Below are 144,179 nucleotides of genomic sequence, written 5' to 3' on the forward strand. Positions count from 1 at the left end.
TACAAGGTGCTTACAAGCTCTCAGGATAAAGAGAAAGCAGCCCAAATTACACATCATTCTTAGAGAGGCTATGAATCACTCCAGGGACTCTGGCAGTTGTCCTAGTAAAAGCTGCATCCTACACTTGGCCCATTATACATTCTAAGATCCCAAAACTCACAAGGTGTCAGCCATGGGAATAATTATGAGGAAGGATTCAGAGACAGTGTTGGGGAAGGTATGCATCCAGGAGACTGGGAAATTGGTGTTATCTTCTCAGCATCCAGCCCTGCATGCCCATCAGCATCCAGAGGGATCTCTAGTTGAGGCATACAAACCCTCAGTTGTGGTATGTGGGGTCTAGTTCCCTGACCAGGGATTGAACTGGCGGCCCTGGCACTGGGAGAGCAGAGTCTTACCCACTGGGTCACCAGGGAAGTCCCAGAAGACTGTATTTTGATTCACCATGTCTCACCTCAGCACCTCCATGAAGGAGGAAATGCCAACCCCCTGGCTGACAGGTTCGCTAGCCTCTGGTCACATCTCTTGAGTGAGTACCAACCACTGTCTACTGGTAGAGATATGAAGGTCACCAATCAATGACTGACTTTGATCTGACCAAACACACTGCTGGTCGCTCTCCCAGGAGTAACAGTTCTTACTCTCCCACCCGGCTTCTCTCCTTGTACACCTGAAGCCCTGGGTTTCCTATCTGAGGACGGAAGCCCTGACTGCTGTGGGACAAGAGGAGCCTGCATCTGGTGCTGGTCCTCCTGGAGCTCAGATGAGGCACCTTGAGGAGATGCCGTCAGCGTGGCCTCTTATCACAACTGTTGGGAGAGAAAAATGAGGGTACTTGGGACTGATTTAATTGTATGGATTGCAATGACTCGCTTTGCTATTGATTTCATATATTCAAGGAGTCTTTAAAGTGATTATTCTTGGAATGGACAACCACCACCACATCGATTTCTGTGAATTTGATGGTGTCTGGAGAAGATCCAGTCCTCCTGGGTGGCATACATTTGGAAGGGAAGTGGCAGACCCTTGCTAATGAGGTTCTAAGAGGGCAGTGTTGAAGACAGAGGAGTGAGCAATGTGGCTGGCTCAAAGCTGCTGCTGCTGCTGCTAAGTCTCTTCAGTCGTGTCCGACTCTGTGCGACCCCAGAGACAGCAGCCCACCAGGCTCCCCCGTCCCTGGGATTCTCCAGGCAAGAACACTGGAGTGGGTTGCCATTTCCTTCTCCAATGCATGAAAGTGAAAAGTGAAAATGAAGTCGCTCAGTTGTGTCCGACTGTTAGCAACCCCATGGACTGCAGCCCACCAGGCTTCTCCGTCCATGGGATCCTCCAGGCAAGAGCACTGGTGTGAGGTGCCATTGCCTTCTCCAGATTGCTTTAAACACAGCCAGCATGGCCCACTTATGCTGCTCCCAGTCTTGTCCTTCTGGCTGGATGTTCATTTCCCCCTGCCCTACATGCCCCAGCCCTGAGAACCTGGAAACCAAAATAAGAGGAGCACCATAACACTTTGGTATAGGAGGTAATTTCTTAGTCCTCATACCATTTTTATATGAGTTTGTGCTTGCACATAAGAAGTCTATATATCAATTAAACAGGCAAACATGTTAGCAGTGACTCTCTTCTGGTAGATAGAATATAGGTTATTATAATTTTCCACAGTTATTTTTCATATTCAGAAATATATTGGTATGACCAAAAATATATTTCAAAAAAGGCCTACGTCCTCTGACTCAGTGGTTCACCTCTTGGAATATAGCCTAGGTTAGTAATTAAAAACACAGAAAATATAGTTTTATATAAACATGATGATCTATAGCAAACTAATTTTTTATACCAGCAAATGAGCTATACTTTGAAAATTCATCTAATATGCAATAATAAGGATATATAGGATTACATAAATGTTGATACAGTTATAGTATAGACTATTATGTGGTCTTTTAAAACATTTTTCAAAAGACTTTTAAAGATTTGGGAGAAAGTACAGGGCATATTGTAGAAAAAATATGACTTTCAAACTTTATTCACAATGTAATTAATTTTAAATATAATTCTCTAAAATACACAGAAAAATGTTTGGTAGGTAGCTTTGTATGGCAAAATCCTGGGTGACTTCTGCATATTTTTTTCTACTCTGAGTTTCCATTAGTGAACATGTTTTATACATACATATATACACATATTCATTAAAAAATTCTTATCAGAAGGAGTTTTAAACCCTGGAAACTAGAGCTTTGCTTATTTAAACTCTAAAGAGAGCAGTCAAGCCTTAAGTGTATATAACTTTCGTTGCTATTGTTGCCCTCAATCGTTCCCAGCATCAGGGTCTTTTCCAGTAAGTCAGCTGTTTGTATTGGGTGGCCAAAGTATTGGAGCTTCAGCCTCAACATCAGTCCTTCCAGTGAATATTCAGGACTGATCTCCTTTAGGATGGACTGGTTGGATTTCCTTGCAGTCCATGGGACTCTCAAGAGTCCTCAGTACCACAGTTCAAAAGCATCAATTGTTTGGCTCCCCACTGGAAACCCCCTCTGCCGTGTTCTTTCCATCTTCTTTGAGGTCTCAAATCACTGCCTCTTCCCCAGGGTAGCCCCCACCGCAATGAGGTTGTCGTTGTTCACTTGCTAAGTTATGTCTGACTCTTTGCGACCCCATGGACTGCAGCACACCAGGCTTCCCTATCCTTCACCATCTCCCAGAGCTTGTTCAAACTCATGTCCATCAGGTCGATGATGCCAGCCAACCATCTCATCCTCTGTCATCCCCTTTTCCTCCTGTCTTCAGTCTTTCCCAGCTTCAGGGTCTTTTCCAAAGAGTCAGCTTTTCGCATCATGTGGCCAAAGTATTGGAGCTTCAGCTTCAACATCAGTCCTTTCAATGAATATTCAGGGCTGATTTCCTTTAGGATGGACTGGTTTGATCTTCTTGCAGTCCAAGGGACTCTCAAGAGTCTTCTCCAATACCACAGTTCAAAAGTATCAGTTCTTCAGTGCTCAGCCTTCTTTATTGTCCAGCTCTCACATTCATACATGACTACTGGAAGAACCATAACTTTGACTATATGGACCTTTGTAGGCAAAGTAATGTCTCTGCTGTTTTAATACACTACCTGGATTTGTCATAGCTTTTCTTCTAAGAAGAAAGTATCTTTTAATTAACTTTTTATATTCATCTAATTTTTTCCTAAATTTAGAATTAAATGCTTATGCAATTACTAACCAATATCTAGAATAATCTCACTAGTTATTTGGAAATCATGTCACATGGAAATGCAGAGGCACACAGGTCAAATGAGCTAGAGGGTCTGAAGTCAGACATCCCATCTTCAGAAGACGGGACTCTAGGAAGTGCATTAATCAGCCTCTGTCTTTCTCTACAGAAATGTTTATTCTACTCAGAGACCAAGTTCTGACTTGATCCATTCATATTGAGGTGGTTGGCATTTATAATTGGTGGTGGGTTTGGCTTATTGCTACATTTCTCACATTGCCACCAAACTGTACAACTGTGAGAAGCATGGTTCTCTGCGTTCAGCATACTCTGGACCACTCTATGCAAGGCATCTCAGAGAACTATCCTCCAGAAAGCATTTTCCACATAGCGCTCTGGTGGGCAAATGCCCTCTGGAGGATCAGGGCCCCTGAGTTTTACACAAATTCCTGTAGTATTGACTTCTCATCACTCTTCTCCCATCAAACTTCATATTTCAGTTGGGAATTGTCTATATTAACCAGAAACTGAAATAATGGTCAATATAGACATCAGAGGAGGAAGTGGAGGTGGTTAAAAAAATGTGGGGAAATTTGACACTTCTTACCCAGATCAGATTCTGTAATCCTTAAAGTAGCAAGTGTTTGAATCTTCACTTCCTAAGTAGAAGTCTACTGACTCTACTATTATGGGAAATTGTGATTAGATCAATACCGTGTATTACTGATATTATCTTGTGATGTGCCAAGTTTGAATGGGAACAGTAGGTTTAAAGCAGGGTCATTTGTTTGATTGGCTAAATTATTTAAGTGGTTATACATTATGATTATATGAAGATTCAATCAAAACTGAGCTCTACCTCCCCTCACCCCCAAAAGAGAAGCAAAGGATAACTTTTTTTTCTTTTTTTTAGAGTGTCTTCATCAGTGTGGCTAGTCTCATCTATGCTATAGTAAAATGAACACCCCCATGTCTTAGGCTTACAACAACAAAGCTCTGTCTCCCACATCAGTCTGATATGAACTGGGAACTTCCCTGAGTGACTGGTCTCCAGGCAGTGGCCCAGGGACCCAGGCCTCTTCCATCCTGCTGTTGTACCACTTGGCATCTTTTGCTTCTGACTGTGCACACAGATGACATAGAGAGGGACCAAAGAAAAAACACTCCTGTTCTGAATTCATATGAACCTTCCCCCAAAGCTGCTCAGTTACTGGCTCTTTAGTGAGGACTTACAGCCTCTGCCACAGACAGGAAGTTGATTGTTGTATCCTAGCTGGAGGAGTATGTTCCCATTAGGGATCTCACGCCCCTCCGGTGGCAGCTTGGTGCCTTCTGGGCCCCAGTGTGAGTCCCCCGAGGAGAATGGATCTGTCCACAGGGCCAGTCAGTTCCTGACATCAACCTCAGCTGTCGTTCCAGCCATGGCCCATTTGGGTCACATTTTCCTTGAACTAACACCTATATTGGCACCCTAAGATGTGTGCATATTCTGTCGGCCTAGTTCCCTTGAGAACTGAGACATCCACCTCTGGATTCTTATTCACCCTGTTACTTTCTTCCATAATAACCCCTCTACTCTAACTCCAAACTCTGCTTATTAAAACCCTTCCTCTGTTAAGACATACTTTGAAAGACACCACTTCTCTTATGAAGTCTCTGGTCCTGTCAACTAAATGTTCATTATTTAACAGATATTTGTTGACCATTTCTTAAATGAGAAGCACTGTCTTAGTCCCTGAGAACTTGTGTCCAACGAAATAAATTCTCTGATCTTGTGCAGTTTATCTTCTAGTTGAAGGAGATAATAAGAAAGAAAGTAAATGTTTTTAAAATTACCAATTGTAGTAATGGCTGTGAGGAAAAGAGAGTATTGTGATGAAGGGAGGCGGACTGCTTTAGTGTGGACAGAGGGCTTTCGGAGAAGGTACCATGTGGGCTGACTCTTGAAGGTGTGCGCCATTCTTCATCCACGGCTCGTGGCAGTGTGTTTGCACCACATGTAAAATACTTCTCATCATCTACATGATATTTGTTTTCCTTCTACCTCCTCACCCAATGTATTAGATTATGGGCTTACAACATCTAATCAAATATTTAATGCCTAACATAGTGCCTGGCAATGGCTGCTTAATAAAAGGAAACTTAGCTTATTGAACACACATGCACACGTGCACACACACACAGACACACACACAGTATAAATGTTCAGATGTGGACTGTAGGATTGAGGAGAATTGAATTGACTAGACATCATTGGAAGTAACCCACAGTGTTAAAACACACAGTCTCATTTCTTGTTTGACAGCGAGTCAGTCTCTTGGTGGCATCTCTCAAGTCAGAGAGCAAATTGAGAGTCATCCCCAGTCTTCCATATGTCACTCTGAACATACAGCCGGCCCAGAGGGTTTTCTTGGCATCTGTGCATGTTTCTTCATGTAATTTAGTGGCTAGGGCTCATGCTTAAAAGAAGAGGATAAAATATACTCTCCTACAGAGCAGGGCATCTTGTCAGGGAGTGACTATGGAGCAGGCCGGACTGCTCTAGCTATCATCTGGTACAATCCTGGCCAGTTTCTAGAATACTGAGTGTAGAAGGCTGTAATGGACTTAATACCCTTTCTGTTACAAGGCAAACAATATAATACTATTTTTATTATTGTTTTGTTCCTAAACAAAGCCTTTGACATGTCTTATTTCTTTCATTCCTCCTAACAGCTTTCTGAGATCGGTTCTGTTATTACTGATAACACTGATCCACGTTCCACATGCAGAGCTGAGGTCTCACCAATTTAAGAAACGTGTCCAGCTTGCAGAGCTGGTAAGCGATGGAGCCGTGTTCAGAAGTCTGACTCCAGAGCCCATGTGTGAGTGACGTTGCAACTCTAAGACAGGCATTGTTCTGTTAATTAAGTTGGCACTGCTTCTCCTGAGGAGGGCAGGAAACACTTCCCAGGACTCACGTCCCCATGTGGTCCTGGGTTGGGGCCACAGAGGAACTGGTATGAGATTGGGAAGTGAAGTGAAGCCAAAGCTATCCACTCAGACAGGAAGCAGTCAAGTGCGATGACAGACGATGCCAAGATGCCTGGGAAGCCTCAGCCGGCCCCTGCTCACCTCCTGTTTTATGCAGTTCACCTGTTTCTGCCACCCAACAACAGCCTCAGGCACACTCTCGTGTGCTTGGCCGTCATCTGCAGATGAATTCCTAAGGCACAGCTGATTCCACAGAGCAGGAGTTTTCCAGCTCTCTCCAGGAGCTCTCCCTTTGTAGCCCTGTGTTAACAGCCAGGTACACAGAGCTTCTCGTGTTTTCCTGTAAGCGCCGACCTGCTCACCCTCACTGGTGTGTCAGGTGGGTGTGGCTTGTGACTCTGATCCTCCCACCCCACTTCAAAGTTTTCATTTTCCCACGTCACCATTTGTATAAACAATGATTCTGCTGTCAAACTCTTTATTCTCATAATAGTTGTAGGGGCTCTGTTTTTGTGACACACCTGTGAAATAGAAATGATAATTTAAAAAAATGATAGTGATAAAACCATCAGTCCCTGCAGTGTAGCAAATGCTTCATGCTAAGCGTTCAATGTGCTTTAAGTGAAAGTATTAGTGGCTCAGTTGTGTCCAACTCTGCGACTCTATGGACTGTAGCCCACCAGGCTCCTCTGTCCATGGGATTCTCCAGGCAAGAATACTGGAGTGGGTTGCCATTTCCTATTCTGGGGGATCTTCTCGACCCAGGAACTGAACCTAGGTCTCCCACATTGCAGGCAGATTCTTCAGTGTCTGAGCCACCAGGGAAGCCCTTGGTGGTTATGCAGATGCTCTCTTATACAAGGCCATTTCTGAGTTATGCTGGCCATTTCTCTAGCAGAGAAAAGGACTGGCTTTGTAATAACTGCTGCTGCTGCTGCTGCTAAATCGCTTCAGTTATGTCCGACTCTGTGCGACCCCGTAGAGGGCAGCCCACCAGGTTTCCCCATCCCTGGGATTCTCCAGGCAAGAACACTGGAGTGGATTGCCATTTCCTTTAATTTATGACTAAAAACACCAGCAAGGTGACATTATCAAACACTTGGAATTTTGTTGCTGATGTGCCTGTTTAATTGCCCTCCTTAGTGCTCTACTCTTTATAAAGGATTATTTTCATGAGCTGTGAGTGACTTGACTCACATGGTGACGTGTACCCTTCATCTGCTGCGACTGAGAGGCGTTAATCAGCACCCTCACAAGGTGACTCACCAGGGATGTTCTTGCCAAACAAGGATTGGGTGTTCAGATAGCCCCATGTCAGCGTGAACATAAGCCTCAAATTTCACTTTACCTTCTTAAAAATCTCCTTTCCGTTTCAATAGTGACTCTCCAGTTCCAGCTCCACAGGCTGTGTGTTAAGTATTTTTATGCCAAAACTAGCCTTGCAAAGGTCAAACTTTACCATCCTTTCCAAAGGATGTCCCCAAACATTTCACTTTAGGAGGATGAACTCTTGGTGCCATCGTTATCAGTTAACTTAATGGCCTTGCCAAGCTGTGTCCTTCTTACACCCACACCCTGATCCCATCTTGTAAACGTGTATGCATCCCCATGCATCTGGGGGCAGGAAGCTACATGCAAGTCTTCTCTGTGTGACCACTGACGAGAATCACATTCTGTGAACTAATAGGCCTGCAAAGCCTGCCTGCAAAAAAAAACAAAAACAAAAAACCTCTTAGTTCCCAATAAGTGGGTGCCATATCAACCTGTATATTCTACTCAAGAAGTTACAAAACCTACCCTATAAAAATACCTAACCCTCATCTCACCTCATAGAATGGACGGATGCAGGATTCAGACACCAGACATTCATAAGAAGCTGCCAATAGTTACAGGCATGAGAGGGAGCAATGATTCTAAAGTGCATACCCACACCCCTCTTGAGGGCATCATGTAATGAAGTGTTTCCTGCTCCCCTATGTGAACTATTGACACAGTTCCTTGATCACTTTAAGTCCACGGGTCCAACTGTCCACAGGCTTCCCTCATATCTCAGTTGGCAAAGAATCTACATGCAATGCAGGAGACCCCGGTTCGATTCCCAGGTCAGGAAGATTCCCTGGAGAAGGGATAGGCTACCCAGTCCAGTATTCTTGGGCTTCCCTTGTGGTTCAGCTGGTAGAGAATCCTCCTGAAATGCAGGAGACTTGGGATTGATCCCTGGGTTGGGTAGATCCCCTGGAGAAGGGAAAGGCTACCCACTCCAGTATTCTGGCCTGGAAAATTCTATGGGCTGTATAGTCCATGGGGTCACAAAGAGTCAGACATGACTGAGCAACTCTCACTTTTACTTTTCACTTTCCACAGGTCCAACAGTTAGCTCATTACCTTACACAAAGAGAAAACTCAACAAAATGGTACATGAATGAGTGACTAGTGAAAAAAGTCCATACAGATCCCTGTGTCAGAGGACTAAGGCTTTTCTTTAAGGGGAGGTAACTTGGATCGCAACGTAGCAATACGCAGTGTTTCCAGGGACTTGGGTGCCTATTTATCAGTTGTGTCTTTTAGAGTAAACTCCATGTATATCCAGTAAAAACATGGCCCTCAAGACTTCATGCATCCAGAGATATGGACAGGTGGTGGCTAGGTGAGATGAGGTGAGGTGAAGTCGCTCAGTCATGTCCGACTCTTTGCGACCCCATGGACAGTAGCCTGCACCAGGCTCCTCCGTCCATGGGATTTTCTAGGCAAGAGTACTGCAGTGGGTTGCCATTTCCTTCTCCAGGGAATCTTCCCGACCCAGGGATTGAACCCAGGTCTCCTGCATTGTAGACAGATGCTTTACCATCTGAGCCACCAGGGAAGTCTGGTGGTGGCTAGAGGAGGACCCAACTTGGTCACTTCGCTGGCTGCCTAGTACCTCCTGAGAGGTACCTCCAGGCCAGTGTACCTCCTGAGAGATGGGTGTGTTTCAGGTAGAGGGCTGTGAGCTGGGCAGGTGACCATGACTTTACCCAGACCCTCGTGTGACTGGAGGTGCTTACAGAACCTCTCTGAGATCAGATGTGCTACATGCGGTCACAAGGTCCATCCGTCCCCCTGTAGAATATGGATCTTGCCTCGCTGTCCTCACTTTCTAAACACTGACTTCCCAAGGCACACCACTTTCATCTTCCTTGATTCAGTGCTGTCTATACATATTCTTGAAATGAAATGTACGTTTACTTGAAAAATGGCAATAATCATAATGATGATAGTGGTGGTGATGCTGATAAGCCTTGGAAGTGCTTAAACAACTAGGCACCTCTTGTAAAACCTTATCTTCATGCATCAACCGCTATTACTGTCATTTTGTGGATGAAAAAACTACATCTTAATGTAAATATCTCACTAAGGTTAATTCGGCCTTAATTGGTTTACTTGGTTGATCCTTTGCACTCTGAGGAAAGCACCCTTATTTTCTTCTGTTTTCTGACTAATTGAAAATCAATTCTTTCTACAAAAGTCTTACAGAATATTTATTTTGTAGCTTCTTCACAATCCATAAGATAAACGAGTTGTAGTTTTTTTAAATCCATTCCAGTTTTTCTCAGTATAGTTCAGATTACTTCCTTGGGGCATGTTGATCAATAGCATAGTAGAGTAGAGATGTTTTTAAAGCCATAAAGCTTAGCACAGCATTATTTATACCAGCAGCCACAGAAACATACATACAAAATTATCTTAGAGTGTTTAAAGCACTTAATGTATTTCTAAAATCTAAATTATCCAAATAGCATCATTAAAGAAGAAAACACATAAAATGTATAAAATTAAAGTGGATTTTTGGAATGACATTATGGATTTTGGGACAAGCTGTGGGCTATGTCAGGAAAAGGTCATTCATTGGTCCTTTTATAAATGATGCTGTTTGGGAATTCTTCCCAGAGTAGTTAGAGATGGATGCAGAGCTTCAGTCCTCAGTCTGCATTTCTTTGCCAACTCTGTGATCAGTAAGTTACGTTTTTGCCTGCTACAGGATGGATCTGAGCAAAAGCTGGAAAATTCTGTTACTTCATCCTTCATGTTTTTCCTCTTGGCTGAATGTAGGCTGAGTACAACAATGCCAGCCCCTTGTGGTGTGAGGTGCTGGTATAAAAGAGAAAGCAATGCAAGGCCAGAAGCATTTTTAATGCTGGGGGTTCTCACAGAGTTTGGCCAGAATTCTGGCTCCCAACCCGCCTCCTATCTCTACTCCGTTACTTGACCCACATCTGTGGGCTATGCAGAGAAGTACTAGGACTCAAGGCCTTCTTAGCTAAGCTTCAAGATAGTGAACGATTATAGATCTGCCAGGGAGTGCATGCTCGAGAACTGCTTTTCTTGTATTGTTTCAAACTAAGTCTTGGGAATAGGATCCAGTTTTGTGAATGCTGAAGGACCCAGCTTTGAGAATAATCAGCATTTTGGTCTTGCCAAACTATTTTAGGTCTAGCATGCATTCCTTTTTCCTCCTGGTGACATGGCTTGGGTCTGTAGGCAGCCCACCCAGGTCACAGTTTGCCCCTGCCTGGTTTAATAGTAGCTCACTGCAGGGCAAGTCAGCCAAGTGGAGTGAAGCATCAGGGGACCACACACCAGATTGCTGGACAGTTTGACCAATTCTTCTAGGATTCCTCTGTTTCTCCCAACTCATTTCAGAGATGTTTACTCTCAGATTTATTTTACTCTGCCACCGTTATTTCAGCCATGTTTTGCGAGTTAATCTTTGTATTTAGGAAGCAAATGGTTTTCATGCTAATTTCTCCCCTAAGGCTCTTTAGGCATTGTATAAACCAATATTTGCTTTGCTCCAAGATACAGGAATAATGATATTTATGCAAAACACATTAGCTTCATTGGGTCTCTTTCCTGTTTCCAGTATGCATGTTTTTATAAACTTTTTGGCAAACATATCACCTTTTTCTTCACTCACTAGATATTTATCAGATTATCTATAATATTCAGTTGACTTTCAGTTGGCCAGAAGAAGAGCAGCAAGCCAGTGCTTTGGGAGAGTAATAAAGCTGAAGGGCTAATGAGATGATTGCCTTGAAGTTTCCTTGCAGTTCAACAGTGTACTTACAGATGGGAAGCTGTATTATAGACAGGTTACGTACAATGGCATGAAGCTGCAGGGCTGGGTTTCAGTGCCTGCTCTGGTACTCACAGACTATGTGATCTGGGAAGGCCTCCTAATCTCTCTTAAGCTTGGAGTTTTCATAAGAAGGAGATTGATCACCCCTAGATCAGAGGGTTAGTGAAAGGATAATATGAATTTATCTATATATATATATATGGTATTTAGCATTGAGTCCAGGATATAGTATTCATCACAAGGTAACTTTTATTAATACAAAGGACTTCAGTGAAGGGGCTGGATAGTCTTAATACTATTGTTGACTGAGACCCTGATGTCAGGACTTATGTGAACCTGTACCTGGATTTACAATTGCAGGGAACCAAATACCAGCTTTCCAAAAAGCAAAGGGTGGAGCACTAAAGTCACCAAACAAGTGCTTATTTTAACATAGAAAATTACGCCACAAAATAATATTTTGGCCAGTTCTTAAATCACCTTTAAGACCAGTAGATGGAGAGAGCCGTAAGTAATATTCTGATACGTGCGCTTCCACCCTTTTTCTCTGCCCTCACCACCTTCTCTTTACACACACACACGCACACACAGTATTACATAAATTCAAGTGCAATAATAACATGCAGAGTATTTTGTAGCCCTTTCTTTTTCACTGAGTGAAATATTATGAATATTCCATTCTACCTAATTAATAGCTGTATGGTACCAAAGTTGACTTCATCAATTGTTTGAAATTTATTTATATTTTAAAAATATTTTAAGTGACACTTTGATAAAGATCTTGAAACACATATATAAGTACATACTGCTACTACATTCTTATAAAAACTTCTAGCTGCAGGAGTTTGGGATCCTAGAATACAAACTGTATTTTAGGTCTTTTGTTGCATCTCGTCTCATTCAAAGTCAGTTTATACTCTTGTCCTGTGAATTCTGGTTTCTCCTCACCGTTGCTTACTGGGGTATGTGCTGTGTATGCTGTGCTTAGCCATTCAGTTGTGTCCAGCTGTGGTATAGGCACTTTAAAAACTTGCCAACTTGAAAGAGAGAGATGGTATCAGTCTTCTTTTAATTTACATCTCTTTGAACTTTTCCACACATTTATTGGTTCTTCCTCCTTAGCGAACTACTTTTCCAAACTTTTTCTTTATTAACAAATTGGTAAATTGTGGGATGAAATTAGGAATACAGTATCTTAGCACATTTTGTTGGCTTTCAGGACTGAAAGTGAAGGAAACATAACAGCGATGACAGACAGCTGCTTCTTCACAGCAGAAACTATGCCTAGTAGAGCACGGTGAGCCCTGGAGATGCCAACTGTGTTGTGGACATCCGACGATAGTTAGAACAAGGTCTTCTAATAGTAGAAGTCATGATAATTAAGGACTTAGCCCCTAGGTAGCTACTGTGAAACAATGAATGAAAAAATTTCCATCCCAAAAGATAAAGGTTTATGATAGCTCACCTGCAAATGCTACCTGAACCAGTTTCCAGAATTTTTTAGGGAATCTAGAAAGACATTTCTGCAAGTTATACTTGTAGAACACTAAGTTAATAGCCATACAGAGAAGCTCAGAAGTTCAGGGATGTATAGTATCTAAAAAGATCATATGTATTATATGTATAATATGTGAGGATATATCAATATAAATAAGTGCCGGGGTCCAGTCCCAGTGGATCCAGGGAATTTGAAGGTGGGGACGGCGTCGGCGTCCTTGGAAAAATACATATTTAATTACAGATATATAGAGAGATAAGAAACGGATAGTGTAGTAGGAAGATTAGTGGAGAAAAAGAGGCTGAATAACTTGGTCTACGTGGAATAGCATCCATGCTCCAGATGGGAATTCAGCCAGAAAAACAGCGAGCAAGAAAGAAATGACATGGGGGAATCAGTCTTTCCAGAAACTGATCCGATTTCTTTATTTTTGGGTTTGCTTATATACCTTTTGTTACACATAGGGATGAATACAGAGTCACGTGGGGGTCAGCAGTCCTGACCTTTATCAAAATCAGGTGCTTCACATAAGTGTAAAAAAAACGGTCTTAGGAATATTACATCATCTTCTGGCCATGAGACCCACTGACATTTTATGATCCTTTCTTTCTGATAACCAAAAAACTTATTTTTTCCAAGGGTGTTTTTTCTTAAACCAGGTACCACCCTCCAAATAAAGTTACATTCCTTTAGGGTGAGGGTGTAGTGAGTTACAATCAAGAAAGGAATTTATTTAACCCAAGGTTAACATGATTAATCTTAAAGGTTAATACTTATTTCTCCTATATGCTTAAAGGTTAATACTTATTTCTCCTAAATGCTGGTTATATTCATTATAAGGGCAGGGAGCATGGAGATTTAGCAGCAAACATCAGCCCAACAAATGAAAATCCTTTCACCAATGTTCCCCTTAAGATCTATTCAGTCTTAAGATAGTGATAAAGTTACATTTTTACATAGCAAGGACACAGTGATTTATAACAAAGTACAGTGATCTATTACAAAGAGAAAATTCATTAACTCAAAAAGTCTAGTATTGCTAACCTTAAAAACTACTATATTTCCTTTTCTGTATTCCAAATACATTGATTAATATATTCCCAGGTGCCTAAGGATATGGAGGCCTGGCAGCAATCATTGACTCAACAAGAAGACAAAGCCCTATGCTAATTAAGACTCTCAAAATACTCTGAAACTCTCTGTGCTGTTTATGGTTGAGAGGTAGTAAACAATCATGTGCGTAGTGGCAGGAGTATGGATAATCCTGTCACACAAGCTAGTCTGTCAGCAGAGAGGTTTGACCTGAGACATCCTTGTCCCACCCAGGGCAGGGAATTAGCAGCAATTATTGGCAAATGAAAACAAATGGAAAACTCTTCACCAATATAATTCCTAACCAACCCACTATACTAATAATTTCCAACTCCCCCAAAGAATTTGCCTTTAGTAAATCTAAAACATCTCGTGCCTCTCAGGTTGGGAGGCTGTAAACAATCACATGTGGCCGGACGAACCTATACAGGTGGGCTAGATAACCTTTAGAGGAGTCCGTAAGCTGAAACACTCTTGTCACACCCAGGAATTTTTATTGCCTTGGAGCTGCACGTTTACTCCTTCTCCGAGAGAAATGGTTATGGGGAGAGCCCCCCGTAAAGTCAGAGGTGTAGGTGAGAGCATAAAACAGACTCTGGTTTTGGGGCTAGATGCTCAGGAACAGGGGGTTTTCTGAGGCTTGATCACTCCTTTGCGTATGCCAAGCCTCCTTCCTCATGACCTTTGCCATGGGCAGAGTTCCTCACGCTGGCCCCCAGCAAATAAGGATATTATGCTACTTATAGTATATATACTATATATATATGTATATGTGTGTGTGTTTATATATATGTATACACACACTATATCCTTATATTTATATCTACAAACAGAGAGAGAGATAACATGAAAAGGTCATCCTTAACATCATTTCTGTTCCTGTTTTACAGTAGGTGTTCCATAAAAGCTGTTGTATGGATGGTGGTCATGGTGACTTTCATGCTTAGTTTGCCTCTAAACTTAGCATTTAAAGTGGAAACCTTTGAAGGAAACCTCTACCATAGGGTAATGAGCCCAGGAAATCAGACAGAACCCACCCATGTCCAGACCTCACTGTTTATAAATTCACCCTTCCTGTACCCAAACAATGTAAAGTGACAAGTCCTGGTTTGTTAGTGAGTGTGTGTGTGTGTATTTAAAGGAGCACATGGGAATATCTATGATTATAGGGTCACAGTGCACAGCTCTGTGAATCAAGGACCAAGGGCTGGAAAATGGATACTTAAAATGAGAAATTGTCCATAGAATTTGAAAAATGTCACTGCAATTTAATTTACTTCCCCTCCCAAGATCCAAGGTCAATTGAAACACCAGTACCTCACTCAAGTGAGACAGGCCCAGTGCTCTTACACCCACCTACATACACACTATCATGTACACAGTTGAACACACCTCTCCCATCCCTAACATAAAGGCTCCATATTTCACAGCCAGCTCTCATCTTATGCATACCTCCCTGGAGAGGTAACTAGGTCACAGGTACCTCCTCTGACACTGCTCTTCACCTTCATATCATGACCTTAAATCCCTTCTCCCTGAGTTTAAAGAGCAACATGCTTAAGAGATGGACAATTTCTGCTTCCAAGCCTGACAGATAAGGATATCATCTGACCTCTGCTATTTATTAGCCCTGTGACCTGAAGAGAGTTACCAAAAGGAAAAAAAAGTTACCAGCTTCCTTTTTAGTGAAAAGAGCATAAAAATAGCATCACCTTCCCAAGGTAGTCATGTGTATTAAATGCGATAAAACGTGCAAAGAATTTAGCAAGGTGGCACAAAGTAAGTGTGCAGTGGCTGTAAGCTCTCGTTGTGGTTGTGATTGAAACTCTCCCAAATAGAGAGGTTGAGATTCTGCAATTACTAAAATGTCGGTTCCAAACTTCACAGAAAAAGGAGGGAGACAGAAGCACAGAGTTTTGTACTATTTAATGATAAAGCAAACTCACTAGACACCTCTGTAGATTCTTCCCCTCAGCTGCTTTCTGTTGCTTCCAGCTGGTTCTCAGAATAAGCTACGTGTACCCAGTTAAATTTCCACTTAAAAGCAAGGTAAAGCCACTTTCCTATTTGCTTTTAAGAACTGAACAAGGGAGAGAGAATTAGCTGAGGAGATGATGGTGCACCCCAGGCTTGGAAGGGGCCTGAATCATCCCTACTCTTGGGCACAGGGTGCTCTGCTGGAATCCTGTGCCCCTGCAGACTCCTCCTGACCCAGGAGCAAGGCATCTCCAAGCCAGACTCCATCTTTTCTGCATGGAGGCAAAAGTGAAAATACCCAGGTTAATGTAGTTATCAGACTATTCATCACATCTGAAAAAGGAAAGAAAGAATGTAGCAAAATTAAATATTTTCCATTTTAAAAGTCATCTCCATTTTAATTATAAAAATAATGTTTGTTATAGCAAATGTTGGAAATTTCCACAAAGTACAGTAAAAAAATTTCCTATAATCACATAACTTATGCTAGCTCACTGTTAAGATACTCCCTTCCAGGCTTTTACATATACATTAAAAAGATGGGATGATATTTTAATCTCATTTCCTCACTTAATAGAACAGAAATATATGTCCATATAAATGTTAATAATTAGATATAAAATATACTTTTGATGGCTCCATAGTATTCTACCTTGTAATGATATCCTTAGTTGTTTAACTTATGTCTTATTTTTGTACATGTGACTTGTTCCCAATTTTTTTATTCTTATAGGCTCCTGACTAATGAACAGCCTTCTAGATACATCTGTGAGCCCATTCAAGAGTATTTCCTCTGGTGTAGGTTAATTGGTATATGTAGTTATGACCCTGCCCAAGATTATTTCTTTTGGAAGAATTGGAATTGGGGGCTAACTGGTACATGTAGTTCAAATACTTTTGATATTTTGCCTGGGAAGTATGCATCAGTTTATACCCTACTAGTAGCCTCAGTTTAGTACAGTGGCTCAGTCATGTCTGACTCTTTGCAACCCCATGAACCACAGCACGCCAGGCCTCCCTGTCCATCACCAACTCCCAGACTCCACCCAAACCCATGTCCATTGTGTCAGTGATGCCATCCAACCATCTCATCCTCCATTGTCCCCTTCTCCTCCTGCCCTCGATCTTTCCCAGCATCAGGGTCTTTTCCAATGAGTCAGCTCTTCACATGAGGTGGCCAAAGTATTGGAGTTTCAGCTTCAACATCAGTCCTTCCAATGAACATTCAGGACTGATCCCCTCGCAGTCCAAGGGACTCTCAAGAGTCTTCTCCAACACCACAGTTCAAAAGCATCAATTCTTGGGTGCTCAGCTTTCTTCACAGTCCAACTCTCACATCCATACATGACCACTGGAAAAACCATAGCCTTGACTAAACAGACCTTTGTTGGCAAAGTAATGTCTCTGCTTTTTAATATGCTGTCTCAGTTGGTCATAACTTTCCTTCCAAAGAGTAAGCATCTTTTAATTTCATGGCTGCAATCACCATCTGCAGTGATTTTGGAGCCCAGAAAAGTAAAGTCAGCCACTGTTCCCACTGTTTCCCCATCTATTTCCCATGAAGTGATGGGACCAGATGCCATGATCTTCGTTTTCTGAATGTTGAGCTTTAAGCCAGCTTTTTCACTCTCCTCTTTCACTTTCATCAAGAGGCTCTTTAGTTCTAGCAGTCTACAAGATTTAATTCAGATTCAGGGGCTAAATCTTAGCTAGTTTAAGCCAGTAGTGATAATGCTTATCCCTTTCCAATCACTAGGTTAGTCATGGGCATATGACACAGTTCTGGCCAGTAAAACTGAAGGGACATCTCCTTGAGAGCATCTAGGAAATGGGTTCCCCTTTGATTAGAAGACACACAGAAGAGAAAACTGTCTTTTTTTTTTTTTTTTTCTTCCATTCTTGAAGTGGAAGAGGATGTCGAGAAAGAGCTGCTGCACTCAGAGAGTGACTGGGCATGCATGGAGGACAAGAAAGTGCAGAGAGAAGGTGGGAAAAGCAGGCTCCAGACAGCATGGAGAGGCACCAGATTATCCCTGAGGAACTGGCTCCAGACCAGACTCTTTTGTATGAGGTAATAAGTGTTCTGAGCTACATTTAGTCAGGTTTTCTGTAATTTGCTATGGAAAACATCTTACTTGGGTAATAAGTAAAAATGATAAACAATGGGCTTAATGTTCATTTTCTTGATTACAGTGAACTTGAACTTTTCTTTTTTTATATAACTTGACCACTTATGGTGCTTCTTTAGTGAACTGTCTTGCCTTTTTCCTACAGATGTGTTACCTTCATATTGATTTACTGTTTCAAATATTCTTCCTACTTTCAACATATAGAAGTTTTAAAATTTTCTGTTTCTGACCTATAGAATCTTTTTTTCCTCTGATTTCTTCTACTTTGTGCTTTGTATTTTCTCACAGAGGAAACAAATATTCATCTATAATTTGCTCTAGTTGTCTCTCAGTTTTATATTTTATATTGATTCTTTAAGATACGTTTTGTTGAATAATATGAAATAAAGATCAAGTTTTCACAGAATGTGGGATAACACTCTTGAAAACAAGGACATCCCCTATGATTCATCGTATCTTTATCTATGTTCATACTACACCCAGGCCTATTTGATAACTTACTGTATTACACATATATTACATTTCTATATGTTGTAGGCCCAACATTATGCTATTTACATATTATTACATAGTTCTTTTTTTAAAACAGCTATCAGATAAAGAGAAAATATATATTTATACTGTTTTTCATACCTTTGCTCTTTGTTTTCTCATGGATTTGAATTACTATATGGGGTCACATCCCTACAGCCTAGAGAACATTCTATAGTTATTCCTTGTCGGGTGGTCCTGCTAGCAACGGTTCTCTCGCTTTTAGGAACGTCTTTATTCCAATTTCAGTTTTGAATGATAGCTTTACTGAATACAGGATTCTTGACTGATGGTCTTATGCTGAGAATTTTGAATGCTAAGCGCTGTCTCTGGTCTGCCTTGTTTCTGCTGATGAGTCAGCTATTCATATTGCTGTGTTCTTTTTGTAAGTGCTGAGTCATTTTTCCAGGTGTTTTCAGCATCTTCTCCTTGTTGATTTCCAGAATTTTCGCCGTGATGTGTTTCTGTGGATCTCTGCTTTCATTGTACTGTACTTGTAGTTCCTGAGCCTCCCAGATATGTAGATTATTATTTCTTAACTGTGGAAAGTTTTCACGATTATTTTTCGAGGGTTTTTTCTATTCCTTTCCCTCCTCCCCTTCTTTTCTTCCTTTTATGCCCTGCTGGTGCACTTGACGGTGTCCCATGTTTGTCCAAGGCCCTGTTCACGTTCTTTCATTCTCTTTTCACTGTTCTTTGGCTTTACTTATCTCTACCGCTCCTTCTTCAAGTTTGCTAGTTGTTTCTTCTGCCCGTTAAAATCCACTGTTGCAGCCTTCTAGTGATTAAAAAATTTCAGTCATTTGTACTTTGCCACTCTAGAATTTCCACTTGTTTTTTTCTTATATTTCTTTATTGATATCCTCTACTTGATGGAGCAGTGTCATTCTGTCTCCCTTCTCATGATTTCCTTTAGTTCTGTGATCGTAGTTAGAATGGCTATTTTGGAGTCTATTTCTGGTAAATCTGACGTGTTCTCTCACAAGCTGCTGTGTTGTCTGCTTTTTGCCCTTTTTACCCTCAGTGTAGCACCTATGGGTACTGGCCTCCCTTCTCCGGGGCTTGTCACCGTTACTTGCTCGTTTGTATTTTAGTGACTGGCTGGATCACTGTGTTGGAGTCTGCTCCCCACTGCCTTCCCCAGCCAGGGTAAACCTCTGCTGTTGCTCCTAAGAGAGGCATGGTTTTAGGTGAGCCCAGTCGGGGTGACAGTGTTTGGGGAGGGCTCTCTTTCTTCCGTTCTCTAATCATGTCCACATATATACCTGCCATTGACTGCTCTGTCGTTTTTGACAATGATCTGGAATTGAGCAACTACAAATGAATCCAGTCAAACTGGGGCTTCACTGAAGAAATAGTTTCTGAGGTTGGTGTTTGATGCTTGTTCTGACCCCAGGGAAGTCCTCTCTCAACTCTTTTATTCCATGATTTTCTACTATGAACTAGCCAGCCTAAAGTCCAGGCTGTATCTCCTCCCAGTTGCCTTTCATCATAACTTCCTGTCTTCTTGAGGGCACCTTTGAATGTCTCTACTTTCTGTTGCAGATGAGGTCGGTTACTCTGCGGAGATATTAGGAGCTGTTTTGTGGTCTGCTTCTCCTTCTCAAGCAGCTGGTGGCTGGGGACAATGATGAGCTGCTCTCTGAGTGACACTTCTGTTCTAGGACCTGAATGCTCACTGTGTGTGGGTGTGCATGGTGGAGGCAGAGAGGAAAAAAGTAGCCTGAGGTCCTCTCAGTTTGCCTCTCCTTCATGGAACCACCACCTCATGTGCCGGCAAGAGTGTGGAGGGCATCAATATTCTCAACATGGTGTGCCCAAGATAAAGCCTCCATTCCACAAACAGGGTCTAGAAGGAAGAATGGAGTCCCTACCTCTCAACCACGTTGTGCTGGGACTTAGCATCAGCAGCAAGTAGCTTGGAATATAATGAGAAATGCTGAAGCCTTGCTCCTCCCAGGAAAAAAGACCCCTAACTGCGGGGGAGGGGGGGAGCAGATATGGGCACCCTGTGTTCTTGAGGGCAGTAGTCAGGAATGGAGTCTGTGCCACCTTTCTGAGCTAGGAGGTGGGGAGGGAGGAATGTTTTTGTTCAGATACTATAGAGTCTAGTTTTTCTCACCAAATTTTTATAGATTTTCTTGTGTATTGCTGTTGTTCAGTTGAGAAGTTGTTTCTGACTCTGCGACCCTATGGACTTCAGCACATCAGTCTTCCCTGTCCTTCACTATCTCCCAGAGTTTGCTCAAACTCATGTCCATTGAGTCGGTGATGCCATCCAACCGTCTCATCTTCTGCCACCCATTTCTCCTCCTGCCCGTAATCTTTCCCAGTATCAGGGTTTTTTCTAATGAGCCAGCTCTTTGCATCAGATGGACAAACTATCCGAGCTTTAACTTCAGCATCAGTCCTTCCAATGAATATTCATGGTTGATTTCCTTTAGGATTGATTGGTTTGCTCTCCTTGCTGTTCTTATGTATGTTTCTTCATTTGCCATTTATATGTAAGACCATTTCCAGGGGTTTTAAATTGTTGTTTTTAATCATTTTTACTAGTTTCACTGAGGAGTAGGTTAGTGGAGCTCTTTGTATTATCACGCTGGAGGCAAGACAGAGAGCAGCAGCTTCCTTCCCACAAACGCAGCCCTGTGCCCTTCCTATAGCTGTAGGTACCTAGTAGGTCATTAAAGCTTATTTATTGATGTGTCTTTTCTCAGTTAAGTAAAGCTGTATTTCAAGTGTCATTTATAGTTATAGTTTCCCCTGCACACAAGTAGGTGTGATGAATCTCTTCTTTCTACAACCATCAATTAAAAGTTAGCATTCTTTCCCTTGAAATAACTCAGAAGATTTTTCAGAGTTTTTGTTTTTAACTGCTATAAATCACTTGGCATCCAACCTTGTAGTTTACCGAGACTTTTAATAAAAAGTTTTTCCAAAGTTTTTACCCAAACAATCAGTTAGATCAGTAGGACCAAGCCACTGGTATAACTTTATAATCTCCTTCTGTTCAGTATCAGGGTGACAGATTTGGATTTTTTGGTAGTAGTATTTGAAGCTGGAGATAATTATATTACTTTGAACTGTTCAGGGTTAATTCTACTCAAGTCTAATCTGAAGGAGGGGCATGATAAAGGTCACCAACAAAAGCAGGGCAAGCTTATGTATGCACTTATCACATTTAGCCTATGGCCCATATTCAGGATGGATCACATCCACGGACATTATGACCACGGGAGAGGGTCTCCTGTCAGGCTCTCTGCCCCTGCCATTGCTATTGCAGTTGTGGGCATTCTCAAACTATAGTAAAGATGATTAAAAGTACCTGTTAAGATTCAGTAAATACAGGATATGGCCCAGAAGTCTGCCTTGTTAAGAGGCTGCTGGGCTGGTTCTGATGCAGGTAGCATCCATCAGCACTCATGTTGAGAAACACTGAGCAGGCACATCATCAAGGTCTTCTTGCTCTGATTTTCTTGTGGCCAACCAAATGGACAAGCGCTTGATTTCTCAGTTGTTCATTTGCAAGGAGTGAACGTGAGGATCATGTTGACATTCTGCATACTAGCTTTTTTCCCCATTACAAATTAGTAACTTAATATTTAGATTTTATTAAATATCTGTTTATAGACCAAGTTTAAATGCACTCAAATCACCAAGGTAGGTATCTTAAGAGGTAGGTATCTTTATACTTACAGATTTCAGCTCATCTGACTGCTCCTGGGAAGAATGTAAGCCACCTGTCCAAGATCAAACTAGTCTTAAAGGCAGCAATATCTGGTCTCTTGGCTCCTTCAGTGGTCTGTAGAGTACTACAACTTCTTCTCTTTAAGAAAGGAAATAGGATGGTAAAGTCTTGGAAGTTGGGCAGACCTGGGTTTGAATCCTTTCTGTGCAGCCTCTTGAGCAGTGTGGACTTAATTCAGTTGCTCATACTCTTTGAGCCTAAGTTTCTTCATGTGCAAAGTGAAAGTAAATTCAATGGGTAAAATCTCTGTTTGAGTCAGAAAACCCATCTTAATTTGGCAAAATATATACATACATACACATACACACACAAACATACACAGCTTCCTGGTAGCTCAGATGGTAAAGAATCTCCCTGCAGTGCGGGAGACCCAGGTTCATGGGTCAGGAAGATCCCCTGAAGAAGGCAGCCCACTCCAGTATTCTGGCCTTAAGAATTCCATGGGCGCAGGGGCCTGGCAGGCTGTTGTCCATGGGGTCACAAAGAGTTGGACATGATTGAGAAACTTTCATTTGTATACATACATAATAATATCTTGACTCCAGAAGCTCTAAGGTAGAGCTATCCTCAGGCAGAGTTGAATCTAGGAATTCAGATGAGTTCATCTGAACCCATTTGTTCCCTATCTCTTGGGTCTGGGTTCCTTCCTGTAGACTTCATTCTCAAGCTTCCCACAGCTGTCCCCAGCAGCTCCATTTATATGTATGTCATCCCAAGGTAATAATGTCCAATGGAAGAGAACAGATGTTCTCACTTCTCTGAGAAAGCTTAGCAAGCAGCTCATTGTAAATCATTTTCTTTGGGTCAAATACCCATCCCTCAGTCATTCACCATGACTAAGAAAGATGTTCTGATTGGTCAGGTCTGGATCACATGACCCTTTGGAGCTAAAGATACATCAACTCCACATGTATCACATGGCTGAAAATAGCAAAGAGTGTGACTTCCACAGGAAAATGGGAATGCTGCTACCAAAATGAACAGCTAGAGAGAATACAGGACCTACATTCGTAGCTGTCAAGCCCTACTGCACAGGTCTTAAATAATGTAATCGTGGTAAATCCCTGAGCCCATGACTTGGCACACAGTAAGTATTCAATACATGAAAACAGTTCAGAAAATAAACTATTTATTGCTGTGAACTACATCCTCTCTTTATCATAAGTTATTACTTGTTAGGAGCATCATCTCCTAAAGAAGAAAAAGATGATCTGAAATGAATCTTTTCCCCTAAATGGAAACAAAGGTCTTAGACATTCAAGTCTTCCAAGGTTGAATCCCTGTAGAGGGAGGAAAAGGGAAAACAGGAAAAGTGGGGAAGAAAGAGGCATAGCCTCACTGCTGACACACAATGAGAGCTGGGTGTGAATCCTTGAGACCCTCTGAGTCTTAGGTTCTTCATTAGAAATGATGACCATCACCCACCTGCTTCTATAGTGATAACCAAACAATATAATGACTGTGAAAAAACTGAACCGTCCAATTAGTATGAAGAGAATAAATAGATATATTGAAAGGCTAGGGACATGAATATTGACTGTCTGGGGGCCAGGCACCGTTTGAGTTCTTTAACAAATGTCATCTCATTTAATCCTGACAGTCATTCTAGGAGGTAGACACTATTATTGTATCTTCACTTTACAAATGAGGCTCAGAGAGATTGCATAGCGAGGTCAAGGTCACATAGATTATAAGCTGACATTCAGTTTAGGTCTCTGATGACTTCTTTTTATTCAGCCTTACAGCCTGCTGTTTCCTGATACAAAAACCGACTTGGAACTTACTGTGGCTCAAATCATCAGCTTCTCACAGCAAAATTCAGGCTTAGACTAAGAAAGCGGGGAAAACCGCTAGGTCAGCCAGGTATGACTTAAATCTGATCCCCTATGAATGTGCAATGGAGGTAACAAACAGATTCACGGGATTAGATCTGGTAGACAGAGTGCCTGGAGAACTATGGAAGGGAGTCCATAGTATTGTGCAGGAGACAGCGGACAAAACCATCCCAAAGAAAGAGAAAAGCAAGAAGGCACAGTGGTTATCTGAGGAGGCCTTACAAATAGCTAAAGAAAGAAGAGAAGTGAAAAGCAAGGGAGAAAGGGAAAGGTGCATCCAACGAAAGGCCGATCTCCAAAGAAAGGCGTGGAGAGAGACGAGAAGGCCTTCTTCAGCAAACAGTGTATTAAGCTAGAAGAAAACAGCAGAAGGAGAAAGACTAGAGGTCTCTTCAGGAAAACTGGAGGTATCAAGGGAACATTTTGCCCAATGATGGACACAGTAAAGGACATAAACGGTAGAGACCTAGTAGAAGCTGAAGAGATCAAGAAGAGATGCAAAGAATACACAGAAGGCCTGTATAAAAAGACCCAAATAAATCAAATTGTCATGATGGTGCGGTGAGCCACCCGGAGCCAGACATTCTGGAGAGTGAAGTCATGTGGGCCTTAGGAAGCACTGCTGTTAATAACGCTAGTGGATGCAATGGAATTCCAGTAGAACTGTTCAGAACACTAAAGGATGATGCCATCAAGGCAAGTCTGCAAGACCCAGCAGTGGCCACAGGACTGGAAGATGCCAGTCCTCATCCCAGTCCCCAAGAGGGGCAGCACTAAAGAATGTTTAAACCACCAGACAGTTGCACTCATCTCCCATGCTAGTAAGGTCATGCTTAAAATCTTGCATTCTAAGTTTCAGCATTATGCGAACTAAGAACTTCCAGAAGTCCAAGCTGGGTTTAGGAAAGGAAGAGAGACTGGAGATCAAATTACCAACATTCACTGTATCACAGAGAAAGCTAGGAAATTCCAGAGAGACATCTATCTCTGTTTCATCTACTACACCAAAGCTTTTGACTGTGTGGATCTTAACAAACTGTGGAAAGCTCTTAAAGAGATGGGAATACCAGACCCATCTTACCTGACTCCTGAGAAACCTATATGCAGGTCAACAAGCAACAGTTTGAACCCTCTGTGAAACAACTGATTGGTTTAAGATTGAGAAAGGAGTATGACAGGGATGTCTGCTGCTACCCTGTTTGCTTAATCTATATGCTGAGCGCATCATGAGAAATGCTGGGCTGGATGAGTTACAAGCTGGAATCAAGACTTGAGGGAGAAACATCAACAACCTCAGATATGCAGATGATAACACCCTAATGGCAGAAAGTGAAGAGGAACAAAAGAGCCTCTTCATAAGGGTGAAGGAGGAGAGTGAAAGAGTCAGCTTAAAACTAAACATTAAGAAACCTAAGATCATGGCATCTGGCCCCATTGCTTCATGGCAAATAGAGGGGAAAAGGTGGAAGTAGTGTCAGATTTTCTCTTCTTGGGCTCTGAAATCACTGCGGATAGTGACTGCAGCCATAAAATCAGAAGACAATTGCTTCTTGGCCGGAAAGCTATGACTAACCTAGACAGTATGTTGAAAAACAGATACATTACTCTGCTGATGAGGGTATGTATAGTCAAGGCTATGGTCTTCCCAGTGGTCTTGTACAGTTGTGAGAGCTGGACTGTAAAGAAGGCGGAGCACAAAAGAATTGATGCCTTTGAACTTTGGTGCTGGAGAAGACTCTTGAAAGTCCCTTGGACAGCAAGAAGCTCAAACCAATCAATCTTAAGGAAATCAACCCTGAATACTCATTGGAAGGACTGGTGCTAAAGCTGAAGCTCCAGTATTTTGGTCATCTGATTTGAACAACTGACTGATTGGAAAAGTCCCTGATGCTGGGAAAGATTGAGGGCAGAAGGAGAAGAGGGCATCAGAGGATGAGATGGCTGGATGGCATCACTGATGCAATGGACATGAACTTGGGCAAACTTTGGGAGATGGTGAGAGACAGAGAGGCTTGGCATGCTGCAGTCCATGCGGTCACAGAGGGTCAGACAAGACTGGGTGACTGAACAACTACAACAACCTGTGGATGTGCCGGGACAGTGTGGATGGCTACTCACCTCTCACACTGAGTCATCTCCAGTTTGCATGCACATGCACGCTAGTCACATTAGCAAATGCTCCTTCCTCTTCCCTCTTTTCACTGGAGTCACTTTCTCCTCTACTTCATGTTCACTAGCCAGTAATTTCTCCTGGAGAATGGGACAGCTCTTGAAATCAGAAGCTACACAGACTATCTTTCCGCAGCAGCCAGGATCTCAGTAGCCTCCCAGGAACAGGGATGTAGGGGAGCACCTTCCCTGCTAGTGTGTGGACTGTACCCATGGCTTCAGATCTGCATGCTGCTCTTGAAGAACTGCTCTGTGTTTACCTACACCAAAGTGCACTGGTTGCCAGGGGACCAACTTAATAGAGACCCAGTGGCCATAGGAGAGATTTACAACGGCACAAGGCATAGAGTTTGAACTTACCATATTTACAGTATAAAGGACTGTTGAGAGTTTGAGAGGAAGGTGGGAACCTTCTGTGTGCCAAACTTATATGTATGGATTGTACAGTCGCAAATGGGATGCTTTTCCTGATGAAACCCTATTTTATGGCCTCACCCAATTTCTTTGCCTCTGGACCTCCATGCATTTCAGGCGTTCAGCACAGGCAATCATTCTAGTTCAATCAAACCTTTATTCAGGTACAGGACCCCATGTCTCTGACTTCCAAGGTAGTTCCCACGAGAGTGCTTGAACTTCTCATCCACGTGTCCTGATTTTTGTTCTCATGCCTTTGGGCCCATTAGGGCTCATGACACTTTTGAGCAGGCCTCTTGCCAGCTTCTCCTGAACTTCCTCAATGCTTGATGTGGGACAGATATAGGAATACTTGGGGACTGGGCAGAGAAATAGAGCACAGAGAATCTAAGCAAGTTGCCAAACGTCACACAGTTGGTGAGTAGAAAACCATGTTTTGATGCTGAAAAGCTTGGTCTTGGAGGCCATGCTCTCAGCTTCTGCTCTGTCACTGCCTCTCATAGAAAGCATTCAACCCGTGTCACTTCCTCTTTTTCTCTTTTTACATAGTAAACCGGCTCCACTGGCAGGAAGGCCTTGATTTCTGTTTGGAGTCATGAAATCCCTAAATCAGACCACTCCTTTGAATCTCAAAACCCTTTCTCAGAGAGTCTCAAACTTGGTTTTTTGTTATAATCACCTGGGAGCTTCAAAAAAAGGAGTAATATCTGGGTCTCCTCCTGAAGATTCTGAGGGAATGGATCTGGGCTGTGTCCTGAGCACGAGGGTTATTGAAGGCTTCTTTGGTGATTCTAATGCTCAGCACAGCTGAGAAGCCGATCTCTATCAGCCCTGAGCAGCAGCACGTTCATCTGGCCAAGACCGTCTCACTCCATGTGATCAGATTTTATTTCCAGGTGTTGGTGACCCAAGCACACACACACACACACACACACACACACACACACACACAATGTGTCAATATAGACACACAGCCAAAGGGAACATTCAGCTGCATCACAATTTGCATAACACAGCTTCACACATGCACCTCTATCTGCTGGACCCCTGTTTTGCTCGTCCTTCCCCCGTGGACCCTGGAAGGGTATGTGTGTAGGTGTAATAGCGTGGTGCTGTGTCTCAGACTATTTATACTAATCCCTATAGCTGGTGAAGCTGTCACTTCATACACAACCATTGCAATATGAAGGGCTTTTCTAAAAATAGAGATTTTTTTTTGTCTTCCAAAGGCTATGCTACCTTGAACTGTGGAATACACCCAGCTCCAGTGCAGCTACAGTAAAGATAAAAACCTGCCTACTTATCTCTGGTTTACACCTGCCAGTGCTTTGGGAAAGCCTTCCCACCTTGTGGGGCCAGGAAAATACTCAGCAATTTGAGCTTTTACATTCTCAGGTAGTCATGAAAGAGTAGCGTGAACTGGGACTGGTGAGAAAGCTCGGCCATTCCCAGGAAAATGACCAGCCCCTGCCCCTGGGGAGCTAGCCTCTTTTCTTCAGAACAAGAGTCTGGAATGCAGACTGGTTCCGGTGAGCTGTGTTTGATAGGCTGCTGAGGGAAGCGAGGTGTCCATGAAAAGCCGCCTGAGCATTCGAATCACCTAAGGAGCCTTCAAAAACCCTCACGCTCGGGATGCAGCCCAGATCCGTTTCCTCAGAGTCTTCGGGAGAAGATGCACCTGTGAGGTGCTGGGACAGAGCGCAGGATTCATCCACCCACCCATCCACCAACACGTTCGTGCCACGAGCACCTCACTGACTCATGAGGAGGGTAGATGTTAAGTGATTAGGGAAAGTGAAAGTCGCTCAGTCATGTCTGACTTTTTGCCACTCCATGGACTGTCCATGGAATTCTCTAGGCCAGAATACTGGAGTGGGTAGCCTTTCCCTTCTCCAGGGGTTCTTCCTGACCCAGGAATCGAACCGGGGTCTCCTGCATTGCAGGTGGATTCTTTACCAGCTGAGCCACAAGGGAAGCCCAAGAATACTGGAGTGGGTAACCTATGCCTTCTCCAGAGGATCTTCCTGACCCAGGAATCGAACTGGGGTCTCCTGCATTGCAGGTGGATTCTTTACCAACTGAGCTATGAGGGAAGCCCTGTTAAGTGATTAAGGGCAAACAAATATATAACTAGAAATTGTGCTGGGAAAGAAAAAGAAGGTGTTATGAGAGAGAATAGTAGAGGAAATCCCCTTGAGATTGGATGATGGGGGCAGCCACCCCAGGCATAAGGGATGACTTAGATGTGGCTTGGGGAGAGGAGTGTTCCAGGAAAGGAGGCTTTATGGGGAACACTCACCCGTTCCTCCAGGAGTTAGCAGGACTGGAGGCAGTGAGCCAGGGCAGGAAGGATGTTAGGAAAGTGGGAAAGGAAAGATCACTCAGAGCCTTGGAAATGAGGATGGGGACATGGGACTTTATTCTGAGCCCTGTGGGAAGTCTTGGGGGTAGTTTAGGTGCAGGCCTGCTGCTGGGAGTAGGCAGAGAGGTTACATGGCCATTGTTGGCCTTCCAGGTGGAGAAAGGGTTGGAGAAGAAGTGATGGATGTGAGGACATGGGAGGGAAGGTGAGAGGTGATGCTTCACGGCATCCTCACCTTTCTGATCACCTCGCCTTTCTCTTGCCTGCATCCTTGAGGAGAAGGACCAGCAGGTATGTCCCCTGCAAGTCGGCACTTGTGTTTTCTGTGTTTGGAGGAACGAGGCAGCCAGGGTGGAGACTGGCCGTGCCACTGTGTCCTCACTCTCATCCACACTGGCTTTTGGGACCAGCAGAGTTGCAAGTCTGTTTCCCATCTGACCAGCAGGGTTCTTGCCCCTGGGAAGACACTGCGCGTCTCTACCTTCGGTGATAAGCAAACACCTGGTGTTTTTGTCCACTATGTCTTTCTCTCATCTGACTCCTTTCTTGCAGTCTCTCTGCCCTGTCTCATTCCAGACCCTGACCTTCTCTCACCTGCCTGGCTATAGTAGATTTCTAACTTCCCTCCCAACTGGGTTTGGAAGCACTAGCGTCTTCTGCTAACCACGCCTATCTTGAAATCTGACTCATCCTTCCTAACCACAATCTTCAGAACACCAGCCCTCCCCGCCGCCACCCCTGATTTTTCCTTGGCTCATCACTGCAAATAAATTAAAACTGAAGTTCTTTCATTTGCATTCAAGTCTCTTGCTCCCTGGATTATCAACCAGACAGAACTAGTCTTTATTCCAGGGCCGTGGCCTTTGGTCTCCTTTCTTCCGTCTCTGGCATCTGCTCTGCCTGACAGATTCGAGTGATCCCTTCTGTAAGAGACAAGAGCGTATTCTCACGCAGTATCCCTAGCCTCCATCCTGACCTCAGCCACTCACCCTGTCCTACATATTCTGGGAGGATAGATACATTGGTTTATTCCTCAGTGTTGCTGTCTATCTTAGTCAGGGGGTCTAGAGACCCTAAGCACACTTGGACAGGTACTCCTGTAATTTTTCTCCCTTATCACCCATCCTCTGGGAATGCTGTCAACTTAGCAATGGCTCAGAGCTGAGAGACACCTCTGTTCTTTTCATCTAGAAGCTGGCTTGCTTGCTCATCTTGCTTTATCTCTGTCAGCACCAGTCATGCCAGCCAGTGTTTTCTTTTAACAGAGGGCTCCAGAAAAGTGTTTCCCAGCCAGTGTAACAATATTGGCAACATCCCCTCCACAGTGTCAGCTCCTCAGCTCTCTAAGTCCCTTCCTCAGTGATGGGGAGGTGGAGGAGAACCAGTTCCATTTTCACCTGCTGTGCTTGCAAATGGCCACAAATTGACAGTGCAACCCGGCTATCACTGGATGCGGCCCCACTGAAGGGAGGGAAAGCCGTGTAAGTGTGTTACCTTCTCTGGGTCCCTGGAGGGTTCTCAGGCTCCCGTGTCTGCAGAGTGGTATTAAGTAGACATGTCACAAGGTATCAGCTGATGGTTAGCTGATGCAGACAGTACCCTTGATGAAGTGTCAGGAAGCCTAACTGTGGCCCCTGAATGGCATAGCTTCCAGCACTGCAGCACTGATGGCTGATTGCTCAAGGACTTAACAGGCTTTGGGGACACTGCAGCTCTTAAATGTCAAAGAAACTGGGGACAGTGCCACCCTGGACTTAACCAGGAAATTGTCTAATGACAACTTGACCGGCGTGGGACAATATTCTACTAAAGTTCTATACTGTCCCCAGCGTCCTGCCTTCCTCTGCACACACCTTTTTTCACTTCCCTGGCGGATGGAGTGGATAGGAGACAACTAAAACATGCTATGTGTTTGAAACGTTCCTGATAAAAAGTTAGGGAAAAAATGGTGCCCAGCAGTGCATGATATTCCAAGGGAGAAAACATTGCTTCTAACTTTACTGAGTGTATGGTGTATTTAGGGAAATTCTAGCTAGAATTAAACCACATGCTGGGCATTTACATGTGGCACACTGTACCTGCCCTGTCATTTAATCCTGACTTACCCAGAACCTCGCAGTGAGTAGACCAGTAGGAGAACCAATGCCCAAGAATGCAGTGGCCTGAGGGCAGAAAGTCCTCCCCTGTGCCAGCTCCCTGACTTGTAGGCAGATGACTTCCTTCTCTGGGCCTCAATGCTATGTCTATAAAAAAGAGAAGTTGCCTTCTAGCTGTAACAGTCTAAAGATGTGTAATTTTTAAGTCAGTGTAAGTTACTACACTTATAAACAGGAAAAGGAAAACGGACCTGTTTTTTCTGGGTCCCCGATCACTGCATTGTCACTCAAGTGGGAAACAGCTTATTCCAGTGCAAACACCATCCCCTGGTTTCCACCTGAAATGAACCCCTAAGGAGCAGGAATGTATCTGCCTGACAGATTTAATCATGTGATTTTGAGAATTCGCACATCAGCCAGGGAAAACAGCTTTTTTGTTGCTGTAGTTACACTAATACTTGCCATTGTGAATCAAATAGTCAAATAATTCAACCCAGCTTCCTTCTGGACAATCATTTAGAAGCCGAGTGTGTGACCAAGCAATCTGGATGTGTGGATGAAATTGTCACACATGGCCAGGATAAATTCACTGCAGGTCTGTGGAGGTAATAGCTATTTTCTTTTATTCTTCTCAGGCTTCAACTCTCTAAAGATTGGTCAAAGATGGTGGCCGATCTGGGGCATAATCACCGAGGACAAAAAGAGACAGATTGTGCTTTGGACACATCTTTCCAAGGTACATTAAAATCTGGCTGAAATCTTGTAGGCGAAAGGACAGAGAGTCCCAGTTATTTATAGATATCCGCATACCTGTGGGTGTGGGTACATACCTGTGACAAGAGTCAGTTACCCTTCACCAGGGGGAATGTTTTCCCTACAGGAGGGATGGGCTTGCTCTAAACCAAGATGTCTCAGCATCAGCAGTAGTGATGTTTCGGACATCACTTTTCATCCTGGGACACTGTCTGAGCATTGAAGGATGTTTAGCATCATTACTGTCATCTCCCTAGTTGTGATGACCGAAGTGTTTCCAGACATTGTCCATTTCCCCAAGCCAGGAACCAGTGCTCTAAACCATCCACGCTCCCTTAACTAGACTTCTGGAGACCAAGCTGGGCATTTATGAAAAAGTAGGGTAGGGTTGGGGAAGGATCAGATGTCTCACCCCTCAGGTGGCTTTGAAGAAGCTTAGTTTCTAAAGAATGCCCTCAACTTGGCACATAACTTTTTTTTTAAATTGTGATAAAATACACGTAACATACAATGTACCATCTTAATAATTTTTAACTGTATAATTCAGTATTGTTAGGTCCATTTATACTGTTGTGCAACAAATTTCCAGACCTTTTTCATCTTTCCAAACTGAAACTCTATGCCCATTGGGCAACTTCCCATTTCTGTCTACACGCAGCACCTGGAAATTACCATTCTACTTTCTCTCTCTTTGAATCTGACCACTCTAGATATATCATGTAATTGGAATCATAAAGTATTCTGTCCTTTTGAGATTGGTTGTCACTTAGCATCATGTAGTCAGGGTTCATCCATGTTGCCAGAATGTCCTTCCATTCCAAGGCTGAATAATATCGTGTCATATGTACATACACACACTATTCTTTCATTCATCTATGGACCCCTTGCCTTGGTTGCTTTGGGTTATTGTAAGTAATGGACATGGTTGTTCAGAGAGCTCTTCAATACCTCACTTTCAGTTCTTTGGGGGTTCAGTTCAGTTCAGTCACTCAGTCGTGTCCGACTCTTTGTGACCCCATGAATCGCAGCACGCCAGGCCTCCTTGTCCATCACCAACTCCCAGAGTTCAACCAAATTCATGTCAATCCAGTTGGTGATCCCATCCAGCCATCTCATCCTCTATCGTCCCCTTCTCCTCCTGCCCCCAACCCCTCCCAGCATCAGAGTCCTTTCCAGTGAGTCAACCCTTCACATGAGGTGGCCAAAGTATTGGAGTTTCAGCTTTAGCATCAGTCCTTCCAAAGAACACCCAGGGCTGATCTCCTTTAGAATGGACTGGTTGGATCTCCTTGCCATCCAAGGGACTCTCAAGAGTCTTCTCCAACACCACAGTTCAAAAGCATCAATTCTTCAGTGCTCAGCTTTCTTCACAGTCCAACTTTCACACCCATACATGACCACTGGAAAAACCATAGCCTTGACCAGATGGACCTTTGTCGGCAAAGTAATGCCTCTGCTTTTGAATATGCTATCTAGGTTGGTCATAACTTTCCTCCCAAGGAGTAAGCGTCTTTTAATTCCATGGCTACAATCACCATCTGCAGTGATTTTGGAGCCCAGAAAAATAAAGTCAGCCACTGTTTCCACTGTTTCCCCATCTATTTGCATGAAGTGATGGGACTGGATGCCATGATCTTAGTTTTCTGTATGTTGAGTTTAAGCCAACTTTTTTACTCTCCACTTTCACTTTCATCAAGAGGCTCTTTAGTCCTTCACTTTCTGCCATAAGGGTGGTGTCATCTGCATATCTGAGGTTATTGATATTTCTCCCGGCAATCTTTATTCCAGCTTGTGCTTCTTCCAGCCCAGCGTTTCTCATGATGTACTCTGCATATAAGTTAAATAAGCAGGATGACAATATACAGCTTTGACGTACTCCTTTTCCTATTTGGAACCAGTCTGTTGTTCCATGTCCAATTCTAACTGTTGCTTCCTGACCTGCATATAGGTTTCTCAAGAGGCCGGTCAGGTGGTCTAGTATTCCTGTCTCTTTCAGAATTTTCCACAGTTTTTTGTGATCCACACAGTCAAAGGCTTTGGCATAGTTAGTAAAGCAGAAATAGATGTTTTTCTGGAACTCTTTTGCTTTTTCCATGATCCAGCAGATGTTGGCAATTTGATCTCTGGTTCCTCTGCCTTTTCTAAAACCAGCTTGAACATCAGGAAGTTCATGGTTCACGTATTGCTGAAGCCTGGCTTGAAGAATTTTGAGCATTACTTTACTAGCGTGTGAGATGAGTGCAATTGTGCAGTAGTTTGAGCATTCTTTGGCATTGCCTTTCTTTGGGATTGGAAGGAAAACTGACCTTTTCCAGTCCTGTGGCCACTGCTGAGTTTTCCAAATGTGCTGGCATATTGAATGCAGCACTTTCACAGCATCATCGTTCAGGATTTGAAATAGCTCAGCTGGAATTCCATCACCTCCACTAGCTTTGTTCGTAGTGATGCTTTCTAAGGCCCACTTGACTTCACATTCCAGGATGTCTGGCTCTAGGTGAGTGATCACACCATCATGATTATCTTGGTCGTGAAGATCTTTGGGGGTACATACCCAGAATTGGAGTTTCCGGATCAGATGGTAATTCCATTTTTAATTTTCTGAGGAACCACTGTGCTGTTTTTCATAGTAGCTGCACCATTTTACTTTCACAGCAGCCTACAAGTATTCCAGTTTCTTCATGGCCTAGCCAACACTTCTTTCTTTTTTGTTTCAATATAGTAGCCATCCTAATGAATGTAAGGTGATATCTCATTTGGTTTTCCTAATGATTAGTGATGCTGAGCATCTTCATATATGCTGATTGGTCTGTATATTTTTAGAAAAAATGTCTATGCATATCTTTTGCCCATTTTTTATTTGAGATATTTAGTTTTGTTGTTGTTGTTGTTGTTACTGAGTTATATGAGTTCTTTATGTGTTCCAGATATTAACCCCTTATTAATTATATGACTTGTAGATATCTTTTCCCATTTCTCAGTTGCCTTTTAATTCTGTTAATTTTGTCCTCTGATGCGCAGAAGTTGTTTCCTTTTTTAATGTTTATTTATTTTTGGCTCTGCGGGGTCTTCGTTGTTGTGTGGGCTTTCTTTAGTTGTGGTGAATGGTGGTTACTCTTCGTTGCAGTACATGGGCTTCTCACTGTGGTGGCTTCTCTTGCTGCAAAGCACCAGCTCTAGGGCGTGGGGGCCCACTAGTTGCGGCTCCCAGGTTCTAGAGCACAAGCTCAGTAGTTGTGGCACACAGGCTTAGTTGCTCTGTAGCATATGGGATCTCCCCAGACCAGGGATTGAACCTATGTCTCCTGCATTGGCAGGTGGATTCTTTACCACTGAACCACAAGGGGAGCCCTGCACAGAAGTTTTAAATTTGGATGTAGTCCAATTTATTTATTTCTGTTGTTCATGCCTTTGGTATCATATCTGAGAAATCCTTGCCAAACACCATATCATGAAGCTTTCCCCCTGTATTTTCTTCTAACAGTTTTATAGTTTCAAGCCTTTGATTCATTTTGTGGGTGACACACACTTATATGAAATACTATCATGTAGGGTAGTTCCCTGAGGCCTGAGGCAGTCAAGCCTCACCTGGCCACTTACCCATGGAATCATGGTTACAGTGATAACCTGCATTTCCTAGGATCTTTCTTCCCTAGCTACAGCCTCCTGTAAAGTCCCTGAGACTCTTCTTGGGAGTACCAGCAGGTCCCACACATGTGCTCACAGGCAAGCTCCATTAGCCACTGCAGTTAAGCTCCCTTTCAACTTGGCATCCCCAAGTCCAATGACAGTCCATCTGCCTTGTCCAGACCTAAATCATCTCTAAACCATTGACACTCCTGCCAGGGATGCTTCTGCTTCCCATAATCCACTGCTTCCAACTTGCATGGGGACTGCCAGCACTGTCCTAGAGCTGGGTGCCAGAGCTGTATGGGAGACTGGATGGATGTACGGGGCACATCTACAGCTCAGTGGTGTTACATTGTTCTAAAGGGGCTACATGGCTTGGATTTTTTGTTTTGTTTCACTTTAGCAATCTGGCACTTTCAGCATTTGTTAGCAGTGTCCTCTCTCCCTAAAACCAGACATGAACGCATGGGGGTAAAGCTAAGGTTGAGACATCCAGGGCAGGACAGCCACCATGCTGTGCTCAGACCCAGCTCTAGTAACAGACCCTTGTAACACGATGAAGCTGGTGGAACTGAACTCCTCTTTCCCTTGGGATTTGTGCTTTCCCTCAAGGATCCCCAGTCCCTCCTTCAAATGGACTTTTGTTTCCTTGCATTTCAATACCCCAGCTTAGCACTGCCCTAAGACCCCAACCTGCATTCTGTTAGAATAATCATGAGCTCAGGAGAGCAATCTCCCTGCCTCCCTGAGGCCTCGATGTGAGTTGGTCATGGCATTGAATAAAGCTCCGCTATAGCATGTTCCTAAGCAGGTACGTAAATCTTGTCTATAGAGAGTCTCTGTGCTTTATCTAAAAGGAATATATATATCGTATACCATGCAATATTTATGAGTTAATTTGAATCCCACAATGTAACAAAGTACAATAACTACCAGAAAACACCAATAATCCTTCCATTATGCATCACTGTTGACACACTGTTAATTTCATTCTAATTGCACAGTCTTATCACTGAAACACTGGCATCTGTGTGACAGTAATTCAAAGTGTTCCAAGTTGAGGGGGATGGGAAAACAAAGCAAATAAGCTGGCAGAGAAGCTGTGAAGTAAAACGGAATTAGGAATTACAGCGTCTGGTTGCCAGCACCTGTTAGCATGCAGAAGAGTCAAGCACCAAAAGTCATAGAACTTTCCCCTGGTTGAAGAGACAAGTGATTTTGCCTTGAGCCTAAACCTCTTGTTGGAGTCATGAATGGGTTCTCTAAAGTTATATGTATAATTAGTACTTGTGTTAATAGAGAGGTGTTCAGTGAGGCTTTAATGAGATGATGCAAAGAAAGCAGGCAGCATAGCCTGGTATTATCTCAGTGAATACTAATTTTACAGCATTCCTACTTCTTTTTAAATATGCGCTGAGGGCACAGTGTGGTATGGAAGAAAGGAAATGTGCTTCAGAGTCCTACAGTTGTGATCAAGTGACTCTACCTAACAAAATAACCTCTGTTCATTTACCCTGGGCACCTCATCTTCCCCGTATATAAAATGGAGACACCACTCAGTTCAGTTCAGTCGCTCATTCGTGTCCGACTCTGTGCGACCCCATGAATCGCAGCACGCCAGGGCTCCCTGTCCATCACCAACTCCCGCAGTTCACTCAGATTCATGTCCATTGAGTCAGTAATGCCATTACCTTCAAAGAATTGTTGTGAAGATTATGCACGATAACACAGTTCCTAGCAGAGTGCCCACTTCATCATCCTCATCATGGGGCAGCAGAAACACTTATTGTCTGTTGATTGCCAACTGTATGCCCAGCACTTAGCTTCACACAGTTAGAGTCCAGTTACTGTGACACAAGGATGTGTTTCCACTTTTCACTATGGAGCCTGTAGAAGCCATTGGGTCCACAGCTGCTTGCAGAAGAGACCTCTTGTGTGAATAGTTGGGGACTTTATCTTGCCTTCCAATCATTCGACTTGCTCAGTAGGTGCTTTAATTGTATCTATTTGATGGATGAGGAAACTGAAATTCTTACAGGTTAAGTGACTTCCCAAAGTCCCATAACTAATAAGCATTCATTTTTTAAAAAACTGAAGCCTTTATCAGTTCAATTCTTAAGCTCATGAACTTTATCACTCTGCCTAATTGACTTGTCCCTTTGTTGCCAGGACTGTCAGTGATGCTCAGTGGCTTGGGATCTGAGAATCCAGACAGGAAGGCTGACTGAGGGTAGGGATGGATGAGGCAGGATGGGACAGGGAAGAGTTAATGGTCCCAGAGAGTGCTCTGTTGAAATGGCTGTGAAATGACTCAGACAAGAGGGGGTGTGCATGTGTAGGTGGAGGGAGGCGGACATAGAGATAGGTGTTAGGAAATTGATATTTAGCCAGAGCAGTAATGAACTGAGGAAATTGAGCAAGTCAAATGATGGGAAGGCAAGATAAAGTCCCCAACTATTCACCCAAGAGGTCTCTTCTGCAAGCAGCTGTGGATCCAATGGCTTCTACAGGCTCCATATTGAAAAGTGGAAACACATCCTTGTGTCACAGTAACTGGACTCTAACTGTGTGATACTTGTAGAAATGAAACCACATCAGGAGGAAGAAAACCATGGTAACCTCAGCATCACTCACAATATGGATACCTTTCTCCAAAAAGTTATATAAGGGAAAAAAAACTGCATGGCTGAGAATCTTAACACCATAGGAAGAATAGATTTGAGAGACCAACCTCACATAAACCCTTAAAAATTTTACATTCATCAGTACAAAATAAATCCAACTCAATCCAATTAAAAGAATATCAGCTGTGTTTAATACATTTCAAATTAACAGTAACTGGTCCTATACAATTAATTTATGTATCATGGAAAAATTAATATTACACTTTCTTGGGGCATCAAAGAATACCTGGAAATTAATTTGGCTTCGTCATAGACATATTATTTTTTTTCCATTTGATATTCAATCTAAATGTTTAATTTGTCTTTGATGAGATGACTCAGACTTCTTGACTCTCATCCACTTGGTCTTCTTGTGGTCCTAGGAACTGAGCCTTAAGCACAAGCACATCCATCAAAATCCTCTTAGAGATCTGTACAACTCAACTCTCTCTCTCCCAAACACACGTCAGAGTGGAGCTCTGAGCCCCAGTTGACCTCCTTTATCTTTTTTTTTACTCTCCCAAGTCTTCATCATAAAAACCTCCTTCCTGCCTCATTCTTTGCTATTCTCAAGCCCTGATTTCACCTTTTGATGATAACAGCTAATAGAAGTGAAGTGACTCATATGCTGTCACTGAAGTTCTTATGAATGTATGAAAGCTGACGCAAGGGAGGTTCAGTACTCTAATATTTTCAGCTCAGGATATGCATGTGGTTTGGGAAGGATTACAACCAAGAGCTTTAGAATCAGAACCAAAAGTATTTTTGTATTGTTCCCTGGCAGAGTTTCTTTCCAAGTTCAGCTTTAGAGATACCCAGAGAACTCTCCCTCAGGTAAAGCTCTGAAGGTCATTTCTATCTGGTTGCCTTACGATGGAGACTCACAAGGACTTTAACAAACTCTTCATTAAAACCGTGTATGACACTGATTGCCATGGTACTGGTAACACACCTAAAAGATGGAAAGAGCATTTCAGGATGTCATTCAGTGACAACTGAGACAATGAGAATGGATGCTAGCCTGCAAATTAACTGACACTGTTTCAGTGATGACCAGTATTGGCAAGAGCATATTCAAATGGGCACTGGTACACACCAGTGAGATCATAAGTTGGTACGTACCATCCTCCTGGAAAGAGACTTGGCAACATGTTATAAGAGTTTTTAATCTTGATTTCATATCCACAAGCAACTTTAACTTAAATTTGGATTCTTTTTTTTTTTATACTTTATTTTACTTTCCAATACTGTATTGGTTTTGCCATACATTGACATGAATCCACCACAGGTGTATACAAGCTCCCAATTATGTTTATCTCTTTTGGGGAGAGACGCCAATGGAAATGTCATAGCATGGGGTGAGTGATTTTTTTTTTTAACCGTAAAATTGGCCCTCTGTGTCTACTTCAGGCTGCACAAGAGCTGGAATAATATGAGTTTGTGCTAAGAGGCAGCTCTCCTTTGGAGAGTTCGGTAAAATCAGGCACCTGAACCTACAAAACAAGACCAGACCCTGGACTGTGATTAACTGAACAGACTGAGTTCCCTGGGGAGGCCTCTTGACAGTGATGCAGTTGACATTTCTTTGTAACACCTTGACCAACTACTCCCTGGTCATGCAAACTGTGACTGAGAACATACATATAATTTACTCTGAGAAGAAACTCAGAGGATGATGTGTTTCAATGCTGAAATAGGAAGAAATGGAACAAGAAGTGGAGCTTCAACAGAAGCAGGAGCAAAAGTGAAGGGCAGACATCATATGCATTTTGATGTCATTGATAGTTTTGAGCCTAGGGTACAGGTATCAGCAGAAGTGACTCAATAGTCCTAAGGCAGTCAAGCTGTTGAAACAAGAATGACTTTAGAAAAACAAATCATGGAGGGTTTTGGAATCATTTTTCTTGTCCCTTACTGAGGCTGGGGTTGGGTGGAACAAAAGAAGACAGCAATAGATGTTAGTGAAGAAGGAAAACATTTCAAGGACACATGAGGTAGGAGATCCTCTTGACTGTTAGGGGATGTAACCCTAGAACAGGATGCTGTTGAGGCAGGGATTCCTGTTGCTGGCAATTCTCAAGGTGGAAACTGATACACCAGCTTTCCTGTCTAGTTTAGCCAGACATGGGCCTGGATTTCACAATTCCTGGGCAATCTGAACCAAGTCTTAAAAGTTCAGCTGTGATTATAGAAAAACCATTTGCTTTCCTGCTTCCTTCCGACTGGGCTTCCCAGGTGGCTCAGTGATAAAGAATCTGCCTGTAATGCAGGAGACACTTTAGATGCAGGTTCAATCCCTAGGTCAGGAGGATCCCCTGGAAGAGGAATTGGCAACCCACTGCAGCATTCTTGCCTGGAGAATCCCATAGACAGAGGAACCTGGCGAGTTACAATCCATAGGATCACAGTGCTGGATATGACTGAGTGACTGAGCGCACACACATGCTTCTTCAGGTGGCCTCTAGTCTTCAGCTCCCTATTTCTGTCTCAGATTATCTGGAAGCACAAAACCTTTGCAGAATCTGGCTGCTTACATTTCACAGGAACTTGTTAAAAGAAATTGTTCATTAGATTCACAGCACACTGCTTAAATCTCTCACAATATTCAGTCTTACACTGAGTGTGTTTACAGAAACAATGATGAAGCCTACTTTCTTTCTCTAGATTACCTTTTTAAGTTGAAAATAGAGATGCTGTATTTTTTTTTTCAAAAAGCAAAGAATGTTTTTATATTTCAATAAGTATTAAAGTATGTAGTAGTTTGATTTACTAATAAAAATGACAATTGGTATATTACTTATTCAAAGTCCAAAAGGATGGTATGTGAAATAAACTATGAACACTATGCCAAACATTATCAAGATGTACAGAAATGCATATGCTTTCAAATCTGCAAGTTATAAAGCAATCTTAACATCATAAATGTTGAAGCAATGAAATAATGACTCTAATTTAGCTAAACCTACTGAGTGAATATTATAAAATTCCTTAATGGTATAGCTTGAAGAAAACAAGCTGACAAGAAGCTTGATATATTGAATTTAAACTACATACTTGATCAGTTAAGATGACTGTAAATGCAGGAAATATTAACTCAACTCCAGTTGGCTTTAAAATTGGAGAAGGAAATAGCAACCCACTCCAGTGTTCTTGCCTGGAGAATCCCAGGGGTGGGGAAGTCTGGTGGGCTGCCATCTATGGGGTTGCAAAGAGTCGGACATGACTGAAGTGACTTAGCAGCAGCAGTTGGCTTTAAAAATAAGAGAAATGTTACTCTTGCATAGAAACTGGCCAAGGCAGATTTGGGGTTGGTGGACTTAGGGGTTCAACTATATCATGGGGGAGCCATGGGTTTTTTGTCTGTCTAGACTGCCATGTGTAGCATGAACTATATCTTAAAGCCCAGAAATTTTTTGGTCAAGTTTACAGCTTGCTTTCTTATTTGTAATACCACAGTTATAACACTGTCTGCATTTTCTTACTCAGATAGGTCTTTCTGCTTTGAGATGAACTTCAAGAGAATTCTAGGCCTTCGATCTCTCAGGACGTGTGTCCAAATTGCAGCTCCCACAGAAGCCAGTTCAACCTGGTCCTTGGCACTTCCCATGCCTGCCAGCCCCAGCACTCTTGGCCTGTGGGTGATGGTGAATCCTCGGTTGTCTTGGCTTCCAAGAGCAGACTCTCAGCCTCTCAATCAGGTATTTCTCTTTGGGCTAAAGGTAGGCTCTTGTATTATAAATAGAACCAATAGGATGTGTGTGTGTGTGTATGTGTGTATACACCCACACATATGTATATATGGAGGGAGAGAGATGAATTTTAATGGATTTTCTGATGCAACTGTAGAGGCTAACAAGTATAAAATCTGTAGGGTAAGCTGGCAGGCTGGAGACTCAGATAGGAGTTGATATTGGAGATTGGAGCCTGAAGCAGTCTAGAGACAGGCCTGAGGGGATCACTGTCTTTTTTTCTCCTATGCCTTCAAGTATAATTGTATCAGACCCACCCACATTATCTTAGGTAAGCTGCTTTACTCAAAGTCTACTGATTTCAGTGTTAACCTCATCTAAAAATACCTTCACAGACATTTAGCCTAATGTTTGATCAAAGTCTAGGTATCATGGCCTAGGCAAGTTGACACATACAATTAACCATCACAGTTCTGATGCTGAAAAGTGGTCCAGAAGAGGCAAAGTGTTCCTAGGGGCCAGGCAGATAAACAGGTAGAGCTGATAGTCCACTGACCCTGCCTGAGTGTCACGGTCACACCTGTCTATAGAGAGTAGGAGCCTGGAGAGTGCTCCATGCCTCCATTGGCTATGTTGTTTCAGTCCCATGAAACCAAGAACACACAGCCTTGGAAGGAGCCCATGCCAATGAGAATCCCTGGCACAGAAATTTCATTAACTACCTTTGGCTAAGAGACAGTTATTTTTTTAAATTCCCAAACCAGACCATTACTCAATAGCAAAGAATGAATGTGTTAGTAATCATAACACACTTAGAAAGAAAAGAAAGGATATGGGCAAAAAAGGCCCATTTTTAGTAAAGCTACAATGTCTTTTCTCTCTACTCTTAGAATCTATATTAGCCTAAGCTTATCTATTGTAAGACTTTGCTGAAGACTAAAGGAAGTGGCCAGAAACATAAGGAACTGCATGCGCTGGCAACATTTCAGCAAAGTGTTTCCCAGCTGCATCACCAGTATAAGCAGTCTGCTAAATAAGAAAAATAGGTCTTCCAGACAGAGGGCCATAAAGGACTAGGCCAAGCTGAAAGTGACTGTGGTCTGGTATAAACTCTGTGCTGTGTGCTTATATCAGTTAGGATGACTTCTGGCTACAAGTAACAACAGCAAACAGTAAAGGTAGCTTAAATCTGCAAGGATATTTCTTGTCTACAAAAAATTCAAGAAGTCTGAAGATAAGTGGTTTTAGGGGTAACTCAGAGGATTGAGCTTCCCTGGTGGCTCAGATGGTAAAGCGTCTGCCTGCAATACGGGAGACCTGGGTTCCATCCCTGGGTTGGGAAGATCTCCTGGAGAAGGCAATGGCACCCCACTCCAGTGTTCTTGCCTGGAAAATCCCATGGACGGAGGAGCCTGGTGGGCTGCAGTCCATGGGGTCGCTAAGAGTCGGACACGACTGAGCGACTTCCCTTTCACTTTTCACTTTCATGCATTGGAGGAGGAAATGGCAACCCACTCCAGTGTTCTTGCCTGGAGAATCCCAGGGATGGGGGAGCCTGGTGGGCTTCCATCTATGGGTTGCACAGAGTCGGACATGACTGAAGCGACTTAGCAGCAGCAGCATGAGAGAAGGCAGAGAAGAAAAGCAAGCCAGCATGACAGGGGAGGGCTAGAGCAAAGGAATGGAGAATCAGGAATGAACTGGAAAGGAGAGGGGAAACTGGAGACCATAGGGAGGCAGAAGGGAGCCTTGAGGGTTTGTTTGTTTGTTTGTTTTAAGATTTTCATAGTGAAAAGGCTATGAAGATTTTCAACAGCTTATTCTGGGGAAGGGGGTGCTTACAGAAAGACTCATCCTATGGACAGGAGCCAGTCAAGGTCTTAGGGCATCTGAACCTTACACAGCTGAACAGTCTTCTTTAAGAAAAGCTTATAAATATGGCGGCCCACTCCAGTACTCTTGCCTGGAAAATCCCATGGGCGGAGGAGCCTGGTGGGCTGCAGTCCATGGGGTCGCTAGGAGTCGGACACGACTGAGCGACTTCACTTTCACTTTTCACTTTTCACTTTCATGCATTGGAGGAGGAAATGGCAACCCACTCCAGTGTTCTTGCTGGAGAATCCCAGGGACGGGGGAGCCTGGTGGGCTTCCATCTACGGGGTGGCACAGGGTCGGACACGACTGAAGCGACTTAGTAGTAGTAGTAGTGAGTATTTATTTAGAATGAGGAAAGAGATCTAATCGACAGATTTTAAAGATATGACGCATAAAGTGACATTATTTTTTTAACTGACTGACACACCTCTTGAATAATTTTTCCTTCAGTTTATGCCTGTCTACTCAATACCTCTTCATATTGATGATAATTTTGTAATATTTTTTGTAGCTATCTTAGGAAGACAATTCAGTCTTCTAGCACAGTTGGTTGAAAAAGATATTTTTTATTATCGTTAGAATACATAAAATATATGACTTCACACAGATATCCTCACTGCTCGTTGCACTGCTTCAGGCTTGTGTCCTATAACCGAGGCATTTGGTTAAATTCTATTCCACACAATTTCATTCAGAAAAGGGAAGAACGTGTATGGTATAACTGTAATTGTATTCCTGACCATCATGACAAGGTGTCCTTGAAAACCAAGCTCTCCACTTAGAATTGTATATATCTGATGAGGAAGTTTTCCTGAATTGGCTTCTGGCTCTGTATTTGAAATCTATTCCACCTCCCCTGTTCGCATACTCCCAGTGCCAGGCCCCTGAGGCCCATGTCTGTGCAGGTAGCCTCGCCTTCACTGTCGTGGGTCCAGGTGAGCGGGCAGAGCAGCAGCAGTGCACCTGGATTGCGTTCTCCCACCAGATGGCTAGCAGTGACTGTGCAGAGAAACAACGGCACCTTCCCTAAACATATCCCACTAGACCTAAACTAAATGTGCTCAGAAGTCACCTCCTGAGCTAGATCCAAAAGAAATTGTCACAGCTACTCCAGTACCACCCAAACAAGAGGCAAGTGACAGGAAAATTGGAGTGGGAAGACAGTAGTCTCAACCATTTGTGGTTCAAATATCTGATTTTTCAAATTTCACAGAAACATATGACAGTGTGCAGAGATTACTAGACCCCTCCCAGGACCTAAATCATAAGCTTCCTTTGCTTTGGGTACAACTACCTCTGTTTGGAGGGAACAGAGGGTATGGATGGACTGAAATAATTTCATCTTCCTTGAGTTTATCCCATGGCCCACCATGCAAGTCATGCCACCAGATTCATGACTTAAGTGCCCTCTCCATGACCAAAGCAAGTCCAGGCTGCTGGCCCTTGTTGTCACCTCTGGCTAAAACATGATCATTCTTTGCATATATGGTGAACTCGCCCTTCAGAGCTGCAGTTCCAGCTGCATGATGTGTTCCCTGGTCTCTACAGCAAAGCTGAATTCTCTTCCCTTCCTTTGATTCATCACTGTACCCCTTCCAGCCTCTCCTAAAGCCTTTTGAAAATTGTTCGCTTTGGGCTCCTTCGCTTTCACAAGGCATTTGAAGGCTTCACTGCACCCTAGTGCTTTGCCTTGTACCCAGCATGGTATATCAAGCCCTGAAGATATGTTTTTAAAAGAAGTTTGGAGAGAGTGTACTGGTGTTAATAGAAGTAATAATATCTTCATCATTAATAACATTTACAATATGGTAAGCCACTTTAGGGCTTCCCAGGTAGCTCAGTGGTAATGAGCACCAAAGCAGGAAGGGCAGGATATCTGGGCTCTGTCTCTGGGTCGGCAAGATCCCCTGGAGAAGGAAATGACAATCCGCTTTGGTATTCATGCTTGGGAAATCCCATGGACAGAGGAGCCTGGTGGCTACAGTCCATGGGGCCACATGAGTCGGGCACGACTGAGTGACTGAGCATGCAGAAGCCCCTCTATAGTTGTCTCATTTACACAGTGGCCCTAGGGAGTCTGTGTAATTATCATTCCTCCTTTATAGAGCTCAGAACATTGACTTAGTCACACAGCTTATAAGAAGGCAGAATTTCAACCTAGATTTGTATGGCTCACCAAGCCCATAAATAACAAATTTACCTTCTGTGTGGAGATCACAGGCTGACCCCATGAAAATGATATAGTCCAAGACAATCAGATCTGTTCTCTTCTGGTCTTAGCTGATAGAGATGATCAGGACACTCTTGTCACCCGCTTCGGAAATGATGGCTGCATCCACCTCCAGGAGCTACTATCAAATCACTGAGGGAGGAATGAGAGCTGAAACCTGCTTTTCCCCTGCATCTCCTCCATCCCTTTAGTTGTGTGAAGAGGCAGGCAGTGCAGAGAGAGGAGGGCACTTGCTCAGGTTTACAAAAGGAACTTGCTGTCTGTCTGGGTCAGCAAAGTCCACTTTCTGTTCAGTGGTCTTTGATCTACACTGTGACCACTCACCTCGCATCTGGTAATCAACTCTTTGTCTTAGGATATAAGACTCCTTATAAGAAATTCCCAGTGAGTTAGTATGATTTGGACAAGCTATCATAGCTGATTGAGAAGTTAGGTATTTCTATAGAGAGCTACAGGCAGCATTTCTTCCAAGGACCTTTATATCCCACAATTCATCTGAATATGTTATACATGTCCCTAGTAGATATAACTGTATAAACATATCAACTCAGTAAATTATAATATGGCTTCTTGCTATTTCCTTTTCCAGGGGAAATAGTCTATTTTATCAATTTTATGATAAGGCATACTCAACCAGTCATGTTAGATCTACCAGTGACAGAAACTAATATGAATGTTGAAAACTGAACTTGGAAGACAGAATTGGCTTCCCGGAGTACTCCAACCTAATTTACATCAGAAAAATATCAAATCAGTTTTGGCCAGAATGGAATGAAAAGCACCTAACCTGAACTGATGTATAATAAACGCCTTACTGAAGCCTCAAGTTGTCTGTCACTGGAGATGAAGATGTGCCTGAGCAAACTAGGAAGTCAAGTCATTGTGACAGGCTAGCTGCACCTGTGCCTTTAAGACTCATTTCCCTCCTTCCTGTTCCATGAGTGATTCCCTAAGACCTCTTTGGGGACTACTTGCTCACCTCCCCAATGAACTTGCTGCTTCCCGGAATATTCTAGTCCTCCCTTTCTCAGACTCAGGCATGTCATCTTTTCTCTATCACTGAATTCATGTATCACAGTTCCCTTACTTTTCTCATCTCAAGGCATCTTCCACTCCTCTATGACATCCTACAGAGAAGGCAATGGCACCCCACTCCAGTACTCTTGCCTGGAAAATCCCATGGACCGAGGAGCCTGGTAGCCTGCAGTCCATGGGGTCGCTACTAGTCAGACACGACTGAGCAACTTCACTTTCACTTTTCACTTTCATGCATTGGAGAAGGAAATGGCAACCCACTCCAGTGTTCTTGCCTGGAGAATCCCAGGGACGGGGGAGCCTGGTGGGCTGCCGTCCATGGGGTCGCACAGGGTCGGACACGACTGAAGCGACTTAGCAGCAGCAGCAGCATGACATCCCAAGAGGCCAGCTGAGAGGTCATTTATACCTCAGGAAGTGAAGTTAGAGGTAGTCACACAGTCTAAACGAAAGACCACTGGATAGAGAGTGGACACTTGAGTCCTTGATCTAGACCTACAATGAATTCCTTTGGTAATATTAAGCAAGTCCCCTTGCTAGTCCCTTAAAATTATCAAGATAAATATTCTTTCAGAATCTCCTGGGTGCAAATAACATGTTAGCAAACAGAGATTTAGTGAAGTTTCAGAAATCCACATTCTATCTGAAGCCCACGTGTTGCCTCTAGATCTAAGGAGCCCCCCAGCCTTAAATTTACACATCTTACCTTTGAGCTCTAGACTTTTCTCTTGCCAAATCCTAATGCCTCCATCCCATTTTCCCTGAAACCTGAGTCCTCCTGGCTCTTGACAGCGGGTACGAATGTCTTGTCATTGTTATTCAGTCACTAAGTCATGTCTGACTCTTTGTAGCCCCTTGGACTGTAGCATACCAGGCTCTTCTTTCCATAGGATTCTCCAGGCAAGAATACTGGAGTGGATTGCCATTTCCTTCTCCAACTAATGTCTTAATTCTCCCTAATAAGAAGTTGTATTCAGTGAGGGCCTTTAGTTCACTTCAATGCAGCCTACATTTGAGTCCTTTAAAATCCGCAATATGAGCCTGGACAGGGAGAAAGATAGTCTTAAGACTAGTTTGGTAGCACAGAAGGTATCAACAAGTACTGGGTGAGCTGGACTGAACTATGCGGTGTGTCTTTTGGTACCTTCTGAGTCAGACTTTGGCTATTCCACCAACCTGCTGCAGCTGGAAAGATATGATAGAGAACATGAACCCAACAACTCCTAGACATCGCCTCAGGAGGGCGACACGCCCCTCCCTCTGATTTATGGGGTTTGTGGAAAGGGAAAGTGTTCTAACATGTAGTCTGCCCCTGCTACTTCCAGGAAGTGCCACGTGCATTCCAGATATAGGCTGATTGTGCTCAGCTTTCAAAAAGGACAGATACCCTGCAGATTCCAGTAAAACCACTGACTTGCAAAAGGTGTGGCTCTGACCTCTTATGTTGTAGTGGGGATCGGACAGACTCACCCACTTCTCTCCCTCCCCCAAGTACTGCTTTCGTTTGTTTATCCATCCGTCTATTGAAGTGCGTCTTGGTTGTTTCCAGCTCTGTGCCTGTGAATGAAAGCACTGTAAACATTCACTTGCAGATTTTTGTGTGGACTTAAATTTTAAACACAATTGAGTGAATACCTAGGAGCACAATTGCTGAGTCTTATGTTTAGTTTTGAAAGAAATTGCTGAACTGTCTTCCCAAGGGATTTTACCATTTGTATTCCCATAAATGCTGAATGTATTCCTGTTGCACCTGACTAGCATTTGGGCCTTCCAGTTTTTTGGATTTTAACCATTCTAATAGGTGCTGAGGTTCCCGTGAAGAGCAAGGAAATCAAATCAATCAATCCTAAAGGAAATCAACTCAAATATTCATTGGAAGTACTGATGCTGAAGCTGAAGCTCCAATACTTTGGCCGCTTGATGCAAAGAGCTGACTCATTGGAAAAGACCCTGATGCTGGGAAAGATTGAGGTCAGGAGGAGAAGGGGACGACAGAGGATGAGATGATTGGTTAGCATCATTGACTCAATGGACGTGAATTTGAGCAACTCTGGGAGATAATGAAGGACAGGGATGCCTGGCATGCTGCAGTCCATGGGGTCTCAAAGAGTCGGACAAGACTAAGAAACAAACAACACAACAGGTTTGTAATGGTACTTTATTTTTTTCCATTTCATTGGCATTCCCTTGTGACAAGTGATGTCTTTTCTTATGACTATTTATTTTTTTAATTGGAGTAGAATTGATTTACAGTGTTGTATTAGTTTCAGGTGTACAGGAAAGTAATTCAGTTCTACATATGTGTATATGTAGTTTTTCAGACTTTTCTCCATTATAGGCTATTGCAAGATATTGAATATAGTTCCCTGGCTATACAGTAGGTTCTTATTGTTTATCTACTTTATATGCAGTAGTGTGTATCTATTAAACCCATAGTCCTAATTTATCCCTCCCCCCACTTTTATTTGGTAAGGATAAGTTTGTTTTCTAGGTCTGTGAGTCTTTTTCTGTTTTGTAAATAAGTTCATTTATATCTTTTTTTAGAGTCCACATGTAAGTGATATCATGTGATATTTTTTCTCCGACTTATTTTACTTAGTATGATAATCTATAGGTCCATCTACATTGTTGTGTTGTTGTTCAGGAGCTAAGTTGTGTCTGACTCTTTGTGATCCCATGGACCGCAGCACGCCAGGCCTCCCTGTCCCTTACTATCTTCTGAAGTTCACCCAAGTTCATGTCCACTGAATTGGTGATGACATCCAAACTTCTCAGCCTCTGCTACCCTCTTCTCCTTTTGCTTTCAATATTTGCCAGCAACAGGGTCTTTTCCAATGAGTCAGCTGTTTGCACCAGGTGACCAAAATATTGGAGCTTCAGCTTCAGCATCAGTCCTCCCAATGAGTATTCAGGGTTGATTTCCCTTAGGGTGGACTGGTTTGATTTCGTTGTTGTCCAAGGGACTCTCAAGAGTCTTCTCCAGCACCACAATTTGAAAGCATCAGTTCTTTCGTATTCAGCCTTCTTTATGGTCCAACTCTCACAACTGCACATGACTACTGGAAATCCCATAGCTTTGCCTATATGGACCTTTGTCAGCAAAGTGATGTCTTTGCTTTGTTATATGTTGCCTAGGTTTGGCATAGCCTTCCTTCCAAGATGCAAGCATCTTCAAATTTCATGGCTATAGTCACCATCTGCAGTGATTTTGGAGCCCAAGAAGAGAAAAATCTGTCACTGCTTCCACTTTTTCCCTTTCTATTTGCTATGAAGTGATGGGATACTTCATCCACATTGCCAAAGACTGATTGACCATAGGGATGTAAGTTTATTTCTGGGCTCTCCACCCTGTCCCATTTATGTGTTCTATTCTGATTTATTTGTCTGTTTCTGTGCCAGTATGTGCTGTTTTGATTACTGTAGCTTTGTAATATTATTTGAAGTCTGGAGGGTTTTGCTTCCAGCTTTGTTTGTTCAGAATTGCTTTAGCAATTCTGGGTCTTTGGTGATTTCATATAAATTTTAGGATTATTTATTCTAGTTCTGTGAAAAATATCATGGGTTTCCTATGCTTATTAGCATCTTCTTAGTAAGATGTCTATTCAGATATTTTGTTTGTTTTTTTCATTGGATTATTTGTGTTTGTAATGTTGGCTTCTGAGTTCTTTGTATATTTTGGGTTCAAGTCCATTATCAGAAGTGTTCTGTAAATATTTTCTCTCAGTCTTTAGGTTCTCTATATGATTATTATATGATTCTGACTAAATGACATTCTAAAAAATTCCAAACCACAGAGATGGGAAACAAATCACTGTTTACCAGAGGTTGGAGGAGGGTAGATGGATGAGCAGTTTATGCACAGTGGATTTTTAGGGTCGTAAACCTGTTCTGTAGGATGCTTGTGGTGGTTAACTTTATGTATCAACTTGACTAGGCTATGGAGTACCCAGATATTTTGCCAAATATTATTCCCAGCAAGTCTGTGACTGTGTTTTGGATAGGATGAATAAATGAATTGGGTAGACTGAATAAAGCTGATACCCTCCCTTATGTGGGCGGGGCTCTCCCAATCAGCTGAAGGTCTGAGTTGAACAAAAAGAGCAATCCAGCCTTGAGCAAGGGGGAATGTTTTCCTGCCTGACTACCTTGAACTAAGACATCAGTCTTTTCCTGCCTTTAGACTCAAACTGAAACATCACCTCTTGAGTCTTAAACCTGGAGGCCTTTGAACTCAGACTGGAATTTACCATCAACTTTCCAGAGCATCATACCTGCTGGCTGAAGGTCTTGGGACTTGTCAGCCTCCATAATTGGGTGAGTCAGTTTCTTTTCTTAATATTTATTTATTTATGACTTACTTGGCTGTGTTGGGTCCTATTTGCGGTGCACGGGCTTCTCTCTAGTTGTGGCACATGGGCTTAATTGCCCTGAGGCATATGGGGTCTTAGTTCCCTGACAGGGATCAAACCTGCATCCCTTGCATTGGAAAGCAAATTCTTAACTGCTGGACCACCAGGGAAGTCCCATGTGCCAACTTCTAAAGTATCTATGTATATGTAAAATAATATTTTAACTGAGTAACATTTAATGTTAATACCATAAATAAAAATATATTTTACTGGGTCTGTTGAACCTATATCTATCTATATCATATTGGTTTGCTGAATCATACAGTACTACAATGATGGATACATGATATCATGCCTATAGAACTGGAAACACGAAGACTACTCATGACGTAAAGTAGTTCACAGTATAAATATAAATTATTTCACAGTGATGTGTCAACGTGTGTGAATTACTTGTAACAAATGGGCAGCGTCCATCTAAGATGTTAATAGGGAGATGGTGTGTAAGGGAGAGGAAGGAAGGAAAGAAGCTCACTCATTCGTGTCTGACTCTTTGCGACCCCATGGACTGTAGCCAACCAAGCTCCTCTGTCCATGGGATTTTCCAGGCAATAGTACTGGAGTGGATTGCCATTTCCTTCTCCGAGGGAGAGGAGGGGTATTGAAACACTGTTCTGTCTGCTCAGTTATACTTTTTTTAATGTTCCCTTATTTATTTGGCTGTGCCAGGTCTTCATTGCTGCATGTGGGCTATTCTTAAGATGGGCATGTAGGATCTAGTTCTCCAACCAGGGATCAAACCTGGGCTGCCTGCATTTGGGAGCACAGAGTCTTCTAAAAACTGTTCTAAAATATAAGGTTTGTTAATTTAAAAAAATGTCAAGTATGCAGATCTTGGTGGTGTTTGAAGAAAGTAAGACTCATGTGGCATGGATTGATGGTTGCAGCTGCGAGTTGTCAGAAGCAAATTGATAATTAATTCAGCGGGTAAGAGTGTTTAAGTAGAGGTGGCCAGGTGCAGTGCAGCTGCTTCCCAGGAATTTCCAGATGAATTGGTTGGTGATGGTGGGGTTGTGGGTCAAAGTTGTGAGTTTACTCTTGCATGTGGGTTTGGTATCTGAACCAATTTAGAGTAAAAGTTAAAGGACTAGGTGACTAACTGTCATTGTGTAACCCCTCAGTCTGTCTGCAAGGTTGGACGTGTCAGGCAGGTACCCCATCACCAAAAAGAGAAGTAGATTAAGCACCCTGAATTCAGATGGTGGTGTAAACTATTTCTTGACTTTTCCCCTGATTCACTTGCAGTATAAATAAAGCCTGCTGGCAGGCTGTCTCCAGAAAACTCCTTTCTTCCTACGTTCCCTAGTCGCCCTGCCGTTGAGTCTTTCGCTCTTTTTATCCTGTCAAGCCAAGCCTGGATCCTCTGCTCGGGATCCTCATCTTCATCCGGGAGAAGGCTGGATGCTCCTGCTCACTTTGAGCCTCCTCCTGGCCGTCAGTGGTGGGTCTTTGGATATGGCAGTGGATGCCCCTTGGGATTTGGGATACTTTCAGCAAAGCCTTAGTCTCTCTACACTGTCTTATCACAGACGCCTTCTTCACCAGGAAAGAGCAGGGGAGGGAAGGAAGATATGAGGATGAAAGGAAACTCTGTCTTGCTGTATTAGCTATTATTATTGTTACAATTATCACTGTTATTGCTGGAGCCTAGAACTGCCTGCTGCTTGACTGCTTTTCTGTCCCTGCTCCAGACCCTAGATATCCCAATAATAATGTCCCTTTTTTTCCTTTGAAGTAATATGAGTGAGCCTTTGGCAGGACCCCAACTGTTCTCTAACCCCCGCCGCCCGTTCCCCTGATGTTCTTACAGAGGAATTGGGACTGCTTATGCTGCAGGAGGTGAGAAGGAAGCACCATCCAGGTGTAGTTGTGTCCACAGGAGGCAGAAAAGTGTAGAGTTTGACACTCGTCATCTCTGATGTCATCTTTTAATGAGAAATACATCGGGAAGAAGGCAGCTATGACGGGCCCCTGCTGGGGAGAATGTGGCTGAATGGCATATGGTCTAATTGTCAGGAGCATGCGCAGAACTGACTCAGCAGCTTTGACTGCTGCTGCCTCTCTGAGGCCAACTCCCACTGCTCCTGCCCTTTCTGCGCTATTCCCACGCTGAAGGTTAGTCCCCCAGATGAGCTGAGATCTGGCCAGGAGACTGGGGCCAGCCTGCCCTTCCAGCATCTCTTTCAGATACACCAAAAGGAGGAAGCACATCAAATGAGGATGAGCAATTTTGCTTTCTGCCCTGAAGGCCAATATAAACAGAAATTATCATGCCAGCCCTTAGGGAGAGAGGGCGGAATCAGGGGCTTTTTATCCAATTCGTCCATATCAACATTTCAAATCCAGAGGATCGGATGCCTTTGTTCACAAAAGGCCAAAAGAAGAGCATGTTGACTCCAGTAAGCATTCTTAAGCCGTCTCCTGGGTCAGGCCATTCCGGAAGGGTCTGCCTTTGGGGACACACCACACGATGATAAGAAATACAGAAGGGGCACAGAGTTCTTGCAGCTCAGAATTCCTTGTCTAATTGCTCAGAGCCCACTGTGCTCTGCAGAATGGGTTCTGAGTTCTGGTCCTGTTTATGTCTCCTATCTGGCAGGTGACTCCTCCGTCTGGGCGTCAGTTTCCTCCTTCTGCAGCATGAGGATGGGCTGCGCTAGTACAACCACCTACGATTCTGAGTCCACTTTGAATGAACCAGGCAAACTCTCTTTTTGAGTATAGTTGATTTACAATGTTGTATTAGTTTCAGATGTCTGGCAAAGTGAATCTGTTATGCATATATCCACTCATTTTTAGATTATTCTCTCATATAGGCCATTAGAGTGTTGAGTATAGGGCCCTGTGCTATACAGTAGGTTCTTATTAGTTATCCATTTTATATATAGCAGTGTGTATATGTCAATCCCAATCTTCCAATCCCCCCACTTACCCCCTGGTAACCGTACATTTATTTTCTATATCTGTAATTCTAGTTCTACTTTATAGATAAGTTCATTTGTGCCTTTTTTTGATTCTTTATATAAGAGATGTCATATGATGAAATGGCTAGATAGCATCACTGATTCAATGGACATGAATTTGGACCAGGAGATAGTGGAGAACAGAAGAGGCTGGCAGGCTACAGTCCATGGGGTTGCAGAGAGTCAAACACAACTTAGTGACTGAGTAACAATGATATTTGTCTTTCTCTGTCCCTCTCTTACTTCACTCATGATGATAATCTCTAGGTCTATCCATGTTGCTGCAAATGGCATTATTTCATTCTTTTCTGTGGCTGAGTAATATTCCATGGTATACATGTACCACTACTTCTTTATCCGTTCATCCGTCAAGGGACATCTAGGTTGCTTCCATGTCTTGGCTCTCATAAGCAGTGCTGCAGTGAACACTGGGGTGACTGTATCCTTTCAAATTGTGGTTTTCTCTGACTCTATGTCCCGGAGTGGGCTTTTTATTTTTGGCTAAATGAACACAGATTCCTGGGTCCAATGCCAGGTTTTGTATGTTAGGTTTTCTAGGGCTGTGGCCTAGATCTTTGCATATTTAATAAGTTTTCCTGGAGACTCTGAGGCAGCCAGCTGGGTACTCAGATAAAACATGCTTGGCAGCCACTAAACTAAATAATCTTTAAGGGCCCTTTCTCAGATGATTATTTTTAAAATAATTAATTATATTTTCACAACATAAAATATAGGCAATTTTCAGAAAAATCAGAAAACTGGGGAAAATTGAATTTTTCAATGATAATCATTCTACCAGTCAAAGGATTCTATACTATCATTTGTTCTAATACAGAGTTTTCTGGATTTTTCCTTTTGTTGGTTTGCACAGTTATAACCACACTGCAGCTATAAATCTGCATCTTAGTTTTCATCTAACATTCTCTTATAAACATTTTCCCATATTTTGCCTATGTTTTATAATTAACATTTTAAAAAGTAAATGACAATCTGAGAGCATGGTCCCTGGCCTGCCTTCTCCTCCCTTCTCCTGGGCATTTTCAGCTACATGAATTGAACCACTTTCTTTGTTGCAGAGTTCCACAGATGTGAGAGCAAAGAATGGGCTGTCTACCCTCCTTCCGTGGCTAGGCAGGAGCCCGACAACCCGTGTTCTGCCTACAAAATGCTTTACTTGGGCATTTGTGCCAGGTGAAGACCAATTCATGAGTCAGATGCTGCTAAGTAAAGCCAGCATGGACACCTCTCCAAGCTCTCTGACCCCTCTCCTGAGAATCCTGTATCATTGCTGCTGATGGAACAGATTAATGGAGAAACTGATGAGTCTGACCCAGAAAACATCTCCTGATCACTCCCAGTCAGTTTTCATTTGCTATGGTTTGTTTGGCCACTTAAGGGCTGCAGGGAACTTCAGTCTTAATTGGCAAAATCTCAGGTTTGGGAAGCTCATTCATAGACCCAATCACAAGCCCTCTCAGACTCAGTAACATGCAGAAAACTCAGGGCTAGGCTTTGGGCAGAGAGGATGCTTACCATCTGGTGGCTCAGGGCAGCACTACCCTCAGTAAGCTTCTCTTCATAGACAGCAGAAGTCAAGAAGCCTGCTACAACACATGTTATTCATGCAGGAAGCTGAGACTTTTCCTGGGGAAAGGACTATTTAGGGCCTCATAGTGGTCATGAGGCAGAACTTGTTGGCCAGAACTGGCTGCCTGTCCTTGACATCAGGCTGAAGTGCTGATACAAGGTTTCTCTGACTGATCCTCCTTCAGGAAGTCTCCAGAGCTCAGGTTGACCTTGTCACTCCTCCATGGTCCCCAGCCAACTGCTCTGTCTCAAGCCCGTGCTAATCTAATGTCCTTATGGTCATCCCTTCTCTTCTCTTCCTTCTCTCCCTCTCTCCCAACCTTCCTCCCTCCCTCCCTCCCTCCCTCCCAACCTCCCTCCCTCCTTCCCTCTCTCCCAACATCCCTCCCTCTCTCCCAACCTCCCTCCCTCCCATTCTCCCTTCCCTCCACAAAGTTTTTTGAATGTTAAGCATATGTCAAGTACTGTACTGGAGATTCGATAGGTTCAGCAGCTGTTGGGAGTGACAGACCAGTCCACTTGTATGGCCATTTCACCCTCAGTGTGATGAATACTGTGATTGGGCTGTGGAAACATAGGGAAGGGCACTGATCCCAGACTGTAGAGGAGAGGGGCTTCCTGGAGTAGGTGACCTCTGAATCACATCCTGAAGACTGATTAGGAATGAGCAGGGAGCGTGCGAGGACCATTCAGTCTTGAGCCTATGGGTAAGAAAGCACATGACCCATGTGAGGAACTGCACATCATTCTGCATTTGGGGCTCACAGGGTTCCGAGTGATGGAACATGACCTTCTATGCAAGTGTGTGCTGTATGCCACTGGTGGAGCCTTGTAAGCAGTAGCTTTCCACTCTAACAGCAGGGAGCTGTGGCTCTGTGCACTTGGGGAAACAGAGGGGACTACCCAAGCCCTGAGAGGGGAGGAAGTCTCCTTTGGTTAAATAACACTGAAAGCTTCTGTAAAGTACAGAGATGTCCTGGAAGAGGCTATCATATTCAGCTGTTCTCACTGGCTGACCTCATCACTCTTCCTATTGTTCAGTCACTTAAGTTGTGTCCAGCTGTTTGTCACCTTGTGAACTGCAGTACGCCGGGCTTCCCCGTCCTTCACTCTCCCAGAGTTTGCTCAGACTCATGTCCATCGAGTGCAGTGACGCCATGCAAACATCTCATGTTCTGTCACCCTTCTCCTCCTGCTCTCATCTTTCCCAGCATCAGGGTCTTTTCTAATGAGTCAGCTCTTCGCATCAGGTGGCCAAAGTATTGGAGCTTCAGCTTCAGCGTCAATCCTTCCAGTGAATATTCAGGGTTTATTTCCCTTAGGATTGACTGGTTTGATCTCCTTGATGTCCAAGGGTCTCTCAAGGGTCTTCTCTAGCACCATAGTTCATGCTTTTCCTGTGCAGGCACCCAACTAGGCACTGATGTGCTAGAACCCAGGAGTGGTGGGCATTGTGGGGAAGAATCAGAACCTTCTGGAGGAGAACTTGTCCCGATGGGACACCACTGTGAAGGTCCCTGGGCAGCTTGGCAGGGAGTCAGTGCAAGCTGGAGGCTGACTGAGAAAGAGAGCTGAGAGCACCAGCATGGCCTTGTCCTCTGATCAACTCTATCCTGAAAGCTGACAGCATCCTTAGCTCTGGGATCAGAGCATCTAGTTTGTTAAAGCCAAGTGCTATGGGTTTTCTTCCTCATAGCATCTAGTTTATTAAAACTCAAGCATCAGGGACAAGTCTTTTTCATTTATCATGACAAATGATGAGCAAAGCCCTTTATAGGAATGATCTTCTGCTTGGGGAGTTTGCACTTCAGTTTTTATAAAATCATCTCACTTGAGGCATGGGCTAATTCTGGATGATCTCAGTTCTTTCTGCCCTCCCAAAATTGGATAACTGGCCATTATCAATTAGTTTTTTTTTTTAATCTGCATTTGTTACTGAGCATCTTATAGAGTCATTTCATAGACATACAGTCCAGCTGGTGTCTGTTCTCATAATAACTGAGGAACAGTTAAGAGATAGGCAGTCCAGAAAAAAAAAAAAAAAAAAAGGAAGAAAGGGTGAGACCTGCAGTTACTAAGTGGCTCTTTCATTTAATCTTGCCAGTGATCTGGAAGGTAGATTTACTTATCCATTCATCAGCTGAGGAGACTGACATTCAAGAGTGGATAAGGTAGCCTGAGGAGGTGGGGTGAGCAGAAAGCTAAGATGAACCCACTGAACCTCGCCCTTGCGTAATTCCTCCCTCTTAAGCGGAGGCTGAACCTATATACATGATCGGTCAGGACTCTCCTAATTAGTCTATGTGCTATGGCAAGAGGACTGTGCATTTGTAATTAAGATTACTTCAGGTGAGAGAAGAAGTCAGAGACTAGAAGAATGAGAGGTTAGATGTGAATAGCACTCTCCCTTGCTGGCTGTGAAGTTGGAGAAGCCATGTGAGAAGGGACACAGGTGGCCTTTGGAGCTGATGCATTCCTGCTGACAGCTAGCAGGAGAATGGGGCTTCCCTCCTGCAACTTCAAGGAACTGAATTCTGCCAACAACCCCATAAGCTTGAAAGCCCCGAGCCCCAGAAAGGAACTCAACCCAGCTGATGCCTTGACTGCAACCCTGTGAGGCTCTGAGCAGGGGACCCAGCTCAGCTGTGCCTGGACCTCTGACCTATGGAAACCAGGAAGTAATAAACAGGTATTATTTAAAACTGCTTCGCTTGTGTTAATTGGTGACACAGCCATAGAAAACAAATAGAGAAGGTGATGAACCAGAACTTAAAGCCTAAGTTGTCAGGCCTGAGGCCTGGCTCATCCCACTGCAGCCGCATCTCCTCTGCCCTCTACTCCATGGAGGGAGAAGGCGAGAATGGCTTATTGGGCAATTGAACTCTGCAAGTATTTACAGAGAGCCTTTACTACATAGCCCTGGATTAGGCTGTGGGTCGCAAGATGATTAAGACTCAGCTGCCTGCCTCAAGGGGCCCACTGTGTAGCATGAAAGACAAATGAGGCAGATGGTGGAAGTGATGTGGGAGAATCTATGGCAGACAAGCGGCAGCATGCTGTGAGAGTTGGGCTGGGAGAAGGCTCCGCAGAAAAGGACACTTTGAGCTTGAACTTGAAGACTGTGTTGGAGGCCACAGTGAACAAAATGGGAAGTGCATATGTGAAACATACCAAAACCTCTCTGCACACCGAGCGAAACAAAGCAGAAAGATGAGTTTATCTCAAGGGTCTCGATCCACAAGCCAGGAAACTCAAGGTTAGGGAGCCAATGAGTTCTGAATTGTTCCCTCCCTAAGGGTTTTCCTGGGGTAAATGTCAGTGCTTTTCAGCTGATTGGTAGCCTGGTGGACTTCTTCCTTATTTGAAGCAGGTAGCTGAGTCAGGGGAACAAGAAGTCTGGAGATGGTGTGAATGGTCTTGGCATTTGGGGAATGAATGGCTGGTATCCTCAGCTGAGAAGAGCTGTAAATTCCTGCAACTTATATTCGGTAAGGTTGTTTCATTCTCTTTAATGTGCTTGCGTTGGCCAACTGCCTTTTGTCCCTGACATAGTGACTCCATTTCAGTTTGGTTCTACAAAGGGTGACAACATGGGACAAAGCAGAGACAGGACACATAAGGTTCTAATAAGTGACCCGTGGAATCTGGACCATCTGGTGGGGAGGTGAGGCTGGAAGTGTGGATTAGACCAGAGAGGGGTCTTTCAGCTGGTGATACAGCAGTCAGACTGTTTCTTCTGGGAGGTTAGAATAAGTTCTCTGTTCTGCCAGCCCTGTCTGCCTAGAGATCTCATAAAAATGAAAATGCGATTTACTACATGACATTCTAGGCTGCCTTAATATGCATTAAATATCAAGATCTACGACCTCAAATGGCTGTCATTTCTTTGGTCAACTCTTTCACTCAACTTAATCTGGGATTCATTCCACAAACATTTTGGGCAGCAGCTCTTGCTGGACATGGCATGGGCCCCAGGGGTCCCAAGCGAGCTGTAGGAGGCCCTCCCCTCAGGGAGCTGCCCTGATCCAGCCTGCGGTGGATGTGAGAGAGGAGTAACAGGGATTAAGAAAACATGTCCAGAAGGAGAAGGGAATCTGATTCCTGGGAAGTGAGGGAAGGAAAAGGCCAGAAAGCATCAGTCTTCCTTTTCCAGAATATTCTGGCATTCTCTATGCTCCAAGAACCTGTGGCTTCTGATAAGTAGCTGTTGAGTTTCAGCTGGAAAGTTTATACAGGTTACCAGAACTAGTCCAGAGCTGGCGACTGTCCTCAGTCTCATTGAAAGCTCAGGACTGAATCACCATGAATGCTCTGGGTTAATTGCATAATGTCTTCTTTCTTAGTTAAAATTTGGCATGAGGACATCACAGGCAACAAAATATTTTAAGGGGTATTTTGTGTTTTTTGTTTGTTTGTTTGTTTTTCCTACAGCAGATTTCTCTTTCCTAGTCTCAAGTTCAGAGTTTTTCAGTCTATTATAAAAGGAATAAAAGAAAAATTGGGGTAGGTGGATGTAATTGTTCCGCTGACTGTAGCGGTTATTTCCTGAGCATCTTAGCTCAGGCTGCCGTAACAGAATACCACGGATCGGGCAGCTTAGACGACAATTTACTTTCTCACACTCCTGGAGGCTGAGAGTCTAGATCAGGGCGGTGGTATGGTCCAGTTGTATGCGTGCTCTCTTCCTGGCTTGTAGACAGTCACCTTCCCACTGTGTGTGCACATGTCAGAGGGGTGAGAGGCAGAGAGAGAGACACAGAGAGACAAAGAGAAAAAGACAACGAGAGAGAGAGAGAGAGCGGCGGATGCAGAGAAAGAGAGAGACACACGCAGAGATGGAGAGAGTGCTCTGCTGCCTCTTCCTCTTCTTTGAAGGACATACGCCTATTACTTCATTTAATCTTAATTATCTCCTTGTAGGCCTCGTCTCCACATACAGACACATGAAGGGGTTAGGGCTTCAACATGTGAGTTTTGGGTGGACACAATTCAGTCCATAGCAATAGTGGTACAAATATGTCAAAACCCATCAATCTCTATACTTTAACTAAATACAGTCTATTGTAGATGAACTACACTTCCATAAAGTTTTCCATAAAGTTTCCATAAAGTTTTAAAATATATACATAGAAGAATAAGCTTGAAGCAACCAGAATCTGGCCTTTTAGATATAATACAGACTGTGAATGTCAAATCGGTCCTTAACTCTAAGATTGAAGGACTCAGTCACTTGTTGTTCAGGAGCAGAATTGGAGCAGAGATCACCCCCTTCCTCACACCTGGTCCCCTTGGGCTGACACCTGTCCCTCTGAGACCTGGCTCTGGAGACAGCATGATGCTGCCTTTTGGCCCAATGAGTCCAGGCTGGCTCCTCCTCTTCGTCAGGCAGCACTGGGCACTGGTAAGTCCTTGCACCTCACTTGGCTTGGGGGCTCTCAGAACCCAGATGAAAGACTGGCCTGTCCCTGCCTTTGAGGAGCAGGTCCATTTTCCACCTGCCCTTGAGCATGGAGCATCTCCAGAGGGCCCTGGTTGAGGCCCTGAAAGAGCTGTGCAGTGGATGAAGGGACTCAAGCAGTGCTGTCCTCACCACACCAGGACCCCACCAAGGCTTATCCCTTCTAGAGGGTGTCCTGCTACAGCATTTCTGGTCCCATTCTAGAGCCCCTCATGACACAGGATCTGCAGACTCAGTGTGCAGATAATTTACTGATGGACGGTAATGATTTATATAACCCGAGGTTGCCTCTGAAGGTAACAGAAGCACTCTGGAGACAGTGTCTAAACCCCAAAGAGTCCTGATGCTTTTTTCCTAACCCCCTCTGAACTCTAACCCGTGTCCCCTCCATGCCAGGGGGATTTTTCTAAAACCCTAAATGGATCACATCACTTGGCTGATTATAGCCCTTCATTATTCATTCCTCTGCCCTTCCAGATATTATATATCAAGTTTCTGCTGTTCTCAGCATTAGGCATACAAGAATGAAAGACACAGTTCCTACCCTCTAGAAAATCACTGTCTCACAGATGTAGATAGACTTGTGAAAAGATAAATGTCACAAAGGACTGTAGGTGCTTTGATAGAATTGATAATGGGATTAAGCAGAGCCTGAAGGAGGGAGATGTCATTTCTTCCTGGGAAACAAGAGGGTGTCAAGCAAAGAAAGCTTCAAAGAAAAAATGACCCCAAGCAAGGTTTGAAATGAGAGTCAAGACATTCCTAAAGACAAAGCTACATGGAACAAAGGCATGATAGCAATGTAGACATACTTAGCCCCATGCTACTCATAAAAGTTGAGGACCAGACAGGTTAAAAGTTTGCTTATAACAGTAGTGCTCATGTTGCTAGTAAGAGCTTCTACTATCTATTGTTCTAGGGGCTAGCAATACAGTGGAAAACAAATTCAAACGCAAATACAGGGCTTGCTCCAACACTCAACACTGCTACTCATCTTTTCAAGTTAATAGTTCTATCAAGCACCCTTCTATGCACAAAGCATGTTGGGGAACATGGAAATAAGTTCTCAGGATGTAAGTGTTATTTAGGAAAAGGGATTATATCAGGCACAAATAATTATGTGGTCCTCTCAACTTTGTAGTTTTATCTTAAAAAAATCATTGGTTTGTTTTGCTTATTTTATTTTCCTGATGACAAAGAGCAAATATTACAACAAAACAGAAGTTTTATTGACCTGGTACTTAGCACTTGACTAAAGTTTTGATTTATATGTTCTTATGAACAAAATTATCTCAGATATGCAGATGATACCACCCTTATGGCAAAAAGTGAAGAGGAACTAAAAGCCTCTTGATGAAAGTGAAAGTGGAGAGTGAAACAGGTGGCTTAAAGCTCAACATTCAGAACACAAAGATTATGGCATCCAGTCCCATCACTTCATGGGAAATAGATGGGGAAACAGTGGAAACAGTGTCAGACTTTATTTTGGGGGGGCTCCAAAATCACTGCAGATGGTGATTGCAGCCATGAAATGAAAAGATGCTTACTCCTTGGAAGAAAAGTTATGATCAACCTAGATAGCATATTCAAAAGCAGAGACATTACTTTGCCGACTAAGGTCCGTCTATTCAAGGCTATGGTTTTTCCAGTGGTCACGTATGGATGTGAGAGTTGGACTGTGAAGAAGGCTGAGCACCAAAGAATTGATGCTTTTGAGCTGTGGTGTTGGAGAAGACTCTTGAGGGTCCCTTGGACTGCAAGGAGATCCAACCAGTCCATTCTGAAGGAGATCAGCTCTGGGATTTCTTTGGAAGGAATGATCTAAAGCTGAAACTCCAGTACTTTGGCCACCTCATGAGAAGAGTTGACTCATTGGAAAAGACTTTGATGCTGGTAGGGATTGGGGGCAGGAGGAGAAGGGGAGAAGGGGACAACAGAGGATGAGATGGCTGGATGGCATCACTGACTCGATGGACATGAGTCTGAGTGAACTCTGGGAGTTGGTGATGGACAGGGAGGCCTGGCGTGCTGCAATTCATGGGATTGCAAAGAGTCAGACATGACTGAGCGACTGAACTGGACTGAACTGAACTGATGAACAAAATAAAACAAACTCTGACCCACAGGCAACTGGGAGCTATTCTGTTTGTACCCACGCTTGGTCCTTGTAACACGAAGTGTCATTCTGACAAAGGTCAGTCTTTGTAGTTAAGCTGTTAGTTCTGCCAAGTAGACTCCTTGTCTTATCTCCTGGAGGGGGACCTCCGAATCTATAAATTAGAATCAATACTCAATCTACTTTAATGCCAAGAAGGTTTTCACATGGATGCCTGAACATCTATTTCTGGCTGTCAGAGGGGAAAAACAGTGATTCGATCCATAGATAGCATCACCATTCCCCACATGACACTTGCGTATTAAGTGAAGGTGAATCAACTCAAGTCTTTTCATTCCTCTAGGCTCTCCTGGCCTGGGCCAGTGGTATCCAGAATTAATTATGTCCTGTATCATAGGACAAGAAACTTGAATGGGATGGGAGAGAGGGCAAAAGCCTGGGAATGATTTTTGCTCACTGAAGCCCATCCAAAGTCCCATCCCCATCCCAATCCCTAAGTAACCAACAAGACTTCTGGAAGCCTTATCTGACTGTACAAGGGAAAATTTTAGGTCCCAAATTCCAAAAATATACACAGGTAAAACATAGGGGATCAAGAGTAGATTCTCCAGGGATTTCCTACAGTCAGAGTCTCCTGGAGTAGAGCTCCAGAACACTGCCTACCCATAATGTATTACTCTTCATATAAATCCCCAAGAGAAAGAATGGACAGGATGAAAATAAAAAACAGGCTTGGTTCCATGTTAGCTAGGCTTTCAACCCTAAACCCCAACATAGAGGATGGCAGTAAATTAGCCTGGGCTGCGAGTGACACTCTTCTGTCCCACATTAGTTGTGCTCTCTAACCCTGAGCCCTTGTTAGACATCACTAGTTAGTTATGGTACTCTATGGCAGATCCCACACTTAGCCTCACATTTCGTTTCAATACAAAGTTTCCACAGACTATTCCTGATTCATGAAATTGGTACAAAGGCTAAGACAGTTGGCATTATTTTGGGGCCAGAAGATGAGTGAAACTTGCTTTGTACTTTCCTTGTCTCAATACTTCCTGCTAGGTTCTCCTGCTGCTCTAAGCTTGGCTGCCAACCCATAGATTTCACACCATTAAGAAAGATGTCACATACTTGGATTTGGGTCACTGAAGCTGTGCCATGTATCTCCTCTCCTTCCTTCCTTGTTTCTTGACTCCTACCAGCCAGTGATGAGAGGGCATTGTTTTCTCTTCATCTTCCTCCGTTTTTGCTTTTCCCTTATTCTGAGTTGAGTCGTGACCCTCTGCTCGGGTTATAGTTTGTTTGTCTTCTCACCACCATCTCATATTCCCAAATGGTTTTCGTGAAAATCACATCTTGGGAAGTTTAAACAAAGAGTCATTTAACCTTTCTCTTTCACTGTTAATAACACGAAGAGTCTTATGTGCCAGATGAGCTGGTACCTCTGACTCCAACATCTCTTAATTTATAACTGAAAGTGCTGTCGCCCACTGTCTCAAGGATATTTTATGCCCCACGACCTCATGATGTCTCTGAGGCTTTTGATAAATAGCAGTACTCTCAGAGAAGACTAAAACCTTCTTGCCTCTAGAAAACTTCCTTTTTCTGCTCGACCTTATTTCCTCTCTGCTTCCCAGGCTGGCCCTAAATATCCCTTTAGTACCTTTGCACAAGGTCAGTGGAAGATGCTGGTGAAGGGGCATCGATGGCCTTAGTTACTCATAGACTCAAAGGCTCCTGGGAATTGAATAATAATTTCTGCTTCCTTCAGAGGTTGGAATCAAATCAGTGTTTCTCTCTAACTCCATTGATTTTACTCTCAGGGAGGTATTAATCTGATTGGTCAGATTCCAATAAGTGACAAGTCTTAACAGCATAAATAAGCCCTAATGGACAGACACATTCTTTTTGACTTCATCACCTCTGTAGCTGGTGAAAGTGTATGTTGCATGATAATAGTAAGATTCAAGACTTGGGTGTGGGAGGAGTGGTATGTAGGAAACAGACAGAATATTATCATGGCTTCTTTTATCTAAAAATACTTCAGTTCAACTCAGTCCTCACAAATGTTCAGGGACAAGAAGCATTCTCACTGTCCCTTAGGACTTTTAAAATGACTCTTCAGAAGTCTGATTCTCCAACCTTCCCTTCTTCTGATCCATCATGCACTCTAAAGCCATCATGATTTAATGAAATGTGAATCTGATCATATCTCTGCTCTGGGAAAGAGGAAACACATGGAGAGCTCTGGAACAAGGAGCAGAATGTGATCTTGCTTAGAGAAGAGTGACCCTTGCATGTCTACAAGTCACGGCTTACTAGAGAATTCAGATTTTGGTAAAGGGCCACATATACCTCAGTCTCTCCAGGGAAGGCTATCATGGTGAGCAGAAAAATGAAAAGGACCTGGAAAGCAATTTTTAAAAACTAAACGTTTTTGCACAATAGGAAAACTCTTGTAGGATGCCACATTTTCTGAATTTTTTAGTAAGAGTGTATGGGGTCTTCTCCCAAACAGAGAATTCTGAGTCTACTTTTCAAAAGGGTTATGAGGCTGGAGGCCCGCAGGCTGGTCTGTTCCCATTTCAGTATGAAGCCCAAAGCACAGCTTGGCTGCCCTATTTCTCCTTCCAGAACTCTGGGCCTGATTAAGAAACAACTCAGATGTACCCAGGTGGGAAGGAGCCTCTGTTCCTTAGCAGTTCAATTGGAAGCAGTCACTGCCAGCTGTCAGGACGGAGGCAGGAGAAGCCAAAGAGGGAAGCTGAGGTCAGGTGTGGGGGAGTGGGGCCAGTGTCAGACTCGGGAGTGTGAAATGAGGCTGAGCAGGGCAGGGAGGATGGAGGGGTCTAGAGTCTGAGGCTAGGTCAGCTCTACAGGAGATGTCTAATCTAAGCAGTGTGTGAAAATTGGAATTTGGGGTCAGATTCAAGGGCAAACAGAGCTTGTTAGAATGGCAGGGCCAGTTTTCAGGACAGATCCTTGGCCAGCTGGAAAAAAAATCACTCCTGGGTACAGAAAACCAGAGAAGCAGTGAGTTTCCACAGCCTCTGATCTTAAAGGCACCGTGGGCTTCCCTGGTGGCTCAGATGATAAAGAATCCGCCTGCAATGCAGGAGACCTGGGTTTGACCCCTGGGTTGGAAGGATCCCCTGGAAGAGGGCATGGAAACCCACTCCAGTATTCTTGCCTGGAGAATTCCCATGAACATAGGAGCCTGGTGGTTTATGGCCCATAGGGTCACAAAGAGTTGGACATGACTCTTTCTAAGTTAAGAATAAAAACCATAAAAATGGGCTTATTTTTTAAAAATCAAAAGAAGTGGCCTGCGTGTGTGCTCAGTTGTGTCCAACTCTGCGACCCCACAGACTGTAGCCCACCAGGCTCCTCTGTTTTTGGGATTCTCCAGGCAAGAATATTGGATTGAGTTGCCATTTCCTCCTCCAGGGGATCTTCCTGACCCAGGGATTGAAGCTGTGTCTTCTGCAAGTCTCCTACATTGCAGGCAGATTCTTCACTGCTAATCCACCAGGGAAGCCCCCTTTTAAGTCAAAACAGTGGTCAAAAAGAAGATAAACCATTTGTATAAACCAGGAATGCTGGATAAACATAATGTTTATATTTGGATTTTTTTTTTTTTCCTTTCTGTGATGTCTCTCTGCCTGGAGGAGAACTTTCATACAGCTCTCCCATTTCATGGTATGTCATTCAACAGGAAAAAGTGGTGGGCAATCTAGCCTCCCACTGAGTGCCCTGACTCATCCTCATGATTGTAATGGCTTTGATTTGCAATGCCCTGTATTTGACCTTGAACATCAGCAGAAGGGGTGCTCTGATTAGGCAGTGTTTGCAGCCTAACCTTGGAACCATCACATGATCATACAGGAAACCCCATCTCTGATGCTGAGACTGGCAAAGGTACTGGCTAAAGAAATGACTGTCTTCATTGGTGCAAGCATTTCTCTTCCGTGAAATACCTGTTCCTAGCCCTGTGCCATCATCGCCTACTGGGAGCACCAGGAGGGCGAGGCTGGGTACCACTCAACCCTGCTCACCTTCCGGATCTTGTCACTGGGTCCTCCCATTCTTGCTGAGTGCAGCCTCATTCAGGCCAGCCTCCATCGTCCCTGAAAGTTCCCAGCAGTCCCTTACCAGTGGTTTCTTGCTGGGAGGCAGCTGGTACCCTGGGAAGAGTATTTTTGGGCAAGAGAATCACTCAGAATAGAATCTTACTGCTGATACTTGCTAGATGTGTGGCTTTAGACCCCAGACCCTCATCATTGAACCTCCTTTGTTATAAAGAAACCTGCTTTGTCATAAAGAAGAAATGACATGCAAAAAGAATGCCCCTACAGTAAAACTGAATTTGAAAACCATGGATGTACATAATGGTAGCTTTGAGGGTGAAAGAACGGGCCCTGTCCTGCACAATCTCCTTCTGTTCTCCACCAGCACTTCCCCAGCGTTTCTCTGGGCCAAAAGCTGAGTGTCTCCATCACCAAGAAAAACATGATCTTTACCCCAGCCCTGTCACCTGGGGGCAAACATCTTACAAATCACTCTGCCCCAGCACGCAATAGGCCCTCAGAAATGTCTGGTCTTGTCAGTTTCATTTTTCTATGCCCTGAAGACATACTATGCTCTTCTAGCTTTGTGTAAGCTCACTTCCCCCCCACCCCCCGCCCCAAGCATTTCACCTGCCCTGTTTTTAATCTTCTGCAGCCAAGGAGAGAGCAAGAATCATTGTTCTTTTCTCTGTAATTAGTACAGTGTTCCCAGTAAGAGTTCAATAAAACCTTTGTTATTTCACTAACTAGTAAAACTCAACTTCCAGGTGGTATTTTTCAGAACAGCCTATAGAGGGAAGAGTGGTATACTGAAAATGACCTCATACACTTTGAGCTCTGGTTTGAGACTGGAAAGGGAAAATAAAGAAAGGTCTTTGCCTTTCTTTGCCATTTTTAAGTCAGCTGGTGAGTCCGGGAGTCTCGGACCAGTCCAAGCAAATGCGTGTAAACAGGTCACCACCAGGCTGGAGTGGACAGAGAGGAACACAAAGGCACACACATCTTTGTTGGGGCTCGCTATCATCTTATGTTTACTTTGCCTGTTTTACTACTTCGAGAAGCAACCAGATGAAGGTGTTTGAGGAAAAAAAGGGAAATGAGCCCACAAAATATATTTGTTACTCAGCATGGCATAATGTAGGTGATTTTAACAGCAGGCAGAAATAAGCTCCTTCACTAAATTAATTCGATCGTGGTGACAAAGCATCCTGAAGTCAGAGAGGCTGCCCCTGGCAAACCCTTAGTTCCTTGGCAGCAGTGCTGAAACCCAACTTTATGTGATTAAAACAGGGAAGCTCCTTTCCAGGAGAACAAGCTAGGAAAAACAAATAAAGAGTAACTTTTCAAAATGCATATTCTTTTCCTTACTCTTCAAGAAAACACTGATCAAATAAGCAGAATAAATTAATTGTGTTTCTAAAATAAAAAGGCTGACATCTCTGACAGTGGAAGTTATGCCTCAGGCCCTTTTGAGTTGAAAGGCAGCTCAGCTCTAGCCTCACTTCACAGGCCCCGCAGCCAAGCCCCTCCTTACCATAAAAGCCCCTCCTTACCATAAAAGCCCCTCCTTACCATGCAGCAAAAATCATGCCAGATTCATTATGGTTCTGACTGTCAGAAATGTGATGCTAGGGGAAATCTGGAAAACCAATTGGGGGAATCTCAGTTTCTAGCTACATTTGCTTTTGTTATTTGTAAGTCTCATCCATGTGGACATGCACATTCCACAGTTTATTTCAGTTTTGTCGCAAACGTTAGACAAGGATTGGGCAAATGAAAGGTAACTAAGCTATGTGCCTGGTGTTCCCATTTGGCCCAGGGCTGGGGGGAGATTCCGGCAGAGCCCTGCTTCTGTTCCTCAGTGGTCTCTCCTCAGGGAAAGCAGGTCTCTGATGCGTGGCCCTTGCCAGCCTCTCCAGCATCACTGTGCCCGTTTTGAACTGATCTTGCTCAGCTGTTTCCGAGCCTCATGCTTTGTACTAACCCGCATCTCTGCTGCAGGATCTCTTCCCTTCTCCATCTCCTGCTCTGTGGTGCAACTGAGAAGTCCCCTCGGACCTGGCTGCAGAGTTCTTCTAGGAACCCTCCTACGACTGTCCAACCTTCCTGACAGCCAGCCTGACACAACTCCCTCCTCAGAGTCTTGCCCACACCTGGTGTGGCTCTGTTTACGGGCATGTGTCTTCCTTTCCGATCCCTCCCAGGGGCACAGATCCCACTCTTACCCGGTTAAGTGGAAATCTTTCTTGCAGCTTTTGGTGCAGACCCTGAACTGGAGTCAGGGGAACTGGGCTATCACTGATTCAGGTTCCCCATGGCTAGAAAGAAGCATGCCCAATGTCTCTTACAGCAATAAGGTAATATACTTTAAAGACTAGAGCAATGTAAAAGAGCTAGAAATAATAACTGTAAGAAAAAGTTTTTATCATGATTATTCTATATATACACTGAATGTCATCTTGACAATGGATATGGGAAACATAATTAGCATGGTTCTTATTTGATGATTATCACTTAAAAACAAGCACGAAGTGAGCTCTATTATTTTTTCTAAGTACTCAGAGACTTATATATGCCTTTTCCCTAAGTGTGGGTGAAAAAGTAGCAGAGGCCCAGGTGTATTAATTTCCCAGGTTCCCTTAGCTAATAGCAAGAACATTCTGTCTAGTACATTTAGTAAACAGTTTGTACTCTGATTTGAATTCTGAAATTTAAAGGTTGTTGAGGGGAAAAAGTACCTGAAAACAGCTTCTCACAATTTATTCAGGTCACCATGATTGAGCTTCAGGTTATTGAAAATGGTCATTTCCTTCCCTGTTTTGGAATTATAATTGTCCATGTGAACAACCATTGTTTGCTTATTTTGAAGCATTGCTTATTAAGGCAGGACAGTCAGCTGGTATGCCTTAGGAAGGTTTTCACCCCACAGGTTGAAATTATAAGCCACTATGGCTGTAATAGAGTTAACCAGAAAATTCAGTTCAGAAAATTCTATATTCACTGATATTCCTGGTGACTCAACATTTTGTTATAGTTTGCATTAAAAAGGAAGATCAATCATACCCTGTGTGATGAAATGCTGCCTGGCATAATAGTGTGGGTGGAAACAAAGCAACTCAGCTTTGTTTTTGCTGTGCTATGAATTAGTCTCGTGGTTTAGGGAAACTGTGTAACCTCTCTGAGGCTCAGAGTGCCAACCTGGAAAATTAAGGATCAAATTAGAGATAGTCCAAAATGCTGTAGTTCTTGGTGCATACCCTGTACCAAATCACCTATCAGGTGGCATCAGCCAAGAGTTATCTTCAAGAAGTTCAAGTGTGATCATCTGAATCCACTCCCGCAAACTGTCAGCCATTTCCCAATTTCTACTGAGCAAAGTTCTGAGAATAACATTGAAATATTTTTATCTCCGAGGATAAAGGAAAGAAAGGAAAGGGGCTGTCTCTGCCCCCTGGAGAAATAAAGTCACTTTTATCATTGTACTTTCTAATGTAGTAATTTCTGCTGAGCCAGGAGTTACACAGAGTGTTGGGAAATTTTAAATGGATGTGAGCTCTCCAGAGTCCGTGTCAGTGAGGACTGAATGGACTCTGGGATCTGGGGCCTGGCAGCTGTGGCAGAGACTCAGTCACTGATTCCCAAGTTCATCTCCCTCTCCTGGGCACAGAGCTGGATGAAGTATCCCAGCCTCCCTTGCAGGTAGATGTGACTTCCTCTGAATTCTGTCCTATGGAATATGGAGAGAAGGTACCTTTTCCAGCCTGACCCATGAAAGTTTCTCTACCTGATCCTCTAATCTCTCTCTTCACCCATCCGTCAGCTGAGTACTCATGTCCAGGGCAACTTTGAAAGAGGTCACGCATCAAAAGACGGAAACCTATGATCTGGGTTCCTGAATGAATGTCTCTACCATAGACTGCACTTTGAAAGAGTAAGAAATAAACTTCTGTGTTCACCTGCAGACAGTTTGGAGTTCCTTTGTTACAGCAGTTAGTTGCATATAAAAATGCCTGCCTCCATACAAAAATGTTATTTGCATTATTGATTATTTCATGGCATACAGCCAGTAAAATGGCAGCTTTTAGGGTTTTACCTAATTAAGTCCATAAACCATCCACTCACTGTGTTTCTCACATCTTAATGAGTGAATATTGAATAAATCATCAGATAAATAAACAATGGATAGATAAATCATTCGGTAAATAAACAGCTCTATCAAGAGTGGGTAAGATAGCAAAAATGTCTTCTTCTCCTTGCCTTCCTATCTATGTCTGGGACAGCTTGGAGCCACCACTGATTTACTCCTGGAGAAATAAGACATAAATTGTGATGCAGCCACAGGACTCTCTGAACCAGCTGACAAAAGACCCAGAAGGAGAGTGACTGACCCACAGCTGCTGCCCATCTCCTGGGAAGGACATAGATGGAGATTCAGGAGTGCCATTAAACCAGAAGCCAGGGCAAATGTGCCTCCCGGAACTGGGAAGGAAACAGAGACTCTTTCCCCATTCTCCATACTGCAAGGGGGAAGTAGGGTGTGATTATTATTTTCAAACCATTAAAAGCAATAAGTCTCTTGTAATATGGAATGAATGTGTCAAAGATTCTGAACTAAAATAATGAGGGAGCTGGTGTAATGGTAAAGCTGGTTCAAAGAGCATTTTGAAGAACAAGGCTTATATGGTCTACCAGAATAAATTTGATGAGTTAGACACAAAGCTAGAATACCCTACAGTCAGAAAATAACCTCTAGGATTATCTTTCTCACCTAAGAGAAATCTTCATGTTACATGTAACTTTTTTGGATCTAATCCCTTAATGAAAGTGAAAGTGTTAGTCACTCAGTCATGTCCAACTCTTTGAGACCCCCATGGACTGCAGCCTGCCAGGCTCCTCTGTCCATGGAATTCTCTAGGCAAGAATACTGGAGTGAGTAACCATGCCCTTCTCCAGGCGATCTTCCCAACCCAGGGATCAAACCCTCATTTCCCAATTTGCAGGCAGATTCTTTACCATTTGAGCTACCAAGGAAGCCCCAAGAATACTGGAGCTGTGTTCAGTTTTTAGTGATCCTATGGACTTCAGCCCACCGGGCTCCTCTGTCTTTCACTATCTCTTGGAGTCTGCTCAGATTCATGTACATTGAATAAGTGATGCTATTTAACCATCTCATCTTCTCCACCCCTTCTCCTTTTGCCTTATGTTTTCCCCAGCATCAGGGTCTTTTCCAATGAGTCAGCTCTTTGCATCAGATGTCCAAAGTATTGGAGCTTTAGCATCAGTCCTTCCAATGAACATTCAGGGTTAATTTCCTTTAGGATTGGCTGGCTTGATCTCCTTGCTGTCCAAGGGACTTTCAAGAGTCTTCTCCAGCACTGTAACTTGAAAGCATCAATTCTTCAGTGCTCAGCCTTCTTTATGGTCCACCTCTCACATCTGTGCATGACTGCTGGAAAAACCATAGCTTTGACTAGACAGACCTTTGTCAGCAAAGTGGTATCTCTGCTGTCTAGGTTTGTCATAGCTTTTTTCCAAGGAGCAAGTGTCTTTTAGTTTCATGGCTGCAGTCACCGTGCACAGTGATTTTGGAGCCCAAGAAAAGAAAATCTGTCACTGCTTCTGCTTTTTCCCCTTCTATTTGCCATGAAGTGATGAGACTGGATGCCAAGATCTTAGTTTTTTGAATGTTGAATTTCAAGCCAGCTTTTTCTCTGTCCTCTTTCACCCTCATCAAGAGACTCTTTAGTTCCTCTTCACTTTCTGCCATTAGAGTGGTACCATCTGCACATCTGACATTGTCTATTTCTCCCAGCAATCTTGATTCCAGCTTAGGATTCATCAGCCTGGCATGTTGCAAAATGTACTCTGCATATAAGTTAAATAAGCAAGGTGACAATATACAGCCTTGTCGTACTCTTTTCCTAATTTTGAACCAGTCAGTTGCTCCATGCCTGGTTCTAACTGATGCTTCTTGACCTGCATACCAGTTTCCCAAGATACAGGTAAGATGATCTGGTTCTCCCATCTTTTTAAGAATTTTCCATAGTTTGTGTGACCACACAGTCAAAGGCCTTAGTGTAGTTGGTAAAGCAGAAGTAGATGTTTTTCTGAAATTCCCTTGCTTTCTCTATGATCCAACAAATGTTGGCAATTTGATCTCTGGTTCCTCTGCCTTTTCTAAACCCAGTTTGTACATCTGGAAGTTCTCAGTTCATATGCTGCTGAAGACTAGCTTGGAGGATTTTGAACGTAATCTGCTTTGTTGTTCAGTTGCTAAGTCATGTCTCCTCTTTTGCAACCCCAAGAAATGTAGCCTGCCAGGCTCCTCTGTCCATGGGATTTCCCAGGCAAGAATAGTGGAGTGAGTTGCCATTTCTTTCTTCAGAGGATCTTCCTGACCATGGGATCAAACCCACATCTCTTGCATTGGCAGGCAGATTCATCACCACGGGGCTACCAGAGAAACCCTCCTTGAGCATATAGTATTGAGCATATAGCAAATACTAGGGCCAGAGAATTAACTTCTCTCTGGTAATTTCATTAAGAAATCTCCTTAAGGGTGGGCTATTCAAAAGGCTTAATTATTTGACCTTCTGTTTTGACACTAGAAACTAGGCCCAAGAAATCTCACCGGATTTCATATGCCATGTCAATCAATACCGGTGAATTCTTCTCTCTTCTAGATTCTCCAGATTTTATTAAGGTCACTGGCAGGGCAGAAAGTGCCCTTCCACCCCTCCTATGAGTCTGGGATCCTACAAGTCACAAATAACATCTTGGGACAGGTGTCCCGCGAGGGTATGGGAAACATGGGCACTGCATGTGAAGTGTATCTTCACATTTATTAATTATTTATTTCTGGCTGCAGGGTCTTCATTGCTTTGTGAGGGCTTCCTGTAGTTGCAGCTAGTAGTAGCTACTCTTTGTTGCGATGTCTGGGCTTCTCAGTGGAGTGGCTTCTCTTGTTGTGGAGCACAGGCTCTAGGCATGTTGGCTCGGGAGTTGGGGCATGTAGTCTCAGTATTTGTGGTGCTTGGGCTGAGTTGTTCCATGGCATGGGGAATCTTTCCTAACCAGGGATCGAACCCATGTCCCATGCATTGGCAGGTGGATTCCCATCCACTGGGCTATCAGGGAAGTCCAAGTGTGCCTTTTTAAATGTGAGCTCATCACGCTTGTTTAAATGAAATCAATTTTCAATGTGGAACTCCAAATATGACCTTGGTTGCAAAGCTGATTTGTCAAAGTATATCTTGGTAATAAATAAATACATAAATAAGCATAAAAAAAAGGACTTCCCTGGTAGCTCAGCTGGTAAAGAACTTGCCTGCAAATGCAGGAAACACAAGAGTCAAGGGCTTTATTCCTGGGTCAGGAAGATCCTTGGAAGAAGAAATGGCAACCCACTCTAGTATTCTTGCCTGGAGAATTCCATGAATAGAAGAGCCTGGCAGACTATAGTCCGTGGGGTGGCAAAAAGTTAGACACAACTGAGCACTTACACACACACATATCTTGTTTTAAAAAAAAGGAGACTAAATTCTCACTGAGCATATGCAAATGATATTGTTGTGCAAAATGAGGGAACTCAATATTAGTTTTTGAGTTCTGAGGTATCAGAATCAGATACCATTAAAAATGTCATATTTCAGTTTGCCAAAGCCTAGTCTACCAAATTAGAAATAGATTAAAAGGAAAGAAAAAATATTTTCTCATATACCTATCAAAAACAGAACACTAGAAAATGATAACAATATTACAAAGTAAATAAGTATAATTATATTTCTCTCATCAGTTGACTCAGTCCTGTGTAACTAAGGTTATTTCACTGGATCTCGATTCAGCAACGGCTTTCCTGAAGTTGTCTGCTTCTGAACAAAAAGAATTCTGGACATTCTGACCAGCCCCCTAATACAGCCTGGCAGTTGTCTAAATAATGGCACGTTTGCATTGTGGAGCTTGTACCCGTGAGTCTAGCTCTTGAAACATAAGTAGTTGTTGGAAACATGGTACAGTCCTTTCCTCAAGATTCTGAGTCTCTTCTTCTTTGTTGAAGATACGGGTTCTAGCCTGTGGCCCTTCAGAAAAAATATCAGAGGAAAGTGGAAGCCACCTATAGACCAGACAATATGTCTGTGGTCTCACCTAATATGAAAATAGAGGAGGATTAAATTCTTTGTCAGAATATAATGTATAACTTTTTCCCAAGAAGTCAGTCAATGTTTCCTCTTTAGCAAATCATGTTATAGACAGTGAGACCACTGGAAAATCTCTAGCACCTGCCAATTCTCTCTGTAAAGTATACATTTTCTGGAACATTATTATTAATAACATTTTACCAATACATAAAAAACTATTCTTTGGTTTGACAGATCAGTTTTCATCGTTCAGCTCTTAGAACTTTGCTGAATAATTTAAGAAATATGTGAAAAAAACCTAATTATTTGAAGCATCCCTATTCTTATAAGACTAAAAAATAAATCTTTTTGAGTTTCCAGGAGAACTTTGGTACATCATGACTATTTTTAGATGTAAAAGAAATGCTATTTTTTTATATTAATAAGTTATAGTTAGATTTGGGGATGGCAAAATCAAGAATCATTAGAGGAAATGTGGGTGCCTGATCAAGAGAGAAATAATAGCTTGGCTACTCGTTAATCAGAGTGGCAATATAATGTTTTAAATAAATAGAAAGGAGGATGACACAGATTCACGGAACATGACTGCCTTGCGAATCAAGGGTATAACAAAATTAGCACAAAGTGCAGAAAATTATTCTGATGAGAACTGGAATCCTTACTATCCAGACAATAATAGAATATAAAGAATAAGGTTTTACTCCCCCTTTAAGGGGGCTTCCCTGATAGCTCAGTTGGTAAAGAATCTGCCTGCAAGGCAGGAGACCCTGGTTCGATTCCTGGGTTGGGAAGATCCATTGGAAAAGGGATAGGCTACCTACTCCAGTATTCTTCGGCTTCCCCTGTGGCTCAGATGGTAAAGAATCTGACTGCAATGAGGTAGACCTGGGTTTGATCCCCGGGTTGGGAAGATCTCCTGGAAAAGGGAAAGGCTACCCACTCCAGTATTCTGGCCTGGAGAATTCCACGGACTGTATAGTCCATGGGGTCACAAAGAGTCTTTCACTTACTCCCTCACTCCCCCTTTAAGAGCAGATTAAAAGTTCTGAGGTTAGATTATACTTTTAGCAGTTTACAGCTGTATGTTAATACCAGATTTGATAGTAAGAATTCTCTAGTTCCTCCCACCCCATTTATTAAACTTGTGAATAAGCCCATCAACACTGAACACAGTTTTCCAAAATTTTAGCACTCTTCTTTCATTCTTGCAGAATCATTATTTGCAGGTACTATAAGCCAAGGTAAATAAGATTTCATTTCAACAAACTGTCTACAACTTCCAGTATCCAAGTTTTGGCTTTCATTATTCTTTTCCATATTCAAAAATAGCCAGATATTACTGTTGTTATTGTTCAGTCACTAAGTTGTGTCCAACTCTTTGCTACCCCAGGTACTGCAGCACACCTGGCTGCCTTGTCCCTCATCATCTCCCAGAATTCACCCAAGTTCATGTCCATTGAATCAGTGATGCGATCCAAACTTTTCATCCTCTGCTGCCCTCTACTCCTTTTTCCTTCAATCCTTCCCAGCATCAGAGTCTTTTCCAATGAGTCAGCTACTCACATCAGGTGGCCAAATTACTAGAGCTTCAGCTTCAGCATCAGTCCTTCCAATGCTTATTCAGGGTTAATTTCCCTTAGGAGGTTTGATCTCCTTGTGGTCCAAGTGACTCTCAAGAGTCTTCTCCAGCACCACAATTTGAAAGCATCAATTCTTTGGTGCTTGGCCTTCTTTATGGTCCAACTGTAACTTCAATTTCTGCTTTATTGACAATGCCTAAGCCTTAGATTGTGTGGATCACAATAAACTGTGGAAAATTCTGAAAGAGATGGGAATACAGACCACCTGACCTGCCTCTCGAGAAACCTATATGCAGGTCAGGAAGAAACAGTTAGAACTGGACATGGAACAACAGATTGGTTCCAAATAGGAAAAGGAGTACATCAAAGCTGTATATTGTCACTCTGCTTATTTAACTTGTATGCAGAGTACATCATGAGAAATGCTGGGCTGGAAGAAGCACAAGCTGGAATCAAGATTGCCAGGAGACATATCAATAACCTCAGATAAGCAGATGACACCCCCTTATGGCAGAAAGTGAAGAAGGACTAAAGAGCCTCTTGATGAAAGTGAAAGAGGAGAGTAAAAAAGTTGGCTTAAAGCTCAACATACAGAAAAACTAAGATCATGGCATCTGGTCCCATCACTTCATGGGAAATAAATGAGGAAACAGTGGAAACAGTGGCTGACTTTATTTTTGGGGAGTCCAAAATCACTGCAGATGGTGATTGCAGCCATGAAATTAAAAGACAGTTACTCCTTGGAAGGCAAGTTATGACCAACCTAGATAGCATATTCAAAAGCAGAGACATTACTTTGCCAACAAAGGTCCGTCTAGTCAATGCTATGGTTTTTCCTGTGGTCATGTATGGATGTGAGAGCTGGACTGTGAAGAAAGCTGAGTACCGAAGAATTGATGCTTTTGAACTGTGGTGTTGGAGAAGACTCTTGAGAGTTCCTTGGACTGCAAGGAGACCCAACCGGTCCATTTTAAAGGAGATCAATCCTGGGTGTTCATTGGAAGGACTGATGCTAAAGCTGAAACTCCAATACTTTGGCCACCTGATGCAAAGAGCTACCTCATTTGAAAAGACCCTGATGCTGGGAGGGATTGGGGGCAGGAGGAGAAGGGGATGACAGAGGATGAGATGGTTGGATGGCATCATCAACTCGATGGGCATGGGTTTGGGTGGACTCCGGGAGTTGGTGATGGAGAGGGAGGCCTGGTGTGCTGCAATTCATGGGGTCGCAAAGAGTTGGACACGACTGAGCAACTGAGATGAACTGAACTGAACTGAACTGTAACATCAATACATGACTACTGGAAAGACCATAGCTTTGACTATACAGACGTTTGTTGCCAGTGATGTCTCTGCTTTTTAATACACTGTCTAGGTTTGTCAAAGCCTTCCTTCCAAGAAGCAAGTGTCTTTTAATTTCATGGCTGCAGTCATCATCCACAGTGATTTTGGAGCCCAAGATGAGAAAATCTGTCACTGGTACCATTTTTTCCCTCTGTTCACCATGAAGTGATGGGACCAGATGCCATGATCTTAGCCAGAACTGTACTCTAGTGAAGTGAAGTCGCTCAGTCGTGCCCGACTCTTTGCAACCCCATGGACTGTAGCCTACCAAGCTCCTCTGTCCATGGTATTTTCCAGGCAATAGTACTGGAGTGGATTGCCATTTCCTTCTCCAGGGGGTCTTCCTGACCCAGGGATCGAACCCGGGTCTCCCACGCTGTAGACAGACGCTTTACCATCTGAGCCACCAGGGAAGTTGTACTCTAGATAAAATCTAACCTTTTTTTTTTTTTTTCCCACTTGAGAGACATATCACCTTATCTTGCAAGGAGTTGAATTTTCTTGTCATTATTCCTACTGTAGTTTTAACCATTCATATTGATTAAAACTTTTAACTAAAGAAACCAAATTCTATTTTTAAAGAGAGAACTGCGAGGTAGGTAGATAGTTAGCTGAGAATCGCCTATCATATACAAGGACTTAAGAGACCAAAACCTCACAGAACAGACATTGTGACCCCCAGCAGCTACCCACATGCCTTTATACCCTCTCCAAGTGTCAGAAAGGAGCACACACATTAATATGACCCCAAAATATAGCCACTCTATGACATGAAAGGGATTGAGGGCAGGAGGAGAAGGGGACAACAGAGGATGAGATGGCTGGATGGCATCACCGACTCAATGCATGTGAGTTTGAGTGAACTCCGGGAGTTGGCAATGGACAAGGAGGCCTGGCATGCTGCGATTCATGGGGTCACAGAGTTGGACACGACTGAGCGACTGAACTGAACTGATGACATGAAAATAAGAAGCAAAAGTACATATATTTATATAATAAGACTATACTCTGTAACCAAGTTTTCTGTATTCTCTTTTACTTAGAAATTATCCAAGTATCTAAAAATTATTTACTAATTAACTCAATTTAATACTAGCCTATGATTTTAAAGTTAACAAAGAGTGTTGGGAATTATGTTCAAACTGACACACTAAAATTATAATTGCTGTTGATACAAAAGGTTTGTCAGAATTATAATTCAAGTTAGTTGTAGTTTTTACATTTCACAATCCTAAACATTATGTAGGAGAAAATTTAGTTTTTCTGATCAGTAAATTAGTCTTAAAAGTTTAGGAAGTTCAGATTAGCTAGTCTCTTCATGAAAAACATGCCAAAACCTTACTTTTTAAAAAATCTTGCATTATTCCTCATACTGATAAAACCAGAGAAAACAAAGTTAACTGTTGTTAAGCAAAAAACTTTTAAATCGATCTCATTTGATCAGGATTCACCTTGATTATTTGATTTTTAATTTTTATTTCATAGTGGAGTATAGTTGATTAACAATGTTGTATTAGCCAAGGGTGGAGATGCCCCAGCTGCTGGTGAAAATGCATGAACAGGTCCCACCAACTGTACATTTTGAAAAATAAAAATAAATAAATAAAAGCAATGTTGTGTTAGTTTCAGGTATACAGCAAAGTGGTTCAGTTATACATTTATGTGTATCTATTCTTTTCCAATTATTTTCCCATTTAGGTTATTACAGAATATTGAGCAGAGTTCCCTGTGCTGTACAGGTGTTGTTTGTTATCTATTTTAAGTATAGTAGTGTGTACCTTTTAATTCCAAATTCCCAGTTTATCTTTCCCCCCTGCATAGACATGTTTCCCCTTTGTTAAGTTTGTTTTTTGGTCAGTAAGTCTGTTTCTGTTTTGTAAATAGCTCATTTGTATAATTTTTTAAAGATTCTTCATATAAACAATATCATATGATATTTGTCTTTGTGTGACTTACTTCACTTAGTATGATATGTTTATTTCATGTCCATCCACATTGCTGAAAATGGCACTATTTCATTCTTTTTAATGGCTAATAATATTTCATTGTGAATATGTGTGTGTGTGTGTGTATGTGTGTGTGTGTGTGTGTGTGTGTGTGTATAAACACATCTTTATCCATTCATCTGGTCTTGGACACTTTGTTGCTTCCATGTCTTGACTATTGTAAGCAGCACTTCAGTGAACGTTGGGGTGCATGTATTCTTTTGAATCATGATTTCCTCTGGATATATGGCCAGAAGTAGAATTGCTGTGTCATATTGTAGCTCCATTTTTAGTTTGTGAAAGAACTTCCATACTGTTCTCCATAGTGGCTGTATCAATTTACATTCCCATCAATAGTGTAAGAGGGTTCTTTTTTCTCCACATTCTCCCCAGTCTTTATTTTTTGTAGGCTTTTTGAAGATGGCTACTCTGACTGCTGTGAAGTAATATCTCATTGTAGTTTTGATTTGCATTTCTCTAATAATTAGCAACCGAGGCCAGGGGTGGCACCCGAGAGGAGCCACCCCGCGTCTGAGGCCACGGGCGGCACCCGAGGCCAGGGGTGGTGGCCGGAAGGAACAACCCCATGCCCAAGGAGTGGTGGCTGCCTGGGTGCAGGAGGGCCTAGAGAAGCCATCCCATGTTGAAGGTCAGGAAGGGTGGTGGGAGGACATACCCCTCATCCAAGGTAAGGAGCAGCAGCTGTGCTTTGCTGGAGCAGCTGTGAAGAGATACCCCACACCCAAGGTAAGAGAAACCCAAGTAAGATGGTAGGTGTTGCAAGAGATCATCAGAGGGCAGACACACTGAAACCATACTCACAGAAAACTAGTCAATCTAATCACACTAGGACCACAGACTTGTCTAACTCAATGAAACCAAGCCATGCCCATGGGGCAACCCAAGATTGGTGGGTCATGATGGAGAGGTCTGACAGAATGTGGTCCACTGGAGAAGGGAATGGTAAACCACTTCAGTATTCTTGCCTTGAGAACCCCATGAACAGTATGAAAAGGCAAAATGATAGGATACTGAAAGAGGAACTCCCCAGGTCAGTAGGTGCCCAATATGCTACTGGAGGTCAGTGGAGAAATAACTCCAGAAAGAATGAAGGGATAGAGCCAAAGCAAAAACAATACCTGGCTGTGGATGTGACTGGTGATAGAAGCAAGGTCCAGTGCTGTAAAGAGCAATATTGCATAGGAACCTGAAATGTCAGGTCCGTGAATCAAGGCAAATTGGAAGTGGTCAAACATGAGATGGCAAGAGTGAACGTTGACATTCTAGGAATCAGCGAATTAAAATGGACTGAAATGGGTGAATTTAACCCAGATGACCATTATTATATCTACGACTGTGGGCAGGAATCCCTTAGAAGAAATGGAGTAGCCATTATGGTCAACAGAAGAGTCCGAAATGCAGTACTTGGATGCAATCTCAAAAATGACAGAAAGATCTCTGTTCATTTCCAAGGCAAACCTTTCAATATCACAGTAATCCAAGTCTATGCCCCAACTAGTAACGCTGAAGAAGCTGAAGTTGAACGGTTCTATGAAGACCTACAAGACCTTTTAGAACTAACACCCAAAAGGATGTCCTTTTCATTATATGGGACTGGAATGCAAAAGTAGGAAGTCAAGAAACACCTGGAGTAACAGGCAAATTTGGCCTTGAAATACGGAATGAAGCAGGGCAAAGACTAATAGAGTTTTGCCAAGATAATGCACTGGTCATAACAAACACCGTCTTCCAACAACACAAGAGAAGACTTTACACATGGACATCACCAGATAGTCACCAAAAACAGGTTGATTATATTCTTTGCAGCCAAAGATGGAGAAGCTCTATACAGTCAACAAAAACAAGACCAGGAGCTGACTGTGGCTCAGACAATGAACTCCTTATTACAAAATTCAGACTTAAATTGAAGAAAGTAGGGAAAACCGCTAGACCATTCAGGTATGACCTAAATCAAATCCCTTATGATTATACAGTGGAAGTGAGAAATAGATTTAAGGGCCTAGATCTGATAGATAGAGTGTCTGATGAACTATGGAATGAGGTTCGTGCCATTGTACAGGAGACAGGGATCAAGACCATCCCCATGGAAAAGAAATGCAAAAAAGCAATATGGCTGTCTGGGGAGGCCTTACAAATAGCTGTGAAAAGAAGAGAAGCGAAAAACAAATGAGAAAAGGAAAGATATAAGCATCTGAATGCAGAGTTCCAAAGAATAGCAAGAAGAGATAAGAAAGCCTTCTTCAGTGATCAATGCAAAGAAATAGAGGAAAAGGACAGATTGGGAAAGACTAGAGATCTCTTCAAGAAAATTAGAGATACCAAGGGAACATTTCATGCAAAGATGGGCTCGATAAAGGACAGAAATGGTATGGACCTAACAGAAGCAGAAGATATTAAGAAAAGATGGCAAGAATACACAGAAAAACTGTACAAAAGGATCTTCACGACCCAGATAATCACGATGGTGTGATCACTGATCTAGAGCCAAACATCTTGGAATGTGAAGTCAAGTGGGCCTTAGAAAGCATCACTATGAACAAAGCTAGTGGAGGTGATGAAATTCCAGTAGAGCTATTTCAAATCCTGAAAGATGATGCTGTGAAAGTGCTGCACTCAATATGCCAGCAAATTTGGAAAACTCAGCAATGGCCACGGAACTGGAAAAGGTCAGTTTTCATTCAAATCCCAAAGAAAGGCCATGCCAAAGAATGCTCAAACTACTGCACAATTGCACTCATGTCACATGCTAGTAGAGTAATGCTCAAAATTCTCCAAGCCAGGCTTCAGCAATACGTGAACTTCCAGACGTGCAAGCTGGTTTTAGAAAAGGCAGAGGAACCAGAGATCAAATTGCCAACATCCACTGGATCATGGAAAAAGCAAGAGAGTTCCAGAAAAACATCTATTTCTGTTTTATTGATTATGCCAAAGCCTTTGACTGTGTGGATCACAAGAAACTGTATATTGTCACCCTGCTTATTTAACTTCTATGCAGAGTACATCATGAGAAACGCTGAACTGGAAGAAACACAAACTGGAATCAAGATTGCTGGGAGAAATATCAATAACCTCAGATATGCAGATGACACCACCCTTATGGCAGAAAGTGAAGAGGAACTAAAAAGCCTCTTGATGAAAGTGAAAGAGGAGAGTGAAAAAGCTGGCTTAAAGCTCAACATTCAGAAAACTAAGATCATGGCATCTGGTCCCATCACTTCATGGGAAATAGATGGGGAAACATTGGAAACCGTGTCAGACTTTATTTTTGGGGGGCTCCAAAATCAGTGCAGATGGTGATTGCAGCCATGAAATTAAAAGACGCTTACTCCTTGGAAGGAAAGTTATGACCAACCTAGATAGTATATTCAAAAGCAGAGACATTACGTTGCCAACAAAGGTCCGTCTAGTCAAGGCTATGGTTTTTCCAGTAGTCATGTATGGATGTGAGAGTCGGATTGTGAAGAAGACTGAGCACCAAAGAATTGATGCTTTTGAACTGTGGTGTTGGAGAAGACTCTTGAGGGTCCCTTGGACTGCAACAAGATCCAACCAGTTCATTCTGAAGGAGATCAACCCTGGGATTTCTTTGGAAGGAATAATGCTAAAGCTGAAACTCCAGTACTCTGGCCACCTCACGTGAAGAGTTGACTCATTGGAAAAGACTCTGATGCTGGGAGAGATTGGGGGCAGGAGGAGAAGGGGATGACAGAGGATGAGATGGCTGGATGGCATCACTGACTCGATGGACATGAGTCTGAGTTAACTCCGGGAGATGGTCATAGACAGGGAGGCCTGGCATGCTGTGATTAATGGGGTCGCAGAGTCGGACATGACTGAGTGACTGAACTAACTAATCTCTTATGATCCTTTATATTTCTGTGGTGTCTGTTGTAACTTCTCCTTTTTCATTTCTAAGTTTACTGATTTGAGCACTCACTTTTTTTTTTCTGATGAATGTGGGTAAAGGTTTATTAATTTTATTTATCTTTTCAAAGAACCAGCTTTTAGTTTCATTGATCTTTTCTATTGTGTTTAAATCTCTATTTCATTTACTTCTTTTCTAATCTTTACAACCGCTTTCCTTCTACTAGCTTTGGGTTTTGTTTGTTCTTCTTTCTCTAATTTCTTTAGGTATATGGTTAGGTTGCTTATTTCAGATTTTTCTCATTTTTTGAGGTAAGATTGTATTGCAATAAAATTTCCTCTTAGAACTGCTTTTGCTGCATCCCATAGGCATTGGATCATCATGCTTCTATTTTCATTTTTCAGGTATTTTTTATTTCCTTTTTGATTCCTTAAGTAATCCATTGATTATTTCATAGCATATTGTTTAGCTTCTATGTCTTTGTGTTTTTCATAGTGCTTTTCATATAGTTGGTTTCTATTCTCATAATGTTGTGGCTGGAAAAGATGTTTGATATGGTTTCAATTTTTTTTAATTTACTGAAGCTCTCTTCATGGCCCAGCTTTACAATAAATTCTGGAGACTGATTTTATTGTGATTACATCCCTCCTACGGTCTCACTGTGGCTTCTTTGTCTTTGGATATAGGATATGATTTTTTGGTAGGTTTCCAATATTTATCTATATATTAGAAATAGGTTATATTTTAGAAATATGGTTATTCAGCAGTTAGTTGTGATTTTGATGTCTTTGTAAGAAGAGGCTTGGTCGCATCCTTCTACTCTGCCATCTTCAGATTTTTTATTCTTTATAAAAATGCTTTTTCTGTCACAAAAATGACAGAATAATCTCTGTTCATTTCCGAGGCAAACCATTCAATATCACAGTAATCCAAGTGTTATGCCCCGACCAGTAAAGCTGAAGAAGCTGGAGCTGAACAGTTCTATGAAGACCTACAAGACTTTCTAGAACTAACACCCCAAAAGATGTCCTTTTCATTACAAGGGACTGGAATGCAAGAATAGGAAGTCAAGAAATACCTGGAGTAACAGGCAAATTTGGCCTTGAAGTACAAAATGAAGCCAGGCAAAGGCTAATAGAGCTTTGCCAAGAGAACGCACTGGTCATAGCAAACACCCTCTTCTAACAACACAAGATAAGACTCTACAGATGGACATCACCAGATGGTCAATACTGAAATCAGATGACTATATTCTTTGCAGCCAAAGATGGAGAAGCTCTATACAGTCAGCAAAAACAAGACCAGGAGCTAACTGTGGCTCAGATCATGAACTCCTTATTGGCAAATTCAGACTTAAATTGAAGAAAGTAGGGAAAACCACTAGGCCATTCAGGTACGACCTAAATCAAATCCCTTACAATTACGCAGTGGAAGTGACAAATAGATTTAAGAGATTAGATCTGATAGAGAGAGTACCTGATGAACTATGGATGGACATTCATGACATTGTACAGGAGGCAGGGATCAAGACCATCCCCAAGAAAAAGAAATACAAAAAAATCAAAATGGCTGTTTGAGGAGGCCTTACAAATAGCTGAGAAAAGAAGAGAAGCTAAAGGCAAAGGAGAAAAGGAAAGATATACCCATTTGAATGCAGAGTTCCTAAGACTATCAAGGAGAGATAAGAAAGCCTTCTTCAGTTTTCAGTGCAAAGAAATAGAGGAAAACAACAGAATGGGAAAGACTAGAAATCTCTTCAAGAAAATTAGAGATATTAAAGGAACATTTTATGCAAATATGGGCTGAATAAAGGACAGAAATGGTATGGACCTAGCAGAAGCAGAAGATATTAAGAAGAGGTGGCAAGAATACACAAAAGAACTATACAAAAAGGATCTTCACAACCCAGATAATTACGATGGTATGATCACTCACCTAGGTCTGTGAAGTCAAGTGGGCCTTAGGAAGCATCCCTATGAACAAAGCTAGTGAAGGTGATGGAATCCCAGTTGAGCTATTTCAAATCATAAAAGATGATGCTGCAAAAGTGCTGCACTCAATATGCCAGCAAATTTGGAAAACTCAGCAGTGGCCACAGGACTGGGGTCAGTTTTCATTCCAATCCCAAAGAAAGGCAATACCAAAGAATACTCAAACTACTGCACAATTGCATTCATCTCACACACTAGTAAAGTAATGCTCAAAATTCTCCAAGCCAGGCTTCAGCAATAATGTGAACTGTGAACTTCCAGATGTTCAAGCTGATTTTAGAAAAGGCAGAGGGACCAGAGTCAAATTGCCAACATCCGCTGGATTACCAAAAAAGCAAGAGAGTTCCAGAAAAACAACTATTTCTGCTTTACTGACTATGCCAAGGCCTTTGACTGTGTGGACCACCACAAACTATGGAAAATTCTGAAAGAGATGGGAATACCAGACCACCTGACCTGCCTCTTGAGAAATCTGTATGCAGGTCAGGAAGCAACAGTTAGAATTGGATATGAACAACAGACTGCTTTCAAATAGGGAAAGGAGTATGTCAAGGCTGTTTATCGTCATCCTACTTATTTAACTTGTATGCAGAGTACATCATGTGAAATGCTGGGCTGGATGAAACACAAGCTGAAATCAAGATTGCTGGGAGAAATATCACTAACCGCAGATATGCAGATGACACCACCCTTATGACAGAAAGGAAGGAATAGCTAAAGAGCTTCTTGATGAAAGTGAAAGAGGAGAATGAAAAAGTTGGCTTCAAACTCAACATTCAGAAAACGAAGATCATGGCATCCGGTCCCATCACTTCATGGCAAATAGATGGGGAAACAATGGAAACAGTGACAGACTATTTTAGGGGGCTGCAAAATCACTGCAGGTGGTGACTGCAGCCATGAATTTAAAAGATGCTTGCTCCTTGGAAGAAAAGTTATGACCAACCTAGACAGCATATTAAAAAGCAGGTATGTTACTTTGCTGACAAGGGTTCATCTAGTCAATGCTATAGTTTTTCCAGTAGTCATGTATGGATGTGAGAATTGCACTATAGAGAAAGTTGAGCACTGAAGAATTGATGCTTTTGAACTGTGGTGTTGGAGAAGACTCTTGAGATCCAACCAGTATATTCTAAAGGAAATCAATCCTGAATATTCATTGGAGGGGGCTGATGCTGAAGCTGAAACTCCAATACTTTGGCCACCTGATGAAAGAACTGACTCATTGGAAAAGACCCTGATGCTGGAAAAAATTGAAGGTGGGAGGAGGAGATGACAGAGGATGAGATGGTTAGAGGGCATCACAGACTCAATGGACATGAGTTTGAGTAAACTCCAGGAGTTGGTGATGGACAAGGAGGCCTGGTATGCCACAGTCCATGGGGTAGCAAAGAGTTAGACACGTGAGCAACTGAACTGAACTGAATAATGCCTTTTAGCTAGTATTTTCTATAAGAAAGGATTTTTGATGGAATTTGTAAGCCACACTAAAAGACTTTGAAGAATGGATTTTTTCTATGTGTGTGTGATGGGGCTCTTTGAATGCAATGTTTAAAATTTCTGTAAGTCCAAAGTTTCTCTGAGTGTAATTCATAATAATTATGACCACTATTGGGAGGGAGAAGGAGGTTCAGATGTTTCTCTCAAAAGTTTCTGTGAAAGCATTGAATTAAAACTAGGCTAATTTTGCTTAATTTCAGACACACAAACCTACAGTGAATATGCAGCTTCAGTTCTACAAACTCAGTCACAGATCAAGAAAACACATAGAAATACCGAAATTCACTGGTCCAGACCTCAGAGGGCTATTCCCGGAAGCACATTTCTCTTTTTTTTAAAGTTGTTTTTAATTCATAATTAGCCAAACAGTCAAACAGAAAAGACTACAAAGCTGCATTGTCTTTTTCTCACTCAACAGAGAATAGATCCCATCATCCCAGTAGCAAGGATCAGACCATAAAACAGCAGTCCCAGTCACTGGAGTCACCAGTGTTGAATATGAATGGGTGATGCACAAATCAGAATGAGGACTAAAGCTGGTCAAAGACCAGAAATAAAAACACAGTGAGGTTAAAGAGAGAGAGAGTGTGTCAGGGAAGATGACATTTTATTACGCTTTGGGATCCATCCCAGTAGCCAAAATAGCATGCAAGGCTGAACACCCAATGAGGTGGACTTGCTATACCACAGTTAAATTGCCCAGGTGGCAATTTCACTGAAGTCTCCCAAACTGACGATTATAATTTTTACAAATTTCAAAAAGTTAAAAACATGTAACTATAGAAGGAACATGTGTCAAAGATTTACTGTCTCATCAGCAAGAGAAGCAGTAAGATAGTAAAGCTAGTTAAAGTTGCATTTTGAGGAACAGAAGTTATATAATTTACCCCCAAAACATTCTTAAATAATGGTGGTTCTTACCATGTGGTAAGCTGGAAAGTGATTCCTCAGAGATGTAAACGCTCTAATCCCCTGAATCTGTGAATATGTTACCTTAATGGCAAAAAGGATTTTGAAGTTGCTATTTAGGTTAAGAATCTTGAGATGAGGAGATCATCCTCTATTATCTGAATGGGTTCAGTTTAATCATATGAGTCTTTAAAAGTGGAAGAGGAAAACAGAAGGGTGGGTCAAGATGATGCTATGTGAGATGGACCTGCTGCCAGTGGCTTTGAAGGTGGAGGAAGGGGGCCATGAGCCAAAAAATCATGGCAGCCTCTACACATGGGGCATGGCCCTCAACTTCCAGCTGGCAATAACACAGGGACCTCTGTCCTACACCTGAGAGGGACTGAGTTCTTCCAACAACTGCAATGAGCAGGAAAAGCGTTCTCCTCCAGAGCCTCCAGGAAGGAACACAGTCTGCCCACCACTTGATTTAGTCATGCAAGACCTGTGCTGAACTCCTGACCTCCAAATGTGTAAAATAATGTTTGTGTTGTCTTAAGCCACTAAATCTGTAATAATTTGCTATGGCAACAGTATAAAACTAACACAGTAAGAGAGAGATAAAATTTGTTAATATCCTATAGGCCAATGAAATGATAACCTTTGAGGTTGTCTTTCTACCAGATAGATCCCTATATAGTACATTTAACTTTGTAAGAGTCTGAATTCATAACCATAAATACCAGTAAATAGCCAGGTCAGACATAGGTACATTGCTCTAGATAATTAAATAATCTTTGAGTAAATATGTTAAACAATACCCCAATCAACATTTAAAGAAACTGCTGCTGATCTTTTTGCTATATTTCCAAGTTTAATTAATTTTTCCTTAATGGGTAAGACAGGAAATATAATTTCATTTTGCCGACAATAAGTTCCTTGAGGGCATCACCTTATTTATATCAATTAATGTTGTCTTATCTCCATACTTGACACATAGCAGCTACAAGATAAATGCTTATTGAATGGATTTAAAAAAAAAAACAAAACCCTGTAACCTCATCTCTAAATATTTCATCCTATGAAATCTATGATTCAGCCACACCGAATTCCTTCATTTATTTAATATAAACAAGGCATGTTCTGTCTCAACTTGAGACTTGCATTTGCTTTTCCTTCTGTCTGGAACCCGCATCCCCATTCAGCTTGGCTACTGAGGAATCATACATTAGGTCTCAAACACAACCTCCTCTCAGAAGTAGTATCTACCCACCTAGTCTTCTCTGCTCTTATAGCTTCTGAGTTTAATGCCATAGAACTTAATATATTATATTCACCTTATGCTGGAAATTGTGATAATTTAAGCATCAACTTTAGAGTCAGACTAACTAGTCAGCTGGGTCTCCAGCTAACTAGCTCTGTTATTTTAGGTAAGTTAACTGATCTTTTTGTGATTCAGTGTTCTCATCTTTAAAATGGGGATAATAATAATATATCCACTACATACAGCTATGGTAAGAATGAAAAGTTTAGGGTTTAGGAAAGAGGTTGGCTTATGGCTATCACATGGGAATCTATTATTGTTTCGTAGGTTCCTTGAAATCAGAACCACCGTCCTGTTCACCACTGTCCTCAGTTTCTGTTGCAGAATGCTTGACATTGAGGAAGTGCTCAGTATCCTTTGTTGACTTGAGTAGAACTGTGACCCACTGAGAACCATCCCTTTTTTTCAGAGCAAAGCTGGAGATAAAAGAACAATGTCTTGGTAGTGAGATAAGCTATCCAGAGAGACTTAACACTAAAGCCAAGAGAGACCTTCTCTCTGAAATGTCTGAAAGTGAAGTACTGGCCCTGGTGCGCTCTGAAGGAGGCTATTGACTTGAGCCCTCTGAGACAGAGGCCTCATTATATCACAGGCACAGTTAGCCTGGTCCCAAAAGGATCATGGGATCTGAGTAATGGCAGACCCTTCCATTCCGCCCCCCCCCCCCAACCGCCCACCGCACACACACACATATTTGATCTTATGGTATGATCGTTTTCTCCATCCCATCCTCTCTCTTCCTGGATAAGGAAATTCTTCAGCAGCCTCAAGAATTTTTCCGCTGAGCTCAGGAATCAGCCTTTGAGTTTCCTAACAAGGTGAGTCTCCAAGCTTTTGCTCTGGTCCAGGGTATCCCTTGGAGGAATATAAAAGATCATGCTCTGGCTGAGAGAATGTGATACCCCTCTTTTCTTTGTTTGTTATTGGTGTTGCTAGCTGAGCCATCACACTCTCTTTGATGTACAAACTGAGAACTGTCCTCCTTTAGCCCTTCTTCCCAGTGGGATCTAGAAGCACCAGCCCAGCCAGGAACAGCACAGAGCCTCCCATGCAGTCTACAGCCTGCAATGACTTAATCAAACTCACACTCCTGCAGGCATTGGTGTTCAGCCCCCACGGAGTGAAAAGAGAACATAAATTATGGGAAAGGCACAGTCGCTTTGCAGAAATTACCACGAGCCAGCATGGAATTTGTACATGGACAGAAACTATGAAATTTAGTATGAATTTTTAAAGGCTTGGTCTTATTACACGCTGAAATGGCTATGTGGGCTGCATCTAAATGAGCTATGAAGGCTTACCGATGATTGCCTTCATCTGCCTTGTTTCCATCTGTTATTGAATAAGGTTTTATAATCATTACCTTTGCAATTCTCATTTTAATGCTTTTATTTCCCCTAACACTAAGGAGCTTGAAAACACTACACAAATATAAGCATTATAACAATGATATAAAACTAAATGTCATCTTCCTGAATAATAATAATTATTTTGCATTTGAGAAAAGTGAGTCAGAAGAAGGCTACACAAAATTTGAAAGGTGATATCACATGGTAACTGCAGACATCAGACTCCTGGGTTCCAGATTTCTAGAAACATTACCCCATCTAATTATAATTCTACTAGTGGGGTGCTATTATTCCACCATTTGCAGTGAAGGAAGCAGTCTCTTGAATGAGATGAGGCTGGATTCAGAGAGTAGATATTTAATGAAAAGACATAGTTAGAATTTTGCTTACTTGGGTGACTGAGAAAATTTAAACAGTAAATAAAGGCATTCAGAAAGCTTAGCAGTATCGGCAAGGGGAATTCCAAATGCCATGCCTAGGATGACTTTCTTCCTTTCATCTCTGCAATAATGGTTTGTTGACATTTGAAGGTTTATCTTCCCAGAAGGCAGCTTGCCTGGACCCGTGGCACTGCCAGAACTCATAAGACCACACCGAAAAGACACAAAGAAGTTCCCCCTTTGGCTCTAAGCACCTCCTGGTTTGAGTAAATGTTAGCGTTTCAGCAACACTAGACTACAATTTCAGAGACTAGCTTGGCATCACCCCATTAAAAATACCATCTTGGGTCCATCTTAGGAGAGAATGGGGAATAGAGTTTTTTCAAACCTAATCCCCTTCTAGCACTTCCATCCTCTGCAGCTCTCTCAGAGATGTGGTTTGAAGGGGAGAATGTGATGCTGGAAAAGGGTCAAGGCCATCCCTTGGTCAGCCAGGAGAAGAATTTGGTTTTCCAGAAGGCTCCTCTCCTAAGCTCTAACCTGTAGCTGCACACTGTCCCCTCTTTGCCCTCAGGGAGGTCTTGGAGGCACGGCCCTGTCTGCTCCTCCTTTGTCACCTTTGCTCCCTCCCTCCCAACCTTCCCCACTTGGCACTAGTGGTAAAGAGTCCACCTGCCGGTGCAGGAGATGCAGGCTTCGTCTCTGGACGGGGAAGATCCCCTGGAGGAAGGCATGGCTACCCACTCCAGTGTTCTTACCTGGAGAATCGCATGGACGGAGGAACCTGGAAGGCTACCATCCACAGGGTCGCAAGGGAATTGGACGTGACTGAGCATGCACACACTGACTGTCTAGGCAGGATCTCTCACCTCACCTCTCCTCCCAACCTTCACTCCTGGAAAACACCCACCCCAGCTTCTGTCTCCAGAGACTCTTGGAGCAGCTTCCTGGTGTTTGAGTTACTTTTCCCCCAGCTAGTATTGGTTAATGTGTTCTACCTCCCAGGTGATATATTCCTGTTTTAACAAGGGCTCCTTGAGACAGCTGAGACATGTTTTATTTTTTTTTTTAATTATTTGCCTTTTAAAACTAAGCACATGTCTTACTTTGATTAATAGTGAACTTATGTAAAAGAAGAAAATCATTGCCGTTTCATACATTAGTTTTCCCCTCTGTAAATCAAGTAATTACAGTTCTAACCCAATTTCTTTTGAATAAGTCATTTTCCAATTTTTATTCTTTGATGTGATTGATTCTTCTCTGTGTATTCCTCAAAAAGTCTCAATCTAACCAAAACACTTCCCGAAGGACTCCAAATGCAGTCATCTGATATATACTTTTCTTAATATTTAGCTTTGTCACATTTTCTTGTCATTTATCACTAGTCTCATTTATTTTTAATAATTATAAAATTGCTACTAATGAATTTTAATTTTTTAAAATTATGTAATTGCTACTGTTTGATTCTTTAATTTTTTATTCATTTTTATTGAGGTATAATTAACATACCACATTAGTTTCCATTGTACAGCATTCAATACTTGTATATGTTGTGAAATGATCACCATAGTATAGCTAACATCCATCACCATATATACAGACTTTTTTCTTGTGACGGGAACTTTAAGATTTATTCTCCTAGCAACTTTCAAATAGTATTATAATAGTATTACTATAGTATTACTAACTGAACTTGCCATGACATACCTTACATCCCGATGACTTGTTTACTTTATAACTGTATGTCTGTCCTTCACCCATTTGAGCTGCCTCCAGCCCCCACCTCTGACAGCCTCCAGTCTGTTATCTATATCTATGAAGGTTTTTTTTTTCTTTTTTAAATTTTTAGGTTCTGCGTATAAGTGAGATCTTACAGTATTTGTCTTTTTCTCTGACATTTCACTTGGCATAATGCCTTTAAGGTCCATTCTTGTTGTCACAAATGGCAAAATTTCGTTGTTATAATGGCTAAGTAATTTTCCATTGAATGTAAATACAGTCCACCCTCTGTTTCTGCAGGCTTTTCATCTTTGGATTGAGTAAAACACGGATTGACAATATTTGGGGAAAAATTCCAGAGAGTTCCTAACAGCAAAGCTCGAGTTTTCTGCATGCTGGTAAATATTTACATAGCATTTACATTGTGCTATGTATTATAAATAATCTAGAGTTTATTTAAAGTATAAGGAAGATGTGCATAGGTTATATGCAAATACTATTCCATTTATGTGAGGAACTTGAACATCTAAGGATTTTGGTATTGGGCAGGTAGTCCTGGAAACAATCCCTCGTGGATACTAAGAGCTGACTGTTCAGCATTTTCTTTATCCATTCTCCTCTCCACAGACACTTAGGCTGTTTCCTTATCTTGGCTATTGTAGGTAATGCTTCAGTGAACATGGGTGTGCATGCATCTTTTTGAATTAGTGTTTTCATTTTCATCAATAAGTACCAAGAAGTGGAATTACTGGATCACATGGTAGTTCTATTTTTAAATTTTTTGAGGAATCTCTATATTGTTTTTCATAATGGTTGCACTAATTTACATGCCTCCCAGCAGAGCACAAGTGTTCTTTTTACTCCACATCTTCATGTTGCCTTTTGATTACAGCCATCCTTACAGATGTGAGGATGTGAAGTGATATCTCACTGTCAATTAGATATGCATTTTCCTAATCATTAACAATATTGAGCATCTTTTCCTGTTGGCCATCTGTGTCTTCTTTGGAAAAAAGTCTATTCACTTCCTCTGCTCATTTCATAATTGGATTCTTTTTTTTTTTTTGATGCTCAGTTGTATGAGTTCCTTATATAGTTTTGATACTAATGTATTATTGGTGGGAGACATATTATGGCTGTGGGCATTCATTTCTGCAAAAATTTGCAAGGCAATAGTGTGTTAACACCATCAAATATATGATCTGCAAATATATTTTCACATTTGGTGGGCTGTCTTATCATTTTATGGATGGTTTCCTTTTCTTACAGAAGCTTTTGTTGCCTTTGCTTTTGCTGTCCAATTTAAAAAAAATCATCACCAAACCCAATGTCAAGGAATTTACTGACTGTATTTTCTTCTAAGAATTTTATGGTTTCAGATTTTTCATTCAACTTTTTTGTTCATTTTGAGTTAGTTTTGTATGTGGTATAATATGGTGGTCCAATATCGTCTTTCTGCATGTGACTGTTCAGTTTTCCCAAAACCATTTCTTGAAGAAACTGTCCTTTTCCAATTGTATTTTCTGGGCTCCTTCACTGTCAATTAATTGACCAGATGTGCATAGGTTTATTTCTAGACTGTCTATTTGGTTTGATAGTATTTTTATTACTACAGATTTGTAATACAGCTTTAAATCAGGGGGCGTGATACTTCAATTTTGTTCTTTTTTCTCAAGATTGCTTTGGCTATTGGAGTCTTTTGTGGTTCCATGGAAAATTTAGAATAACTGTTTCTAGTTCTGTGAAAAAATATCATTGGTATTTTAATACAGATTGCATGGAATATGAAGGTCACTTTAAGTAGTATGGACATTTTAACAAAATCAATACTTCCAATCCATGAGCGCAGAATATCTTTACCTTTATTTGTGTCTTCTTAAATTATTCCATCATTGTCTTATAATTTTCAGTGTAAAGGTCTTTCACCTCCTCTATTAAATTTATTCCTAGGTATTTTTTTTGATGCAGTCATAAATGGGATTGTTTTCTTATTTTTTTCTTTCTGATAGTTTGTTATTCAGTTCAGTTCAGTTCAGTTGCTCTGTTGTGTCCGATACTTTGTGACCCCATGGACTGCAGCACACCAGGCTTCCCTGTCCATCACCAACTCCGGGGCTTACTCAAACTCATGTCTATCAAGTCAGTGATGCCATCCAACCACCTCATATTCTGTTGTCTCCTTCTCCTCCCACCTTTAATTTTTCCCAGGTTCAGGGTCTTTTCTAAGGAGTCAGTTCTTTGCATGAGGTGGCCAAAGAATTGGAGTTTCAGCTTCAGCATCAGTCCTTCTAGTGAATATTCAGGACTGATTTCCTTTAAGATTGACTGGTTTATATCTTTGCAGTTCAAGGAACTCTCAAGAGTCTCCTCCAACACCATAGTTCAAAAGCATCAATTCTTTGCAGTCAGCTTTCTGTATAGTCCAGCCTTCACATCTGATATCAAAGGTCCATCTAGTCAAAGCTATGGTTTTTCCAGTAGTTATGTATGGATGTGAAAGTTGGCCTATAAAGAAAGTTGAGCTCCAGAGAATTGATGCTTTTGAACTGTGGTGTGAAGACTCTTGAGAGTCCTTGAATTGCAAGGAGATCCTATCAGTAATTTCTAAAGGAAATCAGTCCTGAATATTTACTAGAAGGACTGATGCTGAAGCTGAAACTCCAGTACTTTGGCCACCTGATGTGAAGAACTGACTCATTTGAAAAGAACCTGATGCTGGGAAAAATTGAAGGCAGGAGGAGAAGGGGTCAACAGAGGATGAGATGGTGGGATGGCATCACTGACTCAATGGACATGAGTTTGAGCAAGCTCTAGGGGTTGGTAATGGAGACAGGGAGGCCTGGCATGCTGCAGTCCATGGGACAGCAAAGAGTTGGACACAATTGAGCAACAGAACTGAACTGAACTGGAAAAACCATAGCTTTCACTAGATGAACCTTTGTTGGCAAAGTAATGTCTCTGCTTTTGAATATGCTATCTAGGTTGGCCATAACTTTTCTTCCTAGGAGCAAGTGTATTTTAATTTCATGGCTGCAGTCATCATCTGCAGTGATTTTGGAGCCCAACAAAATAAAGTCTGTCACTGTTTCCACTCATTATGCATCTATTTTTCATGAAGTGATGGAACCAGATGCCATGATCTTAGTTTTCTGAATGTTGAGTTTTAAGCCAGCTTTTTCACTCTCCTCTTTCACTTTCATCAAGAGGCTCTTTAGTTCTTCACTTTCTGCCATGAGGGTGGTGTCATCTGCATATCTGAGGTTAGTGATATTTCTCCCGGCAATCTTGATTCCAGCTTGTGCTTCATCCAGCCCAGTGTTTCTCATGGTGTACTCTGCATATAAGTTAAATAAGCAGGGTGACAATATATAGCCTTGACATACTCCTTTCCTGATTTGAAACCAGTCCATTGTTCCATGTCCAGTTGCTTTCTGACCTGCATACAGATTTCTCAAGAGGCAGGTCAGGTGGTCTGGTGTTCCCGTCTCTTTAAGAATTTTCCACAGTTGGTTGTGATCCACACAGTCAAAGGCTTTGGCGTAGTCAATAAAGCAGCAGTGGATGTTTTTCTGGAACTCTCTTGCTTTTTCGATGATCCAATGGATATTGGCAATTTGATCTCTGGTTCCTCTGCCTTTCCTGAATCCAACTTGAATATCTGGAAGTTCACAGTTCACATACTATTGAAGCCTGGCTTGGAGAATTTTGAGCATTACTTTGCTAGCATGTGAGATGAGTGCAATTGTGAGGTAGTTTGAACATTCTTTGGCATTGCCTTTCTTTGGGACTGGAATGAAAACTGACCTTTTCCAGTCCTGTGGCCACTGCTGAGTTTTCCAAATTTGCTGGCATATTGAGTGCATCATCTTTGAGGATTTGAAATAGCTCAACTGGAATTCCATCACTTCCATTAGTTTTGTTCATGTGATGCTTTCTTAAGCCCACTTGACTTTGCATTCCAGGATGTCTGGCTCTAGGTGAGTGATCACACCGTTTTGGTTATCTGGGTCATGAAGATCCTTTTTGAACAGTTCTCCTGTGTATTGTTGCCACTTCTTCTTAATATCTTCTGCTTCTGTTAGATCCATACCATTTCTGTCCTTTATTGTGCCCATCTCTGCATGACATGTTTCCTTGGTATCTCTAATTTTCTTGAAGAAATCTCTAGCTTTTCCCATTCTATGGTTTTCCTCTATTTCTTTGCACTGATCACTGAGGAAGGCTTTCTTATCTCTCCTTGCTAGTCTTTGGAACTCTGCATTCAAATGGGTATATCTTTCCTTTATCTCCTTTGCCTTTAACTTCTCTTCTTTTCTCAGCTATTTGTAAGGCCTCCTCAGACAACCATTTTGCCTTTTTCTTGAGGATGGTCTTGATCACTGCCTCTTGTACAATGTCACGAACCTCTGCCCATAGTTCTTCAGGCAATCTATCAGATCTAATCCCTTGAATCTATTTGTCACTTCCACTGTATAATCATAAGGGATTTGATTTAGGTCATAGCCGAATGACCTGGTTGTTTTCCCTACTTTCTTCAATATAAGTCTAAATTTTGCCATGAGGAGTTCATGATCTGAGCCACAGTCAGGTCCCAGTCTTGTTTTTGCTGACTCTATAGAGCTTCTGCATCTTTGGCTGCAAAGAATATAATCAGTCTGATTTTCATATTGACCATCTGGCTATGTCCATGTGTAGAATCTTTTCTTGTGTTGTTGAAAGAAGATGTTTTCTATGACCAGTGCATTCTCTTGGTGCAACTCTGTTAGCCTTTGCCCTGCTTCATTTTGTACAAATTTGCCTGTTACTCCTGACTTCCTTCAAGGTATCTCTTCAAGGTATTTCTTGACTTCCTACTTTTGCATTCCAGTCCCCTATAATGAAAAGGACATCTTTTTGGGTATTAGTTCTAGAAGGTCTTGTAGGTCTTCATAGAACTGTTCAACTTCAGCTTCTCCAGTATTACGTATCAGGGCATAGACTTGGATTACTGTGATATTGAATGGTTTGCCTAGGAAATGAACAAAGACCATTCTGTCATTTTTGAGATTGCATCCAAGTACTACATTTTGGACCCTTTTGTTGACTATGATGGCTACTCCATTTCTTCTAAGGGATTCTTGCCCACTGTAGTAGATATAATGGTCATCTGAATTAAATTCACCCATTCCAGACCATTTTAGTTCACTGATTCCTAAAATGTTGCTCCTGTTAGACCATTTCTTGTTAGAAATTTCTTGCCATCTCCTGTTAGACCATTTCTAATTCACCTTGATTCATGGACCTAACATTCCAGATTCCTGTGCAATATTGCTCTTTATGGCATTGGACTTTACTTCCACCACCGGTCATATCCACACATAACAGATTTCTGTATATTGATTTTATATCCTGAAAACTTACTGAATTCATTTACTAGTTCTAAGTTTTTTTGGTAGACTCTCTTCTATTTATAATATCATGTTATCTGAAATAGTGACAGTTTTACTTCTTATTTTCCATTGTGGATACCTTTCTTTCTTGTCTAATTTCTTTGGGTAAGACTTCCAGTCCTATGTGGAATAAACATGGTGAGAGTGGACATCTTTTTCTTGCTCCTGCTTTTGAAAACAAGCTTTCAGCTTTTCACCAATGAGTGTTAGCTGTGGTCTTGTTCTCTATGGCCTTTATTATGTTGAGGTGCATTCCCTCTATACCCACTTTATTGAGCGTTTTTATCATAAATGGACGTTCACTTTTGTCAGATGCTTTTTATGCATCTGTTGAAATGATCATGTGATTTTCGTCCTTCATTTTATTAATATGTTGTATCACATGAATTGTTTTGTGGATGTTGAATGTTTGCATCCCTGGAATAAATCCCATTTGATCATGATGTCTGATTCTGTCAGTATATTATTGAATTTGGTTTGTTAATACTTTGTTGAGAAATTTTGCAACTATCTCCATCAGGGATACTGGGCTATAATTTTTCTTTCTTGTGGTATCATGTTCTGGCTTTGCTATCAGAGTAATGCTGACCTCATAGACTGAGTTTGGAAGTGTTTCTTTCTCATCTCATTTTTAGAAGACCTTGCGAAGCATTGGTATTGATTCTTTTTTGAATATTTGGTAGAATTCACCAGTGAAATTATCTGGTCCTAGACATTTGTTTATTAGGAGGTTTTTGATTACTGATTAACTCTCTCTACTGGTAATTAGGCTGCTTAGATTTTCTACTTCTTTGTAATTCAGTCTTAGAAGATTGTATATTTCTAGGCCTATGTCTGTTTCTTTTAGGTTGTACATTGAGATGATATTTCAGTCTAAAAGTGTCATGGAAACCAGAGGGAAGATTGCCTGGGGATTCTTAAACACTAGCTTCAAATAGGCAAAACAACAACATTCTCTGGCATTATTATTTTTTTTTTTGAAGTATAGTTTATTTACAGTGTTGTGTTAATTACTGCTGTACAGTAAAGTGATAAAGTTATACATATATATACAATCATTTTCATGTTCTTTTCCATTATGTTTTACCAGAGGATATTAAATATAGTTCCCCACACTATACAGTAGGACCCTATTGTTTACCCATTTTCTCTATACAAGTTTGCATCTGCTAATCCCAAACTTCCAATCCATCCGTCTGCCACCCCTCCCCCCGGCAACCTCCATTCTATCCTCTATGTCCCTGACTCTGTTTCTGTTTCAGAGATCAGTTCATTTGTTCTCTGGCATTTGTTAACTGTGATGGCTCCTCCCCTTACCCCAGTACCCGACTGGCTCCTCTGAATGGGGCCAGGAGGAGGCAACAGGTCTCAAATGTCCGTGTCTATCAAAACCTGGTTTACTAGCAATGCCTGCTTCTCCCCAGGCATGTGGGAGAGGTTCCCAGGGGCCTCTTAGAAGCTCCAAGTCTCCCAGCTTGTTATCCCAGGTGATGACTGACAGGTATAGCCAAAGTGCATCCATTCCACACATGAGTCTTGACTGCAGAGGAAGGGGCATGATTAAGAATGTTTATAACTCAGGGAAATGAAGACAAAAAGTCAAACTATGAAGCATGAACTCTCAGGACTTTTATGACACAAAGCAGCAGAAAATGAAGACTTGAAAACACAGTGGCTGTTTATGATGAAAACAATCTGGGAACTTGATGAACAATGAAAAATCTCATGATCAAGTGAGTGTTGTTCTTCAGAGTAGTCTCTTGGCAGACTTGATACTTATTCTAAAAATGCTTCTTTGCTCAAAATGTTTGGCCAACTCCAGTTTCAGAATTACTCTCTAGCTTGTGACACATTCTTTTGATATCTCAAAAAGATGCCAAGTCTCTGTCTTTTGAAGATAAATTGAAATTGTATAAAACAGATGAAGGTCATTAAGAGTCTCATATGTTGGGTAAGTTGAATTATACCATCTCACCATTTCCCCTGATCCTCTGCAAAGTAATTGTGAGGTGACGAAGGTGAATTTCAGTTCTGTCCAACTCTTTGTGACCCACATGGACTGTAGCCCACCAGGCTCCTCTGTCCATGGAATATTCTAGGTAAGAATACTAGAGCGGGTTGTTATAACCTTCTCCAGCAGATCTTCCTGACCCAGGGATCAAACCCGGGTCTCCCACATTTCTGGCAGATTCTTTACTGTCTGAGTCACCAGGGAAGTCCAAATTTCTTATACAGTTTGTCAAATGACCCTAAGAACTATCTTAAAAGAAGAATAGAAGAATTACTGAAAGGTCTTCTTGGAGCAACCAAAGCATCTTTGGAATAAATGTACAGCCTTTCAGAGTAGTTATGTATACATGGGTAATACTACTAGGGTACATAGGTCTGGGGAAGATTCCTTTAAAAATATACTGTGCTTCTATTAGAGCCACAGTCAAATCTAGACACAATCAGAAACACGTAATATTTTGCCATATTTCCACTTCTGAAAACCTGAATAAGGAAAACAAACTCCTTTAGCTTCTAGAAGCTTCCAGGCTACCCTCCTCTCTTTACCCCGTGCCATATACCAAGGAGACAGCAAGAGACTGAGAGTGAGCGTGAGATCACATCAGCACACAAAACGCAGTGAGTGGTGCCTGCAGCATGCGCCACTTTCCTTTTCCTCCACGTGAAACTGCTTCTTCCCCTGACAATTCACTGTAGAAAGGCTGAGAAGTGTGTCTCTTGTCTCCAAGCTCTTGAGCCCAGACATGCAAATTCTAGCAGTATTCATTTAAACCACAGGTCATTAAAAACACAAAATATAACTTGTATAACACAGACACACACACACACACACACACACACACACACACACACAGGGAATTGTATTCACTACCTTGTAATAGCCTATAATGGAGAAGAATCTGAAAAAAAGAGACTTGTTTTCTTTGTCTCTAAGTTCAACTCAGCCCAACACTGACACGGGAGGTACTCATCAAATGGTTGTCAGATTCATGGGGAGAATGAATAAAAATCTACACACAAAGTTTATAAAATAGATACTGAATACTTTTTATGTGCCAGGCATTTTGTTAGTGCAAAGAATTCAACAGTCACCAGACAGTCAGGGTTCCTGCCTTTGAGGAGCTTCCAGTTGGGTTTACAAGTTTATGAGCCTTAGCCTCATTCCTTGCCCCTGCCTGGGGAAACCCACCCAAGTCTCTTTCTTGGTGTTTGGGACCTGCAGCCAGCCTTGCACTGTAGAGAGGACACAGCAGGGGCTGGGCCATATTCTCAGCCTTCCCTGGAAAGAGGACTGTGGGAATGTGGGGGGGGGGGGCAGTGGTGGGAGAGAAGCATATGTTTCTGTCTTTTGCTTCAGGATCCAATGGCTCCTACTGCCTGTGACAGATGCTGCAGGGCTGCACTGCAGTTACTCACTCTTCCGGGTGCTTCCTTGGTCTTGATCCAGTGCAGCAGATGCCACACCTTCCAGAACCTTCCACCCTTCCTCACTGAGTGCACATCACACGGCATCATGTAAGGCAGACCCCAGCATGCTCGCCCTTTGTTCCCTCCCCTTGGCGAAGGGAAGTGATAACTGCCTGCTTTTGAGCACATGGTGTGTCTCAAACAGTTACTTCTTTTCTAAACTCTCAACTCACTTGTGAGATAAACATCACAGATAAAGGAACGGAAGCACTCAGAAGTTGCACATACTTGCTCAGGAACACATAGGATTTGAACTCAGGTCTTGCTAGATCTATGTGCCTATCTTCCCTGGTGGCTCAGATGATAAAAGTGTCTGCCTACAATGCAGGAGACTGGGGTTCAATCCCTGGGTCGGGAAGATCACTGGAGAAGGAAATGGCAACCCTCTCCAGTAGTCTTGCCTGGAAAATCCCATGGACAGAGGAGCCTGGTGGGCTACAGTCCATGGGGTTGCAAAGAGTCAGACACGACTGAGCGACTTCACTTCACTTGCTAGATCCGTAGTAGGTTCTTATCCCACTACATCAGATGTTATAGAACAAAATGAAGGGCTCCAGTTGGAAATACTTGGGAGCATTTGCTGAAATGAACAAACATAGGTTCTTTGCAGTTCTGAAGCCTGTGGTGTTGCTCTATGGAATTGCAGTCTTTCCTCTTACAACCTAAAGAAAAAATTAGTATCTGCCCATAGAAGAGAATGTTCAGGAAGGAGCCCAGGAGGGTTTACCAGGGTACTATTAAATCTCCAGTGAGCTATGGCAAATGCTTCACTCATGAACAGCTTTATAATCTAGCTAGGGGCTGCATGCTGTCTGCCAGGCAGATGGGATTCCAGAGATCCGGGTAAATTGGGACTTATTCCCAGAGGACATCATAAGCAGACTGTTGGGGTGCTGTTGAGACCCCACTGTGTGATGGCAAGTTTCCATAATGGCAGCTAATATATGGGGGCGTCAGCTCTGTGCCGCCTGTGGGCTGGGCTAAGTTCTCAGCTACGAAACCAGCCGTGCCCAGGGGTTGATGGAGTGGCGGTCAAGTGAGTAAAGGCTGTGCAGTGTGAGACGTGCTAAAGCAGGGCTAACTCCTTTTGGCACCTCTGTCCGGTGTAAATAACAGCTCCTCACTGCCCTCCGGAGTTCACGGCTACTGTGACCCACGTGAGACAAGGGCACGGATAGCTGATGGCACATGGTGTTCTTCCACTCACTGAGCACCTGTGGGCCGGTGGAGACAAGGCAAGTTAGACACAGCCCTTGATCGATTGCAAGTTGCCTGTCTTTTCATCATCATTCCACACATTTTACAAAAGAGGGAAAATGCTTCCAGAAGGTTTGTTAATTTGCCTGGGGTCATGGAGCTGGCGTGTGACAGGTGAGGGGTTGGAACACTGGACTATTTGACTACAAAGCCTAGATCTATCTTTCTATGACACAAAAGACACAGGAGGATTCTGAAATGGGCCCTCTAAGTGAATTTTGCATTACCTACCTCCATCTGTAAGCATTCTCGGGAGTTTGAAGAGAGGCACTAACAGAAGGCCAGAGGCTTGTTCATGAGCCCAGTCAAATCTGAGTTAGCTTAGAGGCCTGGAGAGAGCCAAGCTGTTGCAGAAACCCTTCCTGGGAGCCAGTTTATATCACAGGGGTGGGGTTGGTGGTGGGATGGGACCACAGAACTCACCCAAGCAGCCCACCATAGTTAGATGCCCGCTGTGGAAGGTATCTCATAGATGCGCGGTCCCATCCCTTCAGGGAAGGACTTGCCATCCAGCTGGCGGAACACAGATAGCCAGCAGGTGCCCTGTGCTGTCAGCCTCTGGGGCAGGGGGCTGTTCACACCCAGGCCATACCCTTCAAGGCAGCCCGTCTTGAGTGGTAGCAGGCCAGGCTATTTCTGCCCAGCATGGAATGAACCATCCTGGTTCCCAGGCTCTGCACCCAGCTGGCCAAAGCTTTGTGGGGCCTCCATCATAATGCAACTTCTCCCTGAGCCCAAGGCTGCTTCCTCCCTCTGCTCTCATGGGTCCATCCCTCACGAGTACCTTGTACGCCACCGTCTGTCTGAGCATCTGCTCAGGGAGGCCCCAGGCTGCATCCGCACTGAAGTCTTTAGGGTTCTGCCTGTGTGAGGGGCGAGTGGGAGACAGTGACGCAGGGACGAACACAGTCTTTGCCTGTAAGATGCTCACCCATCAGGCACAAGGGGAGTATGTGTAGCTCAGCTCAAACCCCATCTGCCGGTGAGATCAGAGCAGAGTCTTCCTGCCTCTGCCTAAGAAGCAGCTCAGCAAGGCCATCCTCAGCACCCAGTCAGCATAGGGCTGGGGCCACACAAGGCGTCCTCTGGCCCCAGATACCAGCTTCTTCCTGGCTGGCCCACCTTCTCACAGCCTTCGCTTCACATCCACTGATGGCGGTCTGAGCCAGCATCTTCTCTGGACTAATCTGCCAGCTCTGCCTCTAGCCCCTGCTTCTGGCCATTGTCCAGTGGCTTCTCACTGCTCTTATTTATTTGGCTGTCCTGAGTCTTAGCTGTGGCATGTGGGATCTTTAGCTGCAGTGCGTGAAGTCTTCTCACAGCATTTGGGATCTGGTTCCCTGACCAGGGATTTAGTCTAGGCCCCCTGCACTGGGAGTGTAGAGTCTCAGCCGGGGACCACCAGGGGAGTCCTGGCTTCTTACTGCTTTTAGAATAAGATGTATGCCACTTAGGTGGTCTGTGATAGTCTCTGTGGTTGGGCCCTGCCGCTGTTTCTGGCCTCAACTAATATAGTTTTGAGGGTCAGCCACATGCCAAGCACGGTGCTAGACGCCGAGGATACAGCAGCGAATGGAGCGAAGTTCCATCACTGTGGGGAGAGAGAGGCAACAGCCAAGCAGACTGCGGGTGCGTCGGGCAGTGCCAAGTGTCGTGGAAGATGGAAAGTGTCTAGGGTGAACGAGGGTGGCAGCAGCCTGGGGGAGGAGGCAGAGGGTTCATAAGGTACTGACGTTTTAGTGGATTTGTAATAGATTTCTCAGATGGCTCAGCAGTAAAGAAGCTCCCTGCCAAGGCAGGAGATGCGGGTTCAATCCCTGGGTTAGGACGATCCTCTGGAGGAGGAAATGGCAACCAGCTGCAGTAATCTTGCCTGGAAAATCCAACGGACAGAGGAGCCTGGTGGACTACAGTCCACAGGGTCACAGAGAGACAGACATGACTGAGCCACCCCCCACTCCCAGTACACAAAAGGTTTTAAGAGAGGGAGCCATATGGATATCCAGTGTGTGTGGGGGGTGGGGGGGGGTGTGGTGTGGGGGATGGAGTGGTGAGGAGGGGTGTGTGCCAGCAGAGGAAGGAGCAGGTGCAAAGGCCCTGAGGTGGGCGCCTGCTCGATGTATCTCAGGGAAGCAAGGTTGCTGCTGCAGTGGAGCGAGGAGGCATGGTGGCAGGAGTTCAGGAACATGCAGGGTCTCATGAGTCACCACAAGAGCTTTAAATTAGACTCTGAATGATGTGGGAGCTTTGAGAGGGTTTGAGGGGAGCAGTCCCTTATCTGACTTACACTTCAAAAAGGGGTCTCTGGCTGCTGGAGGGTGGGGAGGGGGAGGGGGAGGCCACATAGACATGCTCTAGGTCGAGGTGAGCGGGAGTAGGAGACGGGCAGGGCCTAAACACACAGTGGAGTTGACGGCACTTGGCAGTAGCTGGCTGTCGGGTGTGCGAGAAAGTCAAGGAAAGCTTGGGACCCGTACAGTGGAAGGATAGCTCTTCTTTTTAATGAGATGGGGAAGACAACGGGAGAGGCAGGTTTTGTATGGAAATCAGGAGTTCCTCTCCGGCATGACAAACTCAGCATTTCATCGCTTACCACTCCCCATGAATTCACTGCACTCTCACACTGGCTAGCTGTCAGTTTCTAGAAAATCAAGCTTGTTTTACCCAAGGCCTTTGCACTTGCCACTTCCTTGTCCAGCTGCTCCCTGACTCTGTGCGGTCTGTGGGGAGCAGCTGTCTGCTAAAAAGGGCTCTGACCTTTAGGCGCCTTCTTTCAGATCTCGACACGGCTGTCATTTCTTGCCTATGTGTTGAAAGTAGCTTCCATCCCCGCCCAATCACATCAGTGGTTTTTTTGAGGGGCAGGGTGGGGAGAAAAGAGTTTCTCTCTGTGTATAACATTTCTGTTCCTTTATCTGCTGGTCTGTTCATTCCAGGAGGGTCAGGACCATATCTCTCTTGCTCCCTAGCCCTTATCTCAGTGCCTGGCCTCGTGGTTGCTCAATAAATGTGTGTTAAATCAATTGAACAGAGAACAGGAAACACCACCCTGTCTTCCAGGGGCTCACAGCCCAAGAGAGGAGGAGATATCACTGAATATTAGTCCCAGGTAAGAGAGAATCAGTGCCGATGAGGCTAAAGAACAGGAGTGGCAAAGGAGCAGATACGGGGTCTGGCTGGAGTTCCTGGGCAAGGCTGCCTTGAGAAGAGAGCTGGAGCAGGTGGAGAGCTGGGAGGTGCAGGCAGGAAGGGTGGTGTGGATGTTCAGACCCAGGGCAGGTGGGCCAGGCCCAGGGGGAGGGAGGCAGCGGCCGACAGGGTAGGCCAGCAGGCCTTTTCTCCTCTGCAGCCAGCAGGGAGGATGAGCAGTGCTCTGCAAGGGCCAAAGCAGGGAGCACCAAGAACAGATCACCATCACTTGCCACAGAGCTACTCCGAAAGTTCCTTCTCCGGGTGGCAGAGGGACATGCAGGGACCATACATCAGAATTAATTGCAGCTGTCATGCAGTCGGTAGTTCCCCAGGACGCCCTGGTAGACACCAGGGGAAAGAAACCCCACTGAATTCAGCCATCAGTTGCCTGCCTGTTGTGTATTCTAGCCCTATGCATGCCTGCTGGAACCCTGCAACTGCAATCAGACTCTGTTGACACATCCTGTCCTCATAAACCCTTGCCTTAACACAGTTGCAGAATAGCCCTGCTGCCAAGGTCGAGGCCTCAAGGAATCAGAGGAGCTAAAAAACACTGAAACACTCTGTGCTTTAATCCCCACCCACTCCTGAGGCCTTCCTGTCCCCTCCTCTCCAGTCCCCAGCCCAGAAGGGAGGCTGTGGGTTGGCTGGGGGGAGCAGCTTTCCCACATCACCAGCAGAGGGAGGCCGGTTGTGTCGGCTCAGAGCAGAGAGCAGGGCCAGTGATGGGACAGGACCGCTGTGCAGTGGACACCAGCAGGGACAGAGCCACGCTGGCAGGTTTCCTGGCAACTGTTGGTGCTGGCTGTGATCAGCAGCAGCGTTCAGAACTAAGCTTGGCTGAGCCCATGGATTCCTCTATTCTGGGGCATTTTTCTTGGCTTCCTGGGGCCTTGGTGGCGTTTCTCCTCCCCATGACTGTCTGGGGTCTGTGCCAGGGTTAAGCTGTCTTCCCTGAAGGACAGGCCCCCACTGCATCAACACTGTCTGGTACAAAGGGAACATGTCAAATGGAAGGAAAAATGCCCCCCTACCATATTTTTGGACATCCCAGTGACCGCCTCAGGCACTTCCAGGGTTATAGGGGGCATGCCTACAAGTGTGAGAAAATTGGAAGGACCCGGCTCTGGGTCATTTCCTTCCCTGGGTTTTTAGCCCTCTGAATGTCACTGGAAAGCTTCTCCCTGGGTCAGCCTGCTGACCGTGCTGGGAGGGAAACCTGAATACTCGTCCAGAGGCCGCAGCACGATCGTCACAGTCTTGTCCTCCACTGCCCCCCTGTGTCCACCTAGGGTCACTGCACCCTGACTGCAGCGCCTTCCGGTAACTCCCTTAAACGTTAGACACTGCCTTCCTGTATGCCTAACCCTTTCCCTAGTGCCACAAGAGAGGCAGTGCTTGCTCTGAAAAGAATAAAATCTCCCCAGGAGGTGAAGGTATACCCACAAAGGGACACTGAAGCCAAATAAGGCAGCATACCCTCAGAAAAGTGTGAAAGGGTTATTTACAGTGAGAGGTACACATTTAGTCTCTGTCCTATTCCTGGCTCTGAGCTCCTAAAATCCTTGGAATTTCTTAACTGATGAGAGTGGTAACCTTTTGTTAGGTGGATGAGGTTGGGGATGGTTTCCTGAGAACCGATCAGATCCAAGGTTTGAAACTTTTCAGTCTCCTTCCCCCTCCCCGCTCTTCATACCTCTGACTTCCAGGATGAGACGAGGGGCTGGGGGTTGAATTAATCACCAATGGTCAGTGATTTAATCAATCATGGCTAAGTAGTGAAACCTCCTTCCAGGCTGGGGAACATGTGGGGCTTCAGGGAGAGAGGTGCCTCAGAGAGGGCATAGAAGCTCCTCACCCTTGCCCCATACATTCCTCTCCGCATGGCTTCCACGTGGCTATTCCTGAGTGTGTCTTTTTATTAACATAATAAACTGCAGATCTAATAAGTGAAATGTTTCTATGAATTCTATGAACTGCTCTAGCAAATTATTTGAACCCAAGAAGGGGGTCCCTGGGACTTCCCATCTATAGCCTGTCAGTCAGAAGCACAGGCTAAAACATGGGCTCATGACTGACATCTGAATTTGGAGGGGCAGCAGTCCTATAGGACTGAGCCCTTAATATATGTGATTTGATGCTCTCCATGGACAGTGTCAGAGTTGAGTTGAATTGTGGGACATCCGGCTGGTAGAGGAAAACACTCCTGTCCCCCAACACACATGTTAGAATTGGGTTCCTGAACCCTTTTAGCTGGAACTGGGAGTGGGATTTGTTAGATCATCCTCAGCTCACAGAAACATGTTTTGAGAAGAAAGGATGAGACAAGGGGGAATGAAAAGCCTTTGGTTCCTGGCCACATGGTCGCCTGTGGCATGAACAGCAGCCGTGCTGCAGTCAGTTACGGAAGGGAAAAGTTCCCAGTGAAATTCAGAGGTGGATTCAGATCCTGGGGCATGGAATCACTGAATGTATAGGGAAATGCAAAATGATAAGCATGCTAAAGATACAGCCATTTGATTATTATTATTATATAGCTAAAATGAAAGAAGAAGAAAGTGTTGGGTTGGGTCTTGATGGAAAACCAAGCTGAGTCTTGGCCACTAGCTTCTATGCTGCCTATAGTGAAATGAAGTCGCTCAGTCGTGTCCGACTCTTTGCGACCCCATGCACTGTAGCCCACCAGGCTCCTCTGTCCATGGGATTTCCCAGGCAAGAATACTATAGTGGGTTGCCATTTCCTTCTCCAAGGGATCTTCCCAACCGAGGGATCGAATCCAGGTCTCCTGCATTACAGGCAGATGCTTTACCACCTGAGCCTCCAGGGAAGCCCTGTGGTGCCTAGACAGGAAAAAAATTATGCAGGGGCAACACGAGGTACCTCCAAGGCCTCTGGTTTCCAAGAAAGTAGTCAGTGTAGGGGAGGGCAAAACCAAGGAACTCCTGAAACCAAGGAATGTACTGTGAAGGAACAGTCTCATTTTGTGGATCTATAGCATCTTATTCGCGAGGAACCTTTGCTGAAATAGATTGTGACGGTAGCTGATTTAGGAGCCTTATCTTTGGTTTTGAGTGTTGCAGAGTGAAAGAGCGTGTTTGGATTGATATAGAACCCATACACAACAATGATACAGAACTCACTATACAACAATCGCAGGTATCTGTACAGGAGCTGGACTCACAGGAGGCTGCTCCCAAATGGAACTCTGGAAGGTCCATATACCCCGAGAAGGAAGGCTACCCGTGTGCCGCAATGAATGCAAGTGGAAACCCCAGAAGAAGCAGCTGATAAGCTTTGTGCACAAGCCATGTGGGACTGGCCTCAGGATGACTAGGATATTCACCTGCTGACTATGCCTCTTACCCAGGTCATCGTAGGTGTAGTGGTTAAGGGGGCCCCTTTCACATGGGCACTCCCTATAACTGTATTGTTGCAAAACCAAAAGATAGGTTGGGGAGTTTTGTCTGACATTGGAGAGATGAACAGAGACCTGGCTGAGTCTTCCAGTACAGGGAACATTTTGAAGGCTAGAGGAAAGGAATCTTTCCCCTTCTGATTTCAGGAATCTCGAAAGAGAACCAAGGTGAAACTAGCAGCTGTGCAGGGGGCTGGGTAAACTCAACAGGCTTAAGAGTAATAAGCGTAAAGAGAGCCCCTCAGGGGTCCAGCCTGGCCCACCCCTGGTTTAGGAGGAGCAGAGGTGTTCACACGCAAGAAGGCCTGACGTGCCTGATCCGTGCGAGGAGTCTCATCAGCGGCTGGTCTAGCCTAGCCCACAGTGGCCTCGTGTGGGAGGCGTGGAAATTGCCCCACTCACAGATGGGCAAACCGAGGCTCAGAGAAGCCAAGTAGAAGGTCACACAGCTGGACTTCAGGCCCCTCTGAGATTCCACAGCTGCCTGCTCTTTGATAACAACCACAACTAACACAGCGTGTGAGTTCACAGTCTGCACAGTGCTCTCATGTATTTGATTTCATTTAATCCTCATGTCTTGGATTACTGTGATATTGAATGGTTTGCCTTGGAGACGAACAGAGATCCTTCTGTCGTTTTTGAGATTGCATCCAAGGACTGCATTTCAGACTCTTTTGTTGACCATGATGGCTACTCCATTTCTTCTGAGGGATTCCTGCCCGCAGTAGTAGATATAATGCTCATCTGAGTTAAATTCACCCATTCCAGTCCATTTTAGTTTGCTGATTCCTAGAATGTCGATGTTCACCCTTGCCATCTCTTGTCTGACCACTTCCAATTTGCCTTGATTCATGGACCTGACATTCCAGGTTCCTATGCAATATTGCTCTTTACAGCATCAGATCTTGCTTCTATCACCAGTCACATCCACAAGTGGGTATTGTTTTTGCTTTGGCTCCATCCGTTCATTCTTTCTGTAGTTATTTCTCCTCTGATCTCCAGTAGCATACTGGGCACCTAATGACCTGGGGAGTTCCTCTTTTGGTATCCTATCATATTGCCTTTTCATACTGTTCATGGGGTTCTCAAGGCAAGAATACTGAAGTGGCTTGCCATTCCCTTCTCCAGTGGACCACGTTCTGTCAGACCTCTCCACCATGACCCACCTGTCTTGGTTTGCCCCGTAGGCATGGCTTGGTTTCATTGAGTTAGACAAGGCTGTGGTCCTAGCGTGATTAGATTGACTAGTTTTCTGTGAGTATGGTTTCAGAGTGTCTGCCTCCTGATGCCCTCTTGCAACACCTACCATCTTACTTGGGTTTCTCCTACCTTGGACGTGGTATCTCTTCCCAGCTGCACCAGCAAAGCACAGCCGCTGCTCCTTACCTTGGATGAGAGGTATCTCCTTACCGTCACCTTTCCTGACCTTCAACATGGGATGCTCCTCTAGGCCCTCCTGCGCCTGCGCAGCCACCGCTCCTCGGGTTGCTCCTATCCAAGTCTATGCCCCAACCAGTAATGCTGAAGAAACTGAAGTTGAACGGTTTTATGAAGACCTACAAGACCTTTTAGAACTAACACTCAAAACAGATGTCCTTTTCATTATAGGGGACTGGAATGCAAAAGTAGGAAGTCAAGAAACACCTGGAGTAACAGGCAAATTTGGCCTTGGAATGAGGAATGAAGCAGGGCAAAGACTAATAGAGTTTTGCCAAGAAAATGCACTGGTCATAGCAAACACCCTCTTCCAACAACACAAGAGAAGACTCTACACATGGACATCACCAGATGGTCAACACTGAAATCAGACTGATTATATTCTATGCAGCCAAAGATGGAGAAGCTCTATACAGTCAACAAAAACAAGACCAGGAGCTGACTGTGGCTCAGATCATGAACTCCTGATTACCAAATTCAGACTTAAATTGAAGAAAGTAGGGAAAACCGCTAGACCATTCAGGTATGACCTAAATCAAATCGTTATGATTATACAGCGGAAGTGAGAAATAGATTTAAGGGCCTAGATCTGATAGATAGAGTGCCTGATGAACTATGAACAGAGATTCGTGACATTGTGCAGGAGACAGGGATCAAGACCATCCCCATGGAAAAGAAATGCAAAAAAGCAAAATGGCTGTCTGGGGAGGCCTTACAAATAGCTGTGAAGAGAAGAGAGGTGAAAAGCAAGGGAGAAAAGGAAAGATATAGGCATCTAAATGCAGAGTTCCAAAGAATAGCAAGAAGAGATAAGAAAGGCTTCTTCAGTGATCATTGCAAAGAAATAGAGGAAAATAACAGATTGGGAAAGACTAGAGATCTCTTCAAGAAAATTAGAGATACCAAGGGAACATTTCATGCAAAGATGGGCTCGATAAAGGACAGAAATGGTATGGACCTAACAGAAGCAGAAGATATTAAGAAGAGGTGGCAAGAATACACAGAAGAACTGTACAAAAAGATCTTCACAACCCAGATAGTCATGATGATGTGATCACTAATCTAGAACCAGACATCTTGGAATGTGAAGTCAAGTGGGCCTTAGAAAGCATCACTACGAACAAAGCTAGTGGAGGTGATGAATTCCAATTGAGCTGTTTCAAATCCTGAAAGATGATGCTGTGAAAGTGCTGCACTCAATATGCCAGCAAATATGGAAAACTCAGCAGTGGCCACAGGACTGGAAAAGGTCAGTTTTCATTCCAATTCCAAAGAAAGGCAATGCCAAAGAATGCTCAAACTACCGCACAATTGCACTCATCTCACATGCTAGTAAAGTAATGCTCAAAATTCTCCAAGCCAGGCTTCAGCAATACGTGAACCGTGAACTCCCTGACGTTCAGGCTGGTTTTCGAAAAGGCAGAGGAACCAGAGATCAAATTGCCAACATCCGCTGGATCATGGAAAAAGCAAGAGAGTTCCAGAAAAACATCCATTTCTGCTTTATTGATTATGCCAAAGCCTTTGACTGTGTGGATCACAAGAAACTGTGGAAAATTCTGAAAGAGATGGGAATACCAGACCACCTGACTTGCCTCTTGAGAAATCTGTATGCAGGTCAGGAAGCAACAGTTAGAACTGGACATGGGACAACAGACTGGTTTCAAATAGGAAAAGGAGTACGTCAAGGCTATATATTGTCACCCTGCTTATTTAACTGATATGCAGAGTACATCATGAGAAACGCTGGACTGGAAGAAACACAAGCTGGAATCAAGATTGCCGGGAGAAACTTCAATAACCTCAGATATGCATATGACACCACCCTTATGGCAGAAAGTGAAGAGGAGCTAAAAGCCTCTTGATGAAAGTGAAAGATGAGAGCGAAAAAGTTGGCCTAAAGCTCAACATTCAGAAAATGAAGATCATGGCATCCGGTCCCATCACTCCATGGGAAATAGATGGGGAAACAGTGGAAATGGTGTCAGGCTTTATTTTGGGGGGCTACAGAATCACTGCAGATGGTGACTGCAGCCATGAAATTAAAAGATGCTTACTCCTTGGAAGAAAAGTTATGACCAACCTAGATAGTATATTCAAGAGCAGAGACATTACTTTGCCGACTAAGGTCTGTCTAGTCAAGGCTATGGTTTTTCCTGTGGTCATGTATGGATGTGAGAGCTGGACTGTGAAGAAGGCTGAGCGCCAAAGAATTGATGCTTTTGAACTGTGGTGTTGGAGAAGACTCTTGAGAGTCCCTTGGACTGCAAGGAGATCCAATCAGTCCATTCTGAAGGAGATCAGCCCTGGGATTTCTTTGGAAGGAATGATGCTAAAGCTGAAACTCCAGTACTTTGGCCACCTCATGAGAAGAGTTGACTCATTGGAAAAGACTCTGATGCTGGGAGGGATTGGAGGCAGGAGGAGAAGGGGACGACCAAGGATGAGATGGCTGGATGGCATCACGGACTCGATGGATGTGAGTCTGAGTGAACTCCGGGAGATGGTAATGAACAGGGATGCCTGGCGTGCTGCGATTCATGGGGTCGCAAAGAGCCGGACACGACTGAGCAACTGAACTGAACTGAATCCTCATGTCAACCTCATGAAGCTGGAGGTGTGGTTTCCATTTTAGAGGAAAGAAAATAAAATCCAAAGAAATAACATATTCATCACTCATTGTGTAATGGGTGGCTGAACTGTGATGTAAATTTAAGCAGAGGTGTATCTGGTAACCCAGACCCTTCTATGACACCACAAAGTTCTGCTATGTGTCGTTCTTGCCATTAAAGTCTGGGGGCTGAGAGTTTTCCTGGAAAAGCAGAAGCTGGGGTTCACCTAAGCCTTCCCCCATCACTAAACATCTGCCCTGTCACAGGCAGTTAAGAGGACACACCCTCCAAGGAGGTCAGGGGCCACATACAGTCTGCATCCCCATCAGCAGGTCTGACTGATACCATTGCCGGTTTCGTTCCTGCTCCCCTGAGCATCTCCAGGTCCTGTGATGGGGCACAGTTAGGAATAAAGTTCTGTGATCACTGTGGGGACCCGCAGTATGTCCTATTGAACATCACCCCCTTTTCCCCTGCGATTTCTCCCCAGAGCTGAACATTTGTGCGCATTCTCCCCATTCACAGGGCTTGCATGTGGGGAGGAAGGTACTGACAGGAAGGTACTGACAGGTGAGACACGCGCAGAGGTGAGCTGGCAGCGACCTCCACTCCCTGAGTGTGCTCCCAGGGTGACCGAGCGACAGGGCAAGGCAAAGCCCGTGTTTAAGCAGCTCAGGGTCAAAACAAGGGCTGTTACTTACAGGGATTCTACATGCTAAGTACTGGTGATGCTCCACTCCATGTAAACATCTTCTCAACCCAGTGAGGGCAGAATTGCCCTCTTCCTGTATAAGCCCATTCCTATATTACAGATGAGAAAAGGGAGGCTCAGTCAGCTCAAGGCTTCATAAACAGGTTAATTTGATTCTTTCCTCTCTGTTCAAAATCACTTTGCTATAGTACCCAAGGGCTTCCCAGGTGGAGCTAGTGGTAAAAGAACCTGCCTGTCAGTGCATGAGACATAAGAGATGCAGTTCTGATCCCTGGGTTGAGAAGAATCCCTGGAGGAGGGCATGGCAACCCACTCCAGTATTCTTCCCTGGAGAATCCCACAGACGGAAGAGCTTGGTGGGCTACAGTCCATAGGGTCACAGACAGTCGGGCCTGACTGAAGCAACTTGGCAGGCATACACGCATGCATGCACAGTACTCAAAACAGTGGCTCTCAAAATCACCCAGAAGGCCCTCTCCATAGAATTTCTTGTTTAATAGGCCTGGGATGAGCTGGAGAGTTTGCGTTTTTAATGAGTTCCCTGTTGACCTGGGAAGTTTAAGAAGCACTGCTCTAGAGGCTGAATGGCTAATGAAGACTCCGCTCAAAACCAACCCAAGTGCATGGGAAAGGGGAGTTGTTTCTTACAATATGTATCATCTGGTGATGCCAGAGGGCTCCTTGAACTGTAGCAGAGGCTGACATTGGACCTGACTCTCACCCTTGAGGCAGCTTTCGTGGAGCAGGCAGGGAGGTGGGCTCTGCACTGTCAAGTCCTAAAGGGGAACCCCTGTGGGCTAACCCATCAGGCATGGTGGGCTTCAGGGCCTCTGTCTGGCCAGTAAGGGCTGAACCGTGGGAGACCCCACCATCTATGAGCATGACCAGGGAGAGCTAAACTATACTCATTTTGTTCAAACCATAGAAGTCTGAGTCCCTGGGAATTTGGTTTCAGAATCCAGAATCTGAAAATCTAGGGTCACAACTCAGATACTCATATTTCCAAAACATCACAGAATCCAGAAGCAAGCATACTTGCTCTGCCCACATCTCTGAGAGCATGCAACCTCCTCCCCACCCCTGCTCCACACACAGCCTGCCGGGAGACAACGACAGCTGGCAGGAGGAAGAAGAGGGAGGAGGAAGGGGCAGCTGGGTTGGGAGAGGTGTTGAACATGGGAGCTCGGAAGACTTCACCCCTTTTTATCTTAGGCCCTGTCTGCTGAGGTCTGGCCAAGGTCAAGTGGCAGGTGCAGCAAGAGATTTAAATTCTCAGTTAAAAAAAACAGTAACCCTCCTTTCCTGTGTGACTGCTTATGCTCTGCTTCAGGTCGGGCTGACGCTATGCTCTTCAGGTGGACAGACAGTCCAAGTGCAGATCTGCTGCACAGGCAAGGAGCCATCCAGCTAGCAGACATGTTTCTCATGACATCACCCTTTGGCTCTCCCTTAATGGACCCATGCACAACCAAGGAAGCCAGTAGTTTGTATGGACTCTGCCTAAAAGCCTGTGTTGGAAATTCATTGCTCTGCAGCAGCTATACGGTATTCTTCTCAGATGCCTGGTATCGCAGGTCAGCACAGGGATGGGGGATATCAGTGAGGCACATATCCAACAGGAAGTTCAAAACAGTTTTCCAAAACGGTCTTAGTATGTCAGTTGTGACCTTACAGGGAGCCAGTCATTGTAGCTTGGGAAGGAGAAGTCACAGTTCTGTTTGTTTTGTGCCGGTTTGAGATTCGTGAAATTTCAAAATCAAGGTAATTACAAAGCAAAACAAACTAACAAAAAATGAAAAGCAAAATGAAAGAAGAAAACCACCAGCTTCCCAGAACACATGCAGCATGTGATTGCCCAGATGAAGGGAAACACTTATGAATGAGGATGAAGATACAGTTTTCTATCTTGGAAAAACACAAGAAGGGTCAGGCCCTATGAGAAGAGATGTCACCACCCACACCGAGTTTTCCCTTTCCAGGGGCCCAGGGGGAAAGGGCTGGAGTCTAGATTTCTTAGGTTAACAAGAGACTGTGAAGGAGCAAAAGATACTACCAGTTCACTGCCCTGATCGGCCTCTGAGATTAACATAATAGTTTTCAACCTTAACTGAATATCAGAATTATCTGAGAAGCATTTAAAAATCTTAATGTCAGGGCACACCCCAGACCAATTAAGTTAATGTTAAGAACCTCCAAACAAAGGCTTAAAAAAACCCGGAGTGATTCCATGGGCTGCCAAGGCTGACAGTCCCTGACCTTGAATGCTCTTGTTGACTTGAATGTCCTAGGTTATTGGCAGATCTTGATAATCTGCTTAATGGTTGTCATCCTTCCCTGGTTGCTCAGTCAATAAAGAATCTACCTGCAATGCAGGAGACCACTTGCAATGAAGGAGGCCTGGATTTGATCCCTGGGTCAGGAAGATCCCCTGGAAGAGGAACTGGCAGCCCACTCCAGTATTCTTGCTTGGGAAATCCCATGGACAGAGGAGCCTGGGGCCTACAGCCCATGGGGTTGCAAAGAGTCAGACACCACTTAGCAACTAAACCACTAAACCCTTCTCATTTTCTGTCTTTGATACTCTATATCCTTATTTACTTGCAGTGATTTTAAAATAAGCATGAACTGGAGGCAAGTAATTAACTTATACTTAAAAAAAAAAAAAGAACAAATAAAATTGTGAAAGTATTTCCCAGGCCTCCCACATCCTAACTTAAGTCATAAATGCATTTGCAAAATAAAACTTTAGTCCTGAAAAACCCAGCAAGCCAAATGTTTCTTCTCCTATTCTTCCATTTTCAATCAGTTTCTTGATCTTATCTCTAGCCTTAAAAAAAAAAAAGAAGAAGAAGAAGAAAAACCTTTTTAAAACAGCTGCCATCTCTTAAAAAAATTTTTTGGTACATGTGATAATGTGGTAATTCTGAATTTTTTTTTTTTAATTACACCAGACAGGTCTTAGATAATTTTCCCCACTTCATCACCATTCTCTTGTTCTATTTTTTTTAAGTTTTTAAAGAAGTGCCTCTTCCAATCAAAGGAGGGCCATTTATTTCAAGATCTATAAATAGCTGTGGGTCTTTAAGATTCCTCTAGCACACTGTATTCCTCTGCTGTCTGCAGTGTTCATTTTCTTCCAAGTTTTTTATACCTCCACAGCCTGAAAAATATTTTCCTGTGGGCAAAGTTATGACAAATATACGAAAACAAATGCAACCATGTCATGTGCCCAGAGGGTACTTAATAATTAATGCTTGGAAGAATAGCAAGGTGTCTCTCTAGTCCAGGTATGGATTTCAGTACTAGGAACTGCCTCACATTCCTTGGTAAATATATAGGTCACAATTCTGGAGAAATACCTGGAAAAACTGTGCTATTAGACACTTTTCCAGCAGCTACTATGATAAACCAATAGACAGACTGACTATCCAATCTCTGCTTTATGTCTGCTCTGAATTTCTAATGAATCTTGGGGAGAACCTGCTTGGATTCAGAACCAAAGGAAAAGAGCTGAGATTACTTGGTGACGTAGGGACTTTGTTTATTGCCACTTGAGATAATTATTTAAAAATGTTTTATCTCAGTGCATGCATCTTATGTCTACATTCATGGTTTTGTCTTTACTGTCTTTCAACAAAGTCTTTTATCAGAAATTTTTACACAAAAATCATATTTTAGACATTATGTGCTTTTAGACTTTAAATAGCAATTTCTAAAATTATAGCTTTGAATTATTTATTGCTGGCCAATAAAAATATAATTTATTATGTATCTGATATATCTTGCAACTTTTCTAACTCTTCCTATTATTTTAATTTCCTGTAGTAGTTATTTTTACGCATTCAAGACATTCTTAGAAGTTCAATGGCTGTATAAAAGAGTATGCTCTTTTTAAAGTTTAATTTGTATATACAACAGTAATATTTGGGGTCAATTACCTCCGACTCGATGGATTTAAGTTTGAGTGAACTCCAGGAGTTAGTAATAGACAGGGAGGCCTGGCGTGCTGCGATTCATGGGGTCGCAAAGAGTCGGACACGACTGAGTGACTGAACTGAACTGAACTGAACCTAATCTTTAGGAGCAGCTAATGAATGAGCAAAATGTTTTGTTTCAGGATTTAAACTGTGTGTCTAAAAGAAAATAAACTTGCAGGAATCACACTCAAATCTTTAGCTAACCTAGCTTGTCTCTCTTCCCAACACCATGGTTTGATGGTCCATGGAAAAGGCCCTAGATTTTGGAAAGTCTTGTGTTTCAGTGTCTTCTCTGCTTTTTCCAAAGGTGTATTACTTTTTCAAAGAGGAGTGAGAGTGCATTGTTTGGAAATTTAATTCTCGTTTTGGATAACAAGGTGAGGTCGGTTATGTATCTGACTGTATTCATTGTTGACCTGCCCCATGATGAGCATTCTTAAGGACATTAATTAGTTTGGAGAGAACACAGATAAGAACAGATGCAAGATTCATCAGCCGCCTCTCAGCCAGACGGTCCCGATATGCTGCTCTGTCACAAACCCTGTGTTTCCATACCAGAATTCCTTAATGGCATTTCTCCTCGAGTTTTCTGAGTTCCCAGTTCTGAGGAAAATGGATCAAGAAGTCAGGACAAAGGGAAATAAGTATTATAAATCTCCTTTGAGAGCTAAAGCTTAACAAGTGATAGAGACTTGGCTGGTTGGAAGGAATCCACTGACACTGAGTTAGAAGCTAGAGTAGGAGGAGTTGGCACAGGGAGTTAAAAGTTGAGAATGTTTCTGGGAACCTGGTCATTGACAGTCTGCTCTTTCCCCTTGTAGCTCTTGCCATGCTTATAAGTGGGTGACCCTGCACTTGTCTGCTACTAGTGGTGAGTCATTTTTGCAAATAAAATAAATATTAATCAACTTACAGTATGCTTTCTACAAATCCTATGAGTGATGTTCCAAGAAGTAATAAGTTTTGCAAACAAATGAAGTCCTTAAATTGGCAGTTTTGACATGTGATTCTGTGTTGTGTCATTAATCTTGTTGGGAGATCTGAATGCTACACTATTGGAATACTATCTTACAATGTTTGCTGGTGTTTATATGGAATGTGAATATTGTTAGAAGCCACAGTTCTTCAGAATGACTTTAAATTATTCTTATAAATCAAACTTTCAGATTACCATAATAATGATTAAGGAGTATAAAGAGGATTAGAAGTATTATATTTTAAGGAAAACATAATGCAGGAGACCTGGGTTCGATCCCTGGGTTGGGAAGATCCCCTAGAGAAGGAAAAGGCTACCCACTCCAGTATTCTGACCTGAAGAATTCCATGGACTGTATATTCCATGGGGTTGCAAAGAATAGGACATGACTGAGCTACTTTCACTTATGATTTCAGAAATTCCAGAGAATTCCCTGAATTCTAATTTCCTGCTGCCTTCAACTTTATCTTCTAAATTTCTCTGAGATTCTGATGCCCTACCTATGCCCTGACATCCTCTTTGGATTGGACTGATGTACCAGCCTTGTGATAGCTTCTCTTCAGTTCAGTCTCTATACTGAAGCCAGAGAGACCTCATAGAAACACCACTGTGTTCATTCATCCCCTCACATAGGATGTTATAATGGCTGCCCACATTAAAAAGGTACTTATTAGTGATCTGAGAAATGTAAGTTGAAACTGTAATTAGAGATCAGTACATACCTCTCATCATGGCACAAAATAATAAGTCCTGGCTCCATGAGGCAGGGAGAGTATTTATCTGTGCTCAACATCTTATTTATGAGTCTAGCTCAGTGCCGCTCTATAGATGGATGAATGGGTAGATAGATGAATGAGAATGAGACATATCAGAGCCTCATGCTGTGTATTACACAGTGTCACCCTGACACTTGGCCAAACAGAAGGTCCTTTGAGTATTGCCCAAAGTGGCTTTTTTCTCCGAGGCTGACAGTCAAGGTCCCTTAATTTATCCACAATGCCTTCTCCTGTCAGAGCAGAGAAATGGATTCTTCTGAGCCCAAGCTTTCCCATCTTGACCACAGGGAGGATATACAATAGGCCTAGTATTTCCTAACTTCTTAAACTTTATCAAACTTTATCACATTATATAAAAATCCATTCAAATATAGCCTAACATTAGCAATGCCCTTGCTCCTGTTTTGCAGAATTACGGTGAGAAACAAATGAGATAGTACACATAAAAGTGCTTCATAAAGCACAAGGCCTCATCCAGAACTAGTATTCAACATGATTACGTCAATGTGCCTCCACTTTCCAGTCATAGCCATGTCCACCTGTGGAATTTACATACCACAGGGCCTGGGCTCAGCCTTGAGCCAAGTTGGAGAGATCCTCTCTCCATCTAGAAACTCCTTCTTTTCTGATTCTCTCTAACCTGCATTGCATACCTAATAGTCCAGAACCTAACGCCCTTAATCAACATCCTCATTTTCTCTGGACAAAAATGGATTGTAGAATGAAGCTCACCATGTTTTAAATTTTGGCTTTGAGCTTAGAATTTCCTTAACCCTTGATCAGTTTCTTAGCATTTCTGAACCTCAGTTTCTGCATCTGTAACACAGGAATAATAATCTTTCCTAACAAGGGTGTTGTTGAGAATTGAATAAAGCTGTGGGCTCAAAATAACATTCTTACTCTTTGGTTCATAATGAGTGTAAGATGTATATTAGTTCCACTCTGTTTCCGACTGATCCCAACTAATTGAAAAGCTTACATTCACTAATGGGCTTCCCAGGTAGCTCAGGGTAAAGAATCTACCTGTCCTGTAGGAGGCACGGGTTCAATCCCTGGATTAGGAAGATCCCTTGCAGAAGGAAATGGCAACCCACTATAGTACTCTTGCCTGGGAAATCCCGTAGACAGAGGAGCCTGGTGGGCTACAGTCCGTGGGGTCACAAAAGAACTGGAACCAACTTAGAGACTGAACAACAATAACAATCTTCACTAATAAAAGAGGGCAAAAATGCAGGTTTGGTAAAATGAAAGGTGGAAATATCAGGTTGGGTAAGATAGTTTTCAATCCCTTTATAAAGTAAAGGGTGAGAGATTTGGTCACACAGAAGCCCTCCAGGCTCTCTCAGGGTCACGGAACCTTTTGGTTAGCAGAAAGATTGAAATATATAAGAACTGACCTTCTGAGCAAAGACCTTTGTCTGAAAGTATGTTCTAGAAGCAAGATGGTTTTCTAGATCATGAAATCATGGCCAGCTGAAACTTCCCCATCCTGAGTTTGAGTGGACCACTTTAACACATTCTGGGACCCATGCCAGCAAAAACTGAATTCCAGCTGGCCATGCCCAAAGCACTTTTTCCCTAACCCTGGACTTTAAGTCTAAGGAATTATCATTTTGGACCTAGACTTGCAATAAGATGGCCTTATCATTGGCTTGTTGCTGTTATTCTGTCACTCAGTCGTGCTTGACTCTTTGTGACCACATAAACTGCATCCCTGCATTCACTATCTCCCAGAGTTTTCTCAAGCTCATGTCCATTGAGTCAGTGGTGCCATCCAATCATCTCATCCTCTGTTGTTCCCTTGTCCTCCTTCCCTCAATCTTTTCCCAGCATCTCGGTCTTTTCTAGTGAGTCAGCTCTTCACATCAGGTAGCTAAAGTAATGGAGCTTCAGCTTCAGCATCATTTCTTCCAATGAATATTCAGGGTTGATTTCCTTTCAGATTGAATGGTTTGATCTCCTTGCTGTCCAAGGGACTCTCAAAAGTCTTGTCCAGCCCCACAGTTTGAAAGTATAATTTCTTTGCCGCTCAGTTTTCTTTATGGGCCAACTCTCACATCCATAGATGACTACTGGATAAACCATAGCTTTGACTGTGTGGACCTTTGTGATGAAGTGATGTCTCCAATTCTTAATACGCTGTCTAGGTTTGTCATAGCTTTTCTTCCAAGGAGCAAGTGTCTTTTAATTCCGTGGCTGCAGTCACCATCAAAGTGGTTTTGGAGCCCAAGAAGACAGTCTGTTACTATTTCCATTGTTTCCCCACCTATTTGCCATGAAGTGATGGGATCAGATGCCATGATCTTAGTTTTTTGAATGTTAAGTTTTAAGCCAGTTTTTTGCACACAGTCATTGGCATGTAGTGAGCGTTCATTTAAGACCACCCCTTGTTGGACCTCCTCTGTCTACCTACACACTGAGGCACCAAGTAGGTTGGGTCTGCACAGAGGACCCTCCCCAGTCTTTTACTCTGTAGATCAGTAGCGTAAACCATTGCCCCTGGCAACTTATATCTCAGAATCAGGGAATGTTTCCTTTGGTTTTGAATCAAAATAATTCCTGCTGCATTTCAAATATGTTTTCTGAGGTTTTCGTTTGGTTTTTTAAACAGAGAAGGAACAGCTTTTCACTGGTACAGCTCCCAGAATGACCCTTTCTCTGTTTCTGGTTTCTTGCTGCCCACTCACACTGAGGTTCCCGGCCTCAGCTCTGTGACCACCCGAGTGCTGGCTATCAGCCCAATGGATGTCATGTCATCCCTGAAATAATTTTATTCTGTGTTCTTGCTCTGCTACTTTCACACAAACAAAAGTTTGGTGCACAATATATGAATTTGCCTATTTCCACCCTGACTCAATACCTGAGTTGAACCTGAAGGAACTGTAATCAGACACAGAAGGCTCTTAGATAGAACAACCTCATATCAGGGATTCCCTAGCATAGTACCAACTTCAGATATTAAGTTCTACTTCCAAATCAGGAGTTTTAAATTTCTATTGTGAAAACAGTCACTTCAGGAGAGATTAAGAGCAGGAAAATGATTGTGAAATTGACCTGTCAGATATATAAGTGATGAGGAGAGTCCATGTGTTGTAGTCAGGGCAAAATTAATCAACACAGGGAGAAAGCATGCATTTTAGCAAAGTCTCTTTTCACTGTGGGAAGCCACAACAGGATGTGCATTTTAAAATGAGTGTGGCTTTACTGCCCTCCAGTGTCTCAGAGTGTAAAGAACCTACTGAACCTACTGAAAAATGCCTTCTCACCACTGGCGATAGATTTTATAGTCAGAGAAGACAAAAAATATTAGAACTCGGTGGAAAAACCATTAGAGGTAATCCAGTGAACATCAGCAGCCTTTATATAGGTGGAAAACTGGAGGCAGAGAGGAAGGGCAGGCTCAACCTGCTAAAATTAAAGACAGCATATCAAGGATTAATCATTCATTCATTCACTTTCTCATATGATACTGGAAAAAATAAACTACATCTTTGTTCCCTGCATTTTATCATTTTCTCTGAGGTCCATGAGGGCAGAACATTCCTTCTTTCTGACTCCAGAGCCAGAGTACTTAATTCAAACTTTGTCCCTCAACTCCTTTATATCCCTTAGGAGAGAAGAAGGACTGGGTTCATGTCACTCACAATTCTCTTCCAAGAACTTTACAGACTTTGGCGCATGTAAGGTATTAAATCGGTGTTCTATGAAGCAATCAGCCAGTTAGTGAATGGAAAGATAGTTTGTTGCAATATTAATTGTGGTCTTTTTATTGTTGTTCTCATCACTATAGGTATGCAGACATTTTGTTGAAAGAGCAAAATTTAGCAGGGATACGATCACAAAACAATTCTCTCCTAATTACTATTGCCCTTGTATACTTGCTTGGTAGACTATTTTTTTTTTCCTCATACATTACTTACATCTAGGGTGGGTCTTATAACTTTCTTGGTGAGTTTCAAATATAAAAACAACCTTTGGTGACTTAAATTTGTTTTTATTGTGGTAAAAGTCACATAACATAAAACATACTGTTTTAACCATATTGAACTGTGCAGCTCAGTGGCACCAAGTATATTCACATTGTTGTGCAGTTCTTACCATCATCCATCTTCCTAATCTTTCACTTTCTGAAGCTGAAACTTTGTCCCCAAATCCCCATTCCCTCTCTAGTCCTCCACCCCCAGTCCTTGGCATCTATCAGCGTACTTTCTAACTGTATGAACTGACTATTCTAGCTACCTCATATAAGCGGAATCAAACAGTATCTGTCTGCACCTACTGTGTATTGGAATGCATTTTTATGGTTAACTTAATACATGTCCTACCCCATAGACAGAGGAGCCAGGTGGGCTACAGTCCATGAGGTTGCAAAGAGTCGGACACGACCGAGTGACTAAGCACACACACCCAAAAATAGATTGTACCTTTTCCCCTTTGTGCTATACAGTGTCTCATTAGTTATCTGTTTTATACAGAGTAGCGTATATATGTCAATCCCAGCCTCCCAAATTATCCCTCCCCTTGTTTCTCATTGGTGTCCATACATTTGTTCTCTATATCTGCGTCTGTTTCTGCTTTGCAAATAGGTTCATCTGTACTATTTTTTTTCTAGATTTCACATGGATGTGTTAATATACAGTATTTGTTTTTCTCTTCTGACTTACTTCACTCTGTATGACAGTCTCTAAGTGCATACACATCTCTGCAAAGGGCAATTTCATTCTTTTTTACGACTGAGCAGCGTTCCATTCTATCTGTGTGCCATGTCTTCTTTATCTATTCATCTGCTGATGCACATTTGGGCTGCTTCCATGCCCTGGCTATTGTAAATAGTGTTGGTGAACACTGGAGTGCATGTATCTTTTGGAATTACGGTTTTCTCTGGATATTTGCCCAGGAGTAGGATTGCTGGGTCATATGGTAGTTCTACTCTTAGTGGGTTTTTTTAGGAACTTTTATACTGTTCTCCATAGTGGCTGTATTAATTTACATTTCTACCAACAATGTTAAAGGGTTCCCTTTTCCCTACAGTCTCTCCAGTGGTTATTGTTTGCAGATTTTTTGATGATGGTCATCCTGACCAGTATGAGGCAGTATCTCATTGTAGTTTTGATATACATTTCTCTAATAATTAGTGATGTTGAGCATCTTTTCATGTGCCTCTTAGCCATCTGTTTGTCTTCTTTGGAGAGATGTTTATTTAGGTCTTTTGCCCATTTTTTGAATCTTTTTTTTTTTTTCCCTTCTGAGTGTTATCTTTTCATTTTGTTCATGGTTTACTTTGCTGTGCAAAAGTTTTAAGTTTATTTAGGTACCATTTGTTTATTTATTTTTTATTCTAAGCAATACCTCAAAACAAAAAAGATCTTGCTTTCATTTTAAAACACAGTGATTTAATTTTCCAATCATTTGAAGGTGGACTTCTGCACTGTTTTAGTCCTCACCTTCGACATGGGGAGAGACTAATGATGAGATGTCACTTACGCTATCCAACTGACAAAGATAAAGCAGATAGTAGTGCATTTCTGTTTCTCAAAATATCAGGCTAACATATTTCAGGCCAAAAAACTCTGGGAGACAGTGAAGGAGAGGGAAGCCTGGCGTGCTGCAGTACATGGGGTCACAAAGAGTCAGACACGACTGAGTGACTGAACAAAAAGTTTTCCCAGATTTAAAAAGTCTAAAAAAATTATTTGAACAAAACTCTGCTATGATATTAGAAGAGAGTTACAAAAACAAGTAAAAACTTGAGAGATTGAAGATTTCTAAGAGATAGGAAGCCGAGAGCAATGAAGGTAACGTTTGCAAAGGCTCCTTCCCTGAAGCAACTAGAAACTGAAAAGCTGTGAAAAGACTGAAAATGCAGCAGTTGAGAATCCGAGCAGAGACTCTTATCTGTGTCATAGGATTAGGGAAAATTGGAATTCAGGACTTGCAGAAGAGAGTACTATCCCATAATTTCGGTCTTTCCTCCTTCCCCCTAAGGACCTCATAATGGGTTAGGTTAACCTCCACAAAGAATAAAGCTCAATCTGTACCTGCATTAAGATGATTTGCCCCCAGGCTAGCTGCATGCCAGAAATAAGGGTAAATCCTCTCTGGAGAAGAGGACATTATCCATAGCCTCAAATGGTCTCTACAGTTGTTTAAACACAAGCCTCATACTCGGTCAGAATTAAACAGACATAACAGAGAATATCACCCCATATAAAATCAGTTAGACAATAGAAATGGACTCATGGGAGATTCAGATATTAGAGTTATCAGAAAGACTTAAATAGTACCATGATTCATGTGTTCAAAGAGTTTAAAAAAAATGGAGTCTTACAGTAGAAAACTATAAAACAAAAAGATTAAAATAAAAATTCAAGAACTAAAAAATAATAACTGAAATAAAGCTTTGATATAGTTAAGTAGAGTTAATAAATCAGAACATAGATCAGAAGAACATACCAAGACTGAAGCACAGAGAGACAAAATAATACCAAATATAAAAAAGAGCATAGGAAACATACATATACTGCAAGTCCCAGAAATTGGGATGGTAAATAGTGGACCAGAAATAATATTTGAAGAGTTAATGGCTGAGAATTTTTGAAACTGATGAAAGAAATCAAGCCACACATTCCAGAAACTTTACAAACCCAAATCAATATAGATTTATAGTGAATGAAATCAGAACAGAGATTAACTTTGGAGGGATAAGAGTGATTGAAGAATGAGAGGTAAAACGTGGTTAAATATAAACAAAGTTTTCATTAAACAGTCATTGTAATTGTGTCTTCTGAGATTTAAATATATAAGTATATAGGTGCTTTCCTATATGTATATATATGTATTAAAATATTTTAATATACAAAACATTATATCATTATAATACATGCATATTAAATAAAACACCAACAATATTCAATACACATCCATGCATGCTAAATTTCTCAGTCATGTCTGACTCTCTGATCCCATAGACAGTAGCTCTCCAGGCTCCTCTGTCCATGGAATTCTCTAGGCAAGAATTCTCCAGTGGCCATTTCCTACTCCAGTTCAACAGTCAGGAGAGAGTTAAAGCATTGCAGTTAAACTGGAGGTTAAATATTCTAAGATCTTTATATTGTCAGAGAAGCATAAAAAAACAAGTCTATATAAGAAAATACTAAGCTATGTTTCAATATATAGGATGATATATGAAAGGATAGCAAAAGAATGGCTAACAAGAAAACGTAGGTGAAAAATAAAATGGTAAAAAGAATTATCTAAAAGGGAAACTAAGACAAAAGAGAAAAAAACATTGTGTAATTGATGGAATGAATACAAAACACATAGATAGTAAATTTAAATCCAGATATGTCCGCAATCACATTAAATGTGACTGAAACTAATTACGTCAATTAAGGACAAAGATTGTCAGGCTAGGTAAAATTTTTTTCAGAAACTATTTGTCACTTAAGATGAAAAAAGACTATATAAAGAGTATTGCTATGGTCTTGAGTGTTTAATTGGTAGGTTGAAATCCTAGCTCCCTAAGGTGATGGTAAAAGGCAGAAGGAGCCTTTGGGAGGTGACTAGGTCAGCAGAGTGGAGCCCTCATGAACGAGACTGTTAGTTGCTCAGTTGTTCAATCGTGTCAGACTCTTTGTGACTCCATGGTCTGTCCATGGAATTCTCCAGGTAAGAATACTGGAGTGTATTGCCATTCCCATCTCCAGGGTATCTTCCCAACCCAGGGACTGAACCTGGGTCTCCTGCATTGCAGGTGGATTCTTTACCATCTGAGCCACCAGGGAAGCCCATAGGACAAAAAGCTCTACTAAGGAAAGATTTATCATACTGGTAAAAGTTTCAATGATTGAGATTAATGTCCTCATAAATGAGGCTCCAGAGAAATCCCTTACCCCTTCAACCAGGTGAGGACACAGTGAGAAGTCAGTGACCTAGAAGAGGGCTCTTGTTCAATCCTGCTGGCACCCCAATCTCAAACTTCAGCCTCCAGAACTGTTAGCAGTGAATTTCTGCTGCTCTTAAGCCATCCATTCTATGATATTTTGTTATAGCAGCTTGAAGGGACTAAGGCAAATGTACAAAAGAAAGATTTGTATACTAATATCAGACAAATTAGATTTTAGGGCAAAAAGCACTACTAAAAATCAAGAGATTTATCATAGTGGTAAAAGTTTCAATCAACTAGGAAGATTGTGATGGTTAATGTTATGTATCACCTTGACTAGGTACAGTACCCAAATATTCAAACATGATTATAGATGAAGTATTTTTTAGATGAGAGTAGCCATTAAATCAGTAGATTCTGAGTGAAGCAGATTACCCTTCATCATATGAGTGGGTGTCTTCCTGTCAGTTGAGGACCTTAATAGAAGACTGACTTCAGAAAATCAGAGGATGCCAGCAGATAGCCTTTGATCTCTTCCTAGGTCTCCTGCCAGCCTACCCTGCAAATTTCGGAACTGCCAGCCTCTACAGCCATTATCTATCTGTATCTATAGATAGATGGATATAATAGATGCTGCTGCTGCTGCTAAGTCACTTCAGTCATGTCTGACTCTGTGCAACCCTACAGATGGCAGCCCACTAGGCTCCGCCATCCCTGGGATTCTCCAGGCAAGAACACTGGAGTGGGTTGCCATTGCCTTCTCCAATGCATGAAAGTGAAAAGTGAAAGTGAAGTCGCTCAGTCGTGTCCGAATCTTCATGATCCCATGGACTGCAGCCCACCAGGCTCCTCCGTCCATGGGTTTTTCCAGGCAAGAGTACTGGAGGTGAGCAAATATAGATATGCATATAAAACTGCTTATTAAGTTTGTACCTTAATTAAGCCACAAGATATCCCTTTACAACCTTGTAAGACTGGCAGTTAGGATATTCCCATTCATAGGCCCCCAAACAGGACTAAATGGTTGCATAACTTGCTGAAGGACACACATCTACTCATTATTAGGATCAGATCAGAACCCACATCTTTCTGACACCAAGCTCATCTTCTCTTCCCATTGGTTTGTCCCCTCTTTTCGGTAATCTTAGTAATTTAGTCTGGCATGTTCCTTCGTTTTGTAGATGGAGATGATGCATTTAATTTTCCAGCCTGATAGACTCACAGCACAGCATGTGTGGCAGGGCCAGGGCAGGGCTGTCTCTCCACACAGGCTGTCCTGCCGACTCCCTGCCCTTGCTCGCAGATCTCTTTGCCAAGTGCACATCTAATGCTTCAGGGCGCTATTGCTCTTCAAGTGACAGAGCTTAATGCTCCTAATCGTCACCCATTATATCATCATTGCTTTTTCGGTGGAATTAAATTCTTTTCATAAAAGGGCAAAAAAGTTCATCTGCCTTACAGCATACCCCAGACTCCTCTGTTGGGATAGTTGGTTCTTTAAAATTTCCAGCTCTGACTCCAGAGTGACTTTCATTATCTTTCCCTGTGGCAGTTTGTGGGAAGGATGTTACAGTCACACAGTAACCTCTGCTGTCAGTGTCTTCCTTTTAAAATGAAAATTGAGAATTCCCTGGAGATCCATTGGTTGACTCTGTGCTTCCAATGCAGGGGGTGAGGGTTTGATTCCCCAGTCGGGGAACTAAGATTCCACATGCCACTCAGGGAGGTAAAAAAAAATAAGTACACATTTAAAAATAAAAAATAAAATGAAAACTGCTAAACAGTGAGTCAGGGCAGGGGCAATATCTTATTACCCTCTGTGTGCCTGGTACCCTGCCTGACACATCATAGGTGATCATTACATGCTTATCAAATAAGTTAGCGGGCCTTCGCCATTCCTTTTTTTGAAGCACATTTGAATTCTCTGCCTTCAGATCTATGGGGTGGACATTAAGCTTAAGAAACTTATAGCACAATAGCTTTTAAAAGACATATGTAGGAATTTTATGTCCCGTCTTACAGGTGAAGAAATTGAGGCATGAGGCACTGAGATGCTGAAGCCAAGAGCTACACAGCAGAACCACAACAAAGGCAAAGCCCATTAGTTCAGTTCAGTTCAGTTCAGTCTCTCAGTCATGTCCGACTCTTTGCGACCCCATGAATTACAGCACGCCAGGCCTCCCTGTCCATCACCAACTCCCAGAGTTCACTCAAACTCATGCCATCAAGTCAGTGATGCCATCCAGCCATCTCATCCTCGGTTGTCCCCTTCTCTTCCTGCCCCCAATCCCTCCCAGCATCAGAGTCTTTTCCTCTTCACATCAGGTGACCAAATTATTGGAGTTTCAGCTTTAGCATCATTCCTTCCAAAGAACACCCAGGATTGATCTCCTTTAGAATGGACTGGTTGGATCTCCTTGCAGTCCAAGGGACTCTCAAGAGTGTTCTCCAACACCACAGTTCAAAAGCATCAATTCTTCAGCGCTCAGCTTTCTTCACAGTCCAACTCTCACATCCATACATGACCACAGGAAAAACCATAGCCTTGACCAGACGGACCTTAGTCGGCAAAGTAATGTCTCTGCTTTTGAATATGCTATCTAGGTTGGTCATAACTTGCCTTCCAAAGAGTCTTTTAATTTCATGGCTGCAGTCACCATCTGCAGTGATTTTGGAGCCCCCCAAAATAAAGTCTGACACTCTTTCCACTGTTTCCCCATCTATTTCCCATGAAGTGATGGGACCAGATGCCATGATCTTAGTTTTCTGAATGTTGAGCTTTAAGCCAACTTTTCACTGTCCACTTTCACTTTCATCAAGAGGCTTTTAGCTCCTCTTCACTTTCTGCCATAAGGGTGGTGTCATCTGCATATCTGAGGTTATTGATATTTCTCCAGGCAATCTTGATTCCATCTTGTGCTTCTTCCAGCCCAGTGTTTCTCGTGATGTACTCTGCATATAAGTTAAATAAGCAGGGTGACAATATACAGTCTTGACGTACTCCTTTTCCTATTTGGAACCAGTCTGTTGTTCCATGTCCAGTTCTAACTGTTGCTTCCTGACCTGCATATAGGTTTCTCAAGAGGCAGGTCAGGTAGTCTGGTATTCCCATCTCTTTCAGAATTTTCCACAGTTTCTTGTGATCCACACAGTCAAAGGCTTTGGCATAGTCAATAAAGCAGAAATAGATGTTTTTCTGGAACTCTCTTGCTTTTCCATGATCCAGCGGATGTTGGCAAAGCCTATCAGAGGTAATCCCATACCTTTCGTTTCTGTCTCCTTCCACCTGGACACCTCCCTGGTTCCATTTCTTTTCTTTTTCTCTGATGTTACAATTGCAAGAGTTCCTCCTCTCTTAAACCAGTGTAGAAGTTACTGTCAGCACAGGGTCAGTGAGGTATAAGCTGTTCTTCATCAACCTCAGAGCAGAGACCCAAGACAAGCCCTGTGAAATTCCTTCCTGTCTAAGCTTCCAAGACAGCATCTTTGACCCACGGGCCAAAAAGAAGTGATTTGCGACACATTCTGTGGCCGTTGTATGCTCGCCTGTGAGTTTCTCCATCAGGTGACTGGAGGCTCCTGGAGAGGCAGTGAGCAGTCCCCAGAGGGACAGTTCAGACTCTGGAGGCACAGCCCAGGGGGCCTTGGCTATGTGCTCACTCCAGTAAGCATAGACTGCCAGGCACTGGGCTGCCACCGGGAGCTGTTACTGTAACAAGACAAGCATGGGCCCTGCTTCATGGAACTTTCAGGGTTACATCTAGAAGAAGACAGGCATTCAATGAATGAATAAAAACCTGGCTAATATTTATGAGTGCTTAGTACATGCCAGACACTGTACAGTTTCACGCATTATTTGATGATGAGTCGGTCGGTGGTAGAACTAAAGACTCAAGCCACACCCATTTCTGTCTGACTCTAAAGCCCAGACTGAAGAAGGGAGAGTATATACCAAGTAAAATGTCCAGCACTTAGTCAGCATCGTGGAAGAATGGAAGAAATCTGGACTCGAGTCAGGAGGCTCGAGTCCTGGATCTGACTCCCCTGTGACAATGGGCTGCAAAGGCGAGGCCACAGCAAGGGAGAGGAGGCTCCCAGAGGCGGGGCCAGGCAGGTTCACTACCTTGCCTTTAACATCTGGCACGAAGAAGGTGCTGGAATTCAATTACACTGGCCTGATTGAAAACATCCTGGGATGCTGCCACCTGGCTGACCCTTGAAAACATTCTAGCAACTAAAATAAATCAGACAATAAGGACAGATACCATATGATTCCACTTAGATGACGTCCTTAGAAAAGTCATATTCATAAAGAAAGAATGGGGTTCTGTAAGATGTTATGGGAAGACCACAACCAACTTTTCAGCCAACCCAATAAAATAGTGATTACTGGGGAATGGGGAAAGGGGAGAATAAGGAGTTATTCTTTAATGGTTGTGCTGTTGAGGTGATTAAAAAATTCTGGACATAGTGGTGATGGTAGCACATTGTGGATGTCCTTAATGCCAGTGAGTTATTCCATTTTAAAACGGTTTAACCTGGTAAGTTTTATGCTCTGTATGTTTGAGCAAGCTCCAGGAGTTGGTGATGGACAGGGAAGCCTGGCATGATGCAGTCCATGGGGTCACAAAGAGTCGGACACGACTGAGAGACTGAAATGACTGAAACTGATATTTACCACAATAAAATGCAATAGTTTTTCATTAAAAAAGTAGATAACCTTGGAAACCAAGCACTGTCACAAGACCTGAGAAACTGGGGAGTTCAGACCTGAAGGATGTAAATGGAGAAATGGTTTGATCATATGCTTTGGCTGATTACTTATTGATACTGAATATCAGCACTAAAATAATACTTTCCCATGTACTCTGTGTCCTTTACTACTACCAGAATGGAAGCTACTGTTTATCTTTTGCACAGAAGAGGAGAGCTTAAGCGCTGTCCTGTCAGCTCCACATGGGGAGAGTCTGGCCTTGAACTCAGGTCCCATAGGTAAACATCACAGCGGGCTCCTCCTCTCCAGGAAAGCAGCCTCCATCCAAGTAGACTTGATTGGGGTGGACTAATAGCTGTCATTTAAAAGGAACATATATTTATATATTTATTGAAATATAATTGCTTTACCATTTTATGTTAGTTTCTGCTGTACAGTGAAGTAGAGTGAATCAGCTGTGCGTGCTAAGTCGCTTCAGTCGTGTCTTACTCAGTGCGACCCTATGGTCTGCAGCCCACCAGGCTCCTCTGTCCATGGGATTCTCCAGGCAAGAATGCTGGAGCAGGTTTCCATGCACTCCTCCAGGGGATCTTCCTGACCCAGGGATCGAATCACCTATGTAAATACATACATATATCCCCTCCCCCTTGAACCTCCCTGCAGCCCTCTCATCCCAGCCATCTAGATACACAGAGCACTGGTTGAGCTGCCTGTCCTTTCAGCAGGTTCCCACGAGCTATCTGTGTCTTACATGGTAGTGTATGTATGTCAATCCCAATCTCCCGTTCGCCCTCCCCTCCCCTTACCACCCTGTATCCACATGCTTGTTCTCTACATCTGCATTTCAGCCCTGGAAATATGTCCATCTGTACCACTTTTCTAGATTCCATATGTACATTAATATGTTAACTTAGGGCATTTTTTTCCTCTTTTTGACTTACTTTGCTCTGTGCCACAGACTCTGAGGCCATCCACATCTCTACAAATGACCCAACTTCCTTCCTTTTAGTGGCTGAGAAATATTCCACTGGATATTTAGGTTCTTTCCCTGTCTTGGCTATTGTAAACAGTATTGCAGTGGACATTGGGGTCCATGTGTCCCTTTGAATTATGGTTTTCTCAGGGTATATGCTTAGTAATGGGATTGCTAGGTCATATGGCAGTTCTATTTTTAGTTTTTCTGGGAACTTCCATACTGTTCTCCACAGTGGCTGTACCAATTTACATTCATTCCCACCAGTGGTGCAAGAGAGTTCCCTTTTCTCCATACCCTCTCCAGTGTTGATTGTTTGTAGATTGTTTGATGATGGTCATTCTGACCAGTGCAGTTTTGATTTTCATTTCTCTGATAATTAGTGATGTTGAGCATCTTTTCATGTGCCGCTTGGCCATCTGTATGTCTTTTTTGGAGAAATGTCTATTTAGATCTTATGCCCACTTGAAGATGAAGTTTGATGAGATTCTAAGTTCTCCTGGACCCAAAGACTGAAAAGGACAGGAAAGCTCTAACCAAATCCATATGATCTCCAGGCTAATCAGATCTCCTAACAAAAAACTCTATACAAATAGTGGTGCACACAAAATGGGATTTCTTTTGTGCTAAGGAGGAAGACTAGCTTTTCTCTGATGTTCTCCAGTGGCCTAGTCCTAAGCTAGACCAGGAGAGTCCTAAGCTAGACCTACTCTCCATCCCAGGAGGATGGGTGAGTGCGTGAGGCTAGGCCCTGTCTTGGACAGCTGTCATTCCTTATAATGCCCTTGGAGCTCTGACGAGACTGAACAAGATCATCTGTTCATCACCCCAAGATAGCACTTCTCCAGATACTGCCATGTACCCCCATGAGGCAAATTTTCCCCTGGTTGGGGTGGTCCGTCCACCACCGTAAGGACGGACCTCTATGGGAGAGATTAATTCATGCAGGTGCTTAGCTTTCCTTGCTGTGCTGGTCTTTTCTCCTGCCTCTGCAGGCCAGTGTGCTGCTGATCCTGTAATTCAGGACTGGTTCATGCTGAATTAAAGAAGGGAACAATGCTGATCCCAGACTCGCCCCACCTATCCCTTTACCCTGTAGGATCTGTGAGACTTTTGCAGTGTGTTATTCAGTGATATAAATGAATGAAGAAATTAAATGTTACAAGTGGTTGGTGAGGGCCCTGACCCCAGATCAGCCAATAAAGGGGATCTTGTGGTCCCTGCCCTTAGATAATCTACCAGTGGTGTCCCCCTGAGAAATGTCTCAGGGAAGGGACTTGGCAGGTGTCTCTTGGTGCAGCTGGCCAAACACTGGAATGCCTCGGCTGCTGTAAATGGACTTTGCAAACTCCCACACTGGGGATACTCCAGTCTGTCCTTGGTGGGTAGTGTGTATGAGGGTCACCTTAACTTGTCGAAAAGCCACCCTGCCTCCCTCCTTGAGGCCAAAACAGTGGAACTATTAGCAGGGGGTCACGACAAAGTCACAAGCGGGAACGAGACCATGCACAGCCCATCGTGAGCTTTCAGTAAATGCTGGCGGGGACTTTTCTTCTGCTGTTTCAAAGGAGGTAGCATGTTCTCTACCAGGTAAGAGAGGATTTACTCCATGTTAGTCACAGTCTCATAAAATAAAGGTCAGCAATTTCTGAACAAATTCAATTGTAGAGTAACCTTTCCTCTCTACTAGTTTTGTTCATGTAAGAACATTTAGAGTCTTACTTTTTAAATGAATGATAAATGTAATATTTATTATAGAAAAAGTAACTGCAAAGAAGTGCGATGGCACAGAAAATAATTCACAGTAGTCCTACTGCCAGAGAGAGTGTAGCAAACAATTTTGACATTTTTATCATACGTTCTGTCAAGGTTTTTTTTTTTTTTCTTTGCATGATTTTTATTTTTAGAAGTAACGTGTTGTATTACAGCCCCATCAAAGAATAAGTGATACATTTCCACTGAGAAAATTGAAGACAGAGTTTAGTAAAGTTACTGTTAATAAGAGAGTAGACAGGGTCAAAAAAAGGAAAGGAAGGAATAAGGTAAGGAAACCTCAAGAGATGGTACAGCAACTTCCCTGGGAACTAACAACAGGGAAGCACCATTCCCACCCCAGCCTTCAAAGGGGAGGAGGAGAATCGGCCATCACTCCAAGACAGAGAATGAGTTGGAAGGTTGCATGGGGGAGAACCCCTTGAGAAGAAGAGAGATGATGAGGCATCAGAGGAAGGGAGTAAATACCTAGTCCTCTAGCCTGAGTCCCTGCCAGTGGCCCCAGACACCAGACAGCATGGCTGCCCGCTGGTGCAGTCAGCCTTCCCGAGTACAGGGCAGGGTGGGCAAGGGTACTGGGCAGACAGCTATCCAGGCCAAACAGGAGCATGTTCCTGGGGACTAAGCTTCACTCCACCAAGACATGACCATTGGTTTAAGTGTGGTCAGGATCCTTCAGACACTTTTCTAGGTAGTTACCTATACAACTTGTGTGTTCTCAGTCACTTCAGTCATGTCCGACTCTTTGCAGCCCCCTGGCCTGTAGCCCGCCAGGCTCCTCTGTCCATAGGATTCTTCAGGGAAGAATACTGGGGTGGGTTGCTGTGCCCTCCCAATGTGGTCCATAAGAAGCCTGTTTCCTAATATCCAGCTTCTTGTTCTCAACTTCTGGGGCCACGGCAAGGCTGTGGGTTCCTTTTCTATTAAACTCAGGTGTGCCAGTGAAGTTTCCTTCAGGTAAAGATATATAAACCGAAATCCCATGTGTTACTTTCAGGGAAAAGCTTTAAAAACCAATTAAAGCTTCCCCATTTCTCTCTTATCTTCTGCCACTAGGACTAGGAATGTTTTAGACGAGGGATGTCCAATTAAAATGTAATACAAGCTGCTCTGAAATTTGTTCTAAAATGTTCTAGAAGCCACATTTTAAAAAATTAATAGATAAAATTAATTTTGATAAGATGTTATTTGTCAAATATATTCACACTATTATCCTATGCAGTTGAGATTAAATATTGTTGAGATACTTTACATTTTTTATATGAAACCTTTGAAATCCGGTGTATATTTTACGTTCACAGTGTGTAACAGTGCTGCTCAGGTACATTCCAAAGGCTCAATAGCTGCTCTTAATAGCCTTAATAGATAGCAGCTACCATATGGGAGGGGCTCTCTTGGTGGCTCACCAAGAGATGGGTGGTAGAGAAGCCGCCTGCCAATGCAGGAGATGAGGGTTCCATGCCTGGGTCAGGAAGATCCCCTGGAGAGGGGAATGGCTACCCACTCCAGTATTCTTGCCTGGAGAATCCCCATGGACCGAGGAGCCCGGTGGGCCACAGTCCATGGGCTTGTAAAAGAGTTGGACACGGCTGAGAGACTGAAAACAATAATCATGTGGGACAGACAGTGCTACCTGAATCTCAGGACGAAACACAGCCGAGTCGGTAGCCACAGTGTGATAAGCATATATTGTGACTGAGAAGAAGGCATCAATATTCGTATGTTGTTTCCCCATGCAGCACCACCTGGTCCATCCAGACAGACACAAATATCCTATCAATAACTCAGGTAATCAGTTTCCTATGGACGGGCATACAGGCGGTTTCCAGTATTTTACTCCCATAAAAATTTGTTGATAAACATCCATACGTGTATTTCTGGTGCTCATATGCAGGTTTTTCTCTGGAGTAATTACCTAAGAATAAAATCATATGTACACTTTTTATTCTAACAAGTATGTCTAAAAAGTTGTCTGGATGGACCACACAAATTTTCACTTCAGTCAGTGGTATCTGAAAGTAATTGCTTTTCTGTGTTCTTACTGGTATTTAATATCATCAAATTTTTCATTTAAAAGGCTTTTTAAATTTACATTTTGATTTTATACTTGACAAAATAGCTAGCCTTTTCTTTGAACATCATAAATAGTTTAATCTAATTAAAGTTTTATTAACCTTTATTTTAAATGACTGCGTAAAAACATGATATGGATATGCCAAGTTTATCTAACCATCTCCTGAGTCTTTTTGATATTTGGATTATTTATAACTCAGATTAGATATACCATAATGAATATTTTTGCACATCCAACTTTTTCCACAGTTCAGTTATTTTTCCTTAGGATAAATTCTAAAAGTGTAAGTATTGGATCAAAGGCCCATAAGTTTTGTTTTGTTTCTTTCAGGTCCCCTCTTTCCTTTTTAAAATTTTCTTAAAAGAAAAAAAATTATTGGAGTGTGATTACTTTTCCATGTTGTGTTAGTTTCCGCTGCACAACACAGCCAATCCGCAATACGTATTCATATATCCCCTCCTTCTCGAATCTCCTTCTGACCCCCACAGCCCAGCTCTGCAGAGCGCCTTTCTGAACCTCCGTGCTGCAGCGGCTCCCCACTAGCTGTTTTACCTGCAGCAGTGGATAACTGTCAGTCCTTTCTCCCAGGCCATCTCCCTCTCCCTCTCCCCACCTCATGCTCACATGTCCGGTCCCTATGTCTGCATCTCTGTTCTTGCAAATAGGCTAATCTGTACCATCTTTCTAGATTTCATACATATGCGTTAATATACGATATTTGTTTTTCTCTAATTTCACTTGGTATGACAGACTCTAGGTCCATCCACGTCACTATAAATGACCCAATTTCATTCCTTTTAATTGTTTTAGCAGATTTTTTCCCCCAGAAGAATTGTATCAGTTACACTCCTTTGGGAAATTTCAGATTTTTATAAATGATATACTGGGTATATATTTATGTATGCAGATGACTTCGAGTGCAGTATTGGGCTTGGTGCTCACGAGGGTGAGCAAAGGGGAAATGACTTGTCCCAGATCATGTGGTAGGTCAGGGGCAATGCTGACCCTCGAACCCAGCTTTGGACCACAAGTTTATGCTTTTTTTTTTCCTTTTAATATAATTTTACTCATTTCCTTATTTATTTTGGCTGTGCTGGGTCTTCACTGCTGCACAGGCTTTTCTCTAGGCCCAGTGAGCAGGGGCTACTCTCTACTTGCAGTACAAGGGCTTCTCATTGTGGTGGCTTCCCTTGTTTTGGGCTTCCCTGGTGGCTCAGATGGTAAAGAACCTGCCTGCAAAATCTGCCTGCAATGAGGGAGACCCAGGTTCGAGCCTGGGTTGGGAAGATCCCCTTAAGGGAGTGGAGCCTGATGAGCTACAGTCAGTCCTTGGGATCACAAAGAGTCAGACATGGCTGAGCAACGTTCACTTTTACTTTCTCTTATTGCAAACCATGGGCTCTAGGGTGCATGAGCTTCAGCAGCTGGGGCACGTGGGCTCGGCGGTTGCGGCTTCCAGGCTCAGTAGCTGTAGAGCATGATCTTAGTTGCTCCACAAGATGTGGGATCTTCCCTGACCAGGGATCAATCCCATGTCTCTTGCGTTGGCAGGTGAATTCTTAACCACTGGGTCACCAGGGAAGCCCAAGTTTAGGCTTTTTGTTTGTTTTGTTTAATGCTTCATCTGTCTCCTTTATCCTGGTGTTGTAAAATAGCCTTTTCTTTGATCACTACAGCCACAACTCTTGACCCCAATTAATTAATTAAGATCTTCAAGTAGAGATGTGTAGTGTTAACAATAGCTTCTTTCTGTAGGAAAAAACATTTTCCATGTTTAAAAAAGGGCATGTCAAGCTATAACTTCAAGATGCCAGGAGAGGGCACTGCTGGCCCATAATCTGCTTCAGAAATAAACAGACCAGCTCTCCAGAGGAGACTGTTTTTGAGATGTTTTCCCTAGGAGAGAGAGAGACCTTCTGCTGAAGGAATATTAAGCCGTTGTTTGGCACACAGGGCTGTTTTCCAAGGAGACTCATCAGGGTTCTTTATTCAGGTGGTTTAGCCACACAAACAAACCACCTTGTTTCAAAATGAAAGGGGAGTCATGAAAAGGCATTGAACTCTTTTAAAGTGGAAACCATCACAGATGTTTCTAAGTATAGTTCTCATCACTGAAGACAACAATGAAATGCACACAGGGATATCCGCAGACACTCAGTCATGTCTGACTCTTTGCAGTCCCATGGACTGGAGCCCACCAGGTTCCTCTGTCCATTGGATGATACAGGAATACTGGAACAGGTTGCCGTTTCTTTCTCCAGGGGATCTTCCTGACCCAGGGATTGAACCCTCATCTTGTGTCTCCTACAGTTGGCAGGCAGATTCTTTATCAGCTGAGCCATCCAGGAAGTGCATGCACATGGGGAAATAGAGCCAAATGCAAGTGTGTCAGAAAAGATCAGGAGCCATCTCTGGACATTTTTCTATTTTGTTCCTTGGACAACTGTTGATGTTCTGTAAATGTTAGCTGAAAGCAGAAGGTTCGTGCTCTCTGAGAATACAGAGAAATGTCCCTTCCCTGCTATGATCAGAGCTCCTTTCTTGCCTGGGCCGTGGCCATAATATTCTTGATTGGTTTTCTTTCCCCCATTGCCACATCCCCAGTTCCACTCTGGCCCCACAGTGCAGCCTGAACAGACTCTGCAACAAAGAGTTGGATACCATTACTCCTCTCTTGAAAACCCCTTTGACATTCCCCACCATCTCTCAAATCAGAGTCTTTGCATATCTTACCCTACTTTCAAAATCAAGCCTCTGCCCACTTTCCCAGCTCCGTTTCATGCCAGTCTTCCTGTTCCTCTCCTACTACTGTGTTCCACACACACAGAATTTCTTGCCTTCTCCCCAACGTGCTTCGCCTTTTAACTCTCCTTTCATTGAAATTACATCTCTGTTGAGAAGTTCATGCTGGTCTTCGTCCAAATTCTAACCTCCATGCTTTGCACCTTCTAGTCCCTCTGACCTGGGAATTCTTCACCATTGTTTTTTCAGCCTATCAAATTCCTGCTCATCCTTCAAAATCCAGGTATCAAGTCGCCTCTTCCTGATGTCTTCTGCAAATCTCCCTACACAGTCGCTTTTCTGTTGGTACCCCCCTGGGTCACTGTGGGTCTGCCGTGTGCTGTTGTTTCTCATTTGTTTGTCTGTTGGCACCTCTGTACAGAGAGCTCTTATAAGAAAGGGACCATATCTCATTCTTCATTTTATCTAAGCTTAGCTAAGCTTATGCCTGGCATGTAATAGACTCTCAATCAACTATTATTATTTTCATTTGCATTTGGATAGATAGGCTTTCCAGAAACTTGGGTAATCTGGCAACATACCGCATGTATCATTTTAAAATTTTTTGGAGGTTCTAAGCTCTCATTATTCATAATTTTGCAGTTCACACTTGAGAATATTTGTTTATGCTTACTTTATTTCTTTCTTCTGAATGATTTTATTTGGAAAGAGGATATTTGAGGTGAGAATTTGGACCAAGACCAGCATGAATTTCTCAACAGAGATGTAATTTCAATGAAAGGAGAGTTGCTAGTGGGTAAGAAGGGAAACTTGCTCCAAGTATTTGACAGAAGGAAACAGAAAAATTAAAGTGGAGAGGGAAGCAAGGATCCTTGAGAGCTGGTTTGTCACACTGTAGGGAAGGAGAGACAGGTGATAACAAGAGTGAGTGAGGAAGGAGAGAGAGGGGGTGAGTGTGAGCATTTATTTCTTTTCCTACAAGTTCTATTTCTGCTCCCAATGGCAGGAATTAACATTGGTGAAAGACAATTGCCAAGTTTCTACCAACTCCCCATATTCTTTCAGATGGTAATGAGTACTAAATGATCATTACATCCTGAAATGTATAAAGTCGCTAAAAGGAACATTATTCACTCAGAAATCTACGGAGCTTGTCACTTCACAATGTACAGTATTTTAGTGAGTCTTGAAACTTCACACTGGTCCTGTACGCACACAGTTTTAACAGCCTATATAAGCACATGTCTGCACGCACACGCACACACAGACATGGAGCTTCAAACACCCACTGTCCCATGTGGGGCATGACTCTGTTTTCCTATTGACGGATAGAACTTTAGGTTGAGATGAACCATCTGTCTACCAAATGGCATTTCTAGTGCTTCAATCACATCTCCAATAATCACTTCTCCTAAACACATTAGTGGGAAATGATGTAAAAAATAATTAAGTGTAACTATCCATTCCATTAGAAATTGATGATATCTATGTTTTATAAATTAGAGACATGTAGGAGAAAATGATTATTCTCACAACTCATTGCGACAGGAAGATCTCTTCACTGTTGCATAAAATTTATCCTAGTAGGAGGAATGAATATTTGAATACTTTGTGGTTCAAAGGAGAGAAGACGCTAAATGAAAGAGCTACTTGGAAAAATGGAGTGATAAGGGCAAGTAGGAAAAAAAGGTTTAGGCCAGTAAAACTTGTTTCTCACCTTAGGAAAATTAAATACAGTGTAGAATTGATTAGCATAATTTCTGTGACCCATGAAAATCAGGTAGATTTTTGGTTGTCAAAATGTAGCTTCTGGCTTAGCCAGACACAACATTACTTAAGTTTCCATTAACCCACCTATGAAAAGCCCTTCTCATCCTAAAGTAAGTAGATAGAATCTTTGTTCATCACTGTCCACATGGTTTAAAACACCACAAAGGAAAGGGAGTAATCTCTTTCAGTTGCTTGGATATTTCTTTTTGAGAAGACAAAATATTGCTCCTTCATTTATTTAGTGCACTATTCATACAAACACACAGTTTTCAGCAACTTTGATACTATTCATGGACATAAACTCTGAGAAAACAACTAAAGAAAATGTGTGGGATGAGGGGGAGTATGTATGGTGTGTACATCTTTGTATGTACAAGCATGTTTTCCTCAAGAGGTTTCTTTTTTTGGCTTTTGTTTTTGTTTTCTTGATCATAAGTAAAATAATTCAGATATCCATGAAAGAGATGTTCTCGTAATAAGGCCTATTCAGAGAAGTAGCTTGTCACATTCTCCACTCATTCCGAATGTAAGAATGTGCTGAACTGAGTCAAGCCCAGGACTCGTAGGAAGGCCAGTAGATGCCTTCTTGGGCTAAATAAGGACACTGACTGAGTGCCTCATGGAAACAAGCAACTGGGCTGGTAGCTCTGCTTATCATTTTGCTCTTTGGCTATAACATAAAGAAAAGTTGACTAGTGTTTAAAGGGACCAAAGTTGGATAACATATATAGCAACATTTAGTTCTGGAAGGAAAGTTATGACGCACCTAGACAGCATATTAAAATGCAGAGACATCACTTCGCTGACAAAGGTCCATCTAGTCAAAGCTATGGTTTTCCCAGGAGTCATGTACAGATGTGAGAGTTGGATCATAAAGACGGCTGAGCACTGAAGAATTGTGGTGCTGGAGAAAACTCTTGAGAGTCCCTTGGACTGCCAGAAGATCAAGCCAGTCAGTCCCAAAGGAAATCAACCCCAGTTATTCATTGGAAGGACGATGCTGAAGCTCCAATAGTTTGGCCAGCTGATGGGATGAGCTGACTTGCTGGAAAAGACACTGATTCTGGGAAAGATTGAAGGCTAAAGGAGAAGGGGGCAACTGAGGATGAGGTGGTTAGATGGCATCACTGACTCAATGGACATGTGTTCGAGCAAACTCCAGGAGACACTGAAGGACAGGGAAGCCTGACATACTACAGTCCATGGTGTGGCAAACAGCTGGACACAACTTAGTGACTGAACATAACAAAAGCTCACTATTCGAGCCTACGAAAGAAAAAAAAA

This window comes from Ovis aries, chromosome 5 (genome assembly GCF_016772045.2).
Source record: "Ovis aries strain OAR_USU_Benz2616 breed Rambouillet chromosome 5, ARS-UI_Ramb_v3.0, whole genome shotgun sequence".
Lineage (NCBI taxonomy): Eukaryota > Metazoa > Chordata > Mammalia > Artiodactyla > Bovidae > Ovis > Ovis aries.